Source organism: Mustela nivalis, assembly GCF_964662115.1.
Source record: "Mustela nivalis genome assembly, chromosome: X".
NCBI classification, from domain to species: Eukaryota; Metazoa; Chordata; class Mammalia; order Carnivora; family Mustelidae; genus Mustela; species Mustela nivalis.
The window spans coordinates 40,161,363-40,305,541 of record NC_139040.1 but is presented as its reverse complement, the minus strand read 5'-3'; the positions used below and the strand labels follow the sequence as shown (position 1 = coordinate 40,305,541).

Below are 144,179 nucleotides of genomic sequence, written 5' to 3'. Positions count from 1 at the left end.
AATGCTTTTTCTGCTTCTATTGAAAGGATCCTATGGTTCTTATCCTTTTTTTTATTATTAAGGTGTATATCACATTGATTGATTTGCAAATATTGAACCATCCTCTTAGCCCAGGGATAAATCCCACTTGATCATGCTGAATGATTCTTTTCATGTACAGTTGGATTCAATTTGCCAGTATTTTGTTGAGAATTTTTACATCCATGTTCATCAGGGATATTGGCCTATAGTTCTCTTTTTTAGTGGAGTCTTTGTCTGGTTTTGGAATCAAGGTAATGCTGGCCTCATAGAATGGATTTGAAAGTATTCCTTCCATTTTGACTTTTTTTGAATAGTTTGAGAAAAATAGGTATTAACTCTTCTTTGCGTGTTTGGTATAGGGTGCTTGGGTGGCTCAGTCACTTAAGTGTCTGCCTTCGGCTTAGGTCATGATCCCAGGGTCCTGGGATTTAGTCCCACATTGGGCTTGGAGTCTGTTTTTCCCTCTGACCCTCTCCACCACTCATGCTCACTGTCTCTCTCTCTCAAAAAATAAATAAATGAAATCTTTTTTTTTAAATAAATATTTGGTAGAATTCACCTGTGAAGACATGTGGCTCTGGACTTTTGTTTGTTGGGAGTTTCTTGATTACTGATTCAGTTTCTTTTCTGGGTTTTGGTATGTTCAAATTTTCTATTTCTTCCTGTTTCAGTTTTGGTAGCTTATTTCTAGGAATTTATCCATTTCTCCCAGGTTGTCCGATTTGTTGGCATATAATTTTTCATAATATTCTCTTATAATTGTTTGTATTTCTGTGGCATTGGTTGTTATTTCTCCTCTTTCATTTGTGACTTTATTTGTTTGGGTCCTTTATGTGTGCTTTTTGATAAATCTATTTTTTTTCCCAAAGAACCAGCTCCTGATTTCATTGGTCTGTTCTACTGTTTTTAGTTACTATATCATTTGTTTCTGTGCCAAACATTATTATTTCCCTTATTCTGCTCCTTTAGGCTTCATTTGTTTTCTTTTTCTAGTTACGTAGGTATAACGGTTAGATTGTTTATTTAATTTTTTCTTGCTTCTTGAAGTAGACCTGTATTGCTATATACTTCCCTCTTAGGAGTGTTTTTGCTGAATCCCAAAGGTTTTGACCATTATGTTTTCAAAAATATGGAATGCTTCACAAATTTGCATGTCATTCTTTCATAAGGGTCATGCAAATCTTCTCTGTATTGTTCCAATTTTAGTATATGGGCTGCCAAAACAAGCACTTAACAAAAAAATTTTTAAAAAGCAAAAAAAAGAAAGTAGACTTTATTTAAGAATTACTTTACATTTACACTAAAATTGAGAATATAGTGCAGAGTTCCCATATATCATTTCACATGGTTCTCCTATTATTAACAGCTTATGTTATTATGATACATTCTTTGTAATTAATGAACCAATATTAATGTTCTATCTTTAACTGAAGTACATAGCTTATTCAAATTTCCTTAGTTTTTACCTAATGTATTTCTGCTCCAGGACCCCATTCAGTATTCTACATTATGTTTATTGTTGTGTTTCCTTAGGTTTCTCTTGGCAGTGAAAATTCCTCAGATTTCTCATATTGATGGTGACCTTGGCAGTTTTAAAGCATATTGGCAAAGTGTTTTGTTGAATACCCTTTTATTGAAATTTTTTATAATTTTAAAACTATGATTAAACTAGGATTGTGGCTTTTCTTTTTTGAGGAATACAACATAGGTAAGTTGCCACTTCATATCAAAAATAAATACTCTCAATATGATTTATCACTATTGATACTGACATTGATCACTTAGCTAAGGTAGAATTTGTCAAATTTCTTCACTGGAAAATTGTCCTTTGTCCCTAGCCTCCTTAATATACTGTATTTTGGAAAAGGAATTCATTTCAGTCAGCAGACTGTATTTCAGGCATAGGGATTTGTGCTTTCCTTCTTTTAGTGCAAAGTATCTACACTTTGATTATCTAAAAGTCATTTAGAATTTTTATGCAAGAAAAATTATGTTCTCTTTTAGTTCATTGAGGATCTTTATGACAGTCGTTTTGAATTCTTTGGTAACTCATATATCTCCATTTCTTTAGTGTGAATTTCTGGAGATTTATTTTGTTCCTACAACTTGGCCATACTTCCCTGTTTCTTTGTATGTCTTGTTATCTTTCATTGGGACTGGAGCATTTGAAAAAATAGCCACTTCACCTAGTTTTTACAGTCTAACTTTGTATAAGGATGACCTTCACCAATAAGCCTACCTTGATATTCTGGAGGCCTCTCAATCCTTCTCTGGGAGTGCATTTTTTCTGGGTTCGTATGCATGATCTCATAGTTGAAGAGGCTTCCCTGTTTCTACTCAGGAACTTTCCCTGATGACTCTTTGTACTCCTAGAGTTTTGCAGCTATTGTAGCAAGCTGTAGCACATGAGCTCTACCTAGTGTCTATCCTCAGTACTGTAGATTATTTGGGGTTAGACCTTGAAGTGATTATCTTTGTTCTCAGCAGCCCTCAACCTGGTGCCAATTCCTATCAGTGTTTTGATTCATGTAAGAGAACCCCAGTCCCTAATGCAACCCACTGAAGTCAGAATGTTGGTTGTGCCTTTTACTCTTTTCTTTCCCTCCCTGGAAAGAAGCCACATTGTGCTGAACCAAAGGTGTGAGCTTTGGTGAGTAACTACCAGCAATTTTCTGATTACCTTCAATGTGGTTCTTCTTGGGCGTATGCTGGCCTGTAGTTCTGGAGCTTTGTAACTGGTTTTCATGAATGCAATCAATCTGTGCAATGTTATGTTCATGTATCCATGGGGTAAGGAGGATCTAGGGCTTTCTGTTCTGCCATCTTGGTGACAATACTCCACTAACATTCTTTTAATGGCGACTGGAGATATGTATTGGGATTTTGCTGAATTTGTAGATTATTTTGAAGAGAATGTATAATTTCATAAGTTTTTCCTCATGTCATCCATCAGATATTCATAGTTCATTTGTAATGCATAAATGGCAATAATTATGACCTTGAAATTCGTGAAACTGCCCTCTCATTTCCTAAAGAAATGGAAAACTTTAGATTTCTCCCTTATATTCTAAATATAAATCTGTGAATAAATACAAGTAACTATTCCAGTTAACAAGTTTTCCACAATAAGAGCTCAATTTTGCTCTTCTTTAATTAAAAATAAACCATTACAGAGAATTTCAGTTCTGCCAAAGTGAAGTTGTCCCACTTTTCCTAGGACCTACCTATAATAGAAAAAAATCTCTGGACATAACAAGACAAAAAAGCATAGGAAGACTCTGAAAGGAATTAAAAAAATAAGAAGGCAGACTACAAAGTTGCCTATAGACTTAAGGAACAACACAGTAGTAAGTTCCCTTGGTTTCCTTGATGTATATCCTGGACAGGGCATTTCATAACACTTGAAAATAAACCTACCAAAAGGCAAATGAAAAAAATCCAAAAAAGCCTGTTCTCCTTAGTGAAAGGACTGCAGAAAGAATGATATAACAATAGAAAACATTTTGGCAATATCTGTCCTATTCCAACCAAACACCAATGGTAAAACAGTACTCCTCCCACCATGGTTTCAGTAGATTAGAGTAAGTCAATAGGTCCCATCCTGCCCTTGCCCGACAGAAGTAGGCATCAGCATTCAAATTTCCCCACCTGCCTCTAGCAGTATCACAGGAACACAGCAGAGATTTCTGATAGTATCCGAGGGGCACGGCAGGGAGGTAATCTTCTATTCCTCATCTGGCAGAAGCTGGCAGTGTTCTGGTTCTCTAGCAATGGTAGTATTAACAGGTTCCAGTGGCCATTTAATTCTCTACCCCCACACAACATCAATGAGACTGAACAAGGTGATACAAGTTGGAGCCATTTGGCAAGCCACTTTACCCCCAGTAGGAAGCTGAGACTTCTCCTTCATCTAGCATCAGCAAGACCACATAAGGGAAGGTAACATGAGATGGACCTAGTCATTATTCTGCCCATCCTCTGCCAATATCAGTTTGGAAGTGTTCCTTCTTTTTAATTTTTTTTTTTTAGAAGCATTTAAGATTGGTGTTAGTTATCCTTTAACAGTTCGGGAGAATTCACCAGTGAAGCTGTCTGCTCCTGGGTTTTTCTTTGTTTTTGATTACTGAATCAGTCTCCTTACTCATTGTTGCTCCCTTCACATTTTCTATTTATTCATGATTCAGTCTTGATAGGTTGTATGTTCCTATGAATTTATCCATTTCTAATAGATTATCCAATTTGTTGGTATTTAATTGTTCATAATAACCTCTCATAATCCTTTTTATTTCTGTGGCATCAGTTATTATGTCCTCTTTTGCATTTCTGATCTTATTTAAGTCGTCTCTCTTTTTTTCTGTTAGTCAAACTAATGGTTTGTCCATTTTGTTTATCTTTCCAAAAAATTAATTCAGGGTTTTTTTTTAACTTTTTCTAGTGTTTTTCTATTTTCTATTTCATTTAATTCTGCTCTGATCTTTATTATTTTCTTTTACCTGATGACTTTGGGCTTAGTTTGTTCTTATTTTTCTAATTCCTTGAGAAGTGATGTTGGGTTGTTCATACAGGAGATTTTCCCTTTTTTAATGTAAGGAATCACTGTAAAATTCCCTCTTAGTAATGCTTTTGCTGCATACCAGAAATTTTGCTACAAGTGAAAAGGCAATTTAAGAATGTGAGATATTCAAAAACTATATATCTGATAAAAGCTTAATATCCAAAATATATAGGGAAGTCCTACATTCAGTAGCAAAAACAAAACAAGACAAAACAAAATTACCTTCAGTTTCACCTTCAGTTATATGTAATCAACTGCTGTCCAGAAGCAGATGATCCTCAACAGTAGCAGTAATACTACATCACAGCAGTAGTCTAATATTACATCACAACACCTACATCACTCGACCTCATTTTGTCTTGTCACATAGGCATTTTATCATCTCACATCATTAGAAGAAGATATTTTGAGAAAGGGAGAGTACATTACCATCACATTTATTACAGTTTATTGATATAATTATTCTATTTTATTATTAGTTGTCGTTAGTCTCTTACCATGCTTAATTTATAAATTAAACTTTATTGTAGGTATGTATATATAGGGAATGGTAGTATATGTAGGGTTCAGTACTATCGGAAGTTCCAAATATCCCCTGGGATCTTGGAATGTATAAGGGAAGATATTGAAACCCAATTTAGAAATGGAAAAAGGACTTAAATAGACATCTCTTTTTAAAGAAGTCATTCAAATGATCACCAGGTATATGAAAAAAGTGCTCACCATCACTTATCATGAGGGAAATGTAAAATCAAAACCACAATTAAATATCATCTTACTCCTGTTAGGATGACTATCTTTTAAAAAAGAGATACCAAGTGTTGGCAAGGATGTAAAGAAATGAAACCCTTGTACACTGTCAGTGGGAATGTAAAATGATGCCAATGCTATGTAAAATAGTATGAAGGTTTCTCAAAAACCTAAAAATAGAACTATCATACGTCCAAAAATTTCACTTCTGTGTATTTATCTGAAGGAAATGAAATCAGGATTTCAAAGAGATATCTGCACTCACATGTTCATTGAAGCATTATTCACAATAGTCAAGAAAGGGAAACAACATAAATGTCCATTGACAGAAGAATATATCAAGAAAATGTGGTATATACATACATAAAATGAAATTTTATTCATCCTTAAAAGAAAATGAAGGAAATCCTGCCATTTGAGACAAAATAGACGGACCTGGAAGACATTATGCGAGGTGAAATAGCCAGTCACAGAAGGACAAATACTGCATGATCCTACTTATAATGAAGTATCTAAAATCATCAGTTCATAGAAACAGAGGGTGAAATGACTGTTTCCAAGGTCTGGGGGAAGGAGAAATGCATTGTTGCTATTCAACAAATATAAAGTCTTAATTAGGCAAGATGAATAAGTTCTACAGATCTGCTGTACAACATTATACTGACAGCAATACTGTATTGTGTACTTAAAGACATTCATAAGAGGATAGATATCATGTGTTCGTACCACAATAAAACAAAATTTTAAAAAAGAAGAATTATTTACTGTCAGTAATTAGTTTAAATATAAACAGGTTAAACCCTTAAATAAAAGGTTGAAATTAGCCGGTGGGTTTATAAAGAACATGATCCAATTATATTCAGTTTAGAAGAGACACACTATAGATAGGTTTAAAGTAAAAGGGTAGAAAAAAATATCTCATGCAAATAGTAGCCAAAAGAGACCTGGGCTGGCTATACTAATATAAGACAAAAAGAACTTTAAAAGATCTTAAAAACAAGAAAGGACGTTATTTATCCATAAACGTGTCAATCAGAATGATATGGCAATTAGAAACATATACCCACATAAAAACAAAGCCCCGGTATGTGCTATGGTGAGTGCTGTGAAGTGTGTAAACCTGGTGATTCACAGAACTGTACCCTGGGGCTAATAATACATTATATGCTTATAAAAAAATTTAAAAATTATCTAAAAAAAGGAAAAAAATGAAAGTGCAATTTAAAATATAATAAAATGCTCCAAGATTGAAAAAAAATAACCCAAAATATAGGAAGCAAAAATTGACAGAATTGAGGGGAGAAATAGTTAATCCTACAATAATAGAGGTTTCAATTTCCCACTTTCAAAAATGAAAAGAACTAGATAGAAGATCAAAAAGGAAATAGAGGCCTTGAAACACACACACACATGCGTGCACGTACACACACACACACACACACACACACATTAGGTTTAATTGACAATGCAGAACACCCACCCAACAGCAATATCAGAATACACATTCTTCTTGGTGTACGTGAAACATTCTCCAGTGTGGACCATATGTTAGACTACATAAGAAATAATATATTTTCTTTTTTTCTGTTTTTATTTAAATTCAATTGGCCAAATATAGTACATCATTAGTTTTGATATAATGTTCAATGTTTTGTTAGTTGTATATAACACTCAGTGCTCATCACAATTAATGTATTTTAAAAGTGAAATTATATTAAGTATTTTCTTCAACCACAATGAGGGAAAACTGGAATCAAAGAGGCAAGGAAAACTGGAAAATGTGCAAATGCATATAAATTTAAAAATACTAAAAAAATGTGTCAAAAGAAAAAGCACAATATTAGGATATTAGGAAATTAGTATATTAGGATATTAGGAAAAAACATTAAAATAAATGCATATGGCATGGAGCACTGGGTATCCTGCATAAACAATGAATCTTGGAACACTGAGAAAATAACATTAAATTTAAAAAAATGAAATGAAAAAATAAAAATAAATGCATATGGAAACAAAACATACAAAAATTTATGAGGTATGGTGAAAGCAGTGCTCAACAAGAAATTTATGGCTATAAATGCCTATATTTAAAAACAAGAAAAATCCCAAATTGATAACCTAACTTTACAGTTTAATGAAATAAAATAAAATAAAGGGCAAATAAATCCAAAGCTAGGAGAAAGAAGGAAATAATAAACATTAGAACAGAGAAAGATAAATAATAGATAATATAAAAACAATAAAGAGAATCAACAAAACCAATAATTGGTTCTTTGAAAAGATAAACAAAATTAACAAACCTTTGTCTAGACTGACCAAGAAAAAGAGAAGACAAGTCATTAAAACCAGAAAATGAAAGTGGGGACATGTTATGGACTGAATTGTGTCACACCAAAATTCATGTGTTTTAGTTCTAGCCTTTATTACCTCGAATGTGACTGTATTTTGAGATACAATCTTGAAGAGGTAATTAGTTTAAATGAAATCATTGAAGTAGGCCCTAATCCAATATAATTGGTGTTGTTATAAGAAGGGGAAATTAGAGCGCAGCTGCACATATGAAGACCATATGAAGACAAAAGGAGAATATGGCCATCTACAAGCCAAGAAGAGAGACCTCAGAATGAAATTAATCTTTCCAACAACCTGATCTTGGATTTCTAGCCTCCAGAACAGTGAGAAAATAGATTTCTGTTGTTTAGCCGCCCCAGTCTGTTATGGCAGGCCTAGCAAACTGATAAAGTGCATTGAAACAAACCTTACAGAAATAAATCATAATAGGAATAGTAGGAACAATTAAAGACCAACAAATTAGAAAAGCTAGAGGAATGGACAAATGTCTAGAAACACAAAAATTACCAAAACTGCTTCCAGAATAAATAGAAAATCTGCATACATCTATAACAAATAGAGATTGAATCCATAATCAAATGCTTCCCAACAAAGAAAAACCCAGGATAAGATGAGCTTCATTGGTTAAGGTCTACCAAACATTTAAAGACAAATGAATACATTCTCAGATTCCCCAAAATATCTTAGAGGAAGGAATACAACCTAACATTCTACGAGGCCAGCATTACCCTATTGCAAAAGCCAGATCCAAACATCACATTAAAAGAAAAATATAAACCAATATCCTTTATAAATATAGATGCAAAAATCCTCAACAATATACTAGCAAACAAAATCCGGCAGAATATTAAGAGTAGTATACAAATGATCAAGTGGGATTTATCCCAGGAATAAAATAGTAGTTCAACATAAGAAAATAAATCAATGTAATGTATCATGATAATAAAAGGAAGGGGAAAAAACACAGGATCAGTTCAATTAAAGTAGAAAAAGGATTTGACAAAGCCCAACACCATTTCATGATAAAAGCACTCAACAAACTAGGAATAGAAGATAAGTGCCTTCATGAAAAATGAAATTTATTGGGGCGCCTGGGTGGTTCAGTGGGTTAAGCCGCTGCCTTCGGCTCAGGTCATGATCTCAGGGTCCTGGGATCAAGCCCCGCATCAGACTTTCTGCTCAGCAGGGAGCCTGCTTCCTCCTCTCTCTCTGCCTTCTTGTGATCTCTCTCTCTGTCAAATAAATAAATAAAATCTTTTAAAAAAAATGAAATTTATTTTTTTAAAAAGCCACAACTAATATTATACTCACTGATGAAAGAAAGAAATAATTCCAGTTATGACAGGAACAACACAAAAATGACTACACTTGGACCCCTGGGTGGCTCAGCTAGTTAAGTGACTGCCTTCTGCTCAGGTTATGATCGCAGAATCCGGGGATCAAATCCTGCGGCAGGCTCCCAGCTCCATGGGGAGTCTGCTTCTCTCTCTCACCTTCTGCCCTCTCGAGCTTTCTCTCAGTCTCTCTCTCTCAAATAAATAAAGAAAATCTTTTTTAAAAATGACTACATTCACCACTTCTATTCAAGACCGTGAAGGAAATTCTAGCCAGAGAAATTAGGCTATAAAAAGAAATAAGTGTGGCGCCTGGGTGGCTCAGTGGGTTAAACCTCTGCCTTCAGCTCAGGTCATGATCTCAGGGTCCTGGGGTCGAGCCCCACATCGGGCTCTCTGCTCAGCGGGGAGCCTGTTCCCCCTCTCTCTCTGCCTGCCTCTCTGCCTACTTGTGATCTCTCTCTCTCAAATAAATAAATAAAATCTTTAAAAATGAAAAAGAAAGAAGCAAACAACTGAAACGGAAGAATCGAATTGTCTCTATCACATATCTCTATTTTATCTCAAATGATCTTATACACAGAAAATACCAAAGAGTTAACAAAAAAACTCTTGGAGCAATGAACACATAGCACAAACTTGCTGGATATGAGATCAATACACAATTATCAGCTGTATTTCTACACACTAGCAAAGAGCTATCCAAAAGCTAAATTGACAAAACAATTCTCTCCAAAGAAGATATATGAATGACAAAGAAGCACATGAAAAGATGCTCAATATCATTAGTCATTAAGGAAATGAGAATCAAAACTGTAGTGAGTTACCAACCTATAACCACTAGGATGGCTATAATCAGAAAATGGAAAATAATAAGTGTTGAAGAGAATATGAAGAATTTGGAATAATTGTATGTTGCTGGTCAAAATGTAAAATGGTTTAGTATTTATGGAAAAAAAAAGTTTAGTGTTCCCCAAAAAGATAAATGTAGAATTACCATGTAACATCAGTTCCACTCCTGAGTATACATGAAAAGAATTCAAAACAGGTATTCAAACAAAACTTGTGCATAAATGCTCATGACAGCACTATTCACAGTAGTCTAAAGGTAGCTATTAACAACCCAAATGTCCATCAGTAGATTAATGACCAAACAAAACGTAGTACAACCATATTGTGGAATGTTATTCAGCCATAAAATATGATGAAGTACTGATACTTGCTACAACATAGATAAGCCTTAAAAACATTATGCTAAGTGAAAGAAGTCACACACAAAATGGCACATATTGGATGATTCTATTTATATGACACATCTGTAGTAGGTATATCTATAGAGACAGAAATCTGATCAGTGGTTGCCAGGAGTTGGAGGGAGAGGAAAACGTGGAGTGACTGCTAATATGTATGTGGTTTCCTTTGGTGGTGATGGAAATACATTGCAACTAGGTAGAGGTGATGGTTTCACAAATTGCAGATGTATGAAATGTCACTGAACTGTATGCAATAAAATGGTTAGTTTAATGTTTTAAGAATTTTACCTCAGTAAAAACAAAAGAAAAGCAGCCAATCAGGTAAGGAATGTTATTAAGAGGTTTGTATTAACAAGTCTGAAACTAAGTGGTAGCCATTTAAAGATTATAATAAGTGGTGTGACAAGAAAAATGTATAGTTTAGTATTTTTCAAAGTAGAGTGAGAATGATCCAGGGAATACACAAAAAGATCCACTAAAGTCAAAGAAGAAAACATTAGAATTTTCAATTATGTCTCATCTTTATTACTTTATAATCTTCAAATTTGATGTGTTTCATAATGTGAGGATATTTCTTTACTATATGTGTGGGGAGGGGAGGTGTATATGTGTATTTCAGGGCTGCATAATGAGAAATGTTTGAAAACTTTAATTTATAAGACTCAAAGACCACAACATAATCGTCATCTGAAGATACAGAAAATGAAAAATAATGAATGATGACTCAGCCACTTCAGTCTCTACACAGCAGGTTCTAAAATCCTCTCTCACAAAACAGGACTATGCAGACATCATTTTTACAGGTTAAATCCTTTGTCCCCCAACCACACAGCTGCATACACATACAACACATTAAACACATGTACACACAAAATAAAAACTAAAAGTTATGTTAGATACCAAAAAGGCCTGATATTGATACAGTTGTTCTAACTTTATTCCATCGAAACATACTGGCTAAATGTTCCTACTGTCAAGATACATTGAAATATCTCAAATGGTATAGAAACCAGAATGTCATCATAATGTTTTGTTGGATGGCACCTGTCTATGGCAATCAGAAAGTACTAATTCATCCTCAAAGACCAAAGCTTAACTGTACTTTAGTCACACAAATCCATCCCAATATAATGAATGAATGAAAAAATAAAATCTTAGAGACAATTTCTTTTTTTTTTTAAGATTTTATTTATTTGACAGAGATCACAAGTAGGCAGAGAGAGAGAGAGGAAGGGAAGCAGGCTCCCCACTGAGCAGAGAGCCTGATGCGTGGCTCAATCCCAGGACCCTGATATCATGACCTGAGCCAAAGGCAGAGGCTTTAACCCACTGAGCCACCCATGCACCCCTTAGAGACAATTTCAATCACTCACCAATGAATATGCATTGGAGAGAGAGGGGATATTTTAAACACTGGAATATAGAAGTAGAAAAGGATGGTTAACAGATTGGTGTCTTTAATGTGAGACAGATATAGAATCCAGTCCTTATTTAGAAACACATTTGATCCTGACATAATAAACTGCCAAGCTATAATGCATCTCAAATTCTACACAGCTGTCACCATTTAGGTGGCACCTATGACTCTGAAACTCAAAGATGTAGAAAATAAGAGTATGGATGGGACACGTCTAATGTCCTTAACAGAGTGCCTCAAATTTGAATCTCTATCTAGAAGGTTTTGGTTCTCTGCATCTACCCTACAACAAACACACCCACTCAGTTCTACAAGGTTGGGTCACTTGATATTTCCAGTATCAGATCCTGGTATACAGTGGATCTTGTCAATGTATAACTGCTCAGTATTTCTACTGCAAAGCAAAAAAATACTGCAACCCCGGTTGATACAGTTGTTAGTCACCCGGGACTTTTCAATGGGGCCCTAAATTTATCCTCAGAGGTGTAACCTTACAGAACACCTCAATTGCTCACATAGGCTTCACAATGCTAAAACCGAATGAATGAATGGATGAATGGATGAGTTATTACAGAAAATGTCTAATATGCATGCAATAGTTTCTTGTGGCTAGCATAACAAATTACCATAAACGTAATGGCTTAAAACAGTAGCAGTTTATTCTTTCAGGGTTCTTTAGCCCAGACGTCAAAAATAAAGGTGTCGATAGGGCTATTTTCTCCAAAGTCTCTAGGATTTCTCCAGAATCCTTCCTTCTCTCTTCCAGCTTCTGGTGATACCAAGCAGTACTTGGCTTATGGCTGCCTAACTCCAATCACTGCTTCCATTTTCACAAGGCCTTCTCTTATATCTCTCATAATGACATCATAGGATTTAAGACCCACATAAGTAGTCCAGGATGATCTCTTCTCAAGACCTTCAACTTAGTTATGTCTGCAAAGATCTTTTTGCAAATAACATAACATTCATAGGATATAGGTGTTAAAATATGAATACATGTGTTTGGCGGCCACAATCAAACACACTACATTGCTTAAAGAAACTAATCCAATAAGAAAGCCAACCTTGAGTAATATGTGGGAATCAGATTTTCTTTCCATATAGAACGTAGAGAGAAAGAGAGAGAGAAAGAGAGAGAGAAGGAAGGAAGGAAGGAAGGGAAAGGAGAGGAGATTCTCTGGTCACAACAGTCCTACAGATCTGTCATGATGCCAGGTAGGTTTGTACAAGTTGAATATCCGAGGACTCTTGGCCACTTTGGTATAATATAAGGATTAGAGAACATAGGGAGAATGAGTTCCTTGGGTTCAGGCAATCCAGATACTCAAGCACTGACATAGCCAATTTTTCACAGCAGTCAGAAATTACTAATTCATCCTCAGTGACATTTGGAAAATAATTCCCCCTTTAGTACAGATCATATGCAAAAAAGCCTGACCTTTACTGTTTCTAAATAGAACTAGACCAATGTATATGAAAATAGTTGTGAGAGAAAAATAATTCCCTTAAAGAGAAACACCCACAGTGCCCTTTGTAATAGGGACCCAGGGAGATAATATCTGATGCATCACACCGGGGAAATTGAATTTCACAGGAAATGCTGGAACTTACACTTTGATAATGGATAATGATGTCAGAGATCATAGTAAAAAATTTTAAATCGAACTAAGTAAAGTTGTTGAGAACTGTATACATTTGCCATCAGAGTAAAAGCATTTTCTGTCACATGGTTTTTCAGACTAGACAGACAGAATCAAGTCTTCATGGTAGAACCCAGGAAAGAGCCCTTAACAATGTTATGTTCTAATTCATGCACTGCATCTCAAAATATTATATCTCTTCAAAAGTTAGAAAACACAAATCAGTATCCAAGCTATACTTTGAGCTTTTATTTCAAGGTTGTAAAAAAGTAGACCTGAACCATCAGTCACTTATACACTCTGTATGTGTGTGCAAATATCTTGTGTGAACAGAAAGACTCACTTTCCATAGATAAAGACAAAGGTATGGGAGAGTGTAACCTATGGAATTACTTTATTTTTTATTTTTATATCCATTGTTCATTTTTACCAGAGATTCGATCATTCAATTCACATTATTTTGCAGTTTCATATTTTCACACAACTTGACATCATACTATGTAACTTCTTCAATTTCCACATCATTATTTTAAACAGTTGCATTACTATTCCACTGTTTATACATATGTATCATGCTACACAATAAATCATTACCCCTTTAAAAATTTCAATAACTTCTCTCTCTCTCCTCTGAGCTTATATATAACTACAAATAAGTGCTACCTATTTACAGGAGCCAGCACTGTGGTCTGAACAGTGAGATGGAAAGAGAAAAACACTCAAGGCAATCAGGCAACTATTGACACTGAGTGCATATATAGCAACTTCCAGATCCATGGAAAATTCCATCCTCACCTAAAGACACAGTTATGTGTGCATGGGGAGAGGGGAGATTATGATGTAGGAAAATGACATATGCCATATTTAGTTTAATTCTTCTGGTTATAAAAAATGGTAACTGAAAAATCTAAAAAGACGATAAAAATTATAAGTAGGACAAACATTCAGAGACATTTTATATTAACACTTGGGTTTATATATGTAAAAGTTTTACTTTCTTCATACATACATATTTGAGTAAGCTATTTGTGAATTTTCCCTTTTAAACTCAAAAGTAGATTTTTCATATTGACATCCATTTAAATGGCAGAATAAGAATTGCAGGTGCCTGTTCCTTCTATGAAACACCTAATAACCAGGCAAAAATTATCAGAGTCAACCTTATCAAAACACTATAAGATAGTTAAAAGATTAAACAACAACCGAAATAGCTAACTAGAAGAAAGTCCCCTGAAACACAGCACTCAAAGAAATCTCTGTCAAACCACTAGCTTTGCTTAGCATTAAAGTAACAAGTCTTCAGAGATAGCACAAGACAAAGTACAGTCTTTATTTAAAAAAATGCTTAGAATAAACACTAACAGTGAACAAATAAAACCTATGACAAACAATAAAAAATCACAAGGAGGATGAAACATCTGATTTCCAGAGTTAACACATCATAATGCTTAAAATGTCCAGTTTTCAACAAAAAAATTATGAAGCATGCAATGAAATGAGAAGTATGGCTCATTCACAGGAAAAAATAAATTAACAGAAACTTTCTTTTTTTTTTAATTTATTTGTTTGACAGAGATCACAGGTAGGCAGAGAGAGAGAGAGAGAGAGAGAGGAAGAAGCAGGTCCCCTACTGAGCAGAGAGCCCGACGTGGGGCTCAATCCCAGGACCCTGGGACCACAACCTGAGCCGAAGGCAGAGGCTTTAACCCACTGAGCCACCCAGGCGCCCCTAACAGAAACTTTCTATGCAGAAGTATGGACATTGGACTTAATAGAGCTAGGACTTACTAGAAAACTTTGCTGTCTTAAATATGCTCAAAGAGCTAAAGGAAACCACTCACAATGAAATAAAGGAAACTAAGAGAATGGAGTCTCACAAAACAGAATATTAATAAAGAGATAGAAATCATAAAATGCAACAAATAAAATTCTGGGACTCAAAAGTACAGTGACTAAAATGAAAAATTCATGAGAGAGGTTCAAGAGCAGATTTGAGCAGTCAGACGAAATATCAGCAAACTTGAATAGGTCAATTGAGATTATTAAGTCTGAGGAGTAGTAAGAAACTCTAAAGAATAAAAACGAATAGAACCTAAGTTCCTTTTATGACATCATCAAGTGAATCAACATATATACAGTAGGGACCTCAGAAAGAAAGGAGATAGAAATAAGGGCAGAAAGAATATCTGATGATACAAAGGCTGAAAATTTTCCAACTTTGAAAAAAAAAGGCACAAATCTACACATCCAAGAAACTTCATATACCTCTAAGTACGAGACATTCAAAGAGATCTACACAAAGACACATTCAATCAACCTGTCAAAAAATACAGAAACGTTAAAGCAGCAAGAGAGAAGGAATGTTCATATACAAGGGATCCTCAATAAGATTAATAGCCAATTTTTTTAGATTTTATTTTATTTTAATTTTATCTTTCCAGTGTTCCAAGATTCGTTTATGCACCATACCTATTGCTCCATGCAATATGTACCCTCCTTAATACCCAGCACAAGGCTCACCCATCCTCCCACCCCACTCCCCTCCAAAACCCCCAGTTTGTTTCTCAGAGTCCATAGTCTCTCATGGTTCATCTCCCCCTCCAATTTCCCCCAACCCACTGCTCTCCTTCTCCCAGTGTCATCCCTGTGTTATTCCTTATGCTCCACAAGTAAGTGAAACCATATGGTAATTTACTCTCTCTGCTTGACTTACTTCATTCAGCATAATCTCCTCCTTTTACCTTACATAGTTTCTGGTAAAAATTTTGCTATTAACCATGTAAGGCAAAAGGTAGTGGATGGCATATTTTAAGTCCTGGGAAATTAAAATAAAAAACTGTCAACCAAAGACTCTTATAACCAGCAAAATTAAATACAAATTAGTGCATTTCCAGATTACAAACAAAAAAGGCTAAGTAAGTTCCTTGCTAGTATATCTTCTCTGAAAGAAATGCTAAAGAGTCTTTCAGGCAGAAATGAAAGGACAGTAGATAGTAATTCAGTGCCATACAAAGAAATAAAAACCACTAGAAAATGTAATGACATAAGTACATATGAAAAAAAATATTATTATATTTTTGGTTTGTAACTCATCTGTTTTTTCTATATGATTTAAAAGACAAATGCGTTTGAAGTTATAAACTAATATTAACAGGCACACAATATAAAAAGATGTAATTTCTGAGAATAACAACATAAAGGAGGAATAACGGCATTGTATAGTGTAGAGAGTTTTTAATGCTTTTAAAACAAAGTGATATTTATTCATCTAGGTTGTTATTAGTTTAAAATGTTCATTGTAAGGCCCAAGATAATCACTAAAAAAACCCTTAAAAATAAAAATAAATGAGAAGAGAATTAAAATGATATACTATAAATAATCACAAATGAAGGTAGTAATAAAGGAATTAAGAAACACAATATGTATGACATATGGAAAACAAATACCAAACTGTCATAAGTAGTTCATTCATTATCAATAATTACTTCAAGTGAAAAAGGATTAAATTCTAAGTTAAAAGTCAGAAATCAGCAGAATAATAAATAACATGTTCCAGCTGTATGCTGTTTATAAGACTTATTTTGTATCCAAAGATGCAAATAAGTTGAAAGTAGAAGAATGGAAAAAGATATTCCATACAAGTAAATAGTAGCCAAAAAAGGAGCTAAAATGGCTATATTAATATGAGACAAAAAGGAATTTAAGTCAAAACTGTTACAAGAGACAAAGAAGGACATTATATATTGATAAAAGGATTAATTCATCAAGAATATATATTATATATATAACAATTATTAACATATAGACAGACATACCTCATTTTATTGCACTTTACTTTACTTTGCAGATATTTTATATATATATATATATATATATATTTTTTTTTTTTTTTTTTTTTTTTTTTTTTTACAGATTGGAGGTTTATGACAACTACATTGAGCAAGTCTATTGGCACACATTTTCTATTTGCTCTCCTTCTGTCTCTGTGTCATATTTTGGTAATTCTCATATATCAAAATTTTCATTATTATTATATGATCAGTGACCTTTGAGGTTACTATTATAATTGTTTTGGGGCACCACACACTGCACCCATATAAGACAGTGAACTTAACCACCAAATGTTGTGTATGTTCTGACTGCTCCACTGACTGTCCATTCCCTCATCTCTTTCTCCTTGGGCCTCCCTATTCCTTGAGACAAAAAATATATATATATTGAAATTGGACCACTTAATAACCTTACAATGACCTCTAAGTGTTAAAATGAAAGGAAGAGTCACATGTCTCTCACTCTAAATCAAAAGCCAAAAATGTTTAAGCTTCGTGAGGAAGGCGGGTCAAAAGGTGAGACAGGCCAAAAGCTATCAAAATACCATCAAAATTTTTCACAAAGCTGGAACAAATAATCCTAAACTTTTTTATAAAAGTAGAAAAAACTCCAAATAGCCAGAAGAATGTTGAAAAAGAAAACTAAAGCTTGTGGCATCACAATGCAGGACTTCAATCTCTATTACAAAGCTCTAATCATCAAGACAATATGACTGGCACAAAAACAGAGACATAGATCAATGGAACAGAACAGAAAACCCATAAGTTGACCCTCAAATCTATGGTCAACTAATTTTCAACAAAGCAAGAAAGACTATGCAGTGGAAAAAGGACAGTCTCTTCAACAAATGGTGTTGAGAAAATTGGACAACCACGTGTAGAAGAGTGAAACTGAACCATTTTCTTACACCATACACAAAGATAAACTCAAAATGGATGAGAGACCTAAATGTGAGACAGGAATCCATCAAAATTCTAGAGGAGAACACAGGCAGCAACCTCTTCAACCTTGACGACAGGAACTTCTTGCAAGACACATCTCCAAAGGCAAGGGAAACAAAAGCAAAAATAAACAATTGGGACTTCATCAAGATAAAAAGCTTCTGCACAACAAGGGAAAGAGTTAAGAAAATTAAAAGGCAACATACGGAACAGGAGTACATATTTGCAAATGACATATCAGATAAAGGGCTAGTATCCTAGATCTATAAAGAATTTACCAAACTCAACACCCCCAAAAACAAATAATCCAATGAAGAAATGGACAGAAGACGTGAACAGACATTTGTCCAAAGACATAACAAATGGTCAACAAACACACGAAAAAGTGCTCCACATCCCTTGGCATCCAGGAAATACAAATCAAAACCACAATGAGATACCACTTCGCACTAGTCAGAATGGCTAAAATTAACAAGACAAGAAACAATAAATGTTGGTAGGATTCAGAGAAAGGGGAACCCTCCTACACTGTTGGTGGGAATGTAAGGTGGTTCAATCACTCTGGAGAACAGTATGGAGATTTTTTTAAGAAGTTAAAAATAGAGCTACCCACTTAAGCCCCCATGTTGCATCACCACTTAAGTGGGTAGAAGAAGAATCAATGAAACAAGATGGAATTGGGAGGGAGACAAACCATAAGTGACTCTTAATCTCACAAAACAAACTGAGGGTTGCTGGGGGGAGGGGGGTTGGGAGAAGGGGGTGGGATTATGGACATTGGGGAGGGTATGTGCTTTGGTGAGTGCTGTGAAGTGTGTAAACCTGGTGATCCACAGACCTGTACCCCTGGGGATAAAAATATATGTTTATAAAAAATAAAAAATTTAAAAAAAATAGAGCTATCCTATGACCCAGCAATTTCACTACAAGGTATTTACCCCAAAGATACAAATGTAGTGATCCAAACAGGCACCTGCACCCCCGTGTTTATGGCAACAATGTCCACTATAGCTAAACTGTGGAAAGAGCCCAGATGTCCATTGACAGATGAATGAATAAAGATATGAATACACACACACACACACACACACACATACACAGAGGAATATTACTCAGCCATCAGAAAGGATGAATACTTACATTTGCTTTGATGTGAATGGAACTGGAGGGTATTACCTTGAGTGAAATAAGTCCATCAGATAAAGACAATTATCCTATGGTTTCACTCATATGTGGAATATAAGAAACAGTGCAGAGGATCATAGGGAAAGGGAGGGAAAACTGAATGGGAAGTGATCAGAAGGGAGAAAAATCATGAAAGACTCAACTATAGAAAACAAACTGAAGGTTGGTAGAGGGGAGTTTAGTGGGGGAATGGGATAATTGGGTGATGGGCATTAAGGAGAGCGTGTGAAGTGAGGAGAACTGGATGTTATATGCAACTGATGAATTATTGAATTCTACATCTGAAACTAATGATGTACTATATGTTTGCTAATTGAATTTAAATTTTAAAAAAAGAAAAAAATTACTTCTCATTGACAATGCACCTGGTCCTTCAAGAGCTATGATGTAAAAGATTAATGTTGTTTTCATGACTCCTAGTACAACATCCATTCCATAGCCCATGGACCAAGGAATAATTTTGACTTTCAAGTCTTATGAGTGAAGAAATAACATTTCATAAGGCTATGACAGCCATAGACAGTGATTCCTCTGATGGATATGGGCAAAGTAAATTGAAAACCTTCTGGAAAGGATTCACCATTCTAGATGCCATTGGGAACATTCCTGATTCATGGGAAGAGGTGAAAATATCAACTTTAATAGAGGTCTGGAAGAAGTTTATTCCAAACCTCATAGATGTCTTTGAGGAGTTTAAGACTTCAGTGGAAGAAAACTACAGGTTCAAGGGAAGTAGCAAGAGAACTAGAATTAGAAGTAGAGCCTAAAGATGTGACTGAATTGCTGCAATCTTATGATAAATCTTTCAGGGATGAGGAATTGCTTCTTATGTGTGAGCAAAAAAATTGTGGTTTCTTAAAACAGAATCTTCTCCTGGTGAATATACTGTGACGAATGTCGAAATGACAACAAAGGATTTAGAATATAATGGAAACTTGGTTGATGAAGCAGCAGCATGGTTTGGCAGGATTGACTCCAATTTTGACAGAAGTTCTCCTGTGGGTAAAATACTATCAAATAGCATCACGTGCTACAGAGAAATCACTTGTGAAAGGAAGAATCAATTAATGGGACAAACTTCATTGTCTTATTTTTAGAAATTGCCACAGCCACCCCAACCTTCCACAACCATCACTCTAGTCAGCAGCCATCAACATCAAGGCAAGACCCTCCACCAAAAAAAATTACATCTCACTGAAAACTCAGATGATCATTAGCAATTTTTGGCAATAAAGTATTTTTAAATTAAGATATATACATTCTTGGGGCGCCTGGGTGGCTCAATGGGTTAAGCCTCTGCCTTCTGCTCAGGTCATGTTCTCAGAGTCGTGGGACTGAGCCCTGCATCAGGCACTCTGCTCAGCAGGGAGTCTGCTTTCCCCTCTCTCTGCCTGCCTCTCTACCTACTTGTGATCTTTGTCTGTCAAATAAATAAAATCATTTTTTAAAAAGATATATACATTCTTTTTGGATACAAAGTTTTTGCGCACTTAATAGAAATGCGCACTTAATGAAAACATGACTTTTGTATGCACTGGGAAACAAAAATTTCATTTGACTCAATTTATTATGATAATTACTTTATTGCAGTGGTCTGGAGATGAACCTGCAGTATCTCTAAGGAATGCCTATATATGTGAAGTGAGTTTCTTACAGACAGCATATAATTATATCATATTTTTAATCCACTTAGCCAATCTTTGCTTTAATTGGTGTATTTAGATCATTTCTAGCCAGCAAAGATGAAAACTGTAGGATCCCTACTTGACCTTCTCTGACCCCACCTCAGTGGGGTGTTGGGGTACTTGTTATAATCCCAGGAGAGTGAAAGTCTAGGTGCTGTACTAGTTGCTGGCATGGTGAAAGTGGGGCATTACTTTTTTAGTGTGAAGTTTGGCTGGAGTAGAGCATTTATTATGTAAAAATTTTGACTTGTTAGGCTGTCCTTTTCTTGGTCCTTTGGCTAGAAAGAGCAGGCTTTCATTGGAGCTTTTCTGTCTGCATCTGTTGAATTTTCTGGGTTGCTGGCTTCTTCACTACGTATCTGGTATATATAAGGCAAAAAGAAAACCCAGGGACCCCACTATTATGTTGTTCTTCAGGTCCTGAGATCCTTAATCAGGCTGCCTTCTGTCTACATTTCAGAATTATGTATGTTTTGTATATAATGTCAAGGGGTGAAAGGAATAGGGAAAATCACTTCTACTCCATCTTCCCCAAAGCAGACAGTTAATTGGAGATGCTTAGAAAGCAGCTGGATATATGAAGGAGAAGTTCAAGACATGGGTTTAGGCAGGGTACATGAACCTGGGGATCATGAGAAGATCGTATAAAGCATAATTTGAACAAGATCATATAGGGAGTGACTTTAAGTAAAAAAGAGAAGACATCCAAAGGCTGATCCCTGGAGCTCTCCATTGTTTAGATGTTGGAGAAAGAAGGAGGATCCAGCAAAGGGGACAAAGAAAGAGCCACCAGAGAGGTAAGGAGAAAACCTAGAAAAGTATGGTTTCCAAGAATACAGGTGAAGGTAGTATTTCAAGAAACAGCATGATCAGCTGTGTCCACTGCTACTGAAAGATCAAGTAAGCAGAGTAAGGAGAATGGATTCTGGGATATAGATACATGAATGCTATTTGGTGGCTAATTATAAATCTGCTTTGGTGAATTTTTACCTTATTTTTTTAATCAGGTATACAGCCTAAGGATTATTGTTAGTTAGAAGGATAGAAAAAAAAAGCCATCCATCCAATCCAGCCACTCAATCCTATTTATAGGGTCTCTGACAATTGTTTGTCTAGTCTTTGCTCAAGCACTTAGCAGTGAAAGTTAGCTCACAACTTTGTAAAGCAGTCATTTCCATTTCCAGAGAAGCCCTAACAGTGCCTTGTGTTAAATACACGTACACTTTAAATTCCTACTTGTGACTCCAATTTCTTCTTTTGTAATCACAAAATATAAAGAAATGCGGCCATGACATCCCCCCAGGCAGGAGCTACACAGGTTCAGGAGGACCCTGCTTTGGTCTCATCTTACCACTACATCCCCAATTACACAGAGTAAAAAAAAAAAGTCCCACTAAGTGTACACAGCCACTAAGCAATGTTCCCCACTCCCCCTTCCAAATATAGTTCCTCTGAGCCAGGCCACAGTTTAATGATTAGCTGTCACTCATCTTTCCTATGCTTCCAAGCAATTGGAAGTCCCTGGACTAAGCCCATCAGAGGCCTAATGTTTACAATTTCATGATTGGTTTACCAGGTCTGTAAGCCCTTACTCTAAGTGCACAGCTGGAACAACACAGCCACTGCTCAGGTGACCCACCAGTGACCTCTAATTCTTGCACCACCCCCAATAGTATAACGTATTCCAACACCAACTCACCATAACATGGGATTAGAACATGAGATTTTTAAAGTGGCTACTCCACTCTAAAATAAGGTTGCTACAAGCCCATGTTAATGAGCATGAGAATACTTTGTCCAAGTTACTAAGCCTACCTGCCATATATGTAGATGACAGAATGTTCCAGAGAAATAAGGTACAGAGTCAGTGTCAAGCAGATAAAAGGGATTGGTGGCTGACTTTCCACAGATCCAGAAAACTTCTCTAGCAGAGTTATCAAAGTCACCTCTCTACCAATCAACATAGAGTGTAAACCAACTCATTTTGACCTCATTGAACAGTGGAGAATTTATTTATCTCTGTTGCAGCACAGTTAAAATGTCACATGCCATTTTTTTGTTTGCATAACTGCTTCCAGGACAAGGAAACAGTCAAGAAAATCAGAAGTGGCTCTATGCAGAGAGAAATAATGTTCACATCAAATCAACCCTTAGCTCTTACCACTCTTCTCCCATTATTTTTAAAAATAAGGCCTTCCAACAACACACTCTGAATTATATGCCCTTTCCTGCCTTCTTGGACTAGGAAATGCTTTTCTGTGAATAGTATTCCTTCATCAAACCAGTCTTTACAATTACTAGACTAATACATTCATGTTCTAACCTCTATCCCAAGTCCCATTCCAAGAACTGACAGTCACTCATTCTCTTCTAGCCTTATATGTTACTAGGCAGTTGGAATCCACAGCTGTCAGTCAACCAATTAGGGTCTGAAAGTTGGTTACCTTATTCTTGTCTTACCCAGGCAACAGCTCCTCCAAAAGAAGATAAACCTCAGAGCAGGACCTATGTATTTGCTTCACATTCCAGCTTTCCCAAAGCACTCCAAATTCCCTTCTTTCCCACATTGCTGCATTCTTATATCCCAACATCAAATGCAGTTATAGAGAATCTGCATCTTTTTTTTTAAAGATTTTATTTATTTCTTTGACAGACAGATCACAAGTAGGCAGAGAGGTAGACAGAGAGAGAGAGGAGGAAGCAGGTTCCCTGCTGAGTGGAGAACCTAATGTGGGGCTCTATCCCAGGACCCTGGGATAATGACCCAAGCCGAAGGCAGAGGCCCCAACCCACTGAGCCACCCAGGCGCCCCATAGAGAATCTACATCTTTTGATAGTTTCTATGTCATCAATTTTTTCCTTTAGGTATGGTTATGTTATAGTCAATAATAGTTATTATTGTTATCATCATTGTAGTTAGTAATAGTTAGCTATAGTTAAAATTACGGTCTAGTTATAGTTAGGCTACTTATGATTATCTATAGTTAGTTACAGTTAATATAGTCATGGGTCCCAGTTATGGATAATTCTAGTTAATTCTAATAATATGTAGTCACATTGCTAACTATTCATTGTAAATAGTTATGGCTACTAATTAGCAATGGATACCATTCATGACTGATAACTAGTCATGGCTATTAGACATGGCTATTTGTGGTAGCTAGTTGTGGCTACTAACTAATTGTGACCACTGGATTTGGTTGGTGTATAGTTACAGGTGCTGTTTGGTAGTAACTGTAGTTAGTTTTATTTATGGTTAGTTGTAGTTAAGTATGAGTACACTTTTAATAGGTATGGTGGGTGACAGGTAGTTATGGTGTTCAAATTATAGTTATTTGATCTAGAATATAATAAAATCACAGACTTATCTTCAGATCTTTCAAAGTTTTCATGATCCATACTCACTGGGCAATACTATTTTATTCAATCACAATCATTTGATTTGGTTACTTACAGAGAACAAAGTGTAATGTCTTTCAACACAAAGTCACATATATTAGGCATGGTGGTGGGTGGTTATTATTCCTAAGTGTTTATGGTTATTAGTTGTGCCTACTAATTAGTTGTGGTCACTTATGACTAGAATTGGCTGTGGGTAGTAATTATGGCTGCTAACTACTTGTGTTTACTATGTATGGTTAGTTGCAATTATGGTTAGTTATAATTATGGTTACTTATGCTTATGATTGGCGACCTAGTTGATGTTGCTAGCCTTAACTACTAACCACTTGTGTTTATTAGTTATGTCTACTAACTAGTTCTGTTCTTGGCTATGTTTGTTCTGTGTGTTTGTTCTGTTCATATGTTCTGTTGTTGCTACTAACTAGTTATCATTGATAGTTGTGGGGGCCAACTAGATTTAGTTGCTATGTATGGTTAGTTTTAATTACTTGGTATAGTTGTGGTTCTTTATTTTGTGGTTGATTAATCTTAATTAGTTATGGCTACTAGTTTTGGCTACTAATTAGTCCAAGTTGTTAGTTATAGTGACTACTACATATATGTGTTGTTATATAGCTATTAACTAGTTATAGTCACTAGGCATGGTTAGTTTGTAATTCTGGTTAGTTTTAGTTATCGTTTTTGTGCTTTCTTTTGGTTATGATTCTCTACTAGATATAGTTACTAATTATATCTATTCAATAGTTGTGGTTACTAGTTGTGATTACTTCCCAGTTGCAATTACTATCATGAAAGCTAACTAGTTCTGTTTGCTATTTATTGCTAGCTCTGGTTGGGTATCTTTATGATTAATTATAATTGGTTACATTTATAGTTAGTTATGGGTATAATTAGTTGCAGGTAGATATAGAGTTTTAGAATGTTGGATTTCCAGTTATCTGACCTGGAATGTAATCTACTCACAACCTTATCTCAGGTCTTCCAAAGCTTTCATTTTCCATGCCCACTGGGCAACATACTTTCACATTTAGTTTTACTCCATTCACTTGACTTCTATTTACAGAGAAAGTATAATGTAATTTTATTCTTTCAGAAGAATAACATTTTTTCCATGATATGAAGGCATCCCATAATTTTTTTTAATTTTTTATTTTTTATAAACATATATTTTTATCCCCAGGGGTACAGTTCTGTGAATCGCCAGGTTTACACACTTCACAGCACTCACCAAAGCACATACCCTCCCCAATGTCCATAATCCCACCCCCTTCTCCCAACCCCTCTCCCCCCAGCAACCCTCAGTTTGTTTTGTGAGATTAAGAGTCACTTATGGTTTGTCTCCCTCCCAATTCCATCTTGTTTCATTGATTCTTCTTCTACCCACTTAAGCCCCCATGTTGCATCACCACTTCCTCATATCAGGGAGATCATATGATAGTTGTCTTTCTCTGCTTGACTTATTTTGCTAATCATGATACGCTCTAGTTCCATCCATGTTGTCCCAAATGGCAAGATTTCATTTCTTTTGATGGCTGCATAGTATTCCATTGTGTATATATACCACATCTTCTTGATCCATTCATCTGTTGATCCAAAATCTATAAAGAACTTAGCAAACTCAACACCCAAAGAACAAATAATCCGATCAAGAAATGGGCAGAGGACATGAACAGACATTTCTGCAAAGAAGACATCCAGATGGCCAACAGACACATGAAAAAGTGCTCCATATCACTCGGCATCAGGGAAATACAAATCAAAACCACAATGAGATATCACCTCATGCCAGTCAGAATGGCTAAAATCAACAAGTCAAGAAATGACAGATGCTGGCGAGGATGCGGAGAAAGGGGAACCCTCCTACACTGTTGGTGGGAATGCAAGCTGGTGCAGCCACTCTGGAAAACAGCATGGAATTTCCTCAAAATGTTGAAAATAGAACTGCCCTATGACCCAGCAATTGCACTACTGGGTATTTACCCTAAAGATACAAACGTAGTGATCCAAAGAATAACATTTATTTGTTCCACAAATGTGTATTCATAGTCACATAAAAAATTGCATTCATGATGCATTATTTTTTTTCTGCTTTTTCCATGGACAGTATTATATTTTATAGTAACTTATATTTGCCTAGCACTTTAGATTTAAAAGATAGATAGATAGATAGATAGATAGATAGACAGATAGATAGCTATTATACTTGACACATTATGTTATATTAGTTTCAGGTGTATAACTTAGTGACTTGGCAAGTCTTAGACATTATGCTATGTTCACTACACCTATAGCTACCATCTGTCCTGTTACATTGCTATTACAATATCATTGACTGTATTCCTTATGTTGTGACTTCTACACCCATGACTTATTCATTCCATAACTGGAAGACCATATCTCCCACTCCCCTTCACTCCTTTTGCCCATTCTCACACCCCCCGAGATGTAATTCTTTTAACACAACACCATGTTTGTAAATTACTAGAAGATTCCTTGCCTTCAGCACACCCAAATGGTGTGCTGCTCAGACTTCAGAGGCGCCTGACAGCAAAATACCAACCACTTGCACAGTTCTTATTTCTAGAAATAACTCCTTCTCCAAATCCTCAGTTCCCAGTTCCAAGGAGAAGTAAGCTGGAAGATCGGGATTCATCTCTCTTTCCACAAAGCTTTCTTTGTAGTTCTAGGATAGCCCTGAATATGGTCTAACTTCTATCAGCATTAATATCAGTATCTGTGTTTGTTTGCTTCACTGAATTGTGAGCTCCTGGATGATAGTTACATGTCTTATTTATTTCTTCATATAGTGAAGTATAGAAGTGGTTGTACCACGTCATACTTGGGAATCAGTCATAATTAATATTACTAACATTTAGAATAATAAATTTTAAGATGACTTATAATAACTTTTTTGTTTTGATACAGATATGTGTATATGCATATTCATATGCATGTACATTGATCAATGTATATTATATAATTAATTCTAGGTTATCCCCAAAACAATGTTGTCCTTGGTTGTATTCTGATTTGTCTTTCTTTCTTCCTTCTTTCTTTCTTCCTTTCTTTCTTTCTTTTGAATACTTAAATGAACAAGCTCAAGAAAGCTTATCACTGACAACCATTAACTTTCTCCCTTTCTCTGATGCATGAATTAAAATAAAAAGTCATCTATTTTGGCATGGGTATCCATGAAATGTCCTAGAAAAAGGCAAAGTGAATATGTTCCAATATGTATATGTAAATGAAACTACCATATCCTGGGAGTGACAAACATGCTTTTCATATTACTAGAAAAAAAATTATAGTGTTATTAAGACGGTTAGATATAATAGTAGTAATAGTAGTGGTAGCAACAGTAAAAGTAGTAATAGTAGCATTAGCAGCAATGGTATTAACAAAAAGGAAATTTTGCTGAATGATTATTTTCCTTCCAGATACTATACTTTGGGCTTTGATGTGAATTTTCATATTCAAAGCTCACAACAAAAATACCAAAGAGACACTTAATAATTCTACAGTTCAGATTTGCCATGAGAATTAATTGATGAAGCATGTAGAAAATACATGGGAAACTGAAAAGCCACAGAAATGCAGAAACAATCATTGTAAAACGAGAATAAATTCCATAACTACAAAATTCTATTTGAATAAGACAGATTGAATTCCTATTTGAAAACTACTTATCTAACTACCAAAAAGTAAAATCTCTCAGGAATTTTTAATATGAGTTAAAATTATCTTTTTCCCACACCCAAGGTTTTCTAGATGTTAGTGCTTCAGGAAGACCCCATGATAAAACTGGATTAGAAGGAATTATAATTTAAAACACTTAACAGTGGAATTATGGGGCAAGATGTTTATTTAAAACTATTTCAGAAAACCTATAAATATAATCATTCAAATAGAACAGCCTGAAAATAATAAGAAGGATATAGAGATAAGATGTTATAGCAAAAAATAAATACACAAAACTCAATAGGTCACCTCTCCACAAACAAAAATCAGTCAGCACACACAATGAGAATACAAACATATTAAAAAGAGGAGCAAAACTATAATTGCTAGGCACAAACTCATTGTATCCTTTCCAGACATTTAAGAAGAGGCAACATTCCCTAAAGAACAATAATCTGGACTACATCATTCATTAGGTACCTATACCAAGGGATAAGCAAGATCTTATCAAGCAGCATACATCATACAGACCTGTGGCTTATTTCATTTAATTTTCATAGTCCCTTATCATGTAAAATTACTATGCATTTTGTAACACAGGCTCGCTTTCTGTTTGAAAGAGGCAATATATTTAAAATACTTTTGTTACCTGAAATGTGGAAAATACACATAAGTGATTATGTTGTCACCACATTTATTTCCATACCCATCAGCCCAAATTCATTTTTGACAGTGATATCCTATTCAGAAATCACTTACACAACTATTTTTTGAAAAGTTATTACTAGTGAAGGTTAACACCCACTCTGCATCTCCTATGTTTAGTGCTTCTATCTCTCTGTTGTGTCTGAAGTCCATGTGGCTAGCATGGCCCAAATGTATCAACTAAAAGAAAAATTATTCCCATTTCTGACAAACCAGACTATACACTTAATAAAAGGTGACTATTAAATGTGTTTTTATTTTTACTACTCAAGGTAGTAATAGTAATATCTTTTGTGCTACCATTAATTCTATGAAGAGGAGAAAGAAAAAGAGTAGTTATATTGCATAACTGATAACTTACCAAGCATACTATGTCTTGAGGGCTTTTGGGTGGATTATCTCTTAACCCTCTTAATAAACCTGTATCACTGTTGCGATGCCTGGCCAATTTAGTGTTTTAAGTGTCTGCCTTTGGCTCAGGTCATGATCCCAGTGTCCTGGGATCAAGTCCCACATTGGGTTCCTTGTTCTGTGGGGAGCCTGCTTCTCCCTCTGCCTAACATTACACATGTAACATTACACTGCTTGTGCTCTCTCTCTCTCTCTCTAACAAATAAATAAATAAAATCTTTAAAAAAAAAACCTGTATCACTGAATCTTGTACTAATTGAAAGACATGGGTTTATCAGGAGGATTCATCAGACAACATGAGTACATACTTTTGGAACTGGAAAAGCAACAGATAAATTCATAAATATTATTATCACAGTACAAAATTCTGTACCTAAAAAAATAATTCTGACATGGTCATTTCCTATTTTCAACCTACTTAATCACCAGGATGTATGTTTTATTTTCTGCTTCTATTTGCAATAGTTTACCACCACTATCTAGTTGTTTTCCTTTAAACCAAAATGTCTAGTTATTGATGCTTTAGTTGGTTGATGGGAAAAACTTACAGGGGCTGTAAGGAAAGCCCTTTCAATCCGTTATGAGAGAGGAGAATTTTCAGAATTGAGATGGTCCCTTTCAACTCACTGATTATGATGATATATAATGAGGCTTAATTTGTTATAACTCACAAAATATTAAGCTATCTTTCTCCACTTAGAAATATGTGAAATACAATGACAATCATGTGTAGTTAAAGCTGGGAGGAAAATAAAGGACATTTAAATATCAAAGAATCATAATACTGATTTTGACTAAGAGACAGCAATGGAATATACAATTTTTTTTCTTGCATTTGCCTAGGCTGACTAATTATGTGAGTGAACAATAGTTTTCTTTAAGAACTTGATTAGGGAAATTAATTATTTCCTTAAACTATAAATGAATTCACACTACTCATTGTGGGATCATGAAAAATGTCAATTAATCTCTAAAAATCACCACTGATTCCCTTTTCCAAATACATTATCACTTTGACAAACATGATTTAATGTCTTCATTTGATATTAACCGAGTGATATCCAACTAGATTAACCTTGAAAAGGATGCACTAGTTTGAGACACATAAGATGCACTAAGAGAAAATAAGATACACTAGCTCAAGAGCAAATACAAAATCATAAAATCAATCTATAATGCAATTGTGAAAACAATGGGTTGAAGACTAATTTAATGATAAAATGTTCAATAGAAGAGAACACATGAGATGGAGCAATCTAGAAGTATTCTAAGTTCTAAGCAAAGAGCACCATTTAATTACCCCCACATTCTATATATACACAGGTTGAAATATACAGTATGTGTATACCTCACCATGAATATCCATGCAATATTCTAAAGAGAAAAGCTGTTGCATAACCATGGGGCATAGTATGTTTCCTTTTAAATGAAAAGAAATTCAACACACCATCAGGATATAACATTGAATATTGGTCTATATATGTTTGCATGCATGTGAAAAATAATATTAAAAGATAATCAGAAGCTTAAAATTAACATTTAGAGTGAAAGTTCTATAGGGGAGATCATTAGCATTTCCTTATTGGTCAATAATTATGCTGAAACATTAACTGCATTTTATATGGAAATCATATAAAACACCATGCACATATTTAAACAACTTGTTATAACATGTTCAATAAATCTTTTAGGGCATAAGAATTTCCCACGTGTTAACAGATGATCAAAGACTTTACTATTATCGTGAGTAACATAGGTTGTATTAAGAGGAATAGTAATAGTAGTAACAAGGGTGATGATATAGAAAGGATGAAAAGGATTTTAAAAGTATTAAAAGGATAAACATTTGCTAAATGCTTCCTTACCTTGCATGCAGTGTGCTTAGGGACTTCATGTAGATTAATTCATTTCATCATCACAACAAATGCATGGCATGGAAACCACTATAATGTAAGTTTGTTGTGAAGATCAAATGAGGTGACAAATTAAAATATTTTAGGAATCCAAAATGGAAAATCAACAAGAACCTTTATGTTATGATTACATAGCTTTCTGTATCTAACAAAATAAATATAGTTAACGTGTGTATTTATTGTTTACAAACTACCTATCTGAAAAGAAGTTCTATAAGTACTTCTTGTTAAAATTAACACCTACCTTTTCATAACTACACACACAAATGCACAAACACATGCATATACTGATATATCTACACAAAATATTTTAGCTTCTTCTATTAAGGGTTGATATATATTTGTTGGATCATAGGGAAGGTTTTAAAATTAAGGTATATGGCACTGAATTTTGTTAATTCAGAGCCTTGCAATGTAGGACTTTATATTTTATGTAAGACAATGAGTTATTTAATGAGAATAATAGAGTTTTCACTCAAAGTTTGATTAAGATATCAAAAAAATTGAAAATATAAATTTATTCCACTCACTTTATATAGGATATTTAAAAAGATAAGAATTCTATATTTGTCTAGGTTTTCATTCTTTTAAGAGTATTAGAAATATTTAATATTATATTGATATTAGATTATTACAAATGTCATTTATTTAATGATTGGTTAGGCTGGAGACTTCGGTAACCAATTACGTATTATTTCATGGAATCCTCACAAATTCCCAATAATGTAAACTTTTTGTTAATTTTAACTCATAATCTTCTTTTGAGGATTGAAGGAGGTAAAATACGTAGTATATTCCTGATATTATATTTGTTTCTGCACCAATTAAATCAAAATTATTAATGTAATTGTGATTTCCTTTTCAAAAATTCCTAACATATACACTCAGTCCTCTTTTCTTTTCTTTTTTTTTGATATTTTATTTATTTGTTTGATACAGAGAGAGAAACAGCAAGAGAGGGAACACAAGCAGGGGGAGTGGGAGAGGGAGAAGCAGGCTTCCCGCTGAGCAGGGAGCCCAATGTGGGGCTTGATCCCAGGACCCTGGGACCATGACCCAACCGAAAGGCAGATGCTTAACAACTGAGCCACCCAGGTGCCCCTCAATGCTCTTTCCAATTACTGGAAAGAAATATTATTATTTCCTAGCCCAAGCTTAATAACCAATGGTTGACTAGAATTCAGGTGGCTGTCAATGTCCAATCTTATTTCCTGGTGGTAAAGTTGCTCCAGTCACTGCAACTGATGGTTGCCTACTCAGGTGTCTTAATCAGCTTGGGCTGCCATAACAAATATCATAGACTGGGTGGCTTAAACAACAGAAATTTATTTTTCACAGTTCTGCAGTCTGGGAAGTCTAAAATCATGGTAGGTTTCATTCTGAGGTCTCCTCTTGGCTTGCAAATGACTGCCATCTCACCGTGTGCTCACATGACCTCTTTTGTGTGTGGAGAGGTGGAATGGAGGAAAGAGCAAGCTCTCCGGTCTGGTCTCTCTTCTTGTAAGGGCACTAATCCTATCAGACTAGACGCATGTCCTCATGAGCTCATCTAACTGTAACTCCCAAAGCTCCGTCTTCAAATACCATTACATTGGGGGTTACTGCTTCAACATATGAATTTTCAGAGGACAAAAGCATAACACAGGACAATATGTAGATAGGCTCCGTATGAAGTCTTTACATAATGACAGCCTCCTAGATTAACCACTAAAAGAAGCTTGATGAGTAGCATTAGCAATAGCAAGCACCAAAGTATAAAACGGGCCGAGTATACATTCTTTTAAAATGATGAAGAGGGAGACAAATCATAAGTGACTCTTGGTCTCACAAAACAAACTGAGGGTTGCTGGGGGGAGGGGGTTTGGGAGAAGGGGGTGGGATTATGGACATTGGGGAGGGTATGTGCTTTGGTGAGTGCTGTGAAGTGTGTAAACCTGGTGATTCACAGACCTGTACCCCTGGGGATAAAAATATATGTTTATAAAAAATAAAAAATTATAAAAAAATGATGAAGAGCACAATGGAACAAAAAGAATAGGTAGATTTATATTTCACATTTAAAAATCAAGATTCCTTTTGGCAACAATTAACTCTTCCCACAAGTCATTGTTTGTGGTTTCTAGAAGTTTACTTTAAAATTAACTGTCTAGGGACCCCTGGGTGGCTCAGCTGGTTAAGCATCTGTTTTTGGCTTAGGTCATAATCCTAAGGTCACGGGATCGAGTCCCACATTTGGCTCCTTGCTCAGCACAGAGCCTCCTTCTCCCTCTGCCTGCTGCTTCCCCTGCTTGTGCTCTCTCTCTCTCACTCTGACAAATAAAATAAAATCTTTAAAAAAAATTAAATTAAATTAACTACCTATATCTATGTATTTACTCATCTATCTAATGATATATTCATCTCGGCATGGATCATGTTTGAGTTTGGTAAAATCCTTAAAGTGTCCCCTGGTAGAACCATTCCCTCTTCAGAAATAAAACCTCTAAACTAGCAGAACTTGAGCATGTAGAAACAAGAAACACAAATTTTGTAAATGGGTCATTGTGGTGGTTCCAATACATATGTATTCTAACTATTAGGAATATAGTACCACATGGGGCACCCTGGCTGGATCAGTCAAAAGAGCATGCAACTCTTGATCTCAGGGCCATGAGTTCAAGCCCCATGTTGGGTATAGAGATTACCAAAATAAAATAAAAACAAACACTAAAAAAGGAATACAGTACCACCTATCAGTTGTTGATATATGAGTACATATTCCTCATTCTGAAGGACAATATTCCAAAACTGCAAGGTGTCGTTCTCTGTCTGGTGTTTTACCTAAGACTTTTAACAGGCCATTCAATCAATGTATTGAGCCAGCTGATGCTGGATTATATGTTATATTATCAAACCAGTTGTCATGTGTCTGTTGCCACAACTTCTTCACCATAGAATGGGTCCCTTGAATCAGATATTTTGTAAGCTTCAAATTGTGATACCAGCAGAAATACAAGCTAAACCCATATCTAAAGAAAGTGTCAATTCTGTTAAGGACAAATCACACCATCCTCTATGGCAGAATAGTCTGAGGTAATTAACTGACCACAGAGATACTGGCTATTCCCAGTGAGTACTCCATGATTTTGAACGCATGTATTGCCATAAAGTCTATTCTACTCATAGACCCATTGTGCAAACACTGGGGTGGACAAAGGACAGAGGCTGGCTGACATGCACAGAATAAGTCAGAGATAAGGTTCAGCAAATATAATTTGGAGATCCAAATATGCTTGCTGCCCTTGGACTCAAAGGTGGTCTCTGCTAAATGGAGTTTCCATTATTTTATCCATGACCTTGCCAGAGGCAACAACAGCAGGAAGATGTCCTCCATGTCCCTTCTAACTCACAAATAATCCAACAAGTCTGTCTAACTGGTAGAACCTAATTTACTCTCAGAGTTCTAACTGCAATTAGGAGGGTAGAATGGAGTTTGAGTTAATCAATCCACAATATTTACTATATTTATTAGAAATTTATGTGCTTTGGGGTACCTGGGGTACCAAAAGCATCTGCCTTTGGCTTAGGTCACAATCCCGGAATTCCAGGATCAAATCCTGCATCAGACTCCCAGTTCAGCAGCGAGTCTGCTTCTCCCTCTCCCTCTACTCTTCCCCTGCTGGTGCTCTCACTCTCTTTATCAAATAAATAATCTTATAAAAGAAATTAATGTGCTTTTACTCAAAAATGCAATTAGCCTATTATTCTTACTTAACTTCACCAGGTTTGTGTTAAGGTTTTGCTAGCTCCATAAATTTAAGTTAATATCTATGCTTGTTTTTGTGTGCCTGGATTCATTTCTATAGCATAAGAGATACTTACTCTTTGAAGATGTTTAGGAGATATTTAACAATCTTTCTAATTTCTTTTTACACTTAATATTTTTATAATAACAATTGTTTCATATATGTGAAAGGAATAGAATAGGCCATGCCAAGGAACAAGCAAACCAAACAACTCAGTATAATCAAATGGCTGCATAGGGCAGTTCTCCAAATGGTAACTCTTATGTTGCTTTGAGATGTGGCACTGCTATCTCAACCTAAGACTGCCTCTTCTACCATAAAATAGAAGGAAATTACACAAAAGTAATTAAATGTTTCTGTCATTTGTTCTCACAATCCATTGGCCGGCATTAGTCATATGGCTCTTTTTACATCCAAAGGAATGGTAAATGTGATATTCTATATGACCAAAAGGTAGAGGAGAAGTTGATATTGGTGAACACTAATAATCTCCATCATAGTTATTGGTGAACACTAATAATCTCCATCATAGTCTACCAAATATTTGCTTCATTCTTCTTTCCACAAGGGAACTTAACTCCTCTCCCAGGAAGACTGTTAAGAAGGCCAAGTCGTCCTTTAATCTGCCATCAACAAACTAGAAAACCAGGAAAATCAGTGGTGTAATCCATTCTTTGCCTGAAAGCCTAGAAACTTGGGGGTGATGGTATTAATTCCCAGTCTGAATATGAAAGCCCAAGAACCAGAGTACTGATATACAAGGGCAGGAGAAAAATGAATGTCTCAGCCTAAGCAGAGAAAACAAATTGCTTTTCCTTCACCTTTTTGCTCTGTTAAGGCACTGAATAGATTGATGGATGCCCACCCACAGTGGCGAGAGCAACCCTTTACTTTACTCACTCTACTGATTCAAATATTGATCTCTTCTGGAGACATCCTCACAGACACACCCAGAAACAAGGTTTTACCAGCTATCTTGGCATCCCTTAGCCCAGTCCAGCTGACACATAAAGTGAGCCATCACACCAATCAAAACCAGCAGCAATCACTGAACACTATTATCACTCCTATGGACAGTACTGACATTTTTTTTTCTAGGCTTTTCCTCTATATTTTTCTACTAGCATTGTTATCCAAACTCTTCCCTTATATTTACAAATCCCCTAATCATCTGTGCTAAGTCTATCATAAGTTACAATTTCACCAAAATTTTGCCACTGAAAACTCCTACCATGAAACCACTTAGCCAATGTCACACTTCAGGTTTCTGTTAAGTCAATACTACATTTCAGTACCAGTTTTTGTATTAATCAGGTAGGTTAATCTAGGCTCTGGTAGGAAACAGTCCTATGATCTCAGTAGCTTAACACAGCAAAAGCACGCTTTTGACTCACACAAATTACATTGTGGGTCCAAGCAATTCTCCAGATTATCTTCTTCTATATGGAGACTGAGTAATCAAGCTACTTTAAACTTGAAGGTCTAGCATCTCAACACAATGCCTCTTCAGTTGCTGCAGCTAGAGAAGAGAGGTGGCAAGAGAGTTGCACATTAGCAGTTAAATATTTCTCTTTTTTTAAGTTTTTACTTTAATCATAGTTAATTAACCTACAGTGTTATATTAGTTTCAGGTGTACAATATAGTGATTCAGTAGCTCTATACATCACCCTGTGCTCATCACAGTGCCCTCCATAATCCCAATCACCTATTTAACCCATTTTTCCATCCTCCTGCTCTCTGGTAACCATCAATCATCAGACTGCTCTCTATAGTTAAGAGTTTGTTTCTTGATTTCTCGATCTCTTTCCTTTTGCTTATTTGTTTTTTTCTTGAATTCCACATATGAGTGAAATCATATGGTATTTGTCTTTCTCTGACTGACTTACTTTGCTTAGTATTATACTCTCTAGCTCCATCTATGTCATTGCAAATAGCAAGATTTCATTCCTTTTTATGGCTGAATAATATTCCACATATATATATGTGGATATATAATATTCCATCTATATAATATTATATATATATACATATATATATATACACACATATATATATATCCTCATCTTTATTCATTCATCAATCAGTGGACACTTGGTCAGCTTCCATAATTTGGCTAATGTAGATAGCGCTGCTATAAACATAGAGCAGCATGTATCACTTTTAATTAGTGTTTTTATATTCTTTGAGTAAATACCCAGTAGTGTGATTGTTGGATCATAGGGCAGTTCTATTTTTAAGTTTCTGAGGAAATTCCATAGTGTTTTGACAGTGGTTGCAACAGTTTGCATTCCCACCAACAGTGCAAGAGGGTTCCTTATTCCCCACATCCTCACTTCTTTCACGTTTTATTGATTTTAGCCATTCTGACAGGTGTGAGATGATATCTCATTGTAGTTTTAATTTGCATTTCCCTGATAGTAAGTGATGGTGAACACCTTAGCAATTAAATACTTCAACCTGAAAACAAAAATTTATGTCTATTCATAGCCTATTGTCCAGAACCAGTTAGATGGCCCTAATTACAAGAGGGCTAGGAAAAATAACCTTCCAATATGCATAAAATAGAAGAAGAATCAGGCACTGTTGAACTTCAGTAATGTATATCTCAGATAGTATTAGAAATATTATAGCTTATAGGTAAAGAGTACAACTGGAGTTCAAAACCCCTAAATTCAAGCCCTAAGCTTTGATATTTGCTACCTGACAAATGGCTTAAACCCTAAGACTTGGTTTTAAGTGCAAATACTAATAGCTATCTAGTTGGATAATTGTTTATTTTAAATGCTATTATGCTTATACATTGTTTAGCACAGCTCCTGGCACACAGGAAACATTCAACTTATTGTTCTATATAATACATGGTGCATAAAGACACTAAGATCACTAAGCTGTGAGCATGACCAGTAAAATCTGCTGCAGATAATCTCAGGGACATCATGCCAGTACCACTTGTAATATACACTTTATGACAGTTCTCAGTCATTTACCAGTCTTCAACAGACTGGGAAAATACTGACACTGTTACACTCCTCACAATAAATTAGAGAGAAGACCATGATGATAGCAATGTATTGATGAGAAGAAAATTAATGTGACAGAGGCTATTTCATTTTGCTAAAATATCAAATTTTGTAAAACAGTGGTCATTTGCTATAATCAGGAGCTACTCCAAAATTATATGGTGAAATAGAAATTTGAAAAGGAAACACATAGCAAAAACAAGTAAATGACCCTGAAGAGCCTCTCAAAAGAGGTGTTTGTAATATCATTTTTATCTGACTTCAGCAAATGCTATTATAACACCTCCTAAGTAATTTTATCCAACCTTTATCTTTCATCAATGAGGATTTGTAAATAAATAAAATTTCATAATTCATAGTACTGGAATGATGTTTTGGCCCTTCTAAGAAAATAAGTACATATTACAAATAGAGATTTTTCTGTGAAATGACTCATAAGTTAAACGTATTTTGTATGTTCATGGCATTAAATACTCAGGTTTTAAGTAGTATGTTATTTTTTCTACTTTTAGGTACTAAATTTACTGTAAGTTATAAATTTATAATGATATATTCGTATCAGACAAAAGATTTTCAAATTTGTATATTTTTTCAATCTGTGATCAAATATTCTTCAAGAATTACAAAATTAACATGTGTCCACTGAAAACAATGGAATAAAATAGTATAATGATCTGATTAAAATACCACATTATATATATAATTATATTAAATATAATTACCACACACACACACACCTCTTTCCTTCCTCACCTCCAAATTCCAGTGCATTGTTCTTTTCTCAATATTCTGTGTCTGTGTATGTATTTTACTTGGTATGTCATGAATATCTCTCTAAGTCATTAATATAGATATAACTTAATCTTTCTCTGGTTGCTGAAGAAAATGTTCTATTATGAATATATAACAACGTGTTCAGGCTTCCACTCACTGGTGAGTATTAGTTTCCAGTATTTTGCCATTGTAGGTAATTCTTCAATAAGCATTCTTATATGATCCAGCAATTCCAGTTTTGGGTATTTATCTGAATAAAACTGAAATATTAATTTGAAAAGATATATGCACTCCTGTGTTCATTGCAACATTGCTTACAATAGCCAAAATATAGATGCAACCTAAGTGTCCATTGGTAGAGGAATGGCTAAAGAAGATGTGGTATGTATCTACAATGGAGTATGGCTCAGTCATTTAAAAAAATGATGTCTTACCATTTGCAACAACATGGATGGACCTAGAAGGTATTATGCTAATTTAAATAAGTGAGAGAGCCAAATACCATATGATTTCACTTATATTTGTAATCTAAAAGACAAAACAAATGAACCAACAAAACAGAATCAGACTCATAAGTACACAGAACAATCTGATGGTTGCCAAACAGGAAGTGGTAGGGGTTGGGCAAAATAGAGGAAGGGGATTAAAAGGTATAAATTTCCAGTTACAAATCAAATAAGACATGGGGATGTAATGTACAGCTGAAAGAATATAGTAAATTATACTGCGACAACTTTGTATGGTGACAGATGGTAGCTATATTTATTGTGGTAATCACTTTGTAATGTATAGAGATGTTGAATCACTATGTTGAACATCTGAAACTAACATAATATTGTATATCAACTACATTTCAATAAAAATATAAGCATTCTTGTGCTTATATCCTATATCAATAAAAAATATGCATCTCTCAGTGACAGAGGGAGAGGAAAGGAGTTACATTTCTCTTGTACTGAATCTGAAGTGAAAAGTATCTGGGATAATATATACCAAAACCATTTATAGATAATATCTTGGAAAGGGGCCTAAGAGTGGGGTCACAGGACAGTTAAATATTATTTTACAGATTTTCCCTGCTATTTGCTTATCTAAAACAAATACTACCTTTATACTCAAAAAAGTAAATGAAATTAAGAATTTGAAGATATACAGAAATTATTCCTTCTGCAACTTATTAAAGTAATGATATGGGCAATATCAACATGGAAGGATGCTAAATATGCTGTGGAGGATTTTTTAAAAATTATTTTCAAATAGTTTATTAAAAATATATGAGCAAGAGTCCAGAGTCTCTCATGGTTTGTCTCCTGGGAAACAAATTAAGGGTTGCAGAAGGGAAAGGGGTAGGGGAGTGGTGTAACTGGGGTGATGGACATTATGGAGGGCATGTGATCTGATGAGCACTGGGTGTTACATGCAACTAATGAATCATTGAATACTGCATCAAAAACTAATGATACACCATATGTTGGCTCACTGAAAATAAATAAATAAATAAATATCCTCAACTGGGAAAAAAAAAAAAAAACTAATGATGTGCTACTATATGTTGGCTAACCGAACATAATTTTAAAAAATATATGAGCAGTGTATTAGTTCCTAGGTCTGTTATAACAAAATACCACAAAGTAGGTGGCTTGAAAAACTAGAAATTTATTCACTGTTATGAAGGTTGGAAGTCCAAAATCAAGGTGTTAGCAGGTCCATGCTCTCTCTGAAGACTGTAGGGGTGAAATTCTTCCTTGCGTCTTCTAGCATCTGGTAGTTACTGGCAACTATCAGATTCTTTTGCTTGTAAATGCATCATTCCAATCTCTGCCTCTATCTTCACATGGCCTTCTCCCCCTTGCTGTCTGTGTCTTCCCATGGCCTTTCTCTCTGTCTCTGTATCCCTTTTATTCTCTCCTTATAAGGACACGAGTCATATTCAAATAGGAATGAATTAGGATTCAGTACTGAATCCTAATTCAGTATGATCTCATTTTAACTTGATTATATCTGCAAAGGCCTAATTTCCACATAAAGTCACATTCACAGGTAACAGGGGTTAGGACTTCAACATGTCTTTTGTGGGGATACAATTCAAGCCACAGCAATAGAATAATACTGTGGAAGTTTATAGACCTAAATATAAATACCAGATGTTTCTGGATGATAGGATACAGATTACATATATGTCATTCTTTAAAATTTTCAGCATCTGTTAACATTTTTCAATGAATATTTGTAAAAACTAACCTTTATAAAGCTGAAATGGCCTATTACCTTTTGTTACACACACACACACACACACACACACACACACTCACACACACACCAGGCCTTATCCTTAGGTGAGGATGGAATTTTCCATGGGGCTAGTTTGGTTAGTACAGTGCTGCATATGTACTTGATATCAAGAGTTGTCTGACGGCTTGGAGTGTGTTTCTCTTAACAGTTCCTTCTTCAGATCACAGTATTATAATCAGAGTAAAAGGAACTGAAAATGCTATGTCCCATTTTGTTAGACACACCACATCTCTTCACACATGAACACATATACATCCTTGTCTTAGAATGGAATTTTCCATGGCTGAGCAGTGCAGCCTGTACATCTTTCATCTATAGTTGCCTGACTGTCCTGGGAGTGTCTTCCTTGTCATCTATCTATGTAGATGACTAGCTCTGGTCAGCAGCTGCTACTTATCAGTATTTCTATGCTTTCTAAGAAGAGAGGAGAGATCATGGAGGGGAAGAGGAAAAGAAAAAGAAAGAATGAGGAAGAGAAAGGGAAGATATTAAATTTTATTTTTCTTACTGGTTATGATACACTATGAATTATTTACCTATATACATATACACATACATATAGAGGAATACTAAAGTTGCCTGATAAAATGATTGAAATGAAGTTCCTTAAAGTGATATGGAATGATATTAAATTATATGAAAGAAGCAAATTCAAAAATAGCATGGTTAAATTATTCCTTTTTTGGAAAAAATGATGCTAAAAACTGACCTCATCACGTTGCAACCCTCCTCTCTGTTTTTTCACTTATGGTAGAGAAATTGTCCCTAAATCCAAGAAGACTGCATTATAGACATAGTGCTTCAGTTGAAGGTTCATTCAGAGTCTGATTTTTTTTTTTTTGCCAATTAGCAAGGCAAGCTGCAGTTATGACTTCAACACATTCATAATTTCTACTTTTCAAACAGATTTGGAGGGAGAGTGAGAATTAGTGACTTGAAATATAGCTCATGACACAATTCGTAGCATGCTTAGGGTTACCTTCAGAGTCTATGACAGGGCTGAGTAATGAGTGATAGGAAGAGCAGGCTCACCTGCTGTAAATACAGATAGACATGGGTTCTGATTTGGGCTTTCCCACTTCCCTGCAATGTGACCTGGGGCAAGAGCCCAAGAGTGTTCAGTTCCTTACTCCATTGTAACATTGTGCTAGGTCTTTCTTTTTCTAATTTGCATGTCCAAATAGATAAAAAATGAAATCTATTATTTATATTTGGATTTAGTTAATTGTTAATGAAGTTGAGGAGGGTTTTTTTGGGCAGGGGAGGGCTGTTTGGTTTTTACATAACCATTGGTCATTTTTATTTTGTTTGTGGGAATGTCACTTCCACTCAAATTTCATTGGCCAAAATCAGTTTATGGCAATGCCTAAATCCAAGGATGTTGAGAACAATCCAGCCACACACCTACAGTAAGAATCAGAAATATTAGGCAATCAATGATATTGACTACTATAGAAAGATTTCCGGAAGTGCTTAGTGACAGACATATTTGAAATTTCCATAAATATAACTTTCAGTGTTCAAAAGGGATATAACAATCAAATTTCAATAAAAATGTACAAAAGTATCTATTTCCACATATCCTTTCCAGCTCTAGATATTATCACATTTTTAAAAAATATTTTAAGGAATTGGACCATTTCCTTACACCACACACAAAAATAGACTCAAAATGGATGAAGGACCTCAATGTGCGAAAGGAATCCATCAAAATCCTTGAGGAGAACACAGGCAGCAACCTCTTCGACCTCTGCCGCAGCAACATCTTCCTAGGAACAACGCAAAAGGCAAGGGAAGCAAGGGAAAAAATGAACTATTGGGATTTCATCAAGATCAAAAGCTTTTGCACAGCAAAGGAAACAGTTAACAAAATCAAAAGACAACTGACAGAATGGGAGAAGATATTTGCAAACGACATATCAGATAAAGGACTAGTGTCCAGAATCTATAAAGAACTTAGCAAACTCAACACCCAAAGAACAAATAATCCAATCAAGAAATGGGCAGAGGACATGAACAGACATTTCTGCAAAGAAGACATCCAGATGGCCAACAGACACATGAAAAAGTGCTCCATATCACTCGGCATCAGGGAAATACAAATCAAAACCACAATGAGATATCACCTCACACCAGTCAGAATGGCTAAAATCAACAAGTCAGGAAATGACAGATGCTGGCGAGGATGTGAAGAAAGGGGAACCCTCCTACACTGTTGGTGGGAATGCAAGCTGGTGCAGCCACTCTGGAAAACAGCATGGAGGTTCCTCAGAATGTTGAAAATAGAACTGCCCTATGACCCAGCAATTGCACTATTGGGTATTTACCCTAAAGATACAAATGTAGTGATCCAAAGGGGCACATGCACCCGAATGTTTATAGCAGCAATGTCCACAATAGCCAAACTATGGAAAGAACCTAGATGTCCATCCACAGATGAATGGATCAAGAAGATGTGGTATATATACACAATGGAATACTATGCAGCCATCAAAAGAAATGAAATCTTGCCATTTGCGACAACGTGGATGGAACTAGAGCGTATCATGCTTAGCGAAATAAGTCATGCAGAGAAAGACAACTATCATATGATCTCCCTGATATGAGGAAGTGGTGATGCAACATGGAGGCTTAAGTGGGTAGGAGAAGAATAAATGAAACAAGATGGGATTGGGAGGGAGACAAACCATAAGTGACTCTTAATCTCACAAAACAAACTGAGGGTTGCTGGGGGGAGGGGGTTTGGGAGAAGGGGGTGGGATTATGGACATTGGGGAGGGTATGTGCTTTGGTGAGTGCTGTGAAGTGTGTAAACCTGGTGATTCACAGACCTGTACCCCTGGGGATAAAAATATATGTTTATAAAAAATAAAAAGTTAAAAAAAAAATATTTTAAGGAAATACAACGTATATAAAGTATCAATGTATAGCTTGATATGTTTGCTAACAAAATGAGCACACTTATGGAACCAACGCCCAGATCAAGATATAAAACATCACCTGGGTGGCTCAGTGGGTTAAGCCTCTGCCTTCGGCTCAGGTCATGATCCCCGCATCGGGCTCTCTGCTCAGTGGAAAGCCTGCTTCCCCTCTCTCTGCCTGCCTCTCTGCCTACTTGTGATTTCTGTCTGTCAAATAAATAAATAAAATCTTTTAAATGTTTAAAAAGAAAATCACCTGCACTCCTCTATGTCTCTCTGAGTCATTAGCTCCACAATGTAAACCACTATTTGGACTTCTATCACCATAGATGAGTTTTGTCTATTTTTGAACTTTATATAAATGGAATCATACATGCATATTCTTTTGTATCTAACTTCCTTTGTTCAATATTATATGTGAAATGTATCCATGTTGTTTGTGATAGTACTTCATTCCTTTTCACTGCTGCTATAATTTTATTGGATGAATATATAACATCATTAGTTTGTTGTTGATAGGCAGTTGGGTTATTCACTATTTTGGACTATTACAAATAATGTTGCTATGAACATTCTCATACTTTTATTTTGGTTCACATAAATAGGATTTCTGTTGTACTTATAAAACTGACTGGAATTACTGGGTAATATGGTAAGCTCTGATATGTATAACCCATCAGTTTTCCAAAGTAATTTTATCTATCTATGTTCCCACCAGCAATGTATTAGTTTCCACATCCTTGTTGACATGTCTAATTATTTCAGTTTTATCATTTCTCAGTGGATGTAGAGTATTATCTAATTATGATTTTAATTTACATTTACTAGATAACTAACAAAATTGAGTGCCTATTTATTGTTTTATTGGCCATTTGGACATTGTATTTTTGATGCAGCTGTTCAAGATTTGTCACTAAAAATAATTGGATTACCTCCTTTTGTCACTCCTGGTATTGCTTGTGTGCTCAATTAGAGGTGGATCTGGTACACTTTTCATGAGGCAGCAGGTGAGGGGACTCTGACACCCACTACAGCTGATGAAAAGACAAAGGAAGAAGTCAAGACTGAGAACAATGACCATAATAATTTGAAGGTGGCAGGACAGGATGGTTCTTGTGGCACAGTTTAAGATTAAGAGGCATACACCACTTAGTAAACTAATGAAAGCTTACTGTGAATGATAGGGTTTGTCAATGAGGCAGATCAGATTCATATTTGATGGGCAGTAAATCAATGAAACAGACACACCTACACAGTTGAAAATGGAGGCTTAAGATACAATTGGTGGGGCACCTGGGTGGCTCAGTAGGTTAAGCCGCTGCCTTCGGCTCAGGTCATGATCTCAGGGTCCTGGAATCGAGTCCCGCATCAGGCTCTCTGCTCGGCAGGGAGTCTGCGTCCTCCTCTCTCTCTCTCTCTGCCTGCCTCTATGCCTATTTTTGATCTCTCTCTGTCAAATAAATAAATAAAATCTTTTTTTAAAAAAAAAGATACAACTGGTATATTCCAACAACAGACGAGAGGTGTCTACTAAAAAGGAACCCTGCTACTTTACCCCAGAACTGTTTCGCCAGACCAAGAAGACATTCTCAATTAGAAAACCACAATCTGGGGGGCCCCTGGGTGGCTCAGTTGATTAAGCATCTGACCCTTAATTTCAGCTCAGGTCATGATATCAGGGTGGTGAGATAGATTCCCATAATCCAGCTCCACTCTGAGGAGCTTGCTTAAGATTTTCTCTCCTCCTCCCTATGCGCCTCACCTTCTCTTCTTCTTCCCTCTTAAGAAGAAGAAGGAGGAGGAGGAGGAGGAGGAGGAGGAAGCGAAGAAGAAAGAAAACTGCAATTTGTTTCCACTGCATCCTGCCTACTATGGTGTAGTTTTTTCTATTCTTTCATGTTCCCACTCCCTATTGCTTTATTGTACATAAAGTAACTATGTATGTGCACAAGAATATTGCATTTTTTAACCAAATGGCCAGAGGTATGTTTTGATAAACATCAAATGGAGATGGGATGGGGAAAAATACTGGTTCTGTAAAAATGCCCTTTCTCCATTAGTGGCATGCTCATTCAGCTCTTATATTGATATTCCAGTAAGTTGTTTTGCTTTCACTGTTTAACAACAACAACAACAACAACAACAACAAAAAGAGCAGCATAAAAAATGCTTGCATATCTTGTTCAATTGGAGAATTTTAATGTTTTTCATTTACCGTTGTAAAACCAAGGACAATTTTATGGCTTTTTTGTATGTAGCTGTTACACATCGCCAATCTCCCCTTAAGTAAGGATAAAAAAAATGCATCTTAGATAGTTTTTCCTTCAAGTCAAGCATCTTGTTGTTTAAATAAACCTCTTGTTTAAAATAAAAAATAATAGTGGGGCGCCTGGGTGGCTCAGTGGGTTAAGCCGCTGCCTTCGGCTCAGGTCATGATCCCAGGGTCCTGGGATCGAGCCCCGCATCGGGCTCTCTGCTCAGCGGGGAGCCTGCTTCTTCCTCTCTCTCTGCCTGCCTCTCTGCCTGCTTGTGATCTCTCTCTGTCAAATAAATAATTAAAATCTTTAAAAAAAAATAAAATAAAATAAAAAATAATAATAATAATTGGGTTGCCCTATCCTTATTGATTTGTAGTTCTGTATAATTCTGAATATAAGTCCTTTCTCACATATAAGTATTGAAAATAGTTTCTCCCATTCTATGACCTGCCTTTCACTCTCTTAATGTCTGAATTCTGATAAAGTGGATTTTTTTTTGTTTAGGATAAGTGCTTCTTCTGTCCTTTTTAAGGAATGCTTGATTATATTAAGATCACTAAGACATTACCCTCTTAGCACTAAGACATTATCTTCAAGAACTTTTTGTTTCACCTCTTACTTTTAATCTGTGGTCCATTTGGAATTAAATTTTGTATACAGTTTGAAATAGATAAAAAGGATCATTTGGTTTTATTTCATAACCCAGTTGGTCCAAGACACCATTTGTAATAGTCCTTTGGACCATTTTTTCCTCTATCTCATTGTGATAGATTTTTTTAATCATAAATTGAATGACAGTATACATGTAGATCTCTTTTCAGAATCTACTATATAATTGTTCAAATTTTTCTACATTTAAAACACTAGCACACTGGTTATTATAGCTTTGTAAAACAATTTGATTTCTGTAAATCTTCAAATTGTTTTTTCTACAAGATTTTTAATACTGTTATTGCCATTTGTAATTCTATGTAAAGCTTGGAATTCATTTGTCAATTTTCATTTTAAAAAGTTTGCTGGGATTATTATTTTGAATCAGATCAAGTTAGGGAAAATTGCCATCTTTAAAATATAGAGTCTTCCATTTGCATTAATATGGATGGAACTGGAGGGGATTATACTAAGTGAAATAAGTCAAGCAGAGAAAGACAATTATCATATGGTTTCACACATATGTGGAATATAAGGAAGAGCAGAGGACCATAGGGGAAGGGAGGGAAAATGTGAATGGAAAGAAATCAGAGAGGGAGATAAACCATGGGAGACTCTGGACTCCAAGAAACAAACTGAGGGTTACAGAAGTGAGGGGGGTGGGGAGATGGGGAAAACGGGTGATGGGTATTAGGGAGGGCACGTGTTGTGATGAGCACTGGGTGTTATGCACAACTAATGAATTGCTGAATTCTACATCAAAACTAATGTTCTCCTATATGTTGGCTAACCAAACATAATTATATATATAATTATGTATAATTGTATTTAAATATATATAACTATGTATAATTATATATATATAACTATATATATGTGTATATATAGAGAGAGAGAGAGATAGAGAGAGATCTATAGATATAGATATAGATATATAGATATATCTAGATATCTATATAGATCTAGATCTATCTATAGATAGATCAGGATCTTGATCTATCTATAGATATAGATAGATATATAGATATATAGATATAGATATAGATATATAGATAGATAGATGTCTAGATCTAGATATCTATCTAGAGCTAGATCTATCTGGATCTATCTATCTATATATATATATATATATATAGAGAGAGAGAGAGAGAGAGGTTTCCAATCCATGACAAGTGTACAATGCTATTTTATTTAGGTCTTTGTTAATTTCTCTCAATGTTTTTGTAATTTTCTTTGTAAAGGTATTATACATCTTTTGTTCACTTTAATCTAAATATTTGATAATTTTTGGAAACTAATAGTACTGGTATTTTTCATTTTATTTTCTGCTTGTCACTAACATTGAAACATAAATCACTTTTGTATGTTATGATAGTTAATTTCACATGTGAAGTTGACTGCACCACAGGGTGCTTAGATATTTGGCTGAGCATTACTTCTGGGTGTGTCTATGAAGTGTTTCTGGATGAGAATAACATTTGAATAGGTGGACCCATGAAGTAGTTTGTCCTCCTTGGTGTGGGTTGTCATTATTCAGTCTGTTGAGGGCCTAAATACAACAAAAAGGGCAGAGGAAAAATCTAGCCCTTCCTGCCCGATTGCTTGAGCTGGGATATCAATCTTCTCCTGCTTGTGCTAGGATAGCAATCTTCTGCTGGCCTGGATCTTCATTGTCAGGCCTTCAGACTGACTGAATAACACCACTGACTTTCCTGGATCTCCAGCCTGCAAAGGGCAGATTGTGGAACTTCACAACCTCCCTAATTGTGTAAAGCAATTCCTTATAATAAATCCTTTCCTATAGCCTATTGGTGCTGTTTCTCTAGAGAACACTGGCCAATACATACAGTGATCTTATATCAGGCAAACTTGCTAAATTTATTTATTAATTCTAATAAGTTTTTTGTAAATACTTTCAGAATTCCCAAACTTACAAACATTTCACCTGTAAATAATGAAACACGTATTTCCTCCTTTTGAATCTTTGTAAGTTCCATTACTCTTTCTTAATTTATTTTCTAAAATATCGAGTTCAAGATTAATTAGAAATGGTAATACAGACAACCGGGTCTCATTTCTGATCTTAGAAGGAAACCATTCAATAGTTTACTATTAGTATGCCTTGTATTGGGTAAGTTTTAAAACCCTATACCAGATTAAGAAATTTTCCTTCGATTCCTAGTTTTCCAAGATTTTTTCAAATGACTGAGTGTTGCATTTTATCAAAGATATTATTTCTGCCTCTATTGTCATAATCATATGTTCTTTTATGTTAATGTGATGAATTACATTATTGCCTTTACTTATTTATTTATTTATTTATTATGTTCAGTTAGCCACCACATACTACATCATCAGTCTTTGATGTGGTGTTCAACGATTCATTAGTTGCATATGACACCCAGTGCTCCTCACCACACTTTTAAATGTTAAGCCATTCTTTCATTCCTAGAATAAATCCAACTTGGTTATATTGTACTATCCTCATAATCTCTGGATTTATATTGCTAATATTTTGTGTAGGAGTTTTGCATCTACATTCACAAGAGATTTAGTCAATGGTATGCCTTTCTTATAATGTCCTTGATAGGTTTTAGTATCAAGATTATAATGACCTCATAAAACACATAAGGAAATGTGTCATTCACTATTTTTTCAATTTCTGGAGGATTTCAAGTAACATTCATGTTATTTTTTTCCCTAAAATATTATTGAGAATTCACTGTGAATCCATCTGGGTCTGTTATTTTCTTTGTATGAATATATTTAATCGTGGAACCAATTTATTTAATATATATAAGATTATTTGGATTTTATATATCTTCTTGAAATCAGTTTTGGTAAGTTGTGGTTTTTACATAATTTGTGCATTTTAGGCAAATTATCACATTTATTATTCATAATATTGCCTCATCTTTTAATATCTATAGCTTCATGACAGATACTTGTAATTTTTATTTTCTCTGTTTTTCGTATAATATTGATACAGACTTCAATTAAATTGGTCTTTTCAAAGAACCAGCTTTGTTATCTTCCCTATTGTCTGTTTTCTATATTTTTGATTTCTGCTCTTATCATCTTCCTGTTTAATTTTTTCCTTCCTGTTTAATTTAAATTTTTTAATTTTTTTAAACCTTATTGAGGTAGATGTTTACATCATTGATTTTTAGCCTTTCACCCTTTCTAATATATACATATAAGGCTTTAAAGCTATCTCTCTAAATACTGCTTTAGATGCACTAGACAAGTTATAATGTCAGTTTTATTATAAGTCAATTCAAAATATTTTATAGTTTCTATTTTATTTTATTTTTTGTAAAGAGAGAGAGAGCTCATGCAGGTGTGTGAGGGAGGGAGGGGCAGAGAGAGAGGAAGAGAGAAAATCTTAAGCAACCTCCACTCCCATCACAGAGCCCAATGCAGAACTCAATCTCATGACCTGAAATCATGACCTGAGCTGAAACCAAGAGTTTGATACTTAACTGACTCAGTCCCCCAGGCACGGCTCTAATTTCCATTTTGAATTTTTGATATTGGGTTATTTAGAATCATATTGCTTAATTTCTCAATATTTGGAGAGTTCTAGTCTTTTTGTTACTGATTTCTACCTTAATTCCACTGTGGTCAGAGAATATACTCTGATTTCAGCCACTTGAAATTTTTTGAGAATTGCTTTGTGGCTCAGTATATGGTCAGTTTTGATAAATAGTCCAGGAACAATTTGAAAAGAGTATGTATTATACATTTACTGCATATAATGTTCTAAGTATGTTAGGATATATTTGTTAGTCTTGTTCATGCTTCTGTACCCATACCTTTTATTTTGTCTGCTTATTCAAAATCTCTACGCATGTTTGTAGATTTATCTATTTATGTTTAGAGTTCTGTCAGCTTTCACTTAATACATCTTGGAGCTATTTTATTTTATGCATACCACTTAAGTTTTTCTCTAACTTACTGAATTGATTCTTTAATCATTGTGATATATCTAATATCTCTCATAATGCTTTTTGGCTTAAAGTCTTATTTGTCTTATAGTTAACTATAGCTGCCTTATTTTTGTTCATGTTTGCATGTTATTCTTTTTCAACACATACTTTCAAACTTTCTATGTCTTATTTAAAGTATGTCTGTTATAAGTCACACATAATTGTAATTTTTTTTATCCAGTCTGACAATCTTGTTTTTTCAGTTGCAGTACTTACTCCATTTGTATTTAATGTGATTACTGAGAAATTTGGGTTTTAATCTACCATTTTACTACTCATTTTCTATTTGCCCTCTCTTCTTTATTGTTTTTTTCTCCTTTACTGATTTCCTTTAGATTAACTAGTTGTTTATTATTTCATTTTTAACACACTTGTTGCTTCTCTGTGATTTTTTTTTACTAATAGTTTGTTTCTCACAATTACAACATCCTTCTTGGCTTAGTAAAATATACCTTAAGATAGTGCTTTTACCACTTTCCAGACAAGGTAAGATCCTCATAACACTTCAATTCCACTTACACCTTCTCATCTTTTGTGCTATTATCATGTATTTTAATTGTACATGTATTTTAAACTCCAAAAGATACCGTTGTTGTTTTTTTGAATAGACAATATTTATGTAGATTTATATTAACTCTTTTGGTGTTCTTCATTCCTTCTTAAATCACGTTGTTTCCATTTGGGATCATTTTCCTTTTGCCTAAATAACTCCCTTTAGTATTTCTTTTAGTGTCAGTCTGATAGTTGAAAATTCTCTCAATTTTTGTGTTTCTATTAAACCTTTTTGATTCACCTTCATTTTGAAAGAATTTTTGCCTGGTCAGAACATATTTTGCTCAGCACTTTGGAAATATCAGGTCATTTTCTTCTTTCATTATTTCTTTTAAAAATGCAGTTGTCAAGATTATTGTTGCTCCTGCAAAGATCTTATGTCTTTGTTCTCTAGTTACTGTAAAATTGTTCTCTTTGTTTCTGGTACCTTTCAGTTTTATTTTAATTTACCTATATCTGGTTTTCTTCCTCACTATATTAGTTTTCTATTGTTGCCATAAAAATTATTATAAGTGTAGTGACTTAAAAAATACAAATTTGCTGTCTTGTAGTTCTGTAGGCCAGAAGTCCAGTATGTGTCTCAATAGCTAATACAAAGTTCAGTAGGGATGAGTTTCATTCTGAAGGCCCTAGAGGAAAATCCATTTTTTTTTTATTCACTTAAGCTGTTCACAGAATTCAATTCCTTGTGCTTACAGGACTGAGGGCCCAATATTGCAGGCTGTAAGCTAAGGGCCATTTCCAAATTCTAGAGACCACCTGCATTCCTTGGCTTGTGATCCCCTCTTCTATCTTTTTTTTTTTAAGATTTTCTTTATTTATTTGACAGACAGAGATCACAAGTAGGCAGACAGGCAGGCAGAGAGAGAGGAGGAAGCAGGCTCCCTGCCAAGCAGAGAGCCTGATGCGGGACTCGATCCCAGGACCCTGAGATTATGACCTGAGCTGAAGGCAGAGGCTTAACCCACTGAGCCACCCAGGCACTCCCCTCTTCCATCTTTAAAGCCAACAATGACTGTTCAAGTCCCCATTTCACATCTTTCATGGCTGCTTTTCTCTTCCACTTTTAAGAGCCCACCTAGGTCCAGGAGATATTTCTTATTTAAATTCAGTTGATGAACAACACTGACTTCATCTACAACTTTAATTCCTTTTATCATGTAACATAATACACACACCGTTCTGAGGATTAGGATGTGGACATTTGGGGGGATGAATTAGTCTGCCTGCCACAGTCATTATGCTGCTTTAGATTCATACAGCATCTAGAACATGTAGCTTGAGAACTTTCTTCTGTCTAAAAAAAAAAAAAAAAAAGCCTTCAGAAGTATTTCTTCAAATACCGTTTTTGCACTCTTTCTCTCTTGTTCTCAGGTTCCAGGTACATATATCTTAGATCTTTCTACTATGCTATCTCCATCTCATTCTTTTTTCTATATTATCCAATGATTTTCTCTCTGAGCTTTAGTCTGGATACTAGACCTATTACTGTCCTGTCCAGTAATCCTCTCTTCTGTTATGCATAATCTTTGTGAAATGTATCCATTGAATTCTTAATTTCAGTTATCTGATTAATAAATTAATAAATTAATAAATTAAATCATTTATTTATTGAACATATTATTCATAGTTATTTTAAAGGCCATTCAGTCTGTTTACTCCAATTTTTTAATCACCAATGTTTGTTTTTGTTGTTTGTTTTCTTGATTTTTTTTGTCATTTGGTCCTCTTTCCTAGCATATCTGGTAATTTCTTCATTGAATTCTAAACTTCCTGCATAGAAAATTGTAGTGGTTCTAAATGGTATCTTCCTCAGAAGAAGATAAAGTGTTGGTTTTTTTTTTTTCTAAACCATAGGTGTAGTGAGATTAGATCATCTTAATGCAGTTGAAGCTGGTCTATTGCCAGTTTACCCTTACTCGCATGGTGTAACACTTCCTGGGGCTCAACTAAAACCTGAGGTTGTTTACTAGGGTACTTTGGAGATTCCTGAATTCCTCTTTTGCCTTCCTAGCATCCTGTGATATTATGACTCTGTTTAGCTTTGTCAAATTTTATCAGCTGCTTTATGCTTGGCTTCTTTTTTTAAATTTTAATTTAATTTAATTTTGTGTGTGTGTGTTCCAAAATTAATTGTTTATGCACCACACCCAGTGATCCATGCAATACGTGCCCTCCTTAACACCCACCACTGGCTCACCCAACCCCCCACCCCTCTCCCCTCCAAAACCCTCAGTTTGTTTCTCGGAATCCACAGTTTTTCATGGTTTGTCTCCCCATCTGATTTCCTCCAACTCACTTCTCCTCTCCATCTCCCAATATGTTGGTTTCTTTGCCTCTCACCCTGAACAAGCACAAGTTAAGAGTCAGGTAATGCCTCAAGAGGAAATTTCATGCAGAATGTTGATCATACTTCTTTGCAGATATATATACATATGTGTATATGTGTGTGTATGTGTATATATATATATATACACATACACACACACACATATATATGTAATATAGTATTGTATGTTTCAGCCATAAAAAAGGAAATCCTGCCATTTGTGATGACATAGATAAACCTTAAGAGAATTTTGCTAAGTGAAATAAGTTAGAGAAAGACAAATACTATATAATCTCCCTTATATGTGGAATCTACAAAAGCCAAAATCATAGAAGCAAAGTAGATTGGTGGTTGCCAGGGCTGTGGGCTGTGGGGTGGGATAGATGAGGAGATGTTGGTCAAAAACTACAAACTTCCAGTTTTAAGAGGAATAAGTACGGAAGATCTAATGTGCAGTATGATAATTATAGTTAATAATACTATAATGAATACTTGAAAGTTGCTAAGAGGGTAAATCTTAAGTGTTCTCAACATAACATCTATGAAAAATTGTAATCATGAGAGATGAAGGTTGTGTTAAACAACCTTATTATAATCAGTTCACAATATATACGTGTATCAGACGCCACATAGTACATCTTAAACAAAGCTATATGTCAATTATATCTCAATAAAGACGGAAAAATATGAATAGAGTAATCCCTCCAATTCAAAATAACAGCTATCATTTTTGCAGGATTTGATAAGCTAATCCTGAAATTCCCATGTATTGGGAATGTAAGAGATCCAGAATCGTTAAAATAATCTTAGAATAGAGGAACAAAACTGGAGCATTGACACTTTCCAATTTCAAAATGACTACAAAGACACAGCTATCAAGACTGTGGAGCACTGGCATAATAACAGATCCATAGGGACACCTGGGTGGCTCAGTCAGTTAAGTGCCTGCCTTCAGCTCAGGTCATGATCTCAGGGTCCTGGGATCGAGTCCCGCAGCAGGCTCTTTGTTCAGCGGGGAGCCTTCTCCCCTCTGCCTGCTTGTGCCCCTTCTCTCTCTCTCTGACAACTAAATGAATAAAATCTTTTGAAAAAAAGAATAGATCTATAAATCATAGGAATAGTATTGAGAGTTCAGAAATAACCTTAAAATTATGGTTATTTTTTTTTTTTTTACAACAGTAGCAAGACAGCTCAATGGGGAAGGAGGTCTTTTCAACAAATGGTGATGGAACACCTAGATCCATAGGCCCAACATGATGTTGGACACCTACTTCACATCACATTTAAAAAATTAACTAAATATAGAACATAGACTTAAATGTAACCACTAAAAATTTAACTTTTGGGGCGCCTGGGTGGCTCAGTTGGTTAAGCAACTGCCTTCGGCTCAGGTCACAGTCCCGGAGTCCCGGGATCGAGTCCCGCATCAGGCTCCCAGCTCCATGGGGAGTCTGCTTCTCCCTCTGACCTTCTCACCTCTCATGCTCTCTCTCACTGTCTCTCTCTCAAATAAATAAAAAAAATAAAAAATAAATTAAAAATCTAACTTTTTGTTAAAACTTTTAGTCTTAGTTAAAACTTTTAGTTAAAAAAACATAAGAGTAAGTCTTTGAACCTTGGATTAGGCAATAGTTTCTTAGATGTGATATCAAACACACAAACAAGAAAAGTTTATATATATATATATACATTTATGTGTGTGTGTATATGTATATGTGAATTAAAAATTTTTATTCTTTGAAGGACTACATCAAGAAAGTGAAAAGACAACCCACAGCAATCAAAGAAAATTTCTGCAAACCACATACCTGATAAGTGGCTTATATCCAGAAGGCATAGAATACATAAAGACCTTTTATGTCTCAAGAATAAAAAAATAAATAACTCAATTTAAAAATAAGCAAAGGATCTGAATTGACATTCCACCAAAGAATATATAAAAATGGTCAATAATAATCACTTAAAAGATGCTGAAAATTATTAGTCATTACAGAAATGCAAGTGAAAACCACAATGAAATACCATTTCACACCCAGTAGGATGGCTACAATAAACTAAGACGGAAAATAACAAATGTTGGCAAAGATACGGAAGAACTGAAATTCTTACATATTGCTGGTGGGGATGTAAAATGGAGTAACACTTTGGAATACAATTTGGCAGTTCCTTGAAAAGTTAAAAATAGAGTTGCCGTATTAACCAAAGATTTCAGTCCCAGGTATTTATACAAGAAATTTGAAAACATATGTACCCATGAAATCTCATCCACTAATATTCATAGTAGCTTTATTCACAATAGCAAAAAGTGGAAACAGTTCAAATGTTCATCAGCTGAGAAATAAATGAACATAATGTAATATAGCTATAAAATGAAATATTCAACAAAAACAAATAATCAAGTATGATACATGGATGAAACTTGAAACCATTATACTAAGTGAAAGAAGCCAAACACTATGTTATGTTTCCCTTTATATGAAATGCCCAGAAAAAGAAAATTCATAGTGACAGAAAGTAGATTAGTGTTTGCAGTGGTTGGGGCAGGAAGTGGGAATTGGGAATCACTAGTAATATGTATTGGACTTCTTTATAGGATCATAAAATATTCTAAAGTTAGATTTTGGTGATGGTTGTATAATCTTTTGAGTATACTAAAAACAATGGAGTTTTCCACTTTAAGTGGGTGAATTATGTGTTCTGTGATTTATATTTCAATAAAGCTGCTATTTTTTTAATAAATTAACATAGACATCTTTAGGTAAATAGCCTATTGAGTTCCAACTTTCTGGCCCAGGTCAATTCAGGTAAAGCAACCCAGTATACACACAGATGTTTGTATTTCCAAAACGTCATCAAATTTTATCCACACATTTCAACAAAAAGAAATTCTTGAGAGGAGAAATATAAACACTGGAGCATGCTAGATACCACAATTGAGGATAAACAGGAATAAAGTAATCTGTAGAATCCTGGGAATTTACTGGCAGTCTCCCTTTCTAAAGCAGGGAAGCAAAGACCTAATAAATTAAAACCGATCAAATCCATATGCTAAAATCCAGGTCTCTTACACATATATAATACTGAGATTCAGAAGAAAAGCTAACATACTGAGCTCTATTAAAAAAAAAAAACAGTAGGATTTGAATGGACAGAAGGGAAGGGGGAAGAGCATCAATTAACTATTTATTGTGCATCTAATATGTACATAGAATAAACAAAAGCATGGGGACAAATACGAGCTTTATCTGAGTTCCTGAGGGTCAGAAGGAGCCTAAAAACCTCTGATACAGTGAGCTTGTGTTAGAGACCTTTGTTTCTAAATATATAGCCAACAAATAAATCAAAACATATTTGCTATCAGATAGAAAGGGAACATAGGAACATTCTCGATTCCAGTGAGCTAGGGGGTATTGTAAACTATGCTGATTCATCCTTGCACACGGAGGATATGTAGTTAATAAAATCATCAAGAGCAGCCTTTAAAATGAAAGATGTTGGAAAAGGGCAGCACTGAGCTGGAGGTTGTAGTGCTCTGGTTGCCAGGCAGCCACCCTCAGGCCCTCTTTTGTTACCGTGGTGATGTTTAGAGAGCTTACCTAAATACTCTTTGAGATAGCATCCGAACTCTCCACATCCCTTTAACACCAACTAGTCATGCCACTTCTTTTTCTTCCTCCCCCACATCTCTACCTACACTGTCATAATCTTACGAATGAGATGAACCTGCAAGTGCACCTCCAGTGCCCGATGCCTCAGGCCTGGAAATGATATTGACTTGCTCCCGAATGCAAATAAATGAAAGAATAATGAAATGAATGAGAAGATTAAGCAAGATTATTCAAATAAAAATAACCAAAATTATAATAAAATAAGCCTTTTCAAATAGAACATCGATCTATTTGGGAGATCATTCAGGAAAGGACATTGTCTTGGTAATCAGTAGTTCAGATTCTCTGTCAATTATCACTGGGTGGTCTTGTCATGTGAGTTCCCTTTTCTAGGCCTCAATTTCTTCATGTGTAGTAAAAGGGGGTAAACTATAGCAGTTTTTTTAAGCTTTTCTGGCCAGAATCTAACACCCCAACAAATCTGAAACAAAAATTTTATGAAACAATACTTACCCTTATTTTATATGATACATTCTGACATCTTCTGTTCTTTTTTTTTCATATTTTTAATTTCTGGTTATGACCAGTTATTGACTTCATGCCCTCATTAATGCCTCACAACGAAGTTTGAAGAACACTGAACTAGCGCCTATCTAATGGCTCCTACAGTTCTAGTATTTTATGATTTTATGTTATGCCATTTTCTCCTTTTTAAAATAATATTAAAAATCACTAGCATTTATCGAACTGTTAGTATGTGCTAGACACTGTTTTAAGCACTTTATCCGTATGAACTTAATTTTTCAACAACCGTGACTACTTTCATTAGTCCAGTTTTTAAGTTGAGGAAAATTAATGTGGCTGTTATCTGTACACCAAATTTAGTGACTACCAAAATTGATTTTATGATTTATTTAAAGTGTTTCAAATACCTTAGACTATCACCATTTGATAAAATTAAATATTATCTATTCTGCTCTTACTATTTTATACTTTGGAGGGGGGGGGATTTAACAGATAATCCAGATCTGAGGGGAAGGAAAAAAAATCAATAACCTAAATGATACCCATTATTGGCTCTAAAAGTCATTTAATTACTCTGTTGTGTAAATAACCTGAAAACAGACACTTATAATGACACACTGGGGAACATTTATACATAGGAATGATAACTACCCAAGTAGACACTTTAGTTCTTAGGGATAGGCACTATCAGCACATTGTCAGTAGAACAATTTGAGACTCCAGATGTGTGCTCTTAGTCACTGTACATCTTTATTGTGTGTAGTGTTGTAAAAAACAAAAAACATGGGTGCTATTTTTTCCTGATTCCACTAATTAACTACTGAGCACCACTGCAAATATTCACCTTTTTGAATTAGCTGAAAAGATTTAAATATGATGCTATAATACTATTATGCATAAATTTCACCTAGTATATTGTTCAGGGGGTGCTGATGGAGAAGATTTGAATGATTTTTGAACCAGCTCTTCTTGAATAAATAATGGGATAGTTGATATTTAATGTCTCTTGCATTAAATCCAATAAAAATTCAAAGCTTTATTTATTCATTTAACAATTAGTATTGAGCACCTACTATATGCTACATACTTATTTTTGCCCTGGTGATTCAATAGCAAATACAACAAAGTGCCAACACTCACGGATCTTAATTTTTTTGTGTTTCATGAGTTTGGATTTTTGTTTATTGTATTTGTTTATAGAAAAGCACGCTTATACATATTCTCTTTGAAGAGGCAGTGGGAATTACATGTTTCATTTATTTAAAATATTCAAGTGTTTTTTATGCATGGCAGTAAAGAAAGAACTATGAAAAACAAAACAAAACAAAAGGAATAAATCAGTTTTTGCTCTTAAAAAGCTTACAGTCTATTTAAATTAGTGGTTCCTAACCAGGAATCCTACTGTCCCTCAGGGGACATTTGTTCATGTCTGGAGATATTTTTGGTTGTCATGAGCTGGGTGGAGGCAGGATTAGTCCTACTGGTGTCTGGTTGGTAGAGGCTGGGAACACTGCTAAACATCCTCCAGTGTATAAGACATCCCCACAACAAATAATTTTGTGTCCCCAAATGTCAAGAGTGTCCAGGCTGAGAAACCCTAGTTAGAAGAACAAACTACATACATTAGAAGTTTTGTTTCTTAATTATAAGGTATTAGACGATAAATGCTAAAGGAGTGATACATACACGGTGATACTGATGAGTGAGAGCTCATTCTAGAATGAATTGGTGATGGGAGTCTTCATGAAGGAAGTGGGGTTCAACTTCCTGCTTGAAGCAGAGGAAAGCCAACAGAGCCCTGCTACCTCTGTGACTTCATCTCCTACCACTCTCCCCTCACCTTTCCACCTCAGCCAAAGGCTTTTGCATTTCCTTGAAAATACCAAGCATTCTTTTATTTCATGGAATCTGCTTTTGCTGTTCCCTTAGATTTAAGTGTACTTTCCCAAGATATCCATATACCTACTCCATCACTTCTTGTAAGTCTCCACTCTGTTCAGCCTTTTAATAGAGAGTCCTTTCCAAATCATCATACTCCTCTATGTACAATATTAACTCCTGCTCCTTCCATTCCCTTTCCCCTTATTATGTTTTTTTTTTTTTTGGTCTGTATAGCAAGATTGTACCTGGCCCAGAGCAGATACTCTAGACATATTTGCAGAATGAATGAATTTATTAAATATTAATAATGTTGGGGGTTTTCAGCCCAAGCAAATAAGAAGCTCGACTAAAGGAGCCTAACTATTGTTATTCCCAATGGCCTAGAACAGTGCCTCCCTCATAGTAGAGACTTCATAAATAGTTAATAAACAATGATGAAATAGAAAAAGAAGATTAGTATGATCCAAACAAGTCTATAACCATCTTTGAAAAGTATTCTTAGGACAATTACTACATTCACTCATTTTATTGCCCTTCACTTTACTGTATTCTATTTTTTTGTTTTGTTTTGTTTTGTTTTCACCAATTTGAAGGTTCAAGACTTCAGAGGGAAAAGTAACTTCAGATGTGGCAGAAATAGCAAGAGAACTAGAATTAGAAGTAGAGCCTGAGGATGTGATAGAACTGCTGCAAGCTCATGATAAAACTTTCAGGGATGCTGAGTTGCTTCCTATGGATGAGCAAAAGTGATTTCTTGAGATGGACTCTACTCCTGGTGAAGATGCTATGAAGACTGTTGAAATGACAACGAAGGATTTAGAATGTTATGTAAACTTGGTTGATAATGCAGGGGCATGGTTTGATAGGATTGATTCCAATTTTGAGGGAAGTTCCATGGTGGGTAAAATGCTATCAAACAGCATCTCATGCTACCAAGAAATCATCCATGAAAGGAAGAGTTAATCAATGGGACAAACTTCATCCTTGTCTTATTTTGAGAAGTTCCCATAGCCACCCCAACCTTCAGCATCAATTAACCTGACCAGTGAGCAGCCATCAACACTGAGGCAACCAGCAAAATGATTTGCTGGAAGCCCAGATTGTGGTCAGCATTTTTAGCGATAATTCTTAAATTAAGGTATGTTCAATGTTCTTTTTAGCCATGATGCTTTTGCACACTTAATAGACTACAGTATAAATATAATATAAAATAAATATAGTATAAATATAACCTTCTATGCATTGGAAAATCCAAAAATTCATTTGACTCACTTTATGGCCGTATTCACTTTATTGCAGTGCTCTGAAATGGAACCTGAAGTATCTCAGAAGTATGCCTGTATACTAGCACAACTGGGCACATATAACAAATGGCTTATTTTTAATCTGGACAATTCTTATCAGCTTTTCCACTTTATAGCCATACCGCATACATTTTTTTGTAGTTTAGAAATGCAGTTTCTGACATTCTTTATCTTAGTTGTCTGTTAAGCTAGATATTGTATAAAACATACGTACATTTTAAAAATTCTAACCTAAAGGCAGCTCTTTACCAAGCCAGTTCTATAATTTTCTGTTTTCATTTGCACTTAATCACTTATTCACCAACCCTGCACTCAGGGAGTCACTACAGACAATTATGCTAATGCTCATAGCAATAGCAACTAACGTTTATGGAGGACTTTTTGTGCTGGGGACTTTCCTGAAGGCTGTGCATACATTATCTGGTTTCGTTCCTACTATAGGAGACCTGTGGTATGGAATTCATGTATATTAATGAACTCTAATTTACTTTCTGTAGCAGGCCCAAGGCCCAAACCCCCAAACACCTGAGCTAGGACTACACATACCCCGCTTCCAGCCACTTTCTCTTTTCCCTTGCCTCTCAGCACTCTCCTTTCTAGAAGGACCACGAGTGCTCCTCCCCCTCCCTCATGCGACGTTTTGGGAACCATGGCGACCAACACCGTCCCTCCCCTCCTCCTCCCCTGGCAACCCGGTTGGCACCAGGTGGGAGGATCTGCTACGTAACCGCGCGTGTGACTGCCTAGTAACAGTGCCGGCGAGTTGGAAGCGCGCCGAGAGATGGGTGGGGCGAGAGAGCTGACGCCTGCACGCGGCACGTCTTTGCAGCCTCGCTTCGGGGGCGGAGCCTTGCCAGTCGGCGGGAGCAGAGTAGCTAGCGCTCGTCGCCCAAGCGCGCGGTTTCTCAGTCCTCAGCTTTGGACGGGGCAGACTAGCTTTGGGGAGTGAAGAGAGTACGCAGTTACCCGACAATGTCTGGTGAGTCAGGTCAGCCTCAGGCCGGCCCCTCACATGCCGGTCTAGATTTTCCGAATCCTGAGAGAAATCGGGCTGGGGTCCCCGGAGGGGTGATCCGAAGGGCCGGTTCCCACGGGCGCAGGTCCTGGATCCAAAAGGTCCTCGAGCAGATAACGGATTCACCTCTGCAGTGGGTCACCCCGTCGGAGGTGGTGCCTGTCGCTGTGCTGGCCGTCCAGAGGTACCTGTTAGAGGATGAGCCGCGCGACACGATACCCAAACCTCCCCTTTACTGCTATGATGTGACGATCTCAGACGGGGTGTACCAGGAGAAGTGCTACCTGGACCCCAGCCTGAACTTTCTCGTCTATAAAAATATTCTTAAAGTTGGCATAGAAATGAAAATTTCCAGAGTCTCGTGTCTTTACAACGAAAAAAGGTTAGGCCAGGGGATCCTGTGCATAGATAACGTTCACTGTGGAGAGACCCTAGAGGCTATTTCTCTAGAAACTCCATTCAGAAATAGTGCGCACGAGGAGGTACCGGAGAGGCCTTTAAGAGGCGGGAAGAGTCATTACCTGGCCCTGTGGAATAACGAAGATCCGTATGGAGATATCTGGTTAACCAACAAGCAACCTGAGGAACACAATTTTAACAGTAAGTAATGGGGAACGACGGAGGGGTTAAAAATATTAGTTTTCGGGAGCTTGCGTTAGTGGGAAAGGAAACGAGGGTGCTTTGGTATTGTTCATTTCAAGCCGCGAGTGGGAATAAACAAGTGCTCCTGGATGTCGGATTGGCGCTCGCTTAATAAATTTGCACAGACCGTTCCTTGCTTTGATTATTCAGATGACCATTTAGGAAGTGTCTGAATACATCTCAGATTTAATCTGGCATGCATACTTGTATGTGCGTTTGACTCCGGTGGAATTATCTTCATTTCATTCCCATTCCACTTGTGGAACTAGTACTTTTCTGTCTTGGTTGGCGAGTGTATAGATTTGAATTCGGCATAAAAGTCATAAATATTTGTGGTTTTGCGTGTTTTAACCTTCATTCAAAAAAGGATGTTCTGTGATGTATTCTGTAATAACTTGCATTAATGAAACGCCATTTTTATGGCTTAGAGTGTAGCAGTTATGTAAATACTGCTTCTTTGAATGTGTGGTTTTTGTGGACAGGCTTGGAATTTTCATTTTTATGTTATTAATTGCGTATCACGGACAATACTGACCCGAGTTTAATTCTTCTGTACCAGAAGTAGGAAGTTAGCCTGAAAATGCCGGTTCGTCATCAGCAACTGCTGTAAAACATATTTTATCAGAGATGGAAGGGGAATGATAATACTATAGGCATGTACGTGTATGGAATGGGAACCAAATTAAATGCAAAAAAATGAAATAAAACGAAGTACTTAAGGAAGGAAGGTGTTATTTTCTACATCTACTGTTTTTCAGGTTTTTTTTTCCCATTGCAGTCGTATTAGCTCATACGTAATCTTGCTATGACGTATATCAGCAACAGGCTTGAAAGTGAAAAGACAACTGGATCAAAAATATGAAATTAAAGTAATATCCAGTTATAAGGGAAAAAGGATGTTATAGAAACGTGTGGACAAGGATGATTTAAATAACTTAAGCTTTAAAAACAAGATAGTCATTTCAGAGATGAAATAATGGAATCATTTTTATCTCAAGCATGGAATAAGGCAGCACTGCATTACTACCCTAAGTGTTGACCATTTTTATTTTTAAGATTGAATACACAAATGAAAAATTTGGTGTCTAGAAGAATTAAGAGGGGAATAATATTTATAAAAATATATTTCATTTTTCTGACTATGGAAGTGATATCCATTATTGAATACATATTTTTATTACAAAAGGCAGTGTCTAGGTGCTAAAAAATCCAAACTATATTTAAAAGTATATTGTTGGCTAGCAAGAAAAATAGCAATACAGACTGAAAAGCAAACATTTATTGAACACCTATGGGCATGATAATATTAAAAGCACTTTATTTGTGCAAACATAAAACATATATTAAAAATGTGTAAGACCCAGGTATAGCATAATTTTGACCACAAAAATCTAGAAGTGGGCATATATTGGTGTTCTTTCAAGTTTGCCGTATGTTTAAAATATTGAAAAATAAAATGTTGGGGTGGAATGAAATACCCCTTTACCTCCTTTTCCTATGACTTCAACTTTGATCTCAAAACTCCAAAGGTTCAGCAGTTTGGTGCGTATCACCGGAAAAAAAAATTCTATGGCGTGGCATGATTTGCTGTTTACACTTACTCAAGCATCTTTATGTATATCTGCTCATACACACTTCCACACTATGGGTGTACCATAATTTATATAATCATGCCCATGCGAATGGATAATTATCAATTTTAGGCTGTTACTGGTTTTTTAGTTTTAGATCTAGCACAGAACATCATTAGGATATACACATACTTGTTCATTGTGTTTAAGTATTTCTGTGAGATGGATAGATTCCTAGAAGTGAAATTGCTGAGTTAAACAGTATTTAAACTATTTCATGTAATGGATATTGACAAATCATCTGAAAAGGTTTTACTGATTTATATTCCCACTAACATATGTATGAATGCCCATTTCCCCATATTATATTAATTTAAAATTATGTCTTGACTTTTCTGAATTCTTTGCTAATGGATAGTATTTTGTTATATATTGCAGATTACATTCTCACACTTCCTCTTCTCTTTGTTTATGGTGCATTTTTGTGCTTTTAAAAAACTTTTCTATTAAGGCATGATATGTACAATGTGTTAAAGTCTTAAAAATACAGCTTGAAATTAAAAAAAAAAAAAAAAAGCTTAAAGCTTGAAACCACCTTCCCACCCCACCCCAAATCAAGACACAGAACATTGTAAGCATCTCAGAAGTCTCCCTAATGCCCTCTCCTGGTCAATATCCTACTCCAAAGGTAACCAATATTGTGATCTCAAAGACAGCTTTTCAAAATGGATGTTAGATCATGCCCGTCTCCTGTCTAAATCTCTGCAGTGGCTCCCCATTGCACTTAGACAACAATCCAGACCTCCTATCAGGGTGAGCAAGGCCCTGTGGTGTGGACGAACTTGCTTTAAATGACCAGATAGTGAATCTTTTTGCCTTTTTCAGACACATAATCACAGCTATTCAACTTGGCCAGAGTATAGCAAAAGCAGCCATAAGCAATATGTAAACTAATAGGTTTGGCTGTTTTTTAGTAGAATTTTATTTACAAAACCTGGCAGCAAGCCAGATTTAGCTCAGGGGCTATAGTTTATAGACCCCTGCCTTACTAAATCCCCTTGTTCACCTCTCTAATCCCTCACCTCCACCATTTTATTTCCAAAATATGAGCCTTATTTTTTATCTCAAACCTCCTTGTTCTGTCTTGCCTCTAGTCAGTTGCTCCTGTTTTTTCCTCTTTCTGGAAAGTTCCTTCCCATCTTCAGGTTTCAACTCAAATATATAAAACACGTTAGAAAGGGTTGTTTAAATATGTGTTCCCTCCTCATTTATTATTATTTATTGCATCACCATGGAAATGCCCTTCATAGAATTGATAACATTCTGAAATTATTAATTCTGTTTTCTTTTTCCTTCCACTGGTTTATAAGATTCATGAGGGCAAGGCTTCTGTTTTTTTCACTGCTGTGGCGCATTTCTCCTACACCCAGAACGGTGTCTGCTGAGTGCTTTCAATAAGTGTTTATTGAATAAAGAAACGCATTAAATAAATTACATTGATGGATTTTCTAATGTTGAACTACTTGGTCATGAGTTGTTGTATTTACATCTGTATATTTAAAGTGAATTTATTCCATAGGTTTTGTTTTTTAGGGATTTACTATTTTAACCTCATATTGATATCAGTTCAATTAATATTAGCCTAATAGAATGAGTTGGGAAACTTGCTTGTTTTTCTGTGCTTACAGAAAATATTTGTTCATTGAAGGTTTGGTAGAATTTATCTCTAAAACTATTAGAACCTGGGGCCTTGGGCCAGGATGGGGGTTGAGAGAATAACTCCTTTTCAGTTTCTCAGAAAAAGTAATGAAATTAATGACTCTTCTTCTTGAGTCCATTTGTGAGAGTTGATATTTTACTAGAAAATACCATTTCACCTAGATCTCCAAGTTGTATGCAGTAGTCTCTATTTTTAAATTTTAGTTTATATTTTTTAAATTTTTTAGTCTTGTTTCATTCCCTTTTACATTCTTAAATGTATTTACCCTTTGTTATGGTCAGCCTTGCCAGAGACTTGTCTGTTTTATTAGTATTTTATAAAAAGACTTTTGGCTTTGCTAATTAAGTCTATATTGGGGAGATATTTTCTACTTAATTAACACTATCATCTTTAACTTCTTGTATTTCTTTTGTTCATACTTTTTTGTACTACCTTCTTGAGTTGAATGCTTGGTTCGCTTATTTCTTTGTTTATTTATTCCAAAAGCTTTTGAAATTCTGAAATTTCTCATGGAAACTGCTTTGTCTATGTACACTAGGTTTTGAAGTGTAGAGATTTTATTTTTACTCATTATTTATATTTTCTGATTTTAAAATTGAATTCCTCTTTAACCCTCAAAATTTTAGAAAAAGCTTACTTATTAGATATGAAGTCTCTTATAACAAGTTTTTAAAAAGATTTTATTTATTTACTTTGAGAGGGAGAGCACAAGGAGGGGCGAGAAGGGACAGCGGGAGTGGGAGAAACAGACTCCCCACAGAGCAGGGAACCCAGATGTGAAGCTTGATCCCAGGACCCAGGATCATGACCTGAGCCAAAGACAGACTCAACCGACAGAGCCACCCGGTCACCCCTATAACAAGTTTTTTAATTATTCTTATTTTAAAATCTATTTTATTTGCCCATTTCTCCAAGAGGAATATTGCCTTCTCTTTATGATGTGGTTTTGTTCATTTCTCTTTATATAAAGTTTCATAACATAGTAATTTTGGTGAATTTTTAACCTTTTATCAGTATGAAATTTTTTTATTCTTTTGTGTCTGGAATTCTATTTTGCCTTGATAGTACTATTTACTACTGCTGCTGTCTTGTAGTTGGCATTTTGGGCAGTGGTTCTCACATATAAATGGGCATCCATATCACTTCAGGCGTTTTAAAATGCAGATTTCTGGGCCCCACCACCAGTTTCTGATTCAGTAGGTCTGTGGTAGGGCCCTAGAATTTGCATTTCTAGGAAGTTCACTGGTAGTTAATGATCCTGTTGGTGCAAATGCCACATTTTTGAGAACTGACCTAGTGTATGTATCTTTGTCCATTCCTTTTTCCTATTTTGTTTTACATTTGCCTTTTAAAAGAAATACATAGCTAAGATTTTGGGTTTTTAACCCAAACCAATTCTTTTTCTTTCAAGAGATGAATTTAATCCAATTAAAGTCATTAATGATGTTTTTATACCTCTTCTTGCAGAACTACTTTGTTTGCTATACGCCATGCATTATTTTTTTTTACTTTTGCAAGATTTAAACTCCTTTATCTTACAGTGTTTTAGAAGCTATACATTAATTTGTGTTTTTCTAGAGGTTACCCTTAATGTTTTAACTAAGTTATTTAAACTTTGATTTTTTTGTCAATATCCAGAATTATTCACAATTTATTATAACTTCCTCTTGAATGATACAGGGTGTTTAGGACTTCACCTGGACATGATGCAATTTGGCATATTGCTGTATTTGGTTTGAGAGTATTTGCTTGAGGATATTTGCCATGATAAATGATTTGGATTTATGGATTTTTTCCTGTGTACTACATTTGTAATAATTTTTCAGGATTTATCTATGTTTGTAAAATGAATAGTTAGAACATGGTGCCATTTTATTTTTATTCTTTTGCAGTGGTTTTTACTGTATGCTTCAAGGACCTCTAGAGATATCCTGAAGAACTTTTCAAAGGATTCACATCAGAACTATTTTCATAATAATATTACTAAGACTTCATTTACTTTTTAGCACTCTAATTCTTTGAAAGTATACAGTGGAGTCTTCCAGAGGCTACAAGATATGTGACATTGAAACAGACTGAATGCCAAAGAAATGAGTATCCAGTGTCTTCTATTAAGCTAGACACTAAAAAGATTTACAAAAATGTAAATCAGTGCCACTCTTCTTACTAGATTCCTTGTTTAGAACATACAGTCTCATATATATCTCATGTATGTTTTAGAGAATACAGCCTCATTATGTATTTTATATATATATATATAGATGTATATGTATATATATGTATTTATATATAAAAATACATAATAGGCTTATTGCTTTTTAAGGGAGTTAATGAATAATATTTTATTTCTTAGTTTTACTTTATAATATTGCAAGTGTTATTACCCACATAAATAAAAGTTTTTGAGGTCTTCAGTAATTTTTAAGAATGTGAAAGTCTCCTGAGACCAGAAAGTTTTAGAATCACTGTTCCATCGTTTGCTATCTAACATTTAATATTGAATATCTAGTTTATTTATTTTCATTCTTATAAAAATGAACACATTTCTATGAATTTATACAGATTCTTCATTGTCTGTGTATAGCCTGAAATTTCTTTTTTGGATTTGAGAGATATGTATATTCTATGAAGTTTGTGAGTTAAAAACCCAAACTGGGAAAACATTAACCAGGCAGTTGTCTGATCACAGCTGACTCTGTGGACCCAATTATAGTGAAAGCAGTGGCTCTTAGAACTCTGTTTTTACAAAAGCATATAACTCTTGAATTTATTCTAGTTAGTGCAAGTAGACATGCCTTCATTGACCAAGAGTGTTCCACATACATTTCAGGTAATTCAGAGTTGATCCATAATTTTACCTAATTAAAAAGCAAATATTAGGACCTATGACTGCGCTATTAATGTTTTGGAAGACTATAAAAGGAAAATTATACAAGATGTCTGAAGACTAAAAACAGTATTTTTTTTAATGATACAGGTGTAACTACAACATTCCACTTAAATTCTTATTAAAAAGAAATTACAACTATGGTTTTCATGCCAAAATGTTAAGTAGATAATATGTTAGGTAAATTAAAATGGAAGTGGGAGATACCTTGTGAAATAAAATATTGGAATAAATACAAATTAAGGTTTTAACAGTTGAGAGTGGGCTATGAAAGAGTAAAATGTAGACAAAATTGCCAGTCAAACCTCTCTTAAGCCAAGGAAGAATAAAATAAAAACTACAAGTTAATATTTTAAAGATGGTGAATAGCTTTTAAGCAGTTTTTGTATTTGCCAGCAGGCATAGAGATTAAAATTTCAAAGTAAATTATATGACATATGAGAAGATAATGAGTACTAAGTAGAAAAATAAGATGGGATGAGGCATAAGTAAAGGGATCAATTTTCAATAGGATAGTAAGGAATAACATCACTGAGAAAGTGACCTTTGAGCAAAACGTGAAGGAGAGGAAGAAGGAAGTCACTCTGGCATCTAAAAAGATATTCCAGACAGAGGGAAGAGCAAGTGCAAAAGTCCTGGTCTGGCATGTTTGGGAAATACAGAACTTACATGCATAAAACTACGGTGAGGGCAATACAGAAATACGTCATAAAACAATTCTATAAATTAAATATGTACGTGCTTGGTAGTGGGAAAATATTCCATGGCATTGAGTTTTTCCCACAAAATTTCTTAAGGGAGATGAGTTTATTGACGTGTAATTAGCATACACTGTTATATTGGTTTCAGGTGTACAATGTAATGATTTAACTATACTATACATTTCTCAGTGCTCATCAGAATATGTGTTCTTTTAATCCCCTTTATCTGTTTCACCCATTCCCCCACCCAGGGAGAGATGAGTTTAGATCCAAGTCTTTCAGGTAGTAATTACCCAGTTTGACAAGACAGAGGGCATTCGAGACGGAATAGTATATTAGTTAATATAGATATTTACCTTCGTGCTGGGCACATAGTATGACATATTTATATATTAGCTGTTTTTTTAAGAGAGAAAGAGGGAAAATGCATGCGTATGAGAGAGTTGGGAGGGGTGGTAGGTAGGAGAGAAAAAGTGTTAAGCAGGTTAAGCAGGATCTCCACGCCCAGCGACTCTGAGATCATGACTTGAGCCAAGAGTTGGCTGCTTAACTGACTGAGCTACCCAGGCACCCCTATATATTAGCTATTAAGGATAGCATGTATTATTAATTTTTTATTTAGAAAGTATGTAGACCCGTTTAGCTGGTGAGAAGGAGTTGCTGTGGGGATGATCTGGCTACCATTTTTAACCATTAAAACAATTTTTAAATAAACATGACATGTTAAGTAGGACTTTTTTCTATTCTATTTTCTTTAATTCTAGATACCAAAATAATTTCCCTGTCTCACCTTGAAATGACCTGGGCTAACAGAAGGAATTTTCCTGCATTGCTTGTGAGAATCTTGCATAAATCCAAACTGCGATACTATGGAAAACCTGACAAAAAGATGATTGAGCCATACCAGGTATAAGTAATGACAAGATATTACATGTTAATTTAATGGTTATAGATTATAGCTTACAGAACTGACTCCATATTAGGATAACTTATGTACAAAAATATTTTATAAGTTTAATAATGTTTAAAACATATATAAATGTATATTTCAAGGTATTTTTCTATGTAATTTCTTATGCAAAAAGAAATCTTTCTGTATTAGTACCTTGTAGTTCCCTAATTCAGTTGGTCTCCTTCACAGTTTTTTCTTTATCTTCAACCTTTTCTTCTCTACTGTGCTTTCTACACCAGCATAGAGACATACTCTAGTCTTTCATGAGGAAAAAAAAATCCAAAAATCTCCTTGGGCCTCAGGATTCCTGTATTCCCTCTCTTCTCTTCTGGCAAACTCTTTAGAGAAGTAGTCTCTGTTAGATGTTTTTACTTTCTTTCCTCGTGTTTACTTTTCAACACAATTGGTCTGACTTTTTTCTTCAGCTGGTCACTCACTGGAGACCTTCTAATTGTGAAATCTAGCTGATACTTTTCTGTTACCTTGACTCTCTGTGCCATATAATGCCAGTGAGAACTACCTTCCTGATTTCTGTCCCGTTTGTTTTTTTATTTAACATTTTACCATATTTTCACATGTTAACAAAAATTATTTCAGATGTTTTATTAAGCTTTCATTAAAACAGTTATAGATACTTTGAGGGAATTTGGGAAATGCAGAAAGCTCTATAAATAAAGCTGATAAGTAATACCACCCCAAATTCTAACAGAGCCAGTATTAATATTAACGTGTTTTATTTCCTTTTTGTATGTATATATCATGTCTACATATCTACAGCATATATATGCACATATATATTTCATATGTATGTCATATGTATCACATATCTGTGTATAGGTATACATACCATATATTTACATGACTGTCATATATTAAATTATCTTACAAAATGGAAATCATTGTACATACAATTTTGTATCACTTAACATTTCCTTAAGTATTTTCTATCACTAGAAATCATTTATAGCTTTTCATGGTTACAGATTATATCATAATTTATTCAGTCATCACCCTATATTTTTGCTTTCTTGTTCTTAAAATTAGAATGCTCTGTAGATAAAAGTAACAGATATGCATGTGCTTTTTCACTCTTTTTTCTAGACCTTTCTGGAAGTTGCTGACAGTTCAGGCACTGTGTCAGTCATTATGTGGAATGCCCTGTGTCCTGAATGGTATAAAAGTTTGCGGGTTGGTTTAGTTCTTCTTCTTCAGGATTATTCCGTCAAAAAGAGTTATCCATTCAGGATGCAGCCTCTGCCTGTGGATCCACAGATCAAACTAATTTCTACAATGGGTTAAGTATTGAATCAATTTATTGCTTTATGGCTATTTTGTTTGTATAAATTTTCAAAGTACCATATCAGTCAAAGGCTCGTAAAAATTGCTGAATCAGTTAGAACCTGGTAAACCTTTAAATTCCTTTATAAAAATTTTAAACAATCACTTAATAAATTATTTATTATTACATTTATTAAGAAAAAATAATGTGAGATGTTTATTGTTGATTACTGAATGAACTCCACTTAGGATGTACTTTCTTTTCATTTTTGTCTTATAATACTAAATTAATGACTTAAATATGCTTTTCTGTTACTATAAGGTGCTATCCAAAAAGGTTTTGACAGCATTTTATTTTGGAATAATTTCAAACTTACATAAAAGTTGAAAGAACAATACAAAGAACTCCATATACCCTTTACACAGATTCAACAATTGTTAACATTTACCTTTATCATTCCTCACCTCTCTCTATATATATATTTGTCCTCTGAAACCTTTGAGAATAAGTGGCAGCCATCACACAATCTTCTTTACCTTAGAACATTTCAGTAATATTTCGATGTGTATTTCCTAAGAACAAGAACATTCTATACTATAGTCACAGTACAGTTGTCAAAATCAGGAAATTTAAAAATGAAAAATTGCTGTTATCTAGCCCACAGTCAATATTCAAATGCAATTGAATTGCTGCAATTTTGAAAAGGCTCTTCCTAATTAGTGTTGAAATCAAAGTTTGACATCTTGGCGTCATCCTAAATATTTTGAAGCATTAAAATTAAGTGGTTGTTTTCAGATGTGGATATGGATTTTTTGCCTTTCTATTTTTCAAAATTGTAGATTATGTCACTCAGCAAGTTTAAGTATTGTTTTTGGTTCACGATAGTTTTATACTGGACCTGTATTTCTATGTATTTCTAAATTCCCTACTAACACATTTAAGTTTAATTACTTGGGGAACGTACAGATAATATAGCCTTTTTTTCACTATTTACTTAAATATGTGTTTATTTAGGAAAATCTCATATGATTCTTTATTAAAATCTTAAGGATTTGATAGACATCAATCATGTCTTCCTGGATGAACAAGTCATTACCTAGTAGTTTGATACAATTAGTCCATTATCTCTTTGCTTTTTATGATAGAAAGGTAAGAAATTAAACTAATATTGACGTTGGGACTTACTTGAGAATATATAGGAAAAAACTGGTGAAAAGAAGCTAATTCGTAACATGTATTATTATGTCTATCAATTTGTAAATCCTTTCCACAACCAAGCATATCTAGGTGAAAAAAAAATGCTTTAGTAAAAATTGAGACGTTTATCAGTAACAGATAAGGTAAGTAAATTTGTTGATGTCATGTAATAAGTCACTGGCATAGTGAAAAATGAAACCTAGTTTTTCTGCCCCCTAACCTAGTGTTCTTTTTATGAGATACACTATTTTCCTGGTGTAACGAGAATTAATTTAAATCACAATTTTTACATGGCTGTGGAAAAATCTAGAAATGTGTCTGGTACTAATGGCTGTTTCTATACCTTAAAAACATATGGGAAGTAGAACAATAGGCAACATGTGATCAATAGATAAACAGCTACTAAAACTGAACACTGAAATTGAATCAAGCAGAATTCATAGTGGAAACTCTCTTTAAGATATGAGAGGCTATTTATACTTTCAGGTAAATAATTGCAAATACATAATTTATTTTTTTAAATGAGGGGCTTGGATTAGAGTATATAAAAAATGTTTCTTTTAGCTTTAAAACAGTTTTACTTTTTATCAGTGTCAGCATCAGTTTACTTTATCCCATACTTTTTTAATAAGGAATAGGATTTTTTCCCCTCTTTATCAGGGGTCAGCAAGCTATTTCTATAAAGGCAATAAATATAGTTTCTGTCATAAGTACACAGCTCTGCCTCTTTATAGAGTGAAAGCAAACAGAGATAATATGTAAGGAATGGTCATGGTTGTGTTACAGTGAAACTTGATTTGCAAAATCAAGCAACCATATGCAGGCTGTCGTTAGCTAAGCCTACACATATATGCAGATCTCAACCCTGGCTGGACATTAGTATCGCTTGGGAAGCCTGAAAGAACGGTAAGCATGCCAGGTTCAGAGATTCTGATTTAATCCCTCTGAGGAGGGAACCAAGATGTTGGTGTGCTTTTAAAAATCGTCAGGTAATTCTAATGCACAGCTAAAGTTGAGAACTACTGATTTGTGATCTTTAAAAAGCTCAAATGGGTTAATGATCTGTTGAGGAGAAATGAAGACAGTTTTGTAAACCATGCTAGACACAGAAGATACAAAGATAAGTAATACAGAGTACTATCCCCAAAAATTAGTCTATCAGGGTAATAAATTACACTGCATGATAACCAACCAAAATTTAAATAAAAACATGTAAAAAGTAGTCTAATGGTACAGATAAGTAAGATGAACAGATTACAATAAATCAAGGTTTAATGACAGTAAACAGTAAGAAGATGTGATGAACAAAAAGGGAGCAGAAATGAACAGAAATGTAGTTGAGAAAAGAATGAATGGTCAGGAGAGTGGGAGAATGAATTAGGTAGAAAAAAGTGTGAGTGGGGATTACAAATAATAAAAGGGTATGTTATGAATAGGATAAATGAGAAAGTATATATTGGGGGCTAGGGTTGGTCAGTAAGGGAATAAGGGTTTGTGGTACTATCACTGCCTTCCAGGTATTGATGTTGAAAGACAGACTATTGGGGTAATTTATCTTGATTTATTTTTTCATATTTACATATGTAGTTCCAAGTTATAGACACTAAGATGTAATTTTTTAAAAGACCAAATAAATTGAACCCTATATAGGTGAAAATTCTCTTGTAAAACACAAGACATATTTGCTAGTAATACATGGTTTTGTTATTGCCATTTTGCATATAACTCTATCCTACCTTTTATCCAGTAGTATTCAGCAAGCATCCCAAATAAACATTTTAAAATCTTGAGATTTTTTTGGACTGTATTATATAATACCTATTGAGATAATAGAATCAAGTGTTTGGGGTTTTGGTAGGAAAGGACTATTTATTTCATTCAAAATCCTAGCATTTTGGAGCTGGAAGGGAACTTAAATATAATCAGGTAACTGTGACTGTGAAAGTGCTTTGTAAAATACACACTATTTTGTAGGTACAACGTAATATGTAACACAAAACTTCTTCACTTGTATGTGAAAAGACTGAAACACTTAAAGGTAAAGTGAATTTTCGAATCATGTGACTGCTAATAGGCAAGATGAGAAATCGAGTATCTTCATCCTGGTTTTTGGTTTTTCTCTCTCTCTTTTTTTTTTTTTTTTGAGACAGAGAGAGAGCATGCCCGCATGTGGTGGTGGGGGGGCGTGCAGAGGAAGAGGAAGAGAGAAAATTCTTCCAAGCAGGCTCCACCCTCAGCACAGAGCCTGATGCATGGCTTGATCCCAGGACTCTGAGTTTATGACCCAAGCCATAATCAAGAGCTAGATGCCCAACTGACTGAACCACCCAGGCGCCCCCTCTTCATCCTGTTTTAATCTTTGTTTGCTAAACAGCAAATTCTTAGGAAATACTACCTACTGCATAAAAGGGGATAGAAAGCCCTCTAAATAAATGAAGAAATAGCCCCTATTCCCAGGTAGGAAGTCAGTCTCAGTTTCATAAGTTTATCAAGTACCCCAAAATTGATCTGCAAATTCAGTGTTATTCTGTAAGATTTTTTTTTCTGGAACTGACAAATTGATTCTAAAATTTATATGGAGGCACATAATTATTGAGAATAGCCAAGATAGTTCTGAAGAAAATAAGGGGCTACAGAGGGAGTGAAGACTTCTCTCATAAATGTTATGAGTTATTATAAAAAATTTATGACCATGTAATATAGATATAGGTATAGACAAACTGACCAGCAAATCATAATAAGATTGAGAAATAGTCTTAAACGCACAAAAATTTGATATGATAGATGTGCTATGCAGATCATCAAGGAAGTAAATAGTATTGGAAAAAATAATTACATACTTGAGAAAAAATGACAAATATCCTTACCTTACCCCATATAAAATGTCAATTCCAGATACAGCAAATGTAAAAGACAAAACTTTTATAAGTATATAGAAGTATGCATTTGACCTTGGAATAAGGAAGGATTTTCTTGGAGAAGACACAGGAAATATCATTTGTAAATGAATGATTAATAAGCCCAACTACATTGAAATTTTTTTAGTTTCAATTTGTCTTTTTATTATAACATGAGCTAAATTTAAGAAATTAGTCTTTTGACTTTATTTCCCAGAGTTGTTAACTCATGAAAATATGCTGAAAAATACAAGAGCTGACATAAGATGGTAATCAAAGTTCCAGATATCAAGGGATTAGAGAAAGTGAAGAATTAAACCAGTCAGGTGCCTGAAAGACACAGGTGGCACTGGTTTAGCAAGGTGCCATCAAGGAATAGGAAGACCATCTCAAATGTGTGGTGATAAGTCACAGCATTAGAAACATCTCCATCAGGCAACATCCTACCCTTTTTTGTTTGGTAAATTGACTTTTTCTTCTAACTTAGAATTCTCTTAAACTAACATTTCAAGATTAAAATAATTCCATCAAACAGGAGTCATTTTTATAGGTAAGGTAAATCACAGGATAATGTATTAGGAAAATTTTGTTCCTTTATAAATCAGGAAACCATCAAGTGATCAGAGATTGATGGAGTGGGGATGACAAATGTACATTTCAGGCTTTCATCACCAATGAAAAAGTAAAGCATTTTTATAGACTTAGAACTCAGTGCATTTAAATTTTGGTGAAGGAAAATTTTAAATACGTCCTCAATTATACAGTGTTACTAGAAATGGACCATGTACTGAGGTCATTTTAGTGAGCTACCATCATGTAAATATAAGAAAAGTAATTTCTTGGTCCAAATCAGTGAAACTTTAAAAAGCATTGTCTCCAGAGAACATATTTTTGAGAACAGTGCTTTTTCAGACACATTCTGATACTCAAATTCACTTTATAACACAATTACAGATTAACCTTTTATTTTTTTTTAAAGATTTTATTTATTTATTTGTAAGAGAGAGAGAGAGAGTGAGAGCGAGCACAGGCAGACAGAGTGGAAGGCAGAGTCAGAGGGAGAAGCAGGCTCCCTGCGGAGCAAGTAGCCCGATGTGGGACTCGATCCCAGGACGCTGGGATCATGACCTGAGCCGAAGGCAGCTGCTTAACCAACTGAGACACCCAGGCGTCCCACAGATTAACCTTTTAATTACATTTTTCTTTTTTTAAGATTTTATTTATTTGTCAGAAAGAAAGAGAACACAAGTAGGGGGATCAGCAGGCAGAGAGAGAAGCTGGCTCCCTGCTAGGCAAGGAGCCTGACTCAGGACTCCATCCCAGGACCCAAAATTGACCCTGAACCAAAGGCGGATGCTTAACTGAGCCACCCAGGAGTCCCTAATTGCATTTTTCTTTAAAAATTGTGAGATTTCTATTTCCTCGGGAGATATTTTTACCATTGTATTGTTCAGTTCCACAGGTTAGGCTTTCTTCATTATTATTAAGAACGCCATACATTTTAGAGAGATTTGCCTTCATTGCTTTCTCATCTTTTTGAAAAGACACAGGGAGACTTGCTAGACTAAAACTGACTTCTTTAAAGGATTGCAGCAAGAATATTCCCACAATGATTGTAAAGAAACCACTAAAGTAACAACAACATCATAAACAGGCTTGACTTGCCACTCCATAAAATGAATAGCTGAACAAGTTAAAACTGATGTTATAAAGAATAGGTAATATATTGGAGTCACAATGTTAGTGTTGAATATATCCAGGGCCCTGCTCAGGCAATTAATCTGTCTGCTCACACAGACTGTAAGGCTCAGCGGTAGAATTCAGGCCAGGGGATGTCACAGCACAGACTTTCTAGCATACTGCTCTTTGATAGCAATGCCCAAGCCCTTAACACTGAAGACTAAAAACACTCCAGTTACAGAGCAGATTGTTATGTACACGAGAATGTTTGTCCATGGCGAGGTCCCACCATGAAGATTAGTATCAATGACACAATGACCACAAGTGTTGCAAACACCACAAAACCTGGATCTCCCAGCTTGTGAGACATTCCGTTTAAAGTTTCGATCCCCCCTTCTTTTGGAGCATGAATGACCATAACTGTAGATCCTAGAATACTTAGCAAACATTCAATTTTCCCATGAGATTAAGTCTTTCATTTACAAAGTATGAAGAAGGCATAGTATGCACTAGGATGCTGAGAGCCCCCGAGTCCCTAAGGTGGCTGGTGCGAAGGCTTATGCAGCAAGGTTGGCCACCTCACCTGCTCCCATTGATAACAATCCAGCCCACCACAACCATTCTTTAAGATATGCGTGGCCACCTTGACCTGCTCTCATGGAGCCCTTCCAGGCAAGTGGCAGAAGACTTTGTTTTTCCCCCAAAGTAAAGTTCCTGCCAGTGAAAATGCTGGAACTCATAGCCAATCCCAAACCAATATAAAAGTCATTATTTTCCATGCCCCTGGATCATTTCATTTGTTACTAAAGAAGTTCTTGTGAGTCACATTGGTCACAAAACAGAGAAATCACTGGTGCTGGAGGCAGGATTATGCAATCTTTAAATACATTAATTTAATATGGTCTCTCTTATGAAAAAAAGCCTGGAAGCCCTTAGAGATGACTTATTCATTCTCAGTTCCTTGTAAATAATACTCTTTATTCTCATTTAAAGTTTTTAAACCTTGGCAGAGTAGCTCCAGTTCCAGTTGGAGGCCGGCCATACAGCTTTGCCATGAGGCTTCCCCTCCACTATCTGGCCCTAGTCCTGGCTGCCTCTGCTTACTCACCCACACAGGCCTCAGGGGCCATGCTTCTTGAGGAGCTGGAAGTGGGGGGAAGGACAGTGCCTTCCTTTCAGTACAGGAGGAGATGAGAGCATCCGGGCCTGCTGAGGGTGCCTCCTTCTCCATAAGGGAGCGGCAAGGGGAAACTGCCCCTCCCCATCACCTGCCACCCCCACCACACCTACCTTGAAATTAACTCTTTTCATCAAAAGACACCATGAAAAAAATAAAAAGCAATGTACACATAGGTGAATATATTTGCAATAATATAATCAACAAAGTATTAGTATCCAATATATAAAAAGAAGTCCTTCAACTAAAGAAAAAATCAGGGGTGCCTGGATGGCTCAGTGGTTAACCTGGTAAGCAGTTAAGCGTCTGCCTGAGCTTAGGGTTGGAGTCCAGTGGCTGTCTCCCTGCTCAGCAGGAAGTCTGGTATTCCTCCTGCCCCTCCTCCTGTTTGTGTTCTCCCTCTCTAAAACAAAATAAATACAATCTTTTCAAAAATTAAATTTAAAAATTCAATAGAAAAGTGGGCAAATGACACAGCAGGTATTTCACAAAAGTGAGTGCATGAAGGACTTGTAGGTGGTGCAGTTGGTTAAGTGTCCAGCTCTTGATTTTGGCTCAGGTCCTGATCTCAGGGTCATGAGATCAAGTCCTGCTTCCAGCTCCATGCTCAGTGCAGAGTAAAATTACTCTCTCTCCTTCTCTCTTTGCCCCCTTCCCCGCTGCCTGTCTCTCTCTCTCTCTCTCTCTCTCTCTCTCAAATAAATAAAAATAAATCTTTAAAAATAAAAAAATTAAAAAGAGGATGCATGGTTGAATCATAAATAGATGAAATGTCATTCAACATAATTAGTGATAAAAGAAGTGCAAATGAAGACCACAACAAACTCATTTTGTGTCACTAAATTGACAAAAAATAAATTTGGTAGTAGCAAAATTTGGAGAAGATGCTGATCAATGGGAATTCCCACACATTGCTGGTAAAACTGTAAGTAGGTTAATTACTTGAAAATAGTTTGGAATTAGCCTATAGAGTGGAACTTTTGCACATGCTACAATCCAGGGTTTCCCTTCTGGGTATAATACCCCAGAAAAGTTTTGCCTGGGTACACAGGGAGACATGTACTAAAAATTGATAGTGACCCTGTTTGTAATAGCAAAAGCAGGAAATAATCCAGATGTCCATCAACACAATAATAGGTAAAAAAAAATTGTAATATATCAGCACTCTGGAATATTATTCAGCAGTGGGAGTAAGAAAAAAAAACACTACATGCGGCTACATGGGTGAATTTTAAGACTGTAATGTTGAGTGAAAAGGGTAGACCTAGAACACTGAATATGCTGTGAGGTCATTCATATAAAATTTAAAAACTAAGCCAAACAAATATAAATGATTTTTTAAACCTTTTTTAATTAAAAAAATGATAAAACACAAAATCTAAGAAATTGCTAACCTTTGGTTGAGAGATAAGTAGATATGATAATATAGGAACGAGTAAAAGGAAGCTATTGATAATGGTCTAGTTCTTAAAATTAGTGGTAGGCCCAAAAAAGTTCAGGCTAATATTTTGCTGTGTAATTTATACGCATGTATATTCTTTTATCTATATTAAATGTCATATTAAAGTAACATATTTGTTTTTCAGAAATCTGCCTGAACCTGCGAGATCCTCCAACTAACATAATTATCATTCCTGAAAAGCAAGTGAAACCTGAATGGAGATTGCCAAAATTAAATCACCGGTTTATCACAAGGTAGAATATTCATGTAAAATACCTTAAATATTAATTTTTAACATTAGCCACTGAAACAGTGTATTATTACTGCTCAAAAATCTACCCCAAATTATGCTGTATCAATTATATAGATCTATGTTTTCACAATCATAATTTCAGAATGCTTTTTCACTGTTTAAAAATACAGTATTTATCCATTTTGCTTTTTTTAGGTCAGAACTGGATGATATGCCAAAAAATCATATCTGTGATGTTATTGGCATTTTAGTTTTTGTAGGAAGGGTCCAGCGGTCAAAAAAGAAAGGTAAGCTTTTAAAATTGAAAGTTGTAAAACGTATTTCAGTGAATAGTTTTGTGCTTATACATGAATAATTATTTACCTTTATTTATTCTAATATCCTATCCATATAGAAAACCGTGAAGATTTTTGGTCATATCGCTGGATTCACATCGCTGATGGGACTTCAGAACAGCCATTTATAGTGGAGCTGTTTTCTACATCTCAGCCAGAAATCTTTGAAAATATTTACCCAAGTAGTCAATCCAGTATTTGCATCTTATTTTTATTTTTGGAAGGGGGGGCATGAACTTAAAGTGTTAGAGTGTATATTGACTTATGGAGTGGCATGATAATGAGTTAGCAAATTCAAGCAATGTGATAGCACGTTTAAATTTTTTTTGTATTGATATTATATTTGGTATTACTGATATTAACCACCTTCTGATTTTCTATTCAGAATTAATTTGGGATCAAAACCAATTTTTCAGAAAATAGATGCTCTTATCAATTCTCATCATTAGCATTTCAGGTGTAAAAGCTTAACATTCTGTGAAGCTAAAACATAGGCATTCATTTCCCTTTGTATCCATTTCAAAATTGACTAAGTAGACCCCAAAAAAGACAATGAAGACTTCACTAATATAGAATTAATTGGTAGGGGATTGACAGACTGTGTAATTAAATAATGACAGTGGTAAGTATGATTTCATTTGAGTATTAAGTTAATAGTACTTGGCAATGTTATACCAGCTGGTCAATATTTTAGTTACTTTGGTGTTGACCTTTCTCCTTTGCATTTATTTAGATACAGAGGTATTTTTCCCACTAATTTTATTCATTTGAAAACATTTTAGGTAAGCTTCAGATCCCTTATAAGAAAAAAAGTATATTTAATACTTTCTAACAACTTCAGTGGGTTTTTTTTAAAGATTTTACTTATTTATTTGACAGATCACAAGAAGGCAGAGAGGCGGGGGAGGGGGAAGCAGGCTTCCCTCTGAGCAGAGAGCCTGATGTAGGGCTCAATCCCAGGACCCTGGGGCCATGACCTGAGCCGAAGGCAGAGGCTTAACCCTCTGAGCCACCCAGGCACCCCTCAGTGGGTTTTTTTCTTGTATCACCTTGTAGCATAAAGCTATTATATCTATAGTGTGTTATTTTACTATTTTTCAAATGATTACATTAATAAAATACTGATAGTTTAATTTTTGCCAACATTGGGAAAACTTCCAATCTTGACCATATGTAATTTTTAAAATCAACAACAAGGTAAAAATTGTAGAGCATCAGGATACCTAGAGACCATATAGAGAGCTGTTCTGCGACCCCTTTATTGGTTATGCAAAACAGCATTCCACACCATTCAGATATTACCTTATTAGATTCTACCATCTGCTTGTGAGATTAAAATTTTAAAATATATCTGGATGAAACTAAACCTCACCTCAACTATTGAAGGAGAGGGCAGAAAGAGTTTTAGCCTAAACTGAGGCATGGGATTCCAAGCTGAGGGGGCTATGATTTCTCATGTAACTTCTCTCAGGGCATAAATGATTGATAGTAATGACTTCTGGTGACAATTCCATTACCTCATTTTAGGTGGGTTTTATCGCTAGGACCCTCTCTCTTTGTAACCACTTGAAACAACAAGCTAACACGTTTTAGATCATGATTTCTTCACAGTAATGTTACCAAGTATACATGTTCTATTTTTTCGGATAACGTGAAATACATCTTACTGAGAAAGCCTCATACGGACCTTGGTGAGATTTACTCTGGTACAGTAGTTGACAACAGTCACGAGTTATGTTTGTTATTTTGATCAAGGTGAAAAAATATATCAAATGAATGGTGAGTATTAAGGGGGCTTCAGGCCCATGAAGGGGAACATGACCAAGTGTCTTCTAGAATAATACCAGAATCCCTTGGTAGTAGAGAATCTTTTTTACTTTTGATTAAGGAGAGTGAAAAACTAAGGAGAATGAACATTGAGTGTTTGCTATGTACCAGATGCTCATACATGTTATCTCATTTTGTCCTCCCAGTTAATTTTAAAAGTTGATGTTTTTATAGATTTACAGGTGAGGAAACTAAAGTCCAGAGAGTTAAGTAATTTCTTGGATGTCAAACAGCTAGAAGGTGTCAGGTCAGAATGTCTGATTTTTAACAGTCATGAAATGAGAGTTAGAAGTTTCTTTAATATTCCTATATCAACATCTTTAACCATGAATAGTGACATTTTGTACCATTTTTACATAAAGGAAGAATAATGTAAATTGAGAATTATTCTTAGTCATTTCAACAGATTTCCTTTATTTTTGTTGCTATAAGATAAAGAATTAGGAAAATTTAGATATAGTAAATGAATTTATTGTTATTGTCATACTCTCAGGAAGTATTTATCTCAAATGAGAACTTACCATTATTGTAAGATTACAAGAATTTACATTTCTTCATTTCCTAGTTCATAAGACAACAACTGTTTTGGCATGTGATGAATTAAAATCTTAAAAAAAAATGTTGGTTTAATGAAACTTTACCTAACTAATTAATTGATAGACAGTTGAAAACAATTCAGCAAGGTGACTAGAAAAGAATGGGTTGTATAAGCCCTGTGTTGGAGACTTAAAGTCTAATTAAGATAAACACCTGTAAAACAGTGGCATAAGCAAATTCAGGTTAATAGTGTATACCCCTATCTGATGGAAGGAGTCAGAGTAATTCAGGGATCAGTGTTAGATCAGGTTAATCAGTAAAAGCATCCTGGAGAAACTAAGAGTTTTTTTCTCTGTAGGAAATAACTGTTGACACTCAGTTGTATGCCTGATTAGGGAGACTTGCAGTCTTCAACTGTGCAGCAAGTAATAGCTTCAGTTAGGTGCAGCCATTGTACTTTCTAAAGGAAAAGTAAGTGTTAGATCCTTTATCTGAAGGAAAAGGTAAGTGTTAGATCCTTGTTGCTCTGAGTGTTGTCAAAGGACTGGCTACACTAGTATCACCTAGAGCTTATAAGAAGTGGAGAATCTCAGGTTACTGCATTTGAATTTGAATTTGAATTTTAACAATTGTCCCAGGTGATTCCTATGTTCATTAAAGTTCAAGAAGCACTGTGTTAGATACTGATCTTGGTAAGTCCTCTTTGGAAGGCAGAAATTTCTTCATAACTGTTTTCATTTTCTACAGTGACCTATTTCGTGTGTACGCAGTTGAAAGTTGTCAGGAATGACACTCAGGTACCTAAACTGCTTTACCTAACCACTACAAATGAGAGTCGAGTGTTTATTACTGGTGAGCAATTTCTTGGTTTATACTTTATTGGAGATGTAATATATTTTCCATTCACTAAATTAACTTTTCCATTACAACATTCAACCACAAGATAGCTTTGTTTTAACCTCCTTTATTGCTGAAAGAATATTTAGCAAAGAATATTTAGCCTATGAAATGTATTGCTTCTAGATTATTTATGACTGAAGCAATGATTCTGTGAGTCATTGGAGAATTGCATTTATGTCCTTTGGTTAACTTTAATTCCTGCTTGATATAAAGTAGATAATCATAAATTGCTTTGATAGATTGAAGACTTAGGCCCTATCTAACAATATGGATACCATAAACAGTATTTTTAAATACTAACTAAAAATGTTCATATTTTGGTCCCTGATCTCAGATTTTACTTATATAGCAAGAAGAGTCTTATTAGTTGTCTACAAGCACATTATTTTCTATATTCTTTCTGGTAACAGGATCAAAGCAATAAAGATGAAATTTTCCAGATGAAGATATAGTGTGGAGTGATATGTTTACAAAAATACTACTGTGTTGATAATTAAGAAATTTGTCGATAGAAGAGTCCTAAGAAGGACTAATACACATCTTTGTCAATACCTCATTTTATAAACACTAACAATATCAGATATAAATGGCACTTTTAATTATGTTTTAAGAATGTGAATTTAAATGCTGAGCTGTATTATAGGCAATTCAGTTCAAACATGATGCCATACCTTTAGATTAATACATGATTTAAAAATCCATTTTTTTAAGAAGATGCCAGGCATTTTGATAGTTAGAAAAATCCAGATTATTAGTTTTCTTTTCATTATAACTTCACAGTATCCTGTAGGCAGCTATGGTTTTTTCCTCTTAAATTGTAATATGTCTGATTTCCTTCTCAACATAGGATTGATTTACTGACTTTGATCATTTTTGTATGCATATTGTGATCTGCTACACATTGCATAAATGAACTTCTTTTCTTGGTGACATAAGAGAATATTTTGATATTAAACTGTTTTTATAAAAAAAAAATAGTCCATACAGTTATTACGGTGAGTTTTTTTTTCCTCTCTTTCTCTTTTTTTTTTTTGGTTTTACCCCTCTTGCAAAAAGGTCATAGAAGCCAGCCATATATCAATGACACCAAGGTAAAAAACTTTATTCATTGGATTAAAACAAGGACCGATAATGAGGAAATGAAGAATACTGTTATTGGTGGCTATTACCCCTATCCACCAGTGCCAGAGACCTTTTCGAAGTACAGTAGTTCTGTCAAAGGTACTAATGTAATTACTAGTCATATAGGATATGTTTATGTGCCATATGTGTGATACATATCATAAGCTAATATATATAACAACACTCATAAAAATTTTATCTTTTTCATGATCTAAAAATGTATGTCATACCTCCTAAAGGTTAATATTTGGATTTTATTAGACTAGAAAAAGGGAGAACATAGATGATGACTAACTGGACATCATATCTTGATTTAATATTATTGAGATAAAATTTGCATTTAATAGTCCCAAACTCCTATGACATTACATACAGAGACTAAAGCTATCGAAGAGACACTAGATAATTTGATATCAAGATACTGACACTGTATTATGCTACTCTTGTGAAATGACATATATTGGATATTACACAATTGAGCACTACCTTTAAATAAAAATGACACCAAAGTAAATAAAATACAGAAAAAATACTGATGAGAGGACTAACATTAATTTATTTAAGTAGAATTAAGATATGATGGTTGAAAAGTATAATGGAAGTATATTACTTTTTAAAAGCAATGGGATAATTGCATTGTTTGGGGAAAAAAAGAGAAATTTTTGAAAACTGACCTATCATCTAAATAATGGCAGCAATATGCAGGATATGGTCATATATATTAAAATGTATGTTTCTGTTCAGTGGCTAAGCAACACTTTATACTTTGAAATATGTGTCAATAACAGTTGACCCTTGAACAACACAGGTTTGAAATGCACAGATCCACTTATATGTGATTTGTTTCAATAAATATACATACAGTACTATAAATGTTTTTTTCCCTTAGGATTTTCTTAATGTTTTCTTTTCTCTAGATTACTTTATTGTAGGAATACAGTATATAATATATATACAAAATATGTGTTCATCAACTGTTTTTGTCGTCGATAGGTTTCTGGTCAACAGTAGGCTGTTAGTAAAGTTTTTGGGGAGTCAAAAGTTTTACTGCAAGGGGCTTGGTGCTCCTAACCCCCTGTTGTTCAATGGTCAACTACACATTCAATATGCAAAATTTTAAATTCAAATTAAGATTCCAGACTAGAGGACTGTATCCGAATTTAACTGATAATTATATTTTGCCTATTTTACAAAAATGGCATAAGAAGATGATGCCAAGCATCAACTTAAGTTTCACAAATGTAAGTTATGTAGCAAGTTTATGATTTCATGTTGTGAAATGACATTGCAAATCTAATTCTTATTTTTATCATTTCAGTTCTTTAAAACTTACAATTTCCTTGGAATTATTCTTTTGCAGTTGAGTCGCTCTTGACAGCTATAAGTGAAGTGAGGAAGGAGATTGAAGACTTGCAGTATAGGGAACAAAAGCGCATTGCAATTCAGGGGATAATTACTGTTATAAGATATATCCCCCATACCAGTGCAACTGAAAGTGCCTCAGCATCAGAAACACTTCGGGTATGGTGCCAGAGAATTAATAGTATATCTCTGAATGCACTGTGATCATAATTACAATTGGTACCTTGTACATTTTATTCAGAACTTACATGTATTGATGCTTAATGATGTAAACCTCAGAGGAAAAAAAAATCATTTATGTTTTTCATTTGTTTCCTTTTCCTGTTATTTATTTTGAAGTAGGCTGGGCTGAAGGTTCCAGCCTCTGATATTTCCCAGGGCCTTCAACACTTGGAATCTTATTTTTGCTTTCTGCATAATTTGAGCCTATTATGATTCTCTTTACTTAAATTCCCAGGTGGTATATATGATTATATTAATTCCATTCCTTTTTGTCCAGGCCAGAACTATAGGAACGCTTTCATAGGAAATTTTTAATCTTTGTATCTGGCATGGCAGTCTCACCCAGATTTTTTAAGACATAGCAATGACACTTGTAGGATAAAGGCTCTAGCAGAAAAGACCACTACTGAACCTAGGCACAATTAAGACAAATGAGTTAATTTTTTCTGTTAATTTATCTTTTTAAAAATTATTTCTAGGATTTCTGTTCACATAGAAATGAGCATCTAGTCCAACTTTTCGGTTATATTAGTATAAGAGCTTTTGTTTACCTTCCTTTAAAAAATTTTAATACCAGATGCATTAGGATAAATATAATCCTATCTATCAATCAGCTTTTTAAAAGTACTTTTATGATTGCAAAAATATTGTGATAACTCTTAAGATTATGAAAAATGAATAAACTAAAATTATAGTCTTTTAAGAAAATTAATTTTTGTGAATTAGTTTAAAATGTTTTCTCTAAATTTTTGGTTTTAGAATGCCAACCAACCTTCAACATCCCAAGCGGCTAGAAGAGAAAATCAAAGTCAGGAAAGAGATAGTAACAAACGGCGTCAAGATGATGATCCTATGAGCTCTCAGTGTTTTCAAACTGGACATACAAGTTTGAGCCCTACCAAGAAGAAAAGAATTCTGCAAGGGCCATATGCCAAACTGTAAGTCACTTGTGTTAATATACACATAGCATATTAAATTTTTTTGTTTCTACCATGTAAAATGACCAATTCCACTAGAAGTGGTACTAGTTTTGTAGGGCTGCTCAAGTCCCAAGATCAAAGCATTGGCAGAGTGAGTTCCTTCTGAGCACTGTGAGGAAGAATCTCTTCCTTGCCTCTCCCCTAGCTTCTGGTGGTTTATGGCAATCTTTGGCATTTCTTGTCTTCTAGAAGCATCACTTCAGTCTCTGCCTTCATCTTCACATGGCATTTTCCCTGTATACATACCTGTGTTCAAATTTTCCTTTCTTATAAGGACACAAGACATATTAGTTTAGGGACTTATTCTGGAGTACTGTTCTACTCCAGTAAGACCTCATCTTAATCAATTATAACTTAGTGACCCTATTTCCAAATAAGGTCTCATTCTTTTTTTTTCTAAATTTTTATTAACATATAATGCAAATAAGGTTTCATTCTGAGGATTATTGAAAATGTAATTGGTAATATATTGATAGTCATATTGATATTTAATAGGGACATGGGTTAGCCCATAACAGTCCTCCATCTGGCCCCTAAAATTTCATGTCCTTCTCACATGCAAAACATCCCATCCAAACATCCCAGAAATCTTAACCCATACTAACATCAACTCTCTTTTTAGATTTTTATTTATTTGACAGAGACAAGTGAGAGAGGGAACACAAGCTGGGAGTGTAGGAGAGGGAGAAGAAGGCTCCCCGCTGAGTAGGGAGCAGGACCTTGGGATCATGACCTGAGCCGAAGGCAGATACTTAACGATTAAGCCACCCAGGCACCCCTAACATTAACTCTTAAGCCCAAAGTCTCAACTGAACATCATCTAAATCTATATATGGTTGAAATGCAGGGTGATTCATCCTGGGACAAAATTCTTTACATCCATGAACCTGTGAAACTAGACATCTGTCCAAAACACAATGATAAGATGGGCAGAGGATAAGCCTTCCTATTTCAAAAGGGAGAAATCGGTCAGAAAATGGGTCATGGGTCACAAAAAAGTTCAAAACCTAGCAGGACAAATTCCATTTGATTTCAAGTCTCCAAAATTACCCTCTCTGGCAGGATACTGTATCTTCTGGGCCCACCAGGATGGCAGCCCCACTTTCTTGGCCCTAAGTGCTACCCATGCCCTCTGGAACTGAGGAATCATTGTCCCTTTTCTTGAAAGATAACATATGATCACAGATGTTTATCTCTTATCAACTAGTTTCCTGACTGTAGAATCCCAGAAATCCAACAGCCTTTCTTCATTTCATCCCACCTATATCCCTTTCAGTACAAGCTAACAGCATGCCTACTGAGATGGTTGATGGGATCCACAAATCACAAGCCTAATCTCTTGGGCAAATAGTTGTCCAACAACACCATTGGTGTTCCTTCCAGAGCAAGGTTTCTCATTTTCTGCAGTATAGATTGGCTGAGAATTTTCCAAGTGTCGAAGCTTTGGTTCCCTTTTTCTTAATTTTTCAACTTCTCTTTCTCCTCCTGTATTTTACTATAAGCAATAAGGAGAAACCAGGCTGCACCTTCAACACTTTGCTTAGAAATCTCTTTAACTAAATATGCAAGTTCACTGCATACAAGTTTCATCTGCCATCCAACAGAACACAGTTCCGCCAATACCTCTTACACTTTATAACAAGGATCACCTTTCATCGAGATTCCAATAACCCATTCCTCATTTCTGTCTGAGACTTAACCAGAAGCACCTCTTACTTTTATTATTTCTAGCAACATTCTGTTCATAACAACCTATATATTCTCTAAGAGAACAAGCTTTCTCTCAGAACTCTTTCAGCTTCCATGTTATACTCAATTCCAAAGCCATTTCCACATTTTATTTTATTTTTTTAAGATTTTATTTATTTATTTGACAGAGACACAACGAGAGAGGGAACAGAAGCAGAGGGAGTGGGAGAGGAAGAAGCAGGCTTCCCACTGAGCAGGGAGCCCAATGTGGGGCTCAGTTCCAGAACCCTGGGATCATAACCTGAGCTGAAAGCAAACGCTTAACAACTGAGCCACCTAGGCGCCCCTATTTCCACATTTTAAATTACTTGTTACAGTAACACTCCACTTCCTGGTACCAAAATCTGTGTTCATTTTCTAGGCTGCTGTGATGAAGTACTACAAACTGTATGGCTTAAACAATGGCAACTTAGGGTCTCATGGTTCTGTAAGCTTGAAGTCCAAAGTCATCAAAGTGTCAGAAGTGTTAGTTTGTTTTGAGCACTGTGTGAAAGAATCTGCTCCTTGTCTCTACCCTAATATCTAGTGATTTTCTAGCAACCTTTGACATTCTGTGGCTTGTAGAAACCTTACCCCCAATCTGTGTCTATGTCCAAACTCCCCCTTTTTATAAGGACATCAGATACATTAGACTAGGGGCCCACCCTACTCCAGTATAACCTTATTTTAACTAATTTATCTCTTCAGTGAAACTATATCCAAATAAGATTACATTCTGAGGTACTGGGAGGTTGTGACTTCAACAGGAATTTTGGGGGAGATAAGATAACCCATAACAGAAGCCCTCTACCACCATGCTTGGCATGGACTACTTGACAATAGGTTTAAAATGAGGAACTACAAAAAATACATTTTATTTTAATTTAAAATACTACAGCTTATATTTGTTGGCCAGTTATTTAAACATGAATCTTTTCTATATAAACTCATATAAATCCATTATGAATTATATATGATTAACAGTTTTGGCTTTCTGAAGCAGAAAGGTAACCAAGACACTAATAAAGCAGTTAGCATATACATCATTTTAGATTTCAAGATTTTGTAAAAACTCTAGTCTTCAGTGGTGGTTGTGTCCAGTCAGGGAAATGTTTTTTGGTTGTTTCCTGAGCCTTATATTCAGCAACCTTGATAAATTCACTTATTCTGAGTTTGTAGGGTTTTTTTTTTTTAATTTTCTCTGTATAAGTCATGTAATCTGCAAATACTTGTGGTTTATTTCTTCCTTTCCAGTCATTTTGCCTTTTATTTGTTTTTCTTGCTTTATTTTACTGGTTAGGACCTCTACTACACTGTTGAATATAATTAGCAGTAGAAACCACCCAGGTCTCATTTCTTTCTTCTATTTTTAGTGGTCTAAGGACAATTTATTTTTTCACAGCTTTATTGAGATATAATTGACATATATTACTGTGTAAATTTAAGGTGTATATTGTGATGATTTGACACATGTATGTATTACAAAATAATTACCACAATAAGATTAGTCAATACATCCATGACCTCACATAACTATTACTTTTTGTAGTAAAACATGTAACAATTACTCTCAGCAAATTTCAAGTATATATTATAGTATTGTTGACTGTAGTCATCGTAATGTATGTTAGATCCCTAGAATTTATTGTGCCTCTACTGGTACATTAACGTGTTCACCAACCCCGAAGCTCCACCAAGTCTTTATATCTAGATTTTTGGAGGATAGTTAATTACTTAGGCACGATAGATTAAACCATTGGCCATGCGATTGAATTTTATCTGCAGCTGCTCTCCTCCCACCAACATAATAGAGGTTAGGCTAGTTCAGTGTTTCAACCTTGAATCATATGCTTGATGTATCTGATAATAGTTCTCATCTTCAGCTGTCTCGTGGCTCTCCATGAGTTCCTCATTAACATAACAGAGACACTTTTGTCACTATGGAAATTCTAAGGGTTTTTGAACCAGGAGCCAGAGACAAAGACCAGATATGTTCTTTATCGTGCCATAGTTCTTAAGGTCAGCTGTTATCTTTTTCAGCTCTAGAAAGTCCATTTGATTCTTTTTTTTTGATATTTACTTTGGAAATTATATATCTCTTTTGTCCATCTAGATCACCTGTTGATCTGCTTCTGTTGGTATAATAATAAGAAATATGACCATTTAAGAGCTTGTATTAACCTTTTAATACAAATGATAGCTAGTGAACCATGGTGCTCTTAGTTAGATAGTAAAATGTAGTCAAAGTCCATCTATTCATTCAAAAGTTAGCACTGAGAAATCAAATATAATCAACAGACATTAAAACTTCTTCAGTTCATTCTCCTGGTAATATTTACTCTATAAAGAGAGAAAATTAATCATACCATAGTTAGATGAATTCTTAAAAATAATTTTCAAAAAAATCATTTTCAGGTCTCCTCCTAAGAAAAGCAGAAGGAACTATAGGAAAAGTTTTTAAATAATGGTTGTTGTCTGAAAAACATTTGCTAATTTGGATTAATGATCACAGAAACTTAAGCATTTTTGATCATTGTAAATTATTGCTAATTGCTTATATTATCAATTTCTTAAAAGAACTCTACATTCTGGTCCTTTTATATATTATCTTCTGTTTTTCTTAGGTAGAAGGCACTGAAAATATTCCTTCATTTAATTATAGAGAGAATTTCAATATATGATGTATAATCTTACATCATTTGATCCTCGAAATCCCTGTGAGGAAGGAGCAGGATAATTATTTCAATTTTATAAAAGAGAAATATGAGATTCAGGAAAGATAAACTATAGGATTTGTATGTGTGTATGTATATTAAGTACTTTCAGTTTCTCCACATGAAATATACTTTCTAAGACCTCAATACTGTTAATTATAATCCTGATATAAAGATGAGGGAATAACATTCTATAGAATCTGTATGATATTTACCTATGGTCAATAAGTTGATGAAAAGGGCAAGATTAGAATATAACTTAGAGTCATAATTTTTATAATTTTTATCATATTCTGTCACTACCCAGCATATGCAATGTTCTCTTCTTTTAGCTCTCTTTTCCCTTTCCTCCTCAGTTATTTTTCTGTACTTACCTGTTTGCTTTTCATCTCTTTTTTCATTTTCCTCAGTTGATACCTGTAGATGTTATATACCTCCACTTCTGTCAGTTAGCTCCTCACCTTTAAGACGTTTAAGTTGTACAAATGAATTATTACATATTCCAGTAAAAATCTCCTAAGTCATTTTTTTAGAAGTTCTGTACAACGTAATGGTGCTGTTAGGGTTTTGAAAACTATTTCTTCTAATTTGTTTCAGATGGAAAAAGTCACTTTCTAATCACATGTACTAAAAAGTAGATACATGCTATTTAAGGTTCTTAAAATAAATGTAATTTAACTATTTTTTAAGTTAGATTTCTTTCAGAGTTGATGTTTCAGCTCTCTAATTTCTAGAAATACCATGTTTTCAGCAATTGAAAAGTTCAAATTACAAGTATAAAATGTGTTTTTATTTTCTAGGGTTTAAAGATAAATAAATGGATGCATTCTTCCTTCATGAAAGCTACTTCTTTTTGGTTCATTAGTAACTCTTTAGAAAAATAATGAATACTACTATTATAAGAAAAAATCCATTGATAAAATAAGATGAGCAATATAATGTGGCATTCAATAATATGTCATTCTGTTTTACTTTATGCTTTTAGCTTTGGAAATACAATAGAAAAAAAATCATCACAGAAATATGCTAATAGCCTAAAAGATGAAAATCTTTCCTTATAAAAGTAGGCTTCTCTGCAGTTTCAAAATAAAATATTTCCTTTTCCTCCATTTATTTCAGTTCAATAAACAGTTATTAAGTAAATATTATATAGATACAAAAATAAATAAAATAAAGTATATACTTATATAGACCTTACAGCAGAGCTTATAACAGAATCTGTCGGAAGAGACAGACTCATGAACCTGTAATTTCAACATGGAGTGATGAATGCTATGATAGAGGCTTATTCATGGTGCTAGGACAGTGACAGCATATAGGAGGAGCAGTGAGCTTTGACTAGAGATCTAGGATGTCTTCTTTTAAGAAATAATACTTGAGGGTGCCTGGGTGGCTCAGTGGGTTAAGCCACTGCCTTCGGCTCAGGTCATGATCTCAGGGTCCTGGGATCGAGCCCCACATCGGGCTCTCTGCTCAGCAGGGAGCCTGCTTCCTCCTCTCTCTCTCTGCCTGCCTCTCTGCCTACTTGTGATCTCTCTCTGTCAAATAAATAATAAAAAATAAAATCTTTAAAAAAAAAAAAAGAAATAATACTTGAGTTAAATTTCAAAGAAGAAATATGAGTTTAAAGCAGCATGAGACTTATAGGGGTGCCTGGGTGGCTCAGTGGGTTAAGCCTCTGCCTTCGGCTCGGGTTGTGATCTCAGGGTCCTGAGATTTAGCCCTCAGGGTCCTGAGATTTAGCCCCGCATCATCGGGCTCTCTGCTCAGCAGGTAGCCTGCTTCCCCCCTCTCTCTCTGGCTGCCTGCTTGTTGTTTCTCTTTCTGTCAAATGAATAAAATCTTTAAAAAAAAAAAAGCACCATGAGACTTATAGAAAACTTTGAAAAGAGGCTAGACAGGACAAATAGTTTCCCAGAATGATATATGTTCTGGAAATATATATATTCTGGGAATATATATATTCTAGAATATTTATATATATTTACATGCATGTGCAATACATATGTATGTATAAGTGTATAAATATATATAAATAAGTTAAAATATATATAAATAAATTATAAATTATGTATATTCATATATACATCAATAGACATTTATATATATAAATATCTCTATCCATCTTTAGTTGCTATATAATAAAGTTAAATACTTCCTTTTGTGGAATGTGCCATATTAAAAGACTTACCAGCACCACACTCTAACCAACTGAGCTAACTGGCCATTAAAAGAAGACTTAAATTAGCAGTAGTATTTGGGGTGCCTGGGTAGCTAGTCAGTTAAGTAGCCCCTCTTGGTTTTGGCTCATGTCATGATCTCAAGCTTTTGAGCTCAAGCTCTGTGTGGGGCTTTGTGCTGAGCAGGGAGTCTATTTGGGATTCTTTCCCTCTTTCTCTCCCTCCCCCTCTGCCCCTCCCTCTTTTCTCTCTCTTTTTCTCTCAAATAAATAAGTAAATAAATAAAATCTTTTTAAAAAATCTATTGCAGTATTTGAACTAGGTTATATATGCATATTTGTGTATTCATAACTTGTATATCTTTTCATTAAGTTTTTAGTGCATTACTTTAAGAAACTAAACCTATCAATTTTGTAAACGTACGGAATTTGAATATATTCTGAATGGGGCCAATTAGTTTTTTTCATTCAGTTGTCTTTTTGTAATTATTGGTTATCTTTTTTCCATCTTTCGTAGAGTTCCTATGCCTCAGCCAGAAACTTCTGCGCAGACAAAAGGTAATAAACCAGACATGCCAAGCATTTTCTAACGTATGTTGCTTTGATGATTATTATTTATGAAATGACTATGGAACATTATTATATAGAGATTTTATTTGATTTTATTCTGCATTTTTGTGTCTTGCCTCTCTCTAGCATAAGTACTTTAAATAGATATATAGTTTTTATTTTTTTTTATATTAGCTTAGGTCCTTGTCAAAAGTACTGGTCCCAACTTTAAAACAATTTGTTATCATCCCCAAAGTGAAAGTAAATATAAAAAAACCTATACTTAGCAATTTGTTTATTTGATAATACATCCCTTCAAATATAGAGATCTTTAATTTTTAATTACCAGAAGAATAAAGTAGGAAGTTTAAATTTTATTTGAAAAAAGTATATAGGTAAAGCTTAAAAAATAGTTGTAGTTTCTTTATTTGCTATTAGTTTGACTGGTCTGAATGTTGGGCTCATTTCTGAAGAAATTTCACAGGACAATTTAGTTCCTGAGAGTGATTGGTTTAAATCTGATCTTATAAGGCTCAACTCTTTGGACTAGACTTTTTAACACTTTGTCTTTCTTGCTTTTTGAGTTATTCTTATTTTGAGGTTGACCTCTTGTCAGTCTGGGAGATCAGGAACCCACAGAAGAATCTAAAGTCTGTATCCCCCCCAAAAAAACTAAAGCATAGAAAATAAGGGGGAAAATCATTATAACACAAATATATGACCAACCTCAGAACAATAATAAAAAATCCTAAAGTGCTAAAAACAAAAGAATTTAAATTTAGCTGTGAGTAGGACTAAAACTAAAACTGCTCTCAGGCATTTCAGAACTAGATACAGACCTAAATGATTGTGGGCTGAAAGTCCTTTGTGCAAAGTAGGATTGATATATAGAATTGGAAGGTTATGAAGGACCAGAGAGAGTAGGCCCATCAGTGTGGAAAAGTGTCAAGGAGCTTGCTGTATCCTCTGGGCAATGGTTGGGAAAAAGTCCCACTTGAGAGAAATTGAAATCCCAGACCTGTGCAACATGGAGGTGTGGTCACAGTTCAATTAACTGTAATGGTGACGACACTGAGCTAAGGAGTTAACAGGAACATCTGGTCTGAAATCAGTGAAACCCTTAAAGTCTTAACAAAGGTAAATATGAAACTGCCTCAAAGGGAGGAATCTTACAACCTAGGGTGCCCCATAGAAAATAGCTACAGAAGATAAATTCATGGTTAAAAAAATGACAGACTTCCCAAGAAAATGAACTTGTTTGAGGCAATGTGATCCGATGTAATATGTGGGAAAATTTATAGCCTAAGAACTAGAAATACTAAGAGCCTTTAAAATAAAGACATGTTTAAAAAGTTAAAGAAATGAATATAAACTGTGAGCTAAATATATAAATATATATTAAATATACATTAAATTTAAATTTGATTTAATATATATTTATTAAATTAAATATATAAATTTAATTTATATTTAATATAAAATTATTTAAAATATTTGTATTTATAATATATAAATTGTGTGTATTTATTAAATTAAATATAGTAATTTAATATATAATTTATTAAATCAAATATGTCGATTTAATATATTAAATACATGCTTTGAAGAGGAAGCAAGTGCAAATGAAGAGAGAATTAGTATATTTGGAAGATAGATACAGAAGAAATCACACCAAAGATAGGTAAAGAGATTGGAAAGGCAAAAAAGAATTTGGGAGACATGGTGGATAGGTGAGAAGGTTCAATTTATATCTAGTGAAAGTTCCAGGAGGACAAACTAGAGATAATGAAGAAGAAGCAATATTTGAAGAGGTATATTTTCAAAATTAAGGGTATATATGCATCATTAGGTTGAAGGATCACAGAGAATCCTAAGCATGAAAATTAAATAAATCTATAAGCAGACCTATCATAGTGAACCTACACAGCATCACAGATAGTAAATATCTTAAAAACTGCCAGAAAGAAAATGCCTATTTATCTACAAAAGAAATATAATTAGACTGGAAAATTTCTTGTCAGCAACAATAGATGCCTTAAATAATGGAATAATATCTTGGCAAAATGTTGAAAGAAAATATTTTCCAACCTAGAATTCTATGTTTAAATGAATTTTGAGGATTAAATAAACATATTTTAGATATTCAGAGACAGTGAAATTTATTATTCATGTTGTCTCAAGTGAGTTACTAAAGAATTTTGAAAGAAGTAAAATGAAACCAAAAAGATGTATTAAAATGCAGAAAGAAGTGGTGAGCAATGAAGTTGGTAAAATATTGGTAAATATAAATAAAAAACAGGCAGTAAAAATTAATAACAATGGTAAATAATTTCATGGGATTTGAAATAAAGTAAAGTAAAATGCTATTTAAAATAAGATGGGTAGGAAGATGAGAATTAAAGCATTCCTAAGTTACTATATCTTTATGGAGAAAAGTAGTGATTGATGAACTCTAGGCTTTGTAAATTCAAACATGACACTTAAAATTTTAAGGACATGCTAAAAGAGTAGGTATTATACCTTCTGTATAATTTTCAAAGCAGCAGCACAGAATAATGGAATTGTGAAAATTTAATCAGGACAATGGAAGGTGGAAAGGAAGGAAAAAGAAAAGAAAAAGCATGATTAAGAAAAAAACACAAAACAACATAACTGAAATAATTCCAAATACAACAATAATTTCAATAAATGTAAACATGTTAAACTTTCAGGTATCAGTTTTAAAAATTAATCTGGTTATATGCTATGATAAGAGACACTTAAGGAAATTTATATACAAAGGTTGAAAACAAAGGAATGGCAAAATATATACCTGACTTCTCCTAAGGAAATGTGGTATAGCAGTATTAATAGGAGATAAAATATGAAGCAGAAACTGTAAGTAAAGATAAAGAAAACAATATGGAATGAAAAAAGTGAATGTATACATCTAAAAATATAACCTCAAAATGTAAATAGCCCAGTAGATTTATTTTTTTATTTCAAGATTGTATTTACTTTTCAGAGAGAGAGAGAGAGAGAGAGAGAGTGTGTGTGTGTGTGTGTGTGTGTGTGTGTGTGTTTACACAAGCAGGGGAAGCAGGCAGAGGGAGAGGGAGAAGGCAGACTTCATCCCATGACCCTGGGATCATGACCCAAACCAAAGGCAGAGGCTTAAGGGACTGAGCCACCCAGACGTCCCAACCCAGTAGATTTAAAAGGATCTATCATAGCACACTCCTCTCTTAAAGTAAAAGAACAAGAAGACAAAAAGTTATTTAATAGGCAAGCACAGATATATTGATGAAAACCAGTGATAAAAAAAAACAATCTTAAAAGAAGCCAAAGGGAAAAGAGAAAAGACACATTATACACAGAGGAACAAAGACAAATACAACAATAGATTTCTCTTCAGAAAGTATATTATCCAAAAGACAATAAAAAGAAGAGACTTGTAAACCTACAGTTCTATGCACAGTGAATGTATCTTTTAAAAATAGACAAAATAAAGATCAAAACAGAAGCTGAGAGAATTCTCGACCAGACCTGCACAATGAAAAAAAAGGAAGTTCTTCAGGCAGAAAAATAATAATACAGGTGGAAATTTAGATCTAAATAAGGGAAAGTACCAGAAATACTAAAGGTACAAGTACAATAAATAAATTTTCTCAATTTTAATCCCTTTTAGATGAAAAATAATAAAAATATAAGCTTTGTAGTTTATATGGAAGAGAAAAGTATGACGAGCACAAAGGCAGGAGAGGATATGGAGATTAACCATTATGAAGTTCTTACACTATATGCACAAAGTGGCATAACATCACTTGGATGTAATAAATCAAAGTTGTATATTATAAATCTTATAGCAACCCCTAAAAAAAACCATAGCTAGTAAGTCAATGGTAAAGCTAAATTGAATTATTTTTTTAGTCAATCCAAGAGAAGGCAGGACAAGAGAAAAGGGGGCATAAGAGAAAATGTGTCAAATAGAAAAAAATAACAAAATGACAAACTGAAGCCCCATCATTTGTTAATTACATTAAATAGTATGAACACCCCAATAAAAAAGCAGAGATTATCATATTGGATAAAAAAGTAAGACCCAGCTATATACTATCTGAAAAAGACCCACTTTAAGAGCACCTGGGTGGCTCAGTCAGTTAACCATCTGCCTTTGGCTCAGGTCATTATCCTGGGGTCCTGGGATGGAGCCCCACATTGGGCTCCCTGCTCAGCAGGAGGCTCCCCCCAGGCTTGTGCTCTCTCTCAAATAATAAATAAAAGCTTTAAAAAAAAGAGGGACACCTGGGTGGCTCAGTGAGTTAAGCTTCTGCCTTCAGGTCAGGTCATGATCTCAGGGTCCTGGGATCGAGCCCCACATTGGGCTTTCTGCTGAGCAGAAAGCCTGCTTCCCCCTCTCTCTCTGCCTGCCTCTCTGCCTACTTGTGATCTCTCTCTGTCAAATAAATAAATAAAATCTTTAAAAAAAGAGACCCACTTTAAATTTAAAGATACAATATGAAAAGATGGAAAAATATATGACATGTTAAAGAAAGCTTAAATGGCTATATTTATATCATCAAAGTAGATTTCATAACAGGGAGAAAAGAAGAATATTACATTATTTACAGCTGTCCAAGAAAACATGCCAATCCTATATGTGTAGACACCTCACAATGAAGCTTCAAAGTATGTGAAAACAAATTCAGAAGAGAGACAGCTTCACAATTATGTTTGAGGACTTCAGCATCCCTTTCTCAGCAATTGATAGAAAAACTAGGCAGTAAATCAGTAAGAATATAGAATACATTAACACTATCAACCAACTTGAGCTAATTAATAAATACAAAACACTCTACCTAACAATGGCATAATACATATTATTTCCACATACACATAGAACATTTACCAAGATGAACGATATTGTGGTCGTAAAACAAGTCTCAGTAAGTTTAAAAGAATCTAATGAAGAAAAGCAAACTGAAATAGGTGGTAGGAAATTCTGTATGTCATCAATTCCTAGATATCCATTTTTGCATAGTTTAACATCTCTGAAATTGGGATGCACCTTCCAAAATGAATTATACATCAGGATTTCATTGGCAAAGTACTTTTTTTTCTTAGTAGCACATGAAATAATGTTGTTTTACAATTTATAGCATTTCATTTTATTTTTAAAGATTTTATTTTTATGAAATCTCCACACCAAACATGGTGCTCAAACTCACAACCTCAAGATCAAGTTGCATGCTCTTCTAACTGAGCCAGCCTGGCGCCCCTACAGCATTTTAGATCCAACAAAATATGAAAAAAAAAATTAAAAACAAATTAGTGAAATATAAAACAAAAAAGAGAATAGCAGAAAAAAGTTGGTTCTTTTAAAAGATTTATACATTATGGACATCTGGGTGGCTCAGATGATTAAGCATCTGCCTTCAGCTCAGGTCTTGATCCCAGGGGCCTGGTATGTAGCAGTATCAGGCTCCCTGCTCAGTGGGGAACCTGCTTCTCCCTCTCCCGTTCTCTCCACTTGTGCTGTCTAGTTCTGTCTGCCAAATGAATTATAAAGTCTTTTTTAAGAAAAGATTTAAAACAATAGAGAAACCTCTAGCAATACTGACCAAGAATAAAAAAAGAAAGCTACAAAGAGTTATAGAAAAGAAAGAATATAAAACTTAAAATAACAATTTATAAAACAATACAAGAGAGTATTACATTTTAATTTGTATACATTTCTAAAATTATCCAAAGCCAAACTATTTATTGTTCATAGCGACATATATAGTAATCTACTCTGGAATGGAAAGATACATAGCTAATTAATTATAGTGATTGTCTCTAAGCAAGGAAGGAAGAGAATATGAACAGGAAGATTAAAATAAGCGAGATTTAAACCTCATCTCCAATGTTCTATTTATTTCATTATTTTATTCATATTTTATATGAAACCAAACCAATGCAAATAACTTATGAGACAATGGGAAAAATTTGAACAAAATATTTGATAATATTTTGGTAATATTTGATAATATTCTTAAATTATTATTAATGTGTTATATCATGTTTATTTTCTTGTTTTAAAGAGTCCTTTTGGGGTGCCTGGGTGGCTGAGTCATTAAGGGTCTGCCTTCGGCTCAGGTCATGATCCCAGGGTCCTGGGATTGAACCCGCGTCAGGCTCCCTGCTCAGCGGGGAGCTTGCTTCTCCCTCTCCATCTTCCCCTGCTTATATTCCCGCTCTGTCTCTTTCAAATAAATAAATTAAATAAATCTTTTTTAAAAGTCCTTATCTTTTAAAGATACACATTGAATTATCTATAGGTGGAATGATATCTCAAAGACTGACTTTAAAATAGAGCACTAGAGATGGGAGTAGCATAGTATATATATGAAAGAATGTTTGTCATTTGGTGATAAATGTTAAAACTGGATGATAGATACAAGGGGATTCATTGTACTCTCCTATCTAGTTTCAATATTTTAAAACTTCCACAATAACAGAGTTTAAAACATTAAAATATTTGAACCAAAGATGGTAAAATATAAGTCTGAAAATGTGTATTTCTAGGTATTGGATGTACTGGTAGTTACTATGGTATTCTATGTATTTTTCCAATTCTTCTGTCTAGAGAAAGTAAAAGGTAAGTTTAAAGCACTACAGTGTACAGATAATACCTGAACTAATTCTTAAAAGATGAATAGAGTTTTGTCAAATTAGCTAAGCGTATATAAGCCTACAACACAGGTAGGTAGCACAGGTACAAAAGATAAGACATTTCATGGAAATCTCAAGGAACCACTATCTGTTGAGGTGTATAAAGTGTAAGGCAGGAAGTAGTCTAATGACTGAAGAAGTGTTAAAGATCGACGTTAATGGAGGACCTGGTATGCCATATGAAGAAAGTTGGACTTTATTCTCTAGACATTAAGGGAGAGACTTTGGAAGATATTAAGTGGTGGTGTGGCATAATTTAATTTACATTTTAATAGCTTACTCTGATAGCCATCAGGGGGACAGGTTTAAGGGAAACAACTCTAGGGTCAAAGACACTAATGAATGATGATAAATACCAGGAATGGAACAGTGGTAATGAAAAAGAGAAGAGGAAGAGATGAGAAAAAAATTGAAAATACAATCAATCATTATCTAGGTATTAATTAAAACTGGAAATGAGTAGAGTCAAGGATGCCTCATTTACCTACTCCTTATCTTAATTTAATGGACTTGGTATTCTAGTTGGGGTAGGCAGTTGTATTAGTTTGCCAGGGCTGCCATAAAATGCCACAGAGTGGGTAGCTTAAACAAAAGAAATTTATTTTTCACAGTTCGGAAGGTTGCAAGTCCAAGACCAAGGTGGCAGGCCTTCTCCTGAGGCCTCACACGATGGCTTTTAGTTGGCCATTTTTTGTGCTGTGTACTGATCTGTTTGTCTCTCTGTGTGTACACATCCCTGGTGTCACTGTTTATCTGAATTTTCTCCTAAGAATATCATTCAGATTAGTAGGGCCCACACTATCAGCTCCATTTTAAATTAATCACCTCTTTAAAGTCCCTATTTTCTTTATACAGTCACAATGTAAGGGACTGGGGGTTAAAGATTCAAAATATAAATTTTGGTATAATACAATTCAGCTCATAGCAGCAATGTCATTAACTAAAAGATTCTTATTAAAAATTTCACATATATACAGAAGTGAACAGAATAGCACAATGAACCCTCATTTTAAAATACAGGTTTTAGTTTTATATAGGTATGGCAAGTCCATCAGATAAGAAGGCAACTGCCATTGAAAAAATAGTCGTTATATTGGGCACCTGGGTGGCTCAGTGGGTTAAGCCGCTGCCTTCAGCTCAGGTCATGATCTCAGGGTCCTGGGATCGAGTCCCACATCGGGCTCTCTGCTCGGCAGGGAGCCTGCTTCCCTCTCTTTCTCTCTCTGCCTGCCTCTCTGTCTACTGTGATCTCTCTCTGTCAAATAAATAAATAAAATCTTTAAAAAAAAAAAAAAAGAAAAAATAGTCGTTATATTCACAGGTCTCAAGAGAAGGGAGCACACAATGCCATGGGAAGCGCCAGGGTCAGTCAGGAGGCAGAGTGACAGGAAAACAAGGGCATGAGCCTTTATTGTGGCTTCTGTGAGAACAAGCAAGCAAGGCAGATGAGCAGATTTAGGATTGACTAGTTTCAATAATTTCAGCAGGCTCTGGGGTGTAAAGACTGACCCTAGTTGTCTGGTCCCTGTCCTGGGGTGATTAGGTTAGGGGATTAGTGGCTTAAAATATGAGAGCCCTTCTACAAAGGTGGTTGGGGTGTGAGCTCTGGGTTGGTTGGTTTGCATATGAAAGGTGAGGCTCCAAGGCAAGTTGTCTACTGTCTCTAAAAATTAGCTAGCCCTGGGAAGGGCAATCTGTCCAGGGTCAGCAAAGCCCCAGATGTCAAAGCTTCAGAAACACATGGTTAAGATAAATACTACTACATGATCTCACTTATATACAGAACTTAAAAATGTCAGACTCATACAGGCAGAGAGAAGAATGGTGTTTACCAGGGACAGGGACGTGGGGGAAATGGGGAGATGTCCGTCAAAGAGTATAATGTTGTATTTATGGAGGATGAGTAAGTCTAAAGATCTCACGTATAGCATAATAACTGCCATTAATACTATATTGAATACTAGAAATATACTAAGAGTAGATTTCAGGTACCTATCATGTATGTGAGGAGATGACACATTAATTATATAGTAATCACTTGTATTATTGTGTATATGTATATCAAATCATTATGTTATAAATGTTAAATAGATATAAATTTTATTTAAATATAAACTAAAATATTAAAAAATAGAAACGGAAAAAAAGAAAATTTATAGACTAGCTGAGAGTAGAGAGTAAATATTGTCAGAATATATACCTGACAGAAGACTGGTGTGCAAAACATAATGAAGTGTTAATATGCATAATTAAAAATGCAAACTAACACATTTAAACAAGAACAAAAAATTTTAGCAGATGATTTACAAAACAGATTTATGAATAGCCAGAAAGGATATGAAAATGTATTCAACAATATTAGTCATCAGGAAAATTCAAATTAGTACCACAGTAAGATACTACTACATGCCCACCAGAATGGCTAACATTCAAAATCTGCTGACAGCAAATGTTTGTGAGGATGTGGAGCAACAAGAAGTCTTATACACCAACAGTGTGAATGTAAAATGATACAACCATATTGTACAAAGTTGTGGCTGGCAGTTATAAAGCAAAATATATACCTATCTTTGGACCCAGAAATTTCACTCCAAGAGACATAAAAACCCTATATTCACAAAATGCGTATTAAAAATATTAATAGTATATTTACTTACAATAGCCCAAACTGGAAATAGCCCAGTTCTTCATCAATAGGAGAACGAATAAACACATTGTGGTATATTCATGCAGTAAAATACTGTTCCCCAATAAAACGGAACCAACTATTGACACATGTAACAGGGTAGATGAAACTCTAAAATATTATGAAGGTTAAAGAAACATTACACAAAAGAGTACATACTGTATGAATTCATTTATATTAAGATCCCGAACAAGAAAAACTAATCTTTGGTAGATCAGAACAGTAGTTGCCTTAGTACAGAGGTTGAAGTGATATATGGAGATTGACTGGGAAGGGGCACAAAGAAAATATTGGGTAATGGAAACCCCCATATCCTGAGAGAGGTTTTGGTTACCTGAGTGTATATATATTTGTCAAATTCACATAATTAAGATTTGTGCATTTTGTTGTAAATTTATATGAAAATATTTTAAAAATATTAAATTAGGTAATGATATATATGCTGAAACACTTACCAGAAAAGAAACAGAAGCCTGCAATTTATTTGAAAAGAATATAAATAAGGTGGATTAATGGATGGATAGAGATAGACATAGTCAGTACATTAAAATGGGAGAAACTAAATAATGGATACATAGTGTTCTTGTAAAATTATTGCAATTTTGTTGTAAATATGAAATTTTTCATAATAATTTGATGGGCATAATACAGTATGAAGGAAATTCTTACATTAAAAAAACCACATAGATAATACACACGTTATCCACCACCCAGTTCCCAATAGTTATCAACTCTTCACCAATCTTGCTTTATCTGTACTTTCACCCATTCATCCCATGTTACTTGAACACATAGTATATCACTTCATCTGTACAAATTTCAGTGAATATCTTTAAAAGATAAGGACTATTTTAATATGACCACAATATCATTATCATACCTTAAGAAATTGACAGAATTTCTTAATATCAAATATCCATCTACCATTCTAATTTCCAGTGGGCTCATAAATGTCATTAAAAACTTTTTTTCATTTATTTGAATTAGGATCCAAATTAAGTCCTCCTATTGCAAGTGACTAATAAATCTCTTACAGATCCTTTTTTTAAAATTTTTATTACATTTTAGTTAACATACAGTGCAATATTGGTTTCAGGTGTAGAATTCATCGATTCATCACTTACATACAACACCCATTGCTCATCACAACAAATGCCCTCTTTAATAGCCATCACCCATCTAGCCCATTCCCTACCCACTTCCCTCCATCAACCCTCAGTTTGTTCTCGATCATTAAGAGTCTCTTATGGTTTGTTTCCCTCCCTGCTTTTTCTCCCTCCAATATGTTCATCTGTTTTGTTTCTTAAATTCCACATATGAGTGAGATCATAAGGTATTTTTCTTTCTCTAACTTATTTTATTTAGCATTATATACTATACTCTAGCTCCATCCATGTTGCAAATGGCAATATTTCATTCTTTCTGATGGCTGAGTAATATTTCATTGTATATATGTGCCACATCTTCTACAAAATTTGTTGTGTCTACTTATTTCATTTAGCATGTTTTCAAGGTTCATGCATGTTTTAGTGTGTATCAGCACTTCATTCCTTTTTATGGCTGAATAATATTTACACACACACAAACATATACATGCCACATTTTGTTAATCCATTTATTTGTTGATGGACACTGGAGTTGTTTCCACTTTTTAACTATTGTGAATAATGCTGCTATGAACAATGAACAGGTATTTGTTTGGGTCCCTGTTTCCAATTCTTCTGAGTATATACCTAGAAGTAAAACTGCTGGGTCCTATGATAATTACTTGGTAAATTTTGAGGAGCTGCCAAACTATTTTCCATAGCAGCTGCAGCATTTTACATTCCCATTAAGAATGTATGAGAGCTCTCATTTCTCTAAATCCTTTCCAGAATTTATTTTCTTTCTTTCTCTCTCTCTCTCTTCTCTTTCTTTCTCTCTCTCTATTTCTTTTCTTTTTTATTATAGCCATTCTCGTTAGTGAGAAATGAAATATCATTGTGATTTTGATTTGTATTTCAATGATATCTAATAATGTTGAGCATCTTTTCAAGGGTTTTTTAGGCATTTTTATGTCTTCATTGAAGAGATGTACATTGGCTTCCTTTGCTAGTTTTTTAATTGAGTTGTTTGCCTTTTTGTTGTTGGATGTGGGTTTTTTTATTCTGCATATTAAATCCTTCTCAGATACATGATTTGCAAATGTTTTCTTCTATTTTATATGTTTTATTTTCACTTCCCTGATAATGTCCTGTGATGCACAAATGAGTTTTTTTGCACATATCAATGTTTACTTATGACAATTAAACAATAAAATAGTGACAGAATAAAAATTCCTAGACTTCGGTAATAAGAAGAGGCATTTAAATTCATTCTCTACACTGGCACCAAAGCAGTCTTTTCGAAACACTAAAAACCAGTTCATATTTCTTGCTTAAAACATTTCACAAACATCCTACCATCTGTAAAATAAAGTCCAACTCATCAACAAGGTAAAATACATCCTTGTTCATTTACTTTTGCTTATTTTAATAAAGTATAATTTATCAATTCTTTTTTTACATACTTTATTAAATATTTCTTTCAATATCATGATTTTAGTGTTTTATCTAATATTCCATTGTCAAATCCAAGATCATGAAGATTTATTCCTGTTTACTTCGATGTGTTTTATAGTTTTAGCTCATATATTTAGGTTTTTGTCTTAAACGTAGGAATATAACCTAAATATTTTGTTTTGAGTTAATTTTCTATATGCTATGGAATAGGAGTCCAGCTTTATTCTTTGGTATGTGGAAATTCAGTTGTCACCATCCCACTTATAGAAAAGGCAACTCTTAAAAAAAAAGAAAGAAAAGGCAACTCTTTCCCGCATTGAATTGTCTTGATACCCTTTTTGAAAATCAAATGGCCATAGATTGTATGTGTTTCTTTCTAGACTCTCAGTTCTATTCTATTGATCTATATGTCTGGCCCTATGCCAGCCAGGATCACATTATTTTGATTACTGTAGCTTTGTACTAAGTTTTGAAATTGGGATATCTGAGCCCTTCAACTTTGTTATATTTATTCAAGATTGTTTTAGCATTCAGGACTCCTTATAATTTCATATGAATTTATGGATCAGTTTTTACCATTTCTGCAAAATACGCCCTTGAAATTTTTTTTTAAAGATTTTACTTATTCATTTGAGAGAGACAGTGAGAGAGAGAGCATGAGCGAGGAGAAGGTCAGAGGACGAAGCAGACTCCCCATGGAGCTGGGAGCCCGATGCGGGACTCGATCCCGGGACTCCGGGATCATGACCTGAGCCGAAGGCAGTCGTCCAACCAACTGAGCCACCCAGGCGTCCCCGCCCTTGAAATTTTGATAGGGATTGAATTGAATATGTAGACCACTTTAGATAATATTGATCAAGTAATAATATTAAGGTTTCCAGTCCATGAATATTGATGTCTTTTTTTTGTTGTTTAGGTATTCTTAGTTTTATTTCATTGATGTTTTGTAGTCTTTAGTACACACGTCTTTTAACTTATTGCTCAAATTTATTCCTAGGTATTTTATTCTTTTAGTTACTATTATATTGGAATTGCTTTCTTAATTTCTTATTCAGATTAGTTATTGTTGGTTCATAGAAACTCATCTAACTTGTGTGTGTTGATCTTGTAATCTACAAATATTGTGATCTGGTTTATTAGCTCTAGTTGCTTTCCTGCAGATTCTTGCAGATTTTGTATACATGGGATTATGTCATATGCATACAGAGGTCCTTTTATTTCTTCCTTTTTAATATGGATTCATTTTATTTCTTTTCCTTATCTAATTTATTTGAATAGAACTTCCACTACAATGATGAATAGCAGTGGTGAAAGTGGACATCCCTATCTTTTTTCTGTACTTAGGAGGAAAGCTTTCAGTACTTTATCATTGAGTATTATTTTAGCTGTGCAGTTTTTATAAAAGCCTGTTTTCATACTGAGGAAATTCCCATCTACTGCTAGTTTTCTGAGTTTTTTTAAAATGATGAACAGGTGTTAGATTTTGTCAGATGCCCTTTTTTAAAGTTTCTACTTGGGGCACCTGGGTGGCTCAGTGGGTTAAAGCCTCTGCCTTTGGCTCAGATCATGATCCCAGGGTCCTGGGATCGAGTCCCGCATCCAGCTCACTGCTCAGTGGATAGCCTGCTTCCTCCTCTCTCTCTGCCTGCCTCTCTGCCTACTTGTGATCTCTGTCTGTCAAATAAATAAAAAAAAAATCTTAATAAAGTTTTTACCTAAGTTACAGTAAGTTAACATACAATGTAATAATAGTTTCAGTTGTAGAGAACAGTGATTGAGCACTTCCATACAACACATGGTGCTCATTACAACATGAGCAATTTTTAACCCCTGTCTTATTTCACCCATCCCCACCCCTCACCTCCCCTCCAATAGCCATCAGTTTGTTCTCTATACTTAAGAGTCTCTTTCATGGTTTGCCTCTCACTTGCTTTTCTCCCATTTAATCATTTGTTTGGTTTCTTAAATTCCACATATGAATGAAATCATATGGTATTTATATTTCTCTGACTAATTTTGCTTAGGATAATACACTCTAGCTCCATCCATGTCATTGCAAATGGCAAGATTTCATTCTTTTTTTGGCTGAGTAATATTCCATTGTGTGTGTGAGCATGGGCACATGCATGCACACCCACACACGCACACACCACATCTTCCTTATGCCTTCATCAGTGGATGGGAACTTGGGCTGCCCCATAATTTGGATATTATAGATAATGTCGCTATAAACATCAGGGTACATATATCCCTTTCAGTTAGTATTTTTGTATTCTTTGACTAAATACCTAGTAGTGCAATTGTTGGGTTGTAAGATAGTTCTATTTTTAACTCTTTGAGAAAACTCCATACTATTTTCCACAGGGGCTGTATCAGTTTGCATTCCCACCAACAACATAACAGGGTTCCCCTTTCTCTACATCCTCACCAAGATCTGTTGTTTCTTCTGTAATTGATTTTAGTCATTCCAATAGGTATGAAGTGATACCACATTATAGTTTTAATATCAAATTCCCCAATGATGAGTGATGCTGAGCATCTTTTCATGTCTGTTGGCCAGCTCTATGTCTTCTTTGGAAACATGTCTATTCATGTCTTTTGCCAATTTTTAATTGGGTTATTCATTTTCTAGTTGTTGAGTTGTATAAGTTCTTTATATATTTTGGATACTAAGCATTTATCAGACATGTCATTTGCAAATATCTTATTCCATTCCATAGGTTGCCTTTTAGTTTTGTTGGTTCTTTCCTTTATTGTGCAGAAGCTTTTAATTTTGACATAGTCCCAATTGTTTATTCTTGCTTTTGTTTCCCTTACTTCCAGCAATGTGTCTAGTAAGAAGTTGCTACAGCTGGGGTCAAAGAGGCTGCTGCCTGTGTTCTCCTCTAGGATTTTTATAGTTACAGATCTCATATTTAGATCTTTAATCCATTTTTAGTTTATTTTTGTTATGGTATAAGAAAGTAGTCCAGTTTCATTCTTTTGCATGTTCCTTGTCCAGTTTCCCCAACACTATTTGTTGAAGAAACTGTCTTTTTCCATTGGATAGTCTTTCCTGTTTTGTCAAAGATTAATTGACCATGTAGTTATGGGTTCCTGTCTGGGTTTTCTATTTTGTTCCATCGATCTATGTTTCTATTTTTGTTCTCATACCATACTATTTTGATCACTACAGCTTTGTAATATAACTTGAGGTCTGGAATTGTGTGCCTCCAGCTTTTCTTTCTTTTTCAATGTTTCTTTGGCTATCCAAAGTCTTTTGTGATTCCACACAAATTTTGGGATTGTTTATTCTATTTCTGTGAAAAATGCTGTTGGTATTTTGATACAGATTGCATTAAATCTCTCAATTGCTTTGGATAGTACAGACATTTTAACAATATTTGTTCTTCCAATCCATGAGTATGTAATATCTTCCCATTTCTTTGTGTCATCTTCAAATTCTTTCATAGCATGTAGTTTTTCATAATATTCTCTTATAATTGTTTTTATTTCTGTGGAATTGGTTCTCATTTCTTCTCTGTTTTTTATTATTTTATTTGGGCCCTTTCTCTTTTCTTTTTGATGAGTATGGCTAGAGGTTTATTACTTTTTCAATAAACCAACTCCTGGTTTCGCTGATCTGTTCTCTTAGTTTTGTTTTGTTTGTTTGTTGTTGTTTTTAGATTCTGTATCATTTATTTCTGCTCTAACATTTATATAATAAAGGTTATATCCTTCCTTCTCTGGCTTTAGGCTCAATTTGTTGTTTTTTTCCTAGCTCCTTTAGGTGTAAGTCTCAGTAGTTTATTTGAGATTTTTCTTGGTTCTTGAGGTAGGCCTAGTTTTGCTGTAAGTTCCCTTTTGGGACAGCTTTTGCTGTGTCCTAAAGGATTTGGACCATTGGGTTTTAATTTTCATTTGTTTCCCTGTATTTTTAAATTTGTTTTCTGATTTCCTGGTTGACCCATTTATTGTTTAATAGCATGCTATTTAACTCCATGTATTTGCGGTCTTTCCAAAGTTTTTCTTGTGGTTGACTTCTTGTTTCATAATGTTGTGGTCAGAAAAGATGCATGGTATGATTTCAGTCTTTTTCTACTTTATGAGGCTTGATTTATGACCTAATATGTGATCTATTATGGAGAACGACCCATGTGCATTTGAACAAAATGTATATTCTGCTATTTTAATATGGAATGTTCTGAATATATCTGTTAAGTCCAGTGTGTCATTTTAAGCCACTGTTTCCTTGTTGATTTTCTGTTTAGATATCCATTGATATAAGTGAGGTATTAAAGTCCCCTACTATAATCATATTATTATCAATTAGCTCCTTTATCATTAATTGTTTTATATATTTGAGTGCTCCCATGTTGGGTGCATAAATATTTAGAATTGTTGTATCTTCTTATTTTATTGTCCCTTTTATTATGTATGCTGCCCTTCTTCGTTTCATGTTGCAGTCTGGTTTAAAGTCTAGATTTTCCAAGATACTTATTGCTACTCAGACTTTCTTTTGATATTCATTTGCATGATAAATATTTCTCCATATCTTCACTTTCAATTTGCAGCTGTTTTTAGGACTAAAATGAGTCTCTTATAGACAGCATATAGGTGGGTATTTTTTTAATATATTCTGACAGCTGTATCTTTTAATTAGAGCATTTAGTTCAATTATATTCAAAGTAATTATTGACAGATATGTATTTAGTGTCATTTTATTGCTTGCTTTGTCATTGTTCATGGAGATTTTCTCTATTCCTTTCTTGTCTTTGTCACTTTTGGTCTTTCCCTTCTACTCAGAGTATCCTTTAATATTCTTGAAGGGCTGGTTTAGTGCTCACAAACTCCTTTAGTTTTGTTTGTATGGGAAACTCTTTATTTCTCCTATTCTGAATTATAGCCTTGCTGAATAGAGTAGTCTTGGCTGCAAATTTTTCCTATTCAGTAGTTTGAATATATTATGCCACTCCCTTCTGTTTTGCCAAGTTTCTATTGAGAAATCTCCAGCTAGCCTTGTGGGTTTTCCCTTTTAAGTTAAGGACTTCTTTTGTCTTGCTGTTTTTAAGATTTTTTTCTGTCTCACTATATTTTGCCAACTTAATTACAATATGTCTTAGTGTTGGCCTGCTTTTATTGATTTTGATAGGTGTTGTTTCAGTTATTCTTGAAATAAATTATCTTCCCCCTTTTCTCTCTCTTCTTCTGCAACTCCTAGAATACAAATGTTATTATGTTTGATGGAGTCACTGAGTTCCCTAAGCCTGTACTCTTGTTGCATTATTCTTCTTTCTCCCTCTTTTTCAGCTTCATTATTTTCCATTCTTTTGTCTTCTAGGTCACTAATTCATTCCTCTGTTTCTTGCAGCCTAATGCTCATTGCATCAAGCCTATTTTCAATTTCATTTAATCTATTCTTCATCTCAGACTGATTCTTTTTTAACTGTTTTTTTTTCTCTGTAGTAAGGGTATCACTGATGTCTTCTAGTCTTTTCTCAAGCCCAGTGGATATCCTTATGATTGTTACATTAAAATTTCCAACAAGCATGTTACTTATATCTGTTTCACTTAGATCTCTGGCCATGGCCTTACCTTGTTCCATCATTTGGAACAAGATTCCTCCATCTTAGCATTTTGTCTAAATTTCTGCCTTCTGCACATTACCAAAGCCAGTCATGTCTCCTGCTCCATCTTTGGTGTGGCTTCTTCTCTCCCATTAGTTATGGAGTTTGTTTGTCAGTCTTCAGGTCTAATTATGGGGTATTTAGGATAATTTCATGGTTATGCGTTCATGGAACACGATATGTGTAGGGTCCTACTACTCTGCTGCCATCTTCTTTCTCCTTTCTGGAATGTATGTCTTGGCAGGACTTATCAGAAAACTTCCTGGTTTATTAATTTTTAACTTCTAGTAAATAGTGTTCTTATTTCTGATAATTTAAGCCATTCTGGAACACAATGTCTGTTCAGCTAGGGAATGTGCTCCTCCCACATGTGCCTTCCAACTCAAGCTCTCAGATGTCTTTTTTGGTACCAGATAAGATGATTATGTGGTACTACCTTCATTCTATTGATGTGATGTATTATATTTACTGATCTTTTTTTGTTGAACTACCTTATATTTCTTGACTAGTTCATACTTGGTCACAGTGTATAATCTTTTTAAGAAGTTATTGAAATTGGTTTGCTAGGATTTTGTTGAGTACTTATGCATCTGTATTATTAAGATATGTTAGTCTGCCATTTCCTGTTCTAGTGATTTTTTTTTATCTGACCTTGGTATCAGGGTAATACTGATATCAGGGTAATACTGCCCTCATAAAATGACTTAGGAAGTATTCTCTCATCTTGTGTTTTTTGGAAGATTTTTGAGATGGATTGGCATTAATTCTTTAAAAAGTGTTTGATAGAATTCACCATTGAAGCCATCTGATGTTGGTTTTCTCTTGTTTGGGAGATTTTTGAATACCCATTCAATCTCTTGTTATAGATCTCTGGAGATTTTCTATTTCTTCTTGAGCAAGTTTAGGTAATTTATTTCTAGGAATTTCTCTATTTCATCTAGGTTATATAATTTGTTAGCATATGACTGTTCATAGTATTCTAATACTTTCTATTTCTGTAATAAATCCCATTTTCATTTCTGATGTTAATTATTTGTGTGTTCTCTCTTCTTTAGGAAGTTAGTCTAGGTAAAGAACAATTCTGTTGATCTTTCAAATGATGAACTTCTGGTTTCACAGATTCTATTATTTTTCTCTCCTCCATTTCATTTATATATGCTTTAAGCATCATTATTTCCTTCTCTTAACTTTGACTTTAATTTTCTATGTTTCTCATTCCTTAAAGTATAATGTTAGGTAGTTGAATTGAGATCTTCTTTTTTAATTCTACTATTTCAGCTATAAATTTCCCTCTGATAGCATTTTCACTGCATTCTGTAAGTTTTATGTTGTATTTTTGTTTTCACTCATCTCCAGGTAGTTTTAATTTCCTTTGTGATTTTTTTCTTGACCTATTAGTTGCTTTAAGTGTATTATTTAAAGAAATCCACATTTAATGCAGGTTTTCTCTGCAACTGCTGCTCATTTTCTTGTCAGGTATTAGAGCCATAATGGTGGGCAACCCAGACTGTGTACACACACACACACACACACACACACACACGAGGGTATTGTTTAATTTCTACATATTTGGTAATTCTTCTGTTTTCCTTAAATTATTGTAGTTTCATTCCATTGTGGTCATAGAAGATACTTTGTAAGTGTTGGTAAGGGTATGGAGGAAAGGAAATCTTGTGTGCTTTTGGTGGGAATGTAAATTGTACATTGAGGGGCGCCTGGGTGGCTCAGTGGGTTAAAGCCTCTGCCTTCAGCTCAGGTCATGATCCCAGGGTCCTGGGATCGAGCCCCGCATCGGGCTCTCTGCTCAGTAGGGAGCCTGCTTCCTCCTCTCTCTCCCTCTGCCTGCTTCTCTGCCTACTTGTGATCATTGTCTGTCAAATAAATAAATAAAATCTTTAAAAGAAACTTAAAAAAAATTGTACATTGATGTGACTATTTGAAAAACAGTATGCAAGTCTTTTAGTAAACTGAACATAGACCAACCTACCATACACTCCAGAAATCTTAATTCTGGTATATATCCAATGGGAATAAAAACAGTATCACAGCTCTATCTGTACTATCATATTCATTACAGCATTATCACAGCAGCTTATAATGGTAACAACTTTCTTGTCCATTGACTGATGAATGGATAAAAAATATGATCTCTCTCTGGGGCATCTGTGTGGCTCAGTGGGTTAAGCCTCTGCCTTCAGCTCAGGTCATGATCTCGGGGTCCTAGGATCAAGCCTGGCATCAGGCTCTTTGCTCAGTGGGGAGCCTGCTTCCCCCCCCCCCCGCCTCTGCCTACCTCTCTGCCTGCTTGTGATATCTGTCTGTCAAATAAATAAGTAAAATCTTTAAAATAAATATGATCTATCTATCTATATATAATGGAATAGCATTCAGCCATAAAGTAGAAGGAAATTTTGCCATTTTGACAATGCAGATAAACCTGGAGGACATTGTGCTAAGTGAAATAATCCACACATAGAAACACAAAGATTGTATGATCTTACTTATATGTGGAATCTAAACAAGTAGAACTCAGAAAACCTGAGAGATCAGAAGTTGCCAAGAGCTGAGGGCTGTGTGAAATGGAAAGAAGTTGGTCAGTAGATAAGAGCTTTAAGTTATAAAATGATTAAGTTCTAAGGAATCTAATGTACAGCATAATGGCTATAGTTTACAATACTATATTTAATACTTTAAATTTGCTAAGAGTAGACTTTAGGTGTTACAACAAAATAGGTAACTGTGAAGAAATGAATGTTAATTAGCTTGCTTGTGGTATTCATTTCACAGGGTATACTTATATCAAACTATCATATTGTACACTGTAAATATATACAAATTTTGTCAATTATGCCTCAGTAAATCTGAAAAAAAATGAAAATAAACAAGATATTTTATATAATTTCAATCTTTATAAATTCATTGAGACATGTTTTGTGTCCTGATACATGGTTTATCCTGGAGATGTTTCATGTGTTTTTTTGATAAAATGTATATTCCATTGTTGTTGGGTAAAGTGTTCCATATATGTTCCAGTTGTTTTATAGTGTTGTCTGTACCTGTCTTTCCTTATTCACCTTCTCTGTAGATATTCATCCATTATTCAAAGTGCTGAACCAAAGTCACCCACTATTATTGTAGAACTATTTCTTCCTTCAGTTCTGTAAAAGTTCTTTTCCACATACTTTGGGAATGCGTTTTTAGGTGCATATTAATTTATAGTTATATCTTTTTGATAAATTGACTCCTATCAACATATAATGTTCTCCCTTTTCTCTTGTAACAGTTTTTTTAATTTTAATTTTAGTTTGTCCGATATTATTATGGCCATCTCAGCTCCCCTTTGGTTACGATTTGCATAAAATAGCTTTTTCTACTCCTTTACTTTCAGTTTATTGGTGTCCTGGAAGCTAAATTGAGTCTCTTATAGGCAGCATCTCTTTGCCTGTTTTTTTTTCCCCACTTTCCAGTCTCTGCATTTGTAGAATTTAATGTAATTTTTGATACAAAAGGACATGTTTGTTCCATTTGTTGTTTTCAGTTTCTCTTACACTTTTTTGTCCATTTCATCTATTACTGCCATCTTTTATGTTGAGTAGATTTTTTTTATAGTGACTTGTTTTATTTCCTTCACATTTTATTCTGTATATATATTTTAGATATTTTACTTGTGGTTGCCATGGGGGTTAAATTTTACATTCTAAATTTATAACAATGTAGTTTGAATTGATGTCAATGTAAGTTCAAAAGCATATAAAAATTGTGTTCCTGTACAGCTCTCACATCCCCCCATTTATGTTCTTGTTATCACAGATTACATCTGTATACATTGTGTGCTCTATAACATGATTTATAATTATATTTTGTTTTATAGATGTTTGTTTTTATGTAAAAAAAAGTGGAGCTACAAACTAAAAACAATTATACTGGCTTTTATATTTGCCCATGTAGTTACTTTTAATAGAGATTTTTATTTCTAAATAAAGCTTCAAGTTACTGCCTAGTGTCCTTTCATGTCAACCTGAAGGACTCCTGTTAGCATTTTTTGTGGGTAGGTCCTTCAGCTTTTGTCAATTTTCTAATGCCTTGATTTCTCTTTCATTTTTGAAGGACAGTTTTGTTGGATATAGAATCCTTGGCATACACATTTTTGTTTCCTTTTTTTAAATTTTTGTATTATGTTATGTTAGTCACCATACAGTATATCATTAGTTTTTGATCTAGTGTTCCATGATTCATTGTTTGCCTATAATACCCAGTGCTCCATGCAATACATGCCCTCCTTAATATCCATCGCCAGGATAACCCATCCCCCTACTCCCTTCCCCTCTGAATCCCTCAGTTTGTTTCTTGGAGTCCATAGTCTCTCATGGTTTGTCCCCCATTTCTATCCCCCCTTCATTTTTCCCTTCCTTCTCCTAATATTCTCCATACTATTCCTTGTGTCCCACAAATAAGTGAAACCACATGATAATTGACTTTCTCTGCTTGACTTATTTCACTTAGAATAATCTCTTCCATTTCCACCTATATTGATGCAAAAACTAAGTATTTATCCCTTCTGATGGCTGAGTAATATTCCATTGCATATATGGACCACATCTTCTCTCTCCATTCATCTGTTAAAGTGCATCTCGACTCTTTCCACATTTTGGATATTGTGGACATTGCTGCCATGAACTTTGGGGTGCATATGGCCCTTTTCATTACATCTGTATGCTGGGGGTAAATACTCAGTAGTGCAACTGCTGGGTCATAGGGTAACACTATTTTTAATTTTTTTGAGGAACTTCCACACTGTTTTCTGAAATGGCTGCCCCCACTTGCATTCCCACCAACAGTGTACAAGGGTTCCCCTTTCTCCACATGTTCTTCAACACTTCTTGTTTCTTGCCTTGTCGATTTTTGCCATTCTAACTGGTGTAAGGTGGTATCTCAGTGAGGTTTTGATTTGAATTTCCCTGATGGCTAATGATGAACACTTTTTCATGTATCTGTTAGCCATTTGTGTGTCTTCCTTGGAAAAGTGTCTGCTCGTGTCTTCTGCCTATTTTTGGACTTGATTATTTGTTTTTTGGGTATTGAGTTTGAGAAGTTCTTTATAGATCTTGGATATCAGCCCTTTGTCTGTTATGTCATTTGCAAAAATCTTCTCCCATTTGGTGGGTTTCCTCCTTGTTTTGTTGACTGTTTCCTTTGCTGTGTAGAAGGTTTTCATCTTGACAATGTCCCAAAAGTTCATTTTCGCTTTTGTTTCCCTTGCCTTTGGAGACATGTCTTGAAAGAAGTTGATGTGGCTGATGTTGAAGAAGTTATTGCCAATGTTTTCCTCTAGGATTTTGATGGATTCTTATCCCACATTGAGGTCTTTCATCCATTTTGAGGTCTTTTTTGCATATGCATCTTAAACTGAGTGTGCACTTGGCTTTCTAAATTTCCCAAGATACAGGAATGATTTTGAATACACCAATTTCCCAATAAAATGTTGTCCCTGGCTTTTTCCTCTCTGGCCTTAGGGTGTTTATGTCTCAACTGTAATCTTCTGTCCCGGGTGTCTGTAGGTTCTCTGTCTACATTCCAATGTTTTCCAGAAATGACTACTGCTATTCCAGCCTGCTTGAGTTCCAGATTAGGTGAAACAGAGACAGAAGTCTTGTATTAGTCCTTCAGAAATCTTCCAGACATGTTAGAACAGAAAACACAATAATTTGTGAATAGTATCTGCTCTGCTTCCTCTAGAATCTTGTACCAGGGTCCCATACTAGGAAATGCAGGTTGCCTACTTTAGGAATCCTACCCTGGTGGGGAAAGAGTGGGACAAAGGCAAGTAAAAATGCCACAAAGTTTTCCTAATATTTTTAAGTGACCTTTTTCTTTTTAAAAAGATTTTATTTATTTATTTGAGAGAGATAAAACAATTGGGTGGAAAGTCAGAGGGAGAAAGAAAAGCAGACTTCCTGCTGAGCAGGGAGCCAGACGGGAGGTTCAATCTCAGGACCCTGAGATCCTGGCCTGAGCTAAAGGCAGACGCTTAACTGAGCCAGTCTGGTACCCTGCAGGTGAACTTTTTCTTGATTTGGCATTCACTTTGTTGCTGTAAACATTTGATTGTTTTATAGATTTCTGAAAAAGTAATTTCTGATAGTTTCTACATATTTTTTAATGTTTCTGGGGTGGGGGGAATGGAAGCTTTGAGCTGCCTACTCTGCCATTTTGCTCAACTCATAAAGTTTTGTCGTTTCTTGATATTGTTAGTGGCTGCTGATAATAAATGCTGAGGTCCATTAATTCATAAGAGGCCGTGAAATGGTCATAACCTAATTCTATCAATCCTTCTTCATTTAGTAACTGAAATAGCCTTATAAGGAAAAACTTCTAATTTATTATTTGGTTACTAAGATGTACAGTTCATTGAGGAAAGGCAGGATAGATGCTTGATTCTTTCTCTTTATCAATTTTCAAAGTAATGAGTTGGACCCCTAGAATTTTCCAAATCATCTATTAGTTTTTTGTTGTTGGTATTTTTAATAATGCTATGAACTCATAGATTTAAATATATTTGATGTGTTTCTTTCTCTCACAATTACCATACTCATTGCTGGTCATGCTATTTTGTCTTTGGCTAGTAGGAAACTCTTAAAATTTGCTTATGAGTCCTTTTGATATGACTCTAATTGTTTTAATAGCTTTTTGATAACTGGTTTGACAAAGTATATCCACGTTCCTTGTGAACATTTTCTGCTCCAGACATAGAATCAGCTATTTTTCCACAGAGCTCTGATATCTAAAGACTACAGATGATGCATTATGGGTATTGATTGGTATTGGTCTAGTTATTATTTGTAGGCCTTTGCAGTGGACAGAACTTGAAAATGCACTCAGCTGACTGGTTGGTTGCTTAGTTAAAACAAAATATGTCATGATTTCATTTATATATTTTCAATTAAAATTCATAACTACAGAATTTTGACTTAGGTGATAAAGATAGAAGAAGCTTCTTTTCATTACAAGAATCCTGGCTCTGAAGACCCTGGAGATGACAGAATCAGAATATTACACAGTAGTTTATTTGCTTTCACTCACCACATATAAAAACAGTTCCAGAATAATCACCTCAACATTTATAACAACAATTTTACTAGAAAAAATTTAAGGTTTGTTTTGTTTGTTTTGCGATTATTTTGTCTTTGAATATGCCAACTAGGGATTAGTGAATTATTATTCTTTAAAGCCACTTGTGATATCTCTCTCTGTATGGGTATACTATCAAGTAGATAGAAATTTAGGTTCATGTCTTTTATTTTGATGCTTAAAGATTGATTTCTTTAAATAAATACTTAATTTTCTAAATGATTTTCATAGTTCAATAGTCAAATATAGAAAAAGAATACATATTTAAAGAAGTTTATTTTTTAATCTTGTTCCCTGCACCTGATTCCTTCTCACCCACTGTAGGTAACTTTTTAATTCATTCTATAATGTATTTTTCCATTGTTTGTTTTATAATATAAGCAGATATGTGTGTATTTCAAAGAAAATGAGTCATGCTCCCCTTTCTCATATAAATGTTGTACTACTACTTTTGAGAGTAATTTGACAATACCAAATATGTTATACCCTCTGACCTATTTGTTGAGTACACAAGGAGACATGCTCTAAGATGTTTTATCGGAGCTACTGTAAATGATGTGACAATGAAGATAAGGATATATATATCTTTTCAAATTAGTGGTGTTGTATTCTTTGGATAAATATCCAGAAGTGGAACAGCTAGATATATATGATAAATCTATTCTCAATTTTTTTAAAAGGCTCCATGTTGTTTTCCTAGCAGCTACACTAATTTACATTTCCACCAACAGTATGTGAGGGTTCCTTTCTCTCCACACTTTCTCCAATAGTTATCTCTTGTCTTTTTTATAATAGCCATTCCAACAGGTTTGAGGTGATATTTTGTTGTGGTTTTGATTTGCATTTTCCTAGTATTTAGTGGTTTGAACTTGTTTTCATGTGCCTATTGGCCATCTGTATGTCTTCTTTGGGAAAAATGTGTATTCAGATCTTCTGCCCCCTTTAAATCATTTTTTTTTTTATTGTTGAGTTGTATGAATACTTTCTGTATTTTAGATATTAATTCCTCATTGGATATACGCAAATATCTCCTCCCATTGGGTAGGTTGCCTTTTTGTTTTGATGATGGTTTACTTTGCAGTGCAAAACTTTTTTAGTAGGATGTAATCCCATTTGTTTATTTTTCTTTTGCTTCCCTTGCCTTTGGAGTCAGATACAGAAACACATCTCTAAGACTGATGTCTTAGTGCCTTAGGAGCTTACTGCCTATGTTTTATTCTGGGAATTTTATGGTTTCAGGTCTTACATTCAAATCTTTAATGCATTTTGAGTTAATTTTTCTGTATGGTGTAAATTAGCAGTCTAGTTTCATCTTTTCCATGGGACTAACCAGTTTTCTCAGCACCACTTATTGAAACAGCTGTCCTTTCTCCAATGTATGCTCTTGGCTCCTTTGCCATAAATTAATTGTCTGTATATATGTGGGTTTCTTTCTGGGCTCTCAGTTCTCTTACCTTTATCTTTGTGTCTATTTTTATGCCAGCACCATACCGTTTTGATTACTATAAGCTTTGTACTATGGTTTGAAATCTGCCAGTATGATACCTTCAGCTTTGTTATTCTCTCTAAAGATTACCCTGGCTATTTAGGATCTTTAGTTGTTCCATACAAATTTTAGAAGTACTTGTTCTAGCTCTGTGGGAAATGCCATTAGAATTTTGATGGGGATTGCATTGAATCTATAGATTGCTTTGAATAGTATGGACATTTTAACAATATTTTTCCAGTCTATGAACAGAGACTATCTTTCCATTTGTTTGTGTCATCTTCAGTTTCTTTCTTCAGTGTCTTATAGTACAGGTCTTTCACTGCCTTGGTTAAATTGACTTTAAGGTATTTTTTTCCCTTTTGGTACAATTGTAAATGAGATTGCTTTCTTAATTTGTCTTTCTGATAGTTACTAGTGTATAGAAATACCACACATTTCTATATATTGGTTTTGTATCCTTCATCTTTACTGAATTTGTTTCGTAGTTCTAACTGGTTTTTGTTTTTTTGTGGGTTTTTTTTGTTTTTGTTTTTGTTTTGGTGCAGACTTTAGGAATGTATATATTATATTGTCTGCAAATGGTGGCAGTTTTACTTCTTCCCTTCCAATTTAGATGCCTTTTTTTTCTTGTCTTATTGCTGTGGTTAAGATTCCCAATATTCTATTGAAGAAAAGTGGTGAGAGAGGATATCCTGTCTTGTTCCTGTTCTTAGAGAAAATGCTTTCAATTTTTCACTGTTGAGTATGACAGTAACAGTAACATTATAGGTAGCCTCTGACTTACACATTTTTTTAAAAAGTCTATTTTATACTTGCTACTGAATGAAAAATACCCTGTTCTTTTCTAGCCTTGTAGCTCTTACACCAAGTTGAAGTTAGTTGATGTAAGCGGGGAAGAGGCAAAGAAAATAGCTCTTCACCCTCCCAAATGCCTCCATACATCCCTGCCCATCGTTTTTATCCATATAATAAAATTCTCAGAGTAGATTTTGTGAAGAAACAAAATCACCATTCTTACATACATATGTTTATAATATGTTGGGTTTTTTTTTTACCTCACAACTTTAATGTGGTCTTCTACTAAAATTTTCTCCACTAAAATGTAAGTCTACTCTCACCAGAAATTAGGGTAAAATGAATCATTGAAATAAGTTATGTTTATAACATATAATCATGTATATATGTGTATGTGTATATATGTATACATATATATGCAAAAACATAATTTTTTAGGTAATTAACCTTTATCTTTGTTGTGCATTAGGCCTAAAAACATAATGTGTTTCACATTTAGTAGTATTCAAACTAAAAATAAAAGAATTCCAGTTCATAATTTTCCATCATATTTTTAGAAAAATGTGAATTCTAGCCATATTTTTGTCTCCTAATTATTGCCTTTAAAATCTTGCCATTCACAAACAGTGACTGACAGTATCTCTTGTACTGAGATCATGCCCATTTGTAATAATTGTGAACATATAATAAGGGTCCCACATTACAATCCCATATTACTAAAATAAAAAAGCAGAATTTTCAAAGGAATTTTTCAGATAAAAATTTATACCTTGCTAGTCCTTGATACCAATACTCAAACAAAGCATAGCAAATACTTTGACTTATTCCTGACAGGGTCAGTCATAAGGTTTTTTTTTTTCCTGTAAGGTAGATGTGATTATTTAATTTTTAAAAATTGGAATAGCTTATAACTTGTTTTTTTGGATGCTATATTTTAGAATAAGTCAGAAATGTTCACTATAACTTGAGTCATTGTGATAGCTACTTATTGTTGTTCTAATTATGTACTTTCATCAGCTTGGGGAAAGGAAGCCTATTTTAGAAAATAAAAAAGATTAAATCATTCTACAGTTCTCAGTTTAATCCTGTTAACTGGGTTTTTCTCTTGGCTTTGATTAATTTCATTCTTTTTCATGTGCAATTACCTTTTTTATCCTTTTTGTTATCAAGCATTATTATAGGAGATTAAGTGTGTTGATCAACTGAATTTTGAATTAAACTCTTATAATACTATAGTGGTTTGAGTTCTTGGAGAGTAAGAAATGTGTATTCAACTTCTTTATCTTCACTTACAACTCAGTCTAGAACTTTACCCCATAAGAAATTTTTAGTAAGTCTCTGGAGAGGTTTAAAAAAAAAGTGATGTGAGAATAGGGTATATTTCAAAAGCAGAAGTTGTGTATCAATCACATTGAAACTTTGCTATTGAAACCCCCTTCAGGGGCACCTGGGTGGCTCAGTGGGTTAAGCCGCTGCCTTCGGCTCAGGTCATGATCTCAGGGTCCTGGGATCGAGTCCCGCGTTGGGCTCTCTGCTCAGCAGGGAGCCTGCTTCCTCCTCTCTCTCTCTGCCTGCCTTTCTGCCTACTTGTGATCTCTCTCTGTCAAATAAATAAATAAAATCTTGGAAAAAAAAAAGAAACCCCCTTCAGCGCTAGCATGGTTCTTTAACCTAGGATAATAATGAGCACCAAGGCATGGGCCACCTGCAAGGAAGCAATTCAGCAACCTTGGTGAATTCTGGAACAGAGTTGCTGTCAGCTTGTCTCAGCTAGCAGAACTGACAACATGAGAGTCTGTTTCCAATATCTGGTTTTTCTGATTATGTCACGTGCCTTCAGCTCCTAGGGTGTATTATTCAATTAAAATATTATTTTACCAAATTCTTTAGCACAGTATTTGGAATATATTTAATAAGTACTCACTAATTTTTTGTTGAATGAAAGAATGAATGAATGTCATAATGTGTAGGGGAGAAATTATATTCTGCCTTAGAAACTGAATGTGTTAGATAAACTGTACATAAGTGATAAATTGACTTGATGATAGAAAACAATTACGAATTGCAGGGATTTTTTCATCTGAGTTTAGTTCCCTCTTTGTTTTCCATGTTATTTAGATCAGAAAGGAGTATATAATAAGTGATTTTCCTGAAGGAGAGTTATAGCCATGAAGAAGACTGTATTTTGTGTCTGTTCAGGCTCCTTTTAGCAAAGATTAACAAATTTTATTTGAAGCTTAAATTCCACCAATAGTGAGTGGAGGTCACATCTCTAACAGTTATGAATTGGACTTAACTTGAATTTTTCATTGAATATAAAAGGAATATATGTTTATTTAAGAGAGTTTAGCAAATACAGAAAACATGTAAGGCAGGTAATTACAAATCTTCATAATTCCAGCAACAGAGAAAAACAATATCTAATATTTTGAAGGAAAAGTTTATTTTGAAATGAATTTTGTTCTCTCTTCTCTTTAATAAGAATTATCTTTTGGACATTCAATTTACATTTTATAAGTGGTTATTTGATTTTTAAAGTTAATTAAGCTATTCCTCATTAATCTGTACTTTTTGTACTGAATGATTTAATTTGATTAGTTTGCAAGTCCATTGTATCTATCTCATTTTTCTTTAATAGGTCAAGAAAGCGCAAGCACCAGTACCGCAGGAAAAGCCAAAAGAACTATAGGCGATAGGTGGGAAAGTCAGCTGTGGAGAGAGAAGAAGTTTGGCTTAATTGATCACCTGCATTACAGCCATGTTTATCCTGAAAGTATTCCACGAAAATTTATGTTCGAGCAGAGGAAGTTCCTTACTGAGCAGTTTAATTCTCAGCCTGCAAAGTACATACCACCAGAAGGAAGGCCCCAAAACCTTGAGGACTTTAAGAGTGCCCTAAGCCTTGGACATTTTGAAGTAACCATCCTAGGTAAGCAAAGTGTCCTTTTCTTTGAATATCATTAGTTTAATATATTTTTAATATAGACAATACTATTTTGCTTGGAAAAAAATAAGCTCCCCCTCCCAAAAAAAAAAGTCCAAGGAGAGTTCCTGTTTAGCTCAAACCAATGGAGGCATGGAGCACTAATTCTGGAGTACATTAAGCTCTAATTGTAGGTTTTTAAACATTGGCAAGTCCTAGGAAAGTATTTGGGCAGAGAAGAATGGGAACCAACAGACTACCTGACTACTTCTAAAACGAATTTTGTTTTCTTTAGCCACCACTTTCTTGCTCAGGTACTCTGCTTCTTTCTCAGTGTATCTGAACCATTGAAAAGTAAAGTGTATGTTAAAGAGAAAGGGGGCACCAACTGAGAGAAACTTCTATGAACAGAGTTCTGTTTAGTCCCTGAAAAAGTGAAATTCTCAGCTATCTCAGGTTGTAACAGAAAGAAGCTAAAAATCTTCCCTGGTCTATAAGGGAAAATAAACGAATGTTCTCAGGTTACTCAAACCTGAGAAGTAGCCATGGAACTTACAGAAATTTAAAAGTCAACACATTTTTTTTTAGAGAACAAACTGAGGGTTACCAGAGGAAAGATGGGTGGGGGATGGGTGAACTAGATGATGGGGATTAAGGAGTGCACTTGTTGTGATGAGCACAGGATGACGTATGAAAGTGCTGAAGCACTATGTTGTACACCTGAAACTAATATTACACTCTATGTTAACTTAGTGGAATTGAAATAAAAACTTTTAAAAAGTCAAGACATTTTTAAACTTATATTTAATTTTATGTTTCTTTCCAAAGAATGAAAAACATACAGATCAAAAAACTAATTCTAAAATAAAAATCTCAGCCAAAATAAGCTATTCTCAGAGTCAAAGAAAATGTTTATTTGTATTTGTATCTTAAAGAAAGGTCTTGTTACCTTAAAATTTAAAAATGAGGAAAAGTCATTAGCAAATAGATCTAATGGCTGAAAAAAGTACATTTCATAGATTTTTACATCTAGAGTACTAGAATAAATTACCTTGACTTTTATTAGGATTCCTTTTTCTTTTTTTTTTTTTTCATTTTTACTCTCTCCCACTCCCTCTTCTCTGTCTCCTCACACATATGTTTGTATGTTTAATTGTGTGTATGTGTACAGTCTACAAAAAGTATTAATTTCTCCTGACTCTGTTAGACATATAAGACCTGTTTCAAATGCTTCTGCTTACTAGACTGCATTACTTGGTCTCTTTACATCACTTAAAAGCAAGAATCGAATGTGAAATGTGTCATTCTGTCCAGTCAGCTCTAGTCCACACTAGAATTATGCCATTTTATGTCCCACCTGTTTTCAAGGACTTAAGGTATTTTACAGGAATAAAAGACAGTGAAAAATAAATCACAGATGGATAAAACAAAATAGAACATTTAAAAGGAAACAGGAAAAGTACATATTATTAGATACTTGCAAATAACTAAGTTACCATTTGGCAGTAATTTTTGGTCAACTTTCTGGCAGGGAGAAAGAAAGGGATTTTTTTCCTGATGAGGTATTCAATTTTAAAGTTAAAAGAAGTTTGCATATCATCTAGTCCTATACCCTGGTTAGGTAGAACCAAGGCCATGATTAGAAATCATGTCTCCTATTACAGATGAAACAAACACTCATATATAGAAAACCTATTATTTTTTCCTTTATTAAAACTCACATCAGATTTTACCATATGAAGTTGTTGTATAAATAAGATAGAATAACAGTAGTTTGATATTTTCATCTATAGTTTTCTTTTTTAAAGATATAAAAATGTTCTTCAGGTAATTGATTGTTTCATCATACTTACAAATATAATCAATATAGTAATTAGTCAAAGCTTAGTAACATTTCTGTAAAGGAGTATATTTTTACCTTAATTATCACAAAATCCATATATTTAGCTCTCTAATGGCTAACTTAATACATAAATGAAACCTAGAGAACTAAAATAAATGGTACTGGGGCACCTGGGTGTCTCAGTTGGTTAAGCCGCTGCCTTCGGCTCGGGTCACGATCTCGGGGTCCTGGGATCGAGTCCCGCATCCGGCTCTCTGCTCAGCAGGGAGCCTGCTTCCCTCTCTCTCTCTCTCTCTGCCTGCCTCTCTGTCTACTTGTGGTCTCTCTCTGTCAAATAAATAAATAAAATCTTAAAAAAAAATAAATGGTACTGATCCATTGATTCATTTTTTTAATATTTCAAGCTTTTATTTAAACTTTAGTTAACATATAGTGTGATATTAGTTTTAGGAGTAGAATCCAGCAAATCATCACTTACATAACACCTAGAGCTGATCTACTGATTCTTATAGAACCTTGATGGGAAGAGGTAACCTATCAAAATCATCCAAGGGAGGCCTTCCCACACTCCTTAAAATTTTGGTACACTGCAGAGAAGCAGCCTATTCAATATCCCTTACCTTCCTAAGAGAGACTTACTGCTACACCAGAGCCAATGACAAGAATGTGTCCTGCTTTTCTGGTATACATGAGTAGAATTAAGATTAAGAAATACTGTTCTCTTAATAGGACTTGAAGTATAGATATTCTCAGATTTGGGGTTTTTTAAAAGATTTTATTTATTTATTTGAGAGAGAGAAAACACTAGAGAGAGAGGGCAAGCACAAGTGAGGATCAGAGGGAGGAAGCAAACTCCCTGCAGAGCAGGGAGACCAACTTGGGGCTCAATCCCAGGACCCTGGGATCATGACCTGAGGCATAGGCAGACACAACCAAATGAGCCACCCTGGTGCCCCAGATACTCTCAGATTTTGGTTAAAATAAGTGGCAAATATCAGATGTAAAAGTGGTGAATTTATTATACCGTTTTGTGAAAATATGAAACCTAAGTTGTATTATGAGACCAGACAATGGGCAATCCGTCGTAAGCATGGTGTGAGCAATGAATTCAAAAGAAACGAATACATCTCTCAATATGGTACTATTTGTTAAAGGATATAATCCTAAAACTGAAAGATGACCTTATATGTGTTCAGTACATGGGGGTATACTTGTTCTGTAAAAAGCCAAGTAGTAAATGTTTGAGGCTTTGCAGGCCATACAGTATCTGTCCCAACTACTTAGTTCTCCTGTTTTAGTGGGAAAGCAGCCATAGACAATATATAAATGAATGTGCATGGCTGTGTTTGGATAAAACTTTATAGACACTGAAATTTGAATTGCTTATAATTTTCACATATCACAAAATATTCATTTGATTTTTTTCAACCATTTAAGATGTAAAAAAAATATTCTTAGCTTATGGGTTGTACAAAACCAGGTACAAGCTAGATTTGACCCCCCCCCCAGGTCATAGTTTTTTTTGTTGTTTTTTTTGTTTTATTTTCAGGTCATAGTTTGCTGACCCCTCTTATAGACCTCTGTTTTTAGATAAAACTAGCTAAACCAATCCAGACAGATAAATCTCTATGATACTTTAAATTCTTCCGACATGAAGATTGTCCACCTACATTGTTACTATCTTCCAGTGATTAATTATCCCTCTGCAGTATCTTGCTGATCCCTGAAGGACTCAGTAATTTTGAAGTGTCTTATTCTGGGAGCTAGAAAGGTTATCCATACCATAACTCTGTTATAAGCATTAACTCTGACTGGTCTGGGATTAATCATTATTGAGAACATTGAATGGAATTATTAATCTTCCTATATACAATCCTAATAGCTCCCAACAACAGTGGGGTACTATTGCAACATCAGAAACCTATTCCAGAAATGCTGATTTTTATATTAAAATCCTTGCCATACCATCTTACTTGTCTCAAATAAATAGATGTTTTTAGTGGGTGCTAAAAGCTCAGTCCATTGTTTATTATGCAATAACACACATTTCAAAAAGAAGATACTGGAATGAAGTAACAAACTAAATTTTCAGGGCCTTTAGGCCCACTACAAAATCTATTGGTCAGTCTCTCCTGATTTTAAGTTATTCCCCCCTTTAAATACAAGAAAACAGTTTTCAAAACCTAGATTAGACTCCTAGATGGCATCAGTATATTATTGGCTTTACTAACATTGATTTAGTTACCCTCGAAATCCTGAGTCGATCACAGCTTAAGAGTCCTCTCTTCAATTTGCATTTGACCTAGGCTATAAGGATCATAATTCAGCCAGTCTTTTGTAAACCTCTGTAGGTCATCCATTTTGTCTCACGCAAGTCAAGAAAAACTCCCCTAATTTTTATATGGTTTGTTCTTTTCCTTTTTGTAAAATGCATCTAAAAGATAATTTAAAATTTAATAGCATTAATTATAACATCAAAGCAATTTAATATGCTGTGGTTATATTGAAATAATAAGGATTTACTTACCTTGACTTTTTTGTTCTATTAAAGCAACCAAGCAGGCCAACATAACTCCTTCCCTCCTTGGTACTAGCTGCGGGCTCAGGGCCAATTACTTTTACCCATAAAGTATGCCTCCTTCCATTCTGAAGCCTATCAGAACCATTAACTGAGTAGCATTGAGTTTTCTCACTGTTGATTACCTCACTGACGACATCCTCAGGATATCCTATCCCACTGAGATGCTTCTCCACTCTTATATCTCATTAGAGCAGTATGCTGGATTATATGGGCTCCAGAGCTAGGTTACTGTTGCCACCCTTTAATTCTGTCCCTAATTTCATTGCATAATGAAAGTGATTATAATGTATGAAACCTGAAGTACCTACTATCAGATTTCATCACCATAAGACACCCATTTCCCCCGTATTTTAACCTCTGAAAAATCAGTATGCATCTTACAATTGAAATCATGCCTTTGTTCAGTTGGTAGCATTTTTCTTAGTGGCATCTTAGAGTAAGTAAAATATGGTATATTGCAAGCATTATGCTAGGTACCAGGATTATAAATTGCCTCCCCTCAAACATGTGCATGTGTATGCATACATGCACCTACACACACACACACACTTTCACACTTTTTATTGGAAAAGAAATTTAGTGGTCACAAAGAATTGAGGAAGAAGATATATAAATTGCACATAGCACACACTACAAAAGAATAATATGAACTAACTTGTTTGATTTTATATTTTCCTCTAATTTTGAATATAGTCCAGATATATGATTACATTTACCTAGACAGTAAATTATAAGTTACTTACTGAAGTAACACATAAACAGGAAGTCACCATTGAAATACAAATGTATGCACACTATAGGAAGGATAATTTGTGTTCCTCTTCATTGATAACAGGAATACAGATGAATTCATATTTGAACACTTAATATACAAATGTCTTAAAGTCTAGTATTTGAAAACTATAGGTAAAAGATGCGTACGTGTACTTTCATTTTCTCAATTTAACAAGTACTTACTGAGCATCTAATGTGTGGCAGCACTGTTCTAAGTCCTGAGGTTACAAGGTTACATGAGTGAACACAACAAATAAAAGAGCTTGCTGATTAAAGAGATGGTGATAAATGCTAGAAAGGGGTTTGAGTTTAAAGTAGTAGGAAAAGATTACATTTTCTCTTTTGGGGGGAGGTGCAGAGAGAGAGGAAGAGAAAGAATCTTAATCTCTTAATCAGGCTCCACGCCCACTGTGGAGCCTGGTTTTTGGGACACAATCTTACAACCCTGAGATCATGATCTGAATCAAAATCAAGAATCAGATGCTTAACCGACTGAGGCACCGAGGCGCCCTGGAAAGGATTACATTTTAATAGAGTGATCAGGGTTAGGGTTAACATTTCACAAATGTAAAAGTAACAATTCACAGAATCCTGATGAGGGTGAAAAAACAATCTGGTTATCTGAGGAAAGAATATTCTAGGCACAGAAACAGCAAGTATGGAGGCTCTGAGACCTGTTTACTTATACATTTATACCCGGAACTCTAGTTTTAACCAAAGAGCTCACGACAAATTTCATGAGTAATGATGAAGCTAAACTTGCCGTATTTTATTATGTAGAAAATAATTCAAAATAGTATCAGTGACACACAGATAATAAAACTACCTTTCTGAGAATATCAGGATTTCCAACTTCTGATATTTTCTCAATTATAAGCCCATACTTTCTTTTTTTTTTTACACTTTGGAGTTGGAATGCATCTTACAGTCAATGGATACGTTTAATGCAGTTTCCTTTTTATTAAAACTGTTATTAAGTTGATGGTATATCTTAGAGTTAAATTTGGTCTTAGAATCAAGGAAATAAGATACCAGCATGTGTACTTTTTTTTTTAAGATCTTATTTATTTATTTGATAGACAGATTACAAGTAGGCAGAGAGGCAGACAGAGAGAGAGGGGGAAGCAGACTCCCCACTGAGCAGAGAGCCCGATGCGGGGCTTGATCCCAGGACCCTGAGATCATGACCCGGGCCGAAGGCAAAGGCTTAACCCTCTGAGCCACCCAGGCGCCCCAGCAGCATGTGTACTTCCACTTGAGTTTTGCAACATTGCTTAGAGTTATGGGATAGTTACACTTCTTATACTGAATTGAAATACTCAGTAAATTCTGGATTATCATGACTATTACAGTTTATGAATACCAAACTTTAGTAATCCTTAAAACCTTTAAAGAGCACTAAGTTGTATGTAAACTTAAAGCTGTGGAGATTTAGTGTCATTTGCCCATAAAAAGCAAAAATATATACTGTGTCTGGGTAGCTCAGATGGTTAAGCATCTGCCTTTGGCTCAGGTCATGATCCCAGGGGCCTGGGATGTAGCGGTATCCCTGCCCAGTGGGAAGTCGTCTTCTCCCTCTCCCTCTGCCATTCTCTCCACTTGTGCTCTCTGGCTCTATCTCTCTGTCAAATAAATAAATAAAATATATATTTTTTAAAGGCAAAAAAATGCCCTTGTGTTTCTGGATCAGTTTCCAGTTTAACAGGAAGGAGTTTGTTTACCTATTACTGACCCATGCCCAGTAGTTAAGAATCACTATAGCGATGAGTAGAGGAGATAATAAGGTCATAGGATCTATAAAACTTGCTTGCTATGTATCAGGGAAGAACAAAAGGAAGAAGTTAAGGATAACCTCCAGGGTTCTGTTTGGGATGACTGGGTAGAATTCATAGGGTTTTCAAACTGTGTTCTGTGTGTTTACCCTTCGTTCAGTCAAGACGGTCTCCTTACTCTGATCTATAATTTTGGCTACTCCCCGCTCTGCCGGAAATAACTTCTCTCTTGTTTATTTAAATGCTATTCAACCTTTTGTACCCAGCTCAAAGCCTTGCCTCTAAAAAGTCTTTAAAAGAAAGGTTTTTGTTTTGTTTTGTTTTGTTTTGTTTTGTTTTGTTTTTAGTGAGAAAGCATGCAAAAACAGGGGGAAAGGCAGAGGGAAAGAATCCTCAAGCCAACTGCCCCCTGAGTGCAGAGCCCAATGCCGGGCTCAATCTCAGAACCCAGAAATCATGACCTGAACTGAAATCAGGAGTCAGACACTTAACCGACTGAGCCCCCCAAGCACCCTCAAGAAGTCTTTTATATCCACCCTAGTAGACATTAACCCATTAACAAAGAGATGACAGTCACAGGTCAGGATTTACTTTGGTTGCTCCCCCATAGCCCCTTTTCTGCTGCAACTTTTATAACCCTAATGGTAAGTAAATGAAGTTTGTATTGTATAATAAAGGACAGATGGGACCTTGTTACCACCATCCCTGGCTTTTCTTGAGTCATACATCCTTAAGTCCAAATGGCATAAAGGGAACCAATAGTTATCTCTGAATTATTCTATTCTGTAATGGCCCCTGACATAATGACCAAGAAAATATTATACTTGTCTTCATTTATGTGACCAGATCATCCTCTGGATATTAAAATTTAAATAATCTATCAGTAAGTAAAACACTTTGGAGTTTTTTGGGGGGTTATGATTTTTATGGGGTTTTTTGGTTTTTGATAAAACATTTTGGATTGTTATTTCCAGGAGAGGTTATAGACTGCACTAAAGTGCCTCCTCTTCAACCAGTTGCATGTATTCATAAAGTTTTACACAGCAAAGTGTTTAGTTCCTGGCTTTGAAACCATGCATTTATACACGTGAAACTACCTGGCATATGTCAGGATCAAACTAGCAAACCTGGCCTCATTACCTTCCTGACTAACCCACTTTTAACAAATTGTGGTTTTTCTATATAGGTCTGAACCATGAGATCGCAATTGATGTTGCATTCCTGCCCATGTATTGTCCAGAAGATCTCCGAACATCCCAAATCGACACATTACTAACCTGCATGAATTACAGCTGTGTGTATCCGCAGGATGAACCTGGAAATGACACACTGGCAGGTTCAAGAGCACTTGCAGGTAAGATAATTTCAGTATTCCTTTCACTCAGAGGATAAAATTAATATTGTAAACACTTCTAATCTTAAAATGTAATTATATAAATGGTTCTAGCTTTAACATTCAATATAATTTAAAGGGGCGTTTGGTAAATGTGCCCCAAGATTTATAAATGAGAATATATTTTTAAATAAAATTGGACAAATTAATGGTTTTGCTTCCAGGCAGACATTAAGAATATTCTCTTATAATACATTTCTAAATGTAAGTATTCATTAGATTTAAGTGGTATAACATGGAGCAGTGCCAGTTCAACTCCTCTCTCCTTTTAACTAAGGCAGAATGATCTATCCTTTCATTTTACAATTGCCTGAAATTTTAAGACCTCCACAGCCTAGTACAGTATGGTTGTTTTCTCTTATAAATGTTTAGTTATTCAAGTGCTATGCAATAAATTCCTTGAGGACGGCTAGGAGTTCATGTAATCCCAATAGTGAAACACTTCAACTGACTAATTGTTTAGGCTGCTACATAATTTACTGAATTCTAAATTATTTCTATGTTCCCATAAAATTGTGTATCCAGTTATAATTATCTACTTCCTATTGTCATCTCATTTTCCTGAGTGGGTAGTAAAGTTTCTAGCAGTTCTTATTGAGCTTAGAAGGATATTACATTTAAAAGAACTTTTAAGACAGCCTTTATTATCTTGGGATTTTGTGGTGGGTCTTTCTAAGATGATGAAACTCTTGAGTACATACTGTTTTTAAACAAGTTTTATGAACTGTGCCTGAGGATGAAGTAACTTTTGGCAGGAATGGTTACTGCAAACTAAGCTTGGATCTCTTGTTTTATGAGTCTTTTACTTTTTTTTTTTTTTAAGAACATTCTATAATTTTTTATTTTTTATAAGCATATATTTTTATCCCCAGGGGTACAGGTCTGTGAATCACCAGGTTTACACACTTCACAGCACTCACCAAAGCACATACCCTCCCCAATGTCCATAATCCCACCCCCTTCTCCCAAACCCCCTCCCCCCAGCAACCCTCAGTTTGTTTTGTGAGATTAAGAGTCACTTATGGTTTGTCTCCCTCCCAATCCCATCTTTCTCCTACCCACTTAAGCCCCCATGTTGCATCACCACTTCCACATATCAGGGAGATCATATAATAGTTGTCTTTCTCTGCTTGACTTATTTCACTAAGCATGATACGCTCTAGTTCCATCCATGTTGTCGCCAATGGCAAGATTTCATTTCTTTTGATGGCTGCATAGTATTCCATTGTGTATACATACCACATCTTCTTGATCCATTCATCTGTTGATGGACATCTAGGTTCTTTCCATAGTTTGGCTATTGTGGACATTGCTGCTATAAACATTCGGGTGCACGTGCCCCTTTGGATCACTACGTTTGTATCTTTAGGGTAAATACCCAATAGTGCAATTGCTGGGTCATAGGGCAGTTCTATTTTCAACATTTTGAGGAACCTCCACGCTGTTTTCCAGAGTGGCTGCACCAGCTTGCATTCCCACCAACAGTGTAGGAGGGTTCCCCTTTCTCCGCATCCTCGCCAGCATCTGTCATTTCCTGACTTTTTGATTTTAGCCATTCTGACTGGTGTGAGGTGATATCTCATTGTGGTTTTGATTTGTATTTCCCTGATGCCGAGGAGTCTTTTACTTTTACCACAGTTTATTTTAGAGATGATATAGTAGCTGACTTTGCAGTATTACTTTCTACATTGCAGCTCTTTTCACTTCCAGAAAGTCCAGATTTCTTAATTAGTGCCCTAATATATAGTTTAAATATTTGTTATTTATTTTCTTATGACATACAACATCTACTTTCATCACATTTATTCTGCTATGTTTATATGTTATTATTGGTATGAAATATCAAGGCAAAACTCTCAGTTGCTAATGCCAGTTGTTCTCCAAAAGTCACTAACATGGTCACCTGAAAAAATCTAGTATCATACTGCCCAATCAGTTAATATTTGAGACATGAAGGGCAAGAACCACTAGAAAAGTGATGTGGTAATCAAAAACAAGGTGATTTGTTTCAAGCAGAATATGTCCCAGACCATTTGTTGAAGATTTTTTTCCCCATTGGATATTCTTTCCTGCTGTGTTGAAAATCAATTGATCATATAGTTGTGAGTCCATTTCTGGGGTTTCTATTCTGTTCCATTGATTTATCTGTGTTTTTATGGCAATACCATACTGTTTTGATTACTATAGCTTTGTAATATAACTTGAAGTCCAGGATTTGATGCCTCCAGCTCTGCTTTTTCAAGATTGCTTCAGCTATTCTGGATCTTTTGAAGTTCCATATAAACTTTAGGATCGTTTCTTCTAGATCTGTGAAAAATGCTGTTGGTATTTTGATAAGGATTGCATAAGATCTGTAGATTGCTTTGGGTAGTACAGACATTTTAACAGTATTTTTTCTTCCAACCTCTGTGTATGGAATGTCTTTCCATTTCTTTATGTCATCTTCAATTTCTTTCATCAGTGTTTTAGAGTTTTCATAGTACACGTCTTTCATCTCTTTGGTGAGATTTATTCCTGATTATCTTATTATTTTGGTTACAGTTGTGATGGGGTTGTCTTTTTAATTAATTTTCCTGCTGTTTTCATTATTACTGTATAGAAATGCAACTGATTTCTGTATTTTTATTTTGTATCCTATGGCTTTAGTGAATTTTTTAAATCAGTTCTAGCAGATTTTTGGTGGAGTCTTTCATGTCGTCCGCAAATACTGAATGGTTTACTTCTCCTTACCAATTTGGATGGCTTTTGTTCTTTTTTGTTGTCTGATTGCTGTAGCTAGGACTTCCAGGACTATACTGAATAAAAGTGGTAAGAGTAGACATCCTCATCGTGTTCCTGACCTTAAAAACTGAGAGTTTTTTCCCATTTAGGATGATGTTAGCTGTGGGTTTTCCATGTATGGCATTTATTATGTTGAGGTATGTTCTCTCTAGAACTACTTTGCAAAGGTTTTTCATCAACTATGGATGTTGAACTTTATCAAATGCTTTACCTGTGTCTATTGAAGTGATCATATGGTTTTTAGCCTTTCTTTTATTGATGCGATTTATCATGTTGATTGATTTGCAAATGTTAAACCACCCTTACAACTGGGAAAAAATATCACTTGGTCTCACACACACACACACACACACACACACACAGTCTTAAAGAAATATACATACATGGAAGTATAGTAAATATGTAGTTCCATAACCACTTTTTTCCTCCTGACAATGTATCTTGAATAGCTTTCATGTTAGTATATAGAGAGCTGCTTCATTCATTTTAATACCTATAAATATTTAACTATGTGTATGTACCAAAATTATTTACTCAATCCCCTAGTGATTGGTGTTGAGATTATTTTCAAATATTTTGGCTCTCAACAAAGAGTACCACAATGAGTATCTATATATCCATGTATATATACATATTTTTTGCACTTATACACATATCTATAAGATGAATTCTTAGAAAAGTAGTCACTGACTTAAATATGTAGGCATTTAAAATTTTGGCAGATACTGTCACATTGTCATCCAAAAGTTTATACTGATTTACACTTTTACCAAAAGCAAGAATCACACTTTACTCACACCTTTAGAAATGCTAGGTATTATTGTTCTTGCTACTCTTTGGCAGACTGATGGCAAAAGAAGTCACCCTCACTGTGTGCATCTGTGATGTTTCCAAAAAAGTACAGTTTTTATACACAAGTCTAACAATTTAAAATGAAATGTAGAGAAGCTCATTCTAAGGTGCTTCTAAGAGAATCCCTATGTGATGTAAATAATAACATCTTAATTTCATACTAGTTTTTCTTTTTTTCATATTAATTTTCTAAAGTAGAAAATGATTGTTTGCTAATACCTGAGTTTTGTGTCAGCCACCATTCTAGGTGCCCTACATCCTGAGTATTTAATCTGCACATTCTCTAACATAGTACCAGATGAGTAGTTTGAGAGGTCGTCATTTGCTCAAAGCATTAGCACAAGTAGGCAGAGTCACTTACTCAAACAGTGGTTTTACTTATACTTTGTTAATCATTATTTATAAAAGTCAATATATGATAACAATTTGAATTATTAAGGTTTGGGTTGTTGTAGTTAGCATCAAAGCTAAAGATCTCGAAATCTTTCCAAAGCATCTAGATTAAAGTCCATCCCATTCAAAGAAGAAGAAAGTTATATACTTATTTTCTATATTTGTCATTATTGTATTCATTGTGCATTAGTGAATTTGCACAGTTGTAAATCATTCATCAGATTTTGTGACATATCTAACAGAGGTGGCTTTAATAATGATGTTAACAAAGACTAAGCTTGAGAAGCCCTCACTTGCTTCAGTATTGTTATGTTTAAAAGGGGATCCTAAATAGTATGCCCTTGGGGCACCTGGGTGGCTCAGTTGATTGAGCATCTGCCTTCAACTCAGGTCCTAATCCCAGAGTCGGAGTCAAGCCCCAAATTGGGCTCCCAGCTCAGTGGGGACTCTCTTTCTCCCTCTCACACTCCCTGTGTGCTCTCCACCCACCCTCCAAAAAAACAGTCTTAATAAATAAATAAATAAACAAACAAACAAACAGTATGTCCTTCAGGCCCCACAAAACCTATATCCCCCACTGGCTTTTAGGTACAGCTTTACAGCCTATGAAGGTTAAGAGCACGTGTCTTGAGGCCAAATTCATAGAGGCAGAAAGTAAAACAGAGGTATCTAATGGGGAGTTAAGATTTTAAAGGTATGCAAACTTCTGTTTGGGATGATGAAAAAGTTCTAAAAATGGAAAGCAGTGATGGTTGCACAATACTATGTGAATATATCACACAGATGCTACTACTAATGTCAGTCAAAATATGGACTGGTATTCCAAAGCCATGTGGCTCTGCGTAATGTTTTCATTTTCTCGTACTTAAAATGAAGTCTTTGTCATGTGTAGCCCTTGAAGTCTGTGATCCGTCAGCTTAGTAGTGGTCAGTTAGTGTTTGGAAGAGTTTCTTTAAATATTTAGAGGAGAGAAAAGGAAAACAGGGACAAAAATGATCTCCAGTTTTTGTCATTGGATCTGTGTTCAGTGCTTTCCCAGGCTGTTTACAGCCCTGCCTTAGCTTTCACTTCCTGCTCTGCAGAGCCTGATGGTCAGCCAGAGGTGAATATTTGGATTTTTTTCCTCAGGCCTTTTCTGAGTATGCATCCAGCGCTAGGCATGTAGGCTTCTTGATGTCCCAGTGTACACAGAAGGTTGTAAAAAGCCCTTATTCCCCCGCATGTGTCTTTTCCCAACCCTTTCCTCCTCAGGCTTTTTGATCTGTTGCTTGTCCCAACTTTATACTTTGCCCCAGCTGCTCTGGCTAATGTTTTTGTCTCCATATGCTTTCAACAAAAGCCACTGGGGAAGCTACCCCAGTTGTGGGAATGCCCCAAATCAGGTGAAATGAAAGCAAGCTTTTGTATCTGCCCCTGAGGGAATTTCCCAATTGGCCCAAACTCACAACCACGTCTTTGAGAGTAAGTTCTGCATGGCACCATCTGGTACAAACAGCCTACACCAGGAGTGTTAGCTGCCGTCTTCCTGGCTGCTGCTGATACAGGGAGTACATGGGCAATTTAAAGCACCTCAGCACGTTCTTACCACAGTACGGCAGCTCTTTCTCTATTAATCTTTCCCCTGATTGTTTTAAGTTCTTGTATAGATGCCAGAGTTCTGCAGAAGTTGATCTGAGAGTTTTTGTCAGCCCGTAAGTTAGTGGTAGGGACACAGCTCTGACACTGCCTACTCCACCATATACAGTAATGTCCTTCACCTGATCCATTTTTGGTAGAGCTTCTTGAGAGTATACAAAGCTAAGTGTTAGTTAATAAAGCTGTTTCAGAGGAAATATCCTTTAAAAAAAACTTCAATTACATGTAGTTTGCTTTACATCTATTAAGTTTTGTAAAGAATTGACAATTAAATTCTAAATAGAAAAAGTTATTTTTGTACTCCCTTGAAGTGTAAACAGTAAATTGCTTACTTGGTACCATATAAATAACCCTGAAAAAATATACACTTACTTTAGTCCACCAAAAAGATTTGAAAAGTAAAAATAACTAAATATGGCTTTGGAATACCAGCCCATATCTTGACATTAATAGTAGCATCTGTGTGATATATTCATTGCTATGTGCAGAAGTTACCATAATGTAACTTTGATGAATATGTGACAAATTGGAGGGAAGATGAGGGACATTTGTTAATGTTATAAGAAAAAAAGTCAGCTTATGTGATACTAAATCCAAGTAAATATTTAACTATTTTACAATACTTACCATCTGCTTTTTATTTTTAGGTGATATTATAAGAGCTGCAAGTAGACTGGATAGAGTGCATATCGTCGGTATCTTGGATATCTGTAATTTGGGTAACAATAAAGTAGAAGTCTACCTGCACAGGATTTATAGTCCAACTAATAATTCTTAAAAATTGGCAAGTGAAATGATTACAGGTTATAAGGAGGGCACTGCTTTAAAGATATTCTCTCATTTTGTTGGTAATTTCAGCAACTGTTTTTTGGCAAGAATATTACATAAGATCTAAAGTTATTAAGTAGTTTATGTTCCTCTTGTGTTTGAAGCTAATGCAGTTCATTTTAAATTCATTACTGAAAAGTTCATCAAAACAATTTTTGTGTATCAAGAAAATTTACCTTACTTCTATATAACTATTATCTTGACTTGTAATGATTTGTGTTCACTATTCTATTCGTGAAGTGCTTTTATTCTCAAGCCTCAGCCTAAGGCATCCTGACTTATAAGAGTTAACTTCTCGTGAATATTTAATATCCTTCCACTTTTCTTCACCTATAGTGGGAAATTCTGAATTGCTAATTTGAAGATTAAATTCTCCTAAAGTGGTCAACCTGCATTTCTCATGACTGTGATGGTTACTGTCATTTTCAAAAAGCACACATGGATTGTTACGGTCCGGTTGCCTTGGTCCTTAGTTTGGTCAGCTGTACAATGAGCGTGTTAAATTGTCTTAAGGCTTTTCACTCTTTATTGTGACTTTTATCCTTCAAATTTCTAAATGTTTTGACCAGTGTGTGAGCTTAAAAGCCAGAGGCTACGTGGGTTTCCACTTTTGCTATATTCATGTGTAGTTTTGGTACATGTAATGTGAGTTTAAATAGTGAAATTTTATCTCATATTAACATTTAAAGTGTGCATATTGAAAATATAAAACAGTGACTAAGGGGATTTTATTCTGGTTATCTATTATACTTCGTTTTAACTGTAAATCACCATTCCACATTTGCAAAGCCCTGTGGTTGACAGTTATGTGGTTAGTTAGATGACCAAAATGACCATCACATGAGTTAAAAAGTATTCAATGTCAAGATCAATCAATCTAGATAAGCAATTACCTTGTGGGGTTTTCTTCTAGCCCTCTGGTTCTGTGACTTCATATGCTATATATTTTAAATGTTCTGGACAGCTCGTGAATCTAAAGACAGATGCTGTACTTTGTTCATCAAGGCATTCAGCATTTTGTTCCTTATAATTGTGTTTAAATGTTAATTAAAATAGTGACTTCTTGTGTTAAAATTTTGAGTGTATTATTAAAGTTAAAACAGTAACTTTTTTGGTCTCTTGTCTCATTTTTAATGTACTTGACATCCCTCTTCCATATTTTTTGGCCTATAATAGACTATACTTGTTAAATGAACCAAGATGATTCTTCCATGTGGGTTGAAGACTTGTTTATCAAATGGAATCTGGGTTTCTCTATTAAACTATCATAAACTTTAAACGGGAATTCAATTTTACTGACATGTAAATGCTGTGGAAGGGAAAAATTAATACTTACATGGCTATTGAAGAAAAACCTCAGACTGAGATTTCAAAGCTACACACCTTAATGGGTATAATTTTTGTTCTCATATTGAATAAGAAATATGAACAATTTTTGAAAATTTAGGATCTTTAAAAACAGCTTCCCTGGCAATTTATTTTACATTCTAGAAGCATTTCTATCTAAATTTGGAGTTACATGTCTGTGTCCACATTTTTGGTATTTTAAAATGGGATAGCTATGGTAGCATTTCCTAAGAAAATACCAAACTACCATCACAAGAACTTACCTTCAACTGAAAATGTGTTCATTAATTCCAAAGCCACACAAATATATTACCATGATGTCACTTTCAAATTAAGGAATCAATTAGTAAATTGTGAAATATTATATAATCTACTGGAGAACCACAGTCTCTCCCTTTAGATGGCAGATGAGCTATATGCATTGAAATCCTTTAGTAACCTATGAAAGAAAGAATCTGAGCACCTGTTATCCCTGCTATTTTTATTTCTTTATGGAATTATCCTGCATTCATTTTATTCATATTAAAAAAGGACTTCTGGGTGCCTGGGTGGCTCAGTGGGTTAAAGCCTCTGCCTTCGGCTCAGGTCATGATCCCAGGGTCCTGGGATTGAGCTTCACATCGCTCAGGCTCTCTGCTCAGCAGGGAACCTGCTTCCCTTCCTCTCTCTCTCACTTTCTGCCTGCCTCTCTGCCTACTTGTGATCTCTCTCTGTCAAATAAATAAATAAAATCTTTTAAAAAAGAAAAAGAAAAGGACTTCTAAGAAATTAGTGTCACATTTATTTGATGACAGTAATAACATTTGATATTTTGAGCTATATAACCTCTGCCAATATGGACCAATGTTATAACCGATTCTGTTATTCTAAAGTCATTTCTGTGGTTTGTACTGGTTGCTTGTTCACTGGTTTGCTTCTTAGGTACATTTTTTTTTCTTTTTTCCTTCCTTAAACATTGCTACCCAAGAATTTGCAGGTACACTGATGGGAAGTAAAATATATATTATTGAGTCCTGATTTTTTTTAATTTTATTTTTTCAGTGTTTCAAAATTCATTGTTTATGTACCACACCCAGTGCTCCATGCAATACATGCCCTCCTTAATGCCTACCACCAGGACTACCCATTCCCCCACCCACCTCCCTTCCAAAAACCCCCAGTTTATTTCTATTTTTTTAAAGATTTCATGTATTTATTTATTTGAGAGAGAGAGAGGAGAGCACAAGTGGTGGGGAGGGGCAGAGACAGAGGGAGAAGCAGACTCCCCCACCCAAGGGGATGCCCAATGAGGACTCCATCCCAGGACACTGGGATCATGACATGAGCAGAAGGCAGATGCTCAACGGACTGAACCTCCCAGGCTCCCCGAGTCCTGAATATTTCAGTAATTAACTGCTTTTAGTAAAGAAATTTTAGGGGAAAAGGTTAAAAAATTAAAAACAAAACCAAATTTGGGTATTGTCTGAAGATTCCAGTTCTTCAAGATTATCTTCGAGTCAAGTAATATTATATTTGTCTATTGTCCAAAATAGAAACATTACATATAAACTCATCTCTTGGTCCAGGTCATAACACTCATTATGTTATCTTCACTCTTACATTATTATGTTGACACCACTTCTAGCCTTAAGTTTCTGTTTTCCTTTACACTAAAGAAATGAAAAGTAGATTTTGAAAAAACAGATTTAAAGCTAACCACAGCTCTGTCTCTAAATGCCTGAGAAATTTTATGGAAAGCCATTTAAACTGCTAGGCCTTAGTTTCCTTAATTGTAAAATTTGCAAAATAATGGCCCCAACCAGTACTATGATTCTTTGGGTCTATTAATACAGTTACTAGAACACTGAAAATGTATTTGAGTTACTTTTATATGTTTCATGAAGATGTGGTTTTCTATGAAGAACATTTTAATATGATTAGACCATTTATCAATTATAGCAGCTCAGTGTAATAAAAAAACAATTGAAATTTTTTCATCCCAGGGTTTGTTTGCTTTTGTTTTTGTTTTTATTTTTGCTTTTTTTACTGCTAGTGTTTTTCCTAACTTGTTGCCTTTTCGCTGATATATATATTTTTTCTAAGACAGAAATCTGAAATATTTTAGCTTTTTGTAATGATATGCACATCTTCACTGAAAATCAAGCAACACCTTTTAAAGAATTTGAGTACCTCTGATGCTATTCTGAGATAACTACATCTGACTCCTAGTAGCTTAGGATCTAGAAGTTACCCCCAACAAGGTTCTAATATCTACTTCGTAATGGGGAACAAAACAGAAAAAGACTAAATGGTTTAATGTAAAATTGTCCAAGCAATTAAATTAGAAGTTTAGGCTTATAACTCTGAGGTCTGTTTCTTTAAGCTCTAATATGAACACAGAGTAAAATGTTTGAGGAAGAGTATAATTTCACATAATAGATCGCTGTGAGATAATCTCCAAATCCTGGGGCTCATAAAATAATAAGCTGAACTATTGCAACATATATCCAAGTGTTTGAATGCTCACTCTGCGACAAGTACTTGGTGAGCACTAGGAACACAACACAATACGAGCAAAAATACATGGCTCCCACTCTCATAGAGCTTACAGTGTTGTGGAGGAGAGAGACATTCAAGTAATTATACAAATAACTGAGCTAAGTGCTACAGAGGAAAGATATGTGCTTTATATTAGAGCTTTATGACAAAGGAAGCCAAGTTGGGGTGGGGGGCACTTGGGAAAGCTTTTCCTGGGAAAGTGAATGTGTGTTTGGGGACTTGAATGAGAACTGATGAGGCTGGAGTGCAGAAAGTGGGGTATAAGAGGAGACAAGCAAAGAGACCAAGACTCTTGCAGGCTATGCAGAGCCTTGTAGGCCATAGTAAGGATTTTAGTATGTATCTTCAGAGCACTGGGAAGCTATTATACAGTTTGTGGCCATACGCACCATGATTCAATTTGTTTTAGAATGGTCACTGTCTCCTGGAAGGAGAATGGTTATAAAGAGGTTGCCAGAGACTTTTACTTGACCCTAATAACTATTCTCTTCTATAGTAGTAGATCTGTCCATTTTTAGCTCGGAACATAGCTACCTACAATACTTTCCCCTGGTTCCTTTGTCGTTAAATATGGCCTTGTCACTAAGTTCTGACTAAGCTCAGAAGTAAGCATAAGTGATCTGTACAATTACTAGCCAATTTCCCAAAGGCTGTAAGAAAATGCTCTCTTTCCCTTTACCTCCCTTCCCCACTGACTAAAATGTGAGCATGGTGGTGAGACATCTGTCTTGCAGAGGAAGAGCAACATTAT

The 144,179-nt window shown here is 34.8% G+C and overlaps 1 protein-coding gene and 1 pseudogene across 4 annotated transcripts; one reads left to right on the top strand and one right to left on the bottom strand.

The window, feature by feature from the left end:
* The first annotated feature begins 61,808 nt into the window (after nt 1-61,808).
* On the top strand, nt 61,809-140,649 carry RADX (RPA1 related single stranded DNA binding protein, X-linked). 3 transcript variants are annotated; one of them, XM_082716958.1, is made up of 14 exons: nt 61,809-62,579; nt 70,265-70,407; nt 71,554-71,746; nt 80,269-80,377; nt 80,572-80,663; nt 80,771-80,893; nt 83,823-83,927; nt 85,032-85,196; nt 86,458-86,618; nt 87,441-87,619; nt 94,800-94,840; nt 124,407-124,697; nt 132,848-133,015; nt 139,363-140,649. In XM_082716958.1, the coding sequence occupies exons 1-14, from the start codon at nt 61,937-61,939 to the stop codon at nt 139,491-139,493; spliced, it is 2,544 nt and encodes an 847-aa protein (XP_082573084.1). In that variant the 5' UTR covers nt 61,809-61,936; the 3' UTR covers nt 139,494-140,649. The 3 variants fall into 3 exon arrangements, with proteins under 3 accessions (XP_082573084.1, XP_082573083.1, XP_082573082.1); XM_082716957.1 differs by having other exon boundaries at nt 80,771-80,896; XM_082716956.1 differs by having other exon boundaries at nt 80,771-80,905.
* Nucleotides 77,206-78,297, bottom strand: LOC309856594 (magnesium transporter NIPA2 pseudogene; annotated as a pseudogene). Its single transcript has one exon. The product of its transcript is annotated as a magnesium transporter NIPA2 pseudogene (transcript).
* Nucleotides 140,650-144,179: the final 3,530 nt, after the last annotated feature.

What these genes read in the sequence shown, in the direction of transcription:
- RADX (XM_082716956.1), top strand. Translation starts at nt 61,937, where the DNA reads ATGTCTGGTGAGTCAGGTCAGCCTCAGGCCGGCCCCTCACATGCCGGT. An exon ending in AATCACCGGTTTATCACAAG is followed by an intron (nt 80,378 to 80,571) that starts GTAGAATATTCA and finishes TGCTTTTTTTAG; the next exon opens with GTCAGAACTGGATGATATGC. An exon ending in GAGTCGAGTGTTTATTACTG is followed by an intron (nt 83,928 to 85,031) that starts GTGAGCAATTTC and finishes TCTTGCAAAAAG; the next exon opens with GTCATAGAAGCCAGCCATAT.